General features: G+C 37.0%; 2 protein-coding genes across 2 annotated transcripts; one reads left to right on the forward strand and one right to left on the reverse strand.

Annotated features, from left to right (window-relative positions):
* Positions 1-258: 258 nt before the first annotated feature.
* On the forward strand, positions 259-52,665 carry TEX9 (testis expressed 9). The gene is made up of 12 exons (XM_058541649.1): positions 259-304; positions 397-488; positions 7,343-7,406; positions 9,003-9,082; positions 15,196-15,244; positions 16,018-16,100; positions 17,966-18,144; positions 21,024-21,106; positions 21,525-21,698; positions 36,093-36,227; positions 51,305-51,439; positions 52,387-52,665. The coding sequence occupies exons 1-12, from the start codon at positions 278-280 to the stop codon at positions 52,462-52,464; spliced, it is 1,179 nt and encodes a 392-aa protein (XP_058397632.1). The 5' UTR covers positions 259-277; the 3' UTR covers positions 52,465-52,665.
* A 489-nt stretch (positions 52,666-53,154) lies between these two features.
* MNS1 (meiosis specific nuclear structural 1) lies at positions 53,155-86,095 on the reverse strand. The gene is made up of 10 exons (XM_058541648.1): positions 86,019-86,095; positions 85,013-85,234; positions 74,954-75,081; positions 65,228-65,330; positions 62,514-62,743; positions 61,710-61,926; positions 61,490-61,597; positions 58,564-58,821; positions 55,269-55,394; positions 53,155-53,439 (listed from the first exon to the last, which is right to left on the reverse strand). The coding sequence occupies exons 1-10, from the start codon at positions 86,019-86,021 to the stop codon at positions 53,347-53,349; spliced, it is 1,488 nt and encodes a 495-aa protein (XP_058397631.1). The 5' UTR covers positions 86,022-86,095; the 3' UTR covers positions 53,155-53,346.
* Between the last annotated feature and the right edge of the window lie 44,775 nt (positions 86,096-130,870).

Genomic DNA, 130,870 nt, shown 5'->3' on the forward strand with positions numbered 1-130,870 from the left:
CCAACTGAAGAATTTATAAGTCTACGCGCTCCTTTGGCTTCTTGGGGCCCCGCAGCAGCGCAGAGCCGTATTAGCGCTTACACCTGAGGGGCGCAGCGGCGACTGCACGCACTCGCCAGCGACCAGGCCCCGCCCTAGTCTCGCCCGGCTCTCTGTTCTCTGCCCCAGAAGCGTAAGAGTGGAGGGAGCCAGCGCCCTGGAGGGAGGCTGTCGGGATGTGGTAATTCTCGCGGGAAGATGCGTCGTTGCCTCGGTAACGGCGTCGCGGTCGCGAAAGATGGCGGGGCGAGATCTTCGCCTCAGGGTTAGTTCAACTCCAGACTCACGGGTAGCCGGCGGGCTAGAGGATGCCCAACCTCATTTAAATTCGGGTCTGAAAGTCTGTCTCTTTTCTAGAGACGGAGCGTTTCAGGGACTCTGCTCCCGCCACGCGTTCAGCAGCCTGCTACACCTCGACGGGACCTCCTCGCCAAGGAGGAAGAATATAAGTAAGAAATTGGGCGGTTCAGCTTTCCTTCTGTCTTTCACTAAATGAGGCTGCTTACAAGTACTTTTCCTGGTGACTGATTGGATTTGGGGACCACTCACTGCCCAGCATTGTCTTCTCATCGTCCCATTTGCTTGCCCTTCTTCATCTTTTCTCTTTGAGTTGAGCTCGCCTGCGTCCTAGAAGGTATTTGAAGTGGGCGAAAATTTGACCCAAGAAACAAAGGTGGCAAGGTGATACTGCCAGAAGTGGTTTAGATAGCAGGAATTGCCGCGAATAGTTCAGTTTCTAGTTTAAGGAATTCCACTTAATTTCAGGTTCATAGAGTTTACGTATGTAAATTTCTTTTAGGCTTGGTTTCTAAATGGAAAGCGTGTTTCTCAGGGCGATTGGAATTACCGTTCTCATCCACGTTTGGTGAAGTTGGGGGGAGGATTTCCTTTCCTTGTCTGCTCTCAGTGTAATTACAACTATGCTGACGATACGTGCTTTCATTCTTGGATCATTCCTCTCTTCATCGCCCGGTTTTCACATAGATGCCAGAGTAATCTTTTAATTTGATCATGTCACTCCCTTGCCTAAAACTTTGCAGTGGTTTCCTGTTGCACTTCAAAAGCACTGTGAGATCCGGCTCTTGCCTCTTGTTTGATCTTGTGCTTTCTCCTTTTTGCTTACCACTCTCCAGCCTCACTGGCCTCTTAGTTCCTCAAGTTTTTTCTTTCTCTTTCCTTGAGGGCAGTCACATACCTCCTAGCTGTAATGGTCGGATTGGCCTTCCTTGACTACACTAAGTAGGCTCCCTTGTTCTTCTTTTTTAATTGTCTTGTTAATTTTTCTTTGCAATTAGCATAGCTTGTTACAATAAATTTGCTGGTTTATTTTTTGTCTGTTTCCTCCACTGGACTGTAAGTTCCACAAGGTCAGAGACCATGTCTTTTATTTGCCATCGTATATACCCTTACAAAAAATTATATTTTAACAGTTCACTTTCTTTTTAAAGTAATTAATTTAATTAAAAATTTGGGAAACATCCTGGCAATTCCTAAAATGGTTAAACATGGTATTACCATATGATCTGTACTTAAAATTAAAGCATATTTAAAATTAAAACTGAAGTATAGTGTCTTTAGATGAACTGGACACGTGCAACTTGCCATAGCGTGTAAGAACAAAATCACCCTCCTCTATTTGATGAAATGAGCCAAATGAGCCTATTATTCCAGTTCAAGAGTGTACTTAAGCAATGGATCTGTTGTCCATATACAGTTCTGAATCAGCTGTGCTCAACCCAAAACAGTTATTTTCATTATCATACACCAGATAGCACTAAATAGCTGCAGTGATTAAATTAATTTGTTTGGTTATTTAAGGGTGTATTTTGCACCTGGCTGTGGAATGTTGTTAGGGATATGGTCCTGCTAAAAGTCAGACATCTATAGGAGCTATTCTATTTTAGCAAAAGTTATTTTGTGGTAAAGGTGCCCAGTTGTCACTTGTTCTGTTATCTTTACTCTGAGGTGTGCAAATATGAGGCATTTGAACAAAGTGGCTCCCGATCTCTGCCTGAAGGTTGTAGATCACTTATGCACCATACAGAAGAGTGAAATGTCTAGCTATTCTTTCTTTCTTTTTTTTTTTTTTTGTTGAGGAAGATCAGCCGTGAGCTAACGTCCATTGCCAGTCCTCCTCTTTTTCTGAGGAAGATTGGCCCTGGGCTAACGTCCCTGCCCATCTTCCTCTACTTTATATGTGGGATGCCTGCCACAGCATGGCTTGATAAGCGGTGTGTAGGTTCTCGCCCGGCATCTGAACCTGCTAACCCTGGGCTGCTGAAGCAGAGCTCGTGAATTTAACCACTACGCCACTGGGCCGGTCCCCTGAAATGTCTGGCTATTCTTATGGGCAAGAATATGAGTTCATAACAGATTATTTTATCACATCTTGTCTTGGTGCTAAGCATATTGGGATATCTTTTCAGTCAGCAGAAGACAGCACTTCCCAGGAATCCTAATCCAGAATTGTCTGCAATCAGCTCCTGTCAAATAGTTGGAGGAAATAATCACTATCCAAGAGGATAGACTAAGGAATATGCTGATCACTCAAGCCAATAGATTTGCCAAGCTTCATGCCAACATCATAAACCAGAGAGCTAAGCAATTAGATTATATGATGTCTGTTTTAATTGGTCTGAATAACTTGTAGGGCAAGCCTTCCTCCGCCAACCCCCTGTCCATAAATGCCAATTACATTGGCTTGATAGATTAATTTGCAGAGAACTGACATCTTTATGCGATTGAATCTTCCCTTCCACAAACATGGTACATCTCTTTTTACACAGAGGTGTTTTTGGTGTACTTTATTAATATTTTATCATATTACTACATAAAAATCTTGCATATGTAATTTTTTACAAGGTACCTTATAGTTTTTGTTGCTATAATGAATAGCTTTTTTTCTACTACAATTTCTAATTGGTTAGACGTGTGGGAATATTCTTGATTTTTGTATGTTGATCCTACACCTATATTTATGTAGATATAGATCATCAGCTCTGCTGAACCCTCCTATTCATTCTGTAGAGTCCCTTAGATTTTTGATAAAGACAGTTATTTCATATGCAAATTATGATAGTTTTGTCTCTTTACAGTTTCTCATGCATGTTCTTTTTTTCTTAATCTGGATAGAATCTCCAGTGCAATACGGAATAGAAGAAGTGATGGTGAGCATCCTTATCTTATGATTTTATGGAGCCCACTTTTAATAATTTATCTCTACATTTGAGGTTTGTTGTAGAGTTTTGGTAGATTTCTTTTCTCAGGCTTAAGGACACTGTTTCCCTTAATTTCTGTTTTGAATGAATGTTAAATCTTATCAAAACTTTTTTCCCCAGATTAATTTAGGTGACGAAATGATTTTTTTCACCTCCCTGTTTAATGTTTTAACATACTGAACTACAAAGGCAGATTTCTTGTTTTCCTTTAAAAACTGCTAGATTTGATTGCTTTAATTTTATCTAAGTTTTTTTTGCATCTGTGAACAAAAGTGAAATTGGTCTTACACTTTTTTTCTAGTTCTTTTCCTTTCTGATTTTGATATCAGTATTATGCTAGCCACATGAAATAAGCTGAATAGTATTCCTTTTTTGTTTTATTCTGTTCTTGGAAGCTTTTTATAATCAGAGATCCTCTGCCCTGATTGTGAAACTGAATCTGGTGTGGGTTTTTTTTTGCCTATCAATTCAGTTTCTTTAATGATTATTGCTTCCAGAATAAATTTTAGTTATTTGATAGTTTCCTAGAAAAGTGTCCACTTCAGGTATATTTAAAAATGTTGTAGCATAAATTTATTCTAATTATGCTCTATTTTTTTTTTTTTTTTTTTGCTGAGAAAGCTTAGCCCTGAACTAACATCTGTTGCCAATCTTCCTTGTTTTTGCCTGGGGAAGATTAGCCCTAAGCTAACATCTGTGCCAGTCTTCCTCTACTTTGTTTGTGGGTCACCGCCGCAGTGTGGCTGGTGAGTGGTGTAGGTCCACCCCTGGGGATCTGAACCCGTGAACCCAGGCTGCCGAAGCGTGACATGTCAAACTTAACCACTAGGCCATGGGGCCGGCCCCTATGGTCTGTGTTTTAAAGCTTTACTGTATCTGTAACCTTATACACACCTTTGGGGACTTTCCAATACTGTTTATTTTTATCTTCTGTCTTTTTTTCTATCAGTCTTTCTGGGAGGTTTATATATTTTATTGGTCTTTTCAGAGAATTAGCTTTTGATTTTATTGCTAATCTATGTTTCTTTTAAATTTAATTAGTCTTATCTTTATTATTTCTATCTCTTCTAATTGTAGTAGATTTATTTTTTCCTTTTTTGGTTTTTCTTATTTTTTAATAAATACATTTAATTTCTATAAATATTTCTCCAACTATAGCTTATCTGTAAGGACTTGTTTTGATATGTATTTCTTTTGTGGTTATTTAGTTTTAAATATTTTATGATTTTCATAGTGATTATTTAGGAATGTGTTTTTTAGTTCCCAAGCATATGTTTGTTTGCTTGTTTGTTTTATTTTTATTTTTGAATTTATTTTTAATTGCACTATGGTCAGAGAATGTATATAATATTGATTTTCGAAAATGTATTGAAACTTAGCTGTGACCAGGTACATGTTCAATTTTTGTAAATATTCTGTGTGTTCTTTGATAGAAAGTATATTTACTATTTGTTGACTAATCTGTTAGATCCAGCTAATTAATTTTGCTGTCCATGATGTTAGCTGTATTGGTTTCTGTAGAGGTATACTAAAATCAACTATAATTATAATTTAAAAGAATTCTCCTTATAATTGTGTCCATTTTTGTTTGGGGGCTATATTGTTTGATTTATTTAAATACTCTAGATGAATTATTTCTTTCATTATTACATAGAATCTGTTACATCTTTTTTAATTCCTTTATTTTCAAACTTTTTATGTCATTTAGCTTAAGGAGTGTTCCTTTTATCAGACAGTGTGTTCCTGTCTGATAATTTCTGCCTTCTAATAAGTGAATTTATTTATATTATTTTGTTTATGAATTTGAAGTTATTTTGGCCGTCTTATTTTTTGTGTTTTCTATTTACTCTGCCTTTTCTTTGTTTGGTTCTTTTCTGTCTTCTGTTGGATTGAATGAGTTTTCATTATGTCTTTATTTTTCTTTTACTGGTTTGGAAAGACCTTAGAATACTTTAACTTGGTTTCCCCCTGTCTGTTAAGTTCCTCTTTGTTTTGAATACCCCTACTTGTTATTTTTATAGTCTGTACTAATTTAGATTTATCATGATGTTTTCTAATTTCTTTGCTCATCATGATTCTTTTTTTCCAGGTTCAATTTACTCCTTCTTGAAGTGTAGAGCCTTTGTTACTTCTCTCTGTGAAAATCTGAGTCTTAAATTCTCCAGTCTTTTCTGAAAATTTTGTTACTTTGCGCTTCTTCTTCAAAGACAGTTTAGCTGAACATAGAACTCTAGATGGCCAGTTTTTTTCCCTCCACAGTCCATTAAACATATCATTTCACTGCCCATTGGAATCTAGAGATGTTGATGAGCCATCTACTGTGAGCTTTTTAGATAATCATGCTGGTAGACTATTTCTCTGGTCTTTTTAAATGTTTGCTTTGGTAATTTAAAGAATATTCTCTTTTTCTTTGAATTTCTGCAGTTTCACTATGATGTGTACAGGTGTGGATTTGTTTTCTTAATTCTGCTTAAGATCTGTACCTTTCTTCATTTCTGGGAAATTCTCAGCATTATCTCTTCAAATATTGACATTCCCTCCTTCTTTGGGATTTCCTTCTGCAACTTCTAGTAGGTAGATATAAATCTGTCTTGGTTGTACAGTCTGTCTTCAGTGGATGTTAACCTCTCTGACTCCCACATGTACATCAGTTTCTAGCTGTTAAGCTGTTTTGGCTTCTGTTCCTGTTTACTACTCTCACTTTGAGTTGCTGCTTTATTTTTAGTGCCAGGGTATTTCCCTTGCCTGAGTTTGAGCTTAGCAGTATTTCCTTCACTACATTTTATCCATCATTTCCATGGGTTTGGAGCAGAAGAATAGCCTTCTGAGTCATCTTGGTCTATTGTATTGACCAGAAGCTTCTAATGGTTCTGGTTAGGGAAATGTGAAAAATCAGGTAATGGCATCTTAAATGCAGCTTTTAAGTCTTTATTAGATATTTTTCTTTTGATTAACTCATCCTAAGATATAAAAATATTTCTTAAAACATCAGACTGTTTTGAGAGGAAATATGGTACTGCTTTTTTTTTTCCTCTGGGAGTTGGGGTCATCAGTGGTTTGTGTTACTTCTGAATCACATATCTAAAACAAACGAGATATCCCGTTTTTAAAATTGCTCAACATATTTCCTTCATATCACTTCAAAAGAGCCTAGATGGCCTAGAAATGTGGCCTATGAATAGAATTAAAAAGTTATCTGCTTTTGAAGATGTTTATTATAGTGTTAACCTTTAAAAGTGAAAAAGGGACTTGAACCAACAATAGGAACAGTTTAGTACATTATGTTAACTTCAACTCATTAGAATATTTTTTAACACACTAATTATAAAGATTATGTAGAGATAAACACATTCCTTCTATATTGTTATGGGAAAATGTAGTACAAAATTGTGTATACACTACAGATGAAAGGTATATTAGAAGAGTGTATTAAAAATGATTGGATGATGGTGGTAGGATCATGAGCAATTTTTCCTTTGAAAACAGTTTCCTTCAATGGTATTGCCATTCTTGCAGTCTTAATGGGGCCAACAGTGTTCATATTCCTTGCTAGATTCCAAATAGTTTGAGAAATTAAAAAATAAAAGGAGTGGCATGTGGAGGTCAAAATAATTACCTTTATTTTTGATGAAGCTGGTGTTGAAATATGTAGCTGAGGTGTGAGCCACGTTAGATCTGCTCACTAAACCCCAGATTTACCTCCCTAGTCACAGCAACACCCCAGCCCAATGCAGGCCTCTCTCCCACCCTGCCCCACTGCTGTCCCCAGTTGGAGCTGGTTGCAAGAAGATGGAGAATGGAACTGAGTTGAACCTACCAGTTTATTCTTCCTAAATAAGTCATTTCACCTGAAGTGAGGGCCAGAGGGAGGCCAGGAATTCACTGTTTGAATTTCTAGCACGAAGAAGGAGGAATCATGGGGAGATGGAGATGTGTTCTAATAGTTATGTTAATTTTAGAATAAAAATGTCGTGTATGTTTTGGCGTTTGTTGGTTAGCTAAAGTGTAGTTACTAAAATTTAATTACTTTTTTTTTTTTTAGAATCTTCAGTATATCCCAATTATTAAATTATTTTTGCTTTTAGGCGTTTAAATGCAGAATTGGAGGCAAAAACAGCTGATCTGGTTCGACAAGCTGAGGAAGTAATAGTAAGTAAATGTACAATAATTAGTAATTCCATGTAAGTGCTAGTTTTTTAACTTTTTAATTTGGTGTATAACATACATACAAAAAAGTACCCAAAGCATAAATTTTCAGCTCAATGAATTATCACAAATCGAACATGAATATATGTATAGGTATGCATGTATGCATGTGTATGTTTTTGATAAGCACACATTTTCTGAAAGCCACTGAAGAAGTGTTTTCCATTTAGATGTTCCTATCATCTAATTAATAAGAACATTAATAATTAATAATCTGCCCCATTATAAGATTAATATTTGAGAGTAGCTATATAGAATTAACACCGGTAATTCAGTAAAGATAGATATAAAATAGTCTGTGGACAAAAGTTAAATAAAGGATAACAATCATCACTAATATTGAGATGGTAATTTGTCTCTTAAACTCTGCAGCTGGGTGTAACTCAAATTCTTAGGGCTACACCATAATCAGATTTATAGTCAGGAAAATTGTAGTGAGGTTATACCACTAGGCAATTTAAGTGTATATTGCCCCATTCTAGGTACCAAACTGGTTATTCCTACTTTAAACATCCCTCCTTAGTGTCAACATTCTCATCATTAATTGATACGATATAGTGGCATTCCTTAGAGGAATAAAGTGGCTGCTTTCAAAACTTTCTTCAGTTCTTATTCTAATTTAAACAAATTCTTTCTTTTAACCCCCCCACCTTTGGAGTTGATGGGGGCAGGGAAGAATAGGCAATATTTTATTTTAATGCCTTATACAGATCCATCATTATTTAGGAATAAATATATATAATATTTTAGGTAATATATTTAAATAATAATGGTTACAGTCTTGCAAAGTGCATTTGTAATTAAATAGTTTATTAAAAATAAATATTTTTATTACATCTTTTAGTTTTTGCCAGTGTCTGAAGAGCAGGAAAATACTTGAACAAAGAAACCCAATGTTATAGTGGAATGAGGGATTTATTACGTATTCTGCTCAGAGAGTCCTCTAAGAAGGAACTTTTTTTTCTTTTTCAAAAAATAATAGAGTAGGAAACTGGGAAGGGCTGGGAAAGAGGAAAGGGCATTTCTGCCCCCACAGAAGTAATAGATAGAACTTTTGTCACATTGAATTTTTGTTCACTCGCTTCCGTTTCTTGATATATCTTTGCCAAAAGGTTTTACTCTTAGTGCTTCATTTTTAGCATCTTCCAGGTCTTCTTAAGCATTGCCTGATTTGAGACAAGTCTTTCTACCTGCTAAACGGATTTATGTTTTTGTTTCTTCTGAGTTTAATTTCCTTTGCATGTTACACAAGATGGAAGACTAATGTAGTGGGGAAGCAAAAGTTGGGTAAGATCGTATAAAGGCATTGGCACTCTCACATTTTTCCCTTAGAATTGACTTTCTTAACCCAGAATGAATGAAAAGTGAAACTACATTGTTACAGACCTTATTTTTATACCATAGCATTTAGAATTCTGTGCCTTGATTTCATAGAAACTGTGGACAACTCTGAAATGATTAATGATCTGAAAGGCACTTGTGTATACCCTAGTTTTGTGGGTTTTTTCTTATATGGCTTGTCTTTACTCATTTAACTAGAGAGATCGGCAAGAAGCACGATCTAGGCCTATTTCAACACAAATTAAATCATATGAAGAGGAAGATGATTACAGTTTAAGGTAAGTGACTTAAATTCTCAAACACCTTTGTTTTTAATTGGGTAAATGCTTTAAGATATTTTTCTTTTTTTTATTGAGTTATAATTGATGTACAATAGTTTAGTTTCAGGTACACAGCATAATGATTTGATATTTGTATATATTGAGAAATGATCACTACAAAAGTCTACTTAATGTCCGTCACCATGCATAGTTAACAGAATTTTTTTTCTTGTGATGAGAACTTTTAAGATTTACTCTCTTAGCAACTTTCAAGTATGCAATACAGTATTATTAACAATAGTTGCCATGCTGTACGTTAAATCTGCCTAACTTATTTATTTTATAACTGGAAATTTGTACCTTTTGATCCCCTTCACCCATTTTGCCTACCCCCCCCAACCCCCAGCCTCTGGCAACCACCAATCTGTTCTCTGTATCTAAGAGCTTGTTTTTTTGTTTTTTTCCAGATTCCACATATAAGTGGGATCGTATTGTATTTGTCTTTCTCTGCTGACTTATTTAACTTAGCATGATGCCCTCAAGGTCCATCCATGTTGTCGCAAATGGCAAGATTTCGTTCTTTTTTAATGGCCGAATATATTCCATTGTATACACACACACACACACACACACACACACACACACACACACACACACACTACATCTTCTTTATCCATTCATCCGTCAATGGACATTTAGGTTGTTTCTGTATCTTGGCACAAGTGTAAACCCTTACCTACTTTATCTCATTTAATTCTCAAAGTATTATTTCAAAATAAATATCATCGTCCTCATTTTAAAATGAGGAAATTGCAGCTTTGAGAAGTTCAGTAGCTTGTCCAAGGATATATAGATAGTATGTGATTTCACTGAGATCCAAACCACAGTTGATAAGATTTCTAAACCTGTTCTCACATATGATTCTACCTTTCTTTTAAAATTACATATGAAGATTAGGTAAAAATAAATAAATTAGCTAAAATAAAATATATTAGATCTTTTCTTTCCTTGAATTTCATGTGAACTTCAGATATGTCAAGAAATTAGGGAACCAAAAAAATATTTAGGAATAAATTTAACAGTAAAAGTGTAGGATCTGTGTGAATAAAACTATAAAATCTTGGGGCCGGCCTGGTGGCTCAGCGGTTAAGTGCGTGAGCTCTGCTTCGGCGGCCTGGGGTTCGCAGGTTAGGATCCCGGGTGCGCACCAACGCACTGCTTGTCAAGCCATGCTGTGGCGGCGTCCCATATAAAGTAGAGGAAGATGGGCATGGACGTTAGTCCAGGGCCAATCTTCCTCAGCAGAAAAGAGGATTGGCATCGGATGTTAGCTCAGAGCTGATCTTCCTCATACACACAAAAAAAACCTATAAAATCTTATAGCAGAGGCAATGGTGATCACCGAATATTCCAAGTCTCTTGCTATGAGCAGAAGTCAAATTATTCTCTTCCAAGCCTAAACAGACAAGAGTTGGTGTTTGAACCTCCAGCTGACTCTTTCTCTGCCATGATCAGTGAAAATTCAGTTGGTGAAACCTCCCAGCCTGGTCTCTGGGTGACCATGTGGAACATAAGGAGAAAAGTCCTCCCCCTCCCCCCACCATCTACTGCTACTTTGAGTGAGTTAAGCCTCTGAGATTTTGCAGTTAATATCCTAGCCTATCCTAACTAATATAGCAATTGATATTGAGAGTAGGGTGCTATAGTACAAAAACTCTAAAAGTGTGGCTTTAGCTTAGTAGTTAGGTGGTAGCCAGCAAGGAAACTGACATTGGAGGCTGGAAAGATAGAGGAAAGCTGTTGTGTAGTGGCAGTGAATTTAGTAAAACTGTCACCTTTGGTAAATTGGAAAGCAGAACAGATGTCTAATGAACTGGTATTCTGGGGGAAGAGGTTGGAAAACAGAATATTAGTAGTAAGCACTGTTGCTGTTAGCTGTATTTGGCGTGGTGTTATAAGAAAGAGACAAGTTTGGGAAAGAATTGGCTGTTTTGCAAGCAGAAATGAAAGGGAAGATGGAGAGTCTAGGAATTGGAGGCCTTGTAATATTGGAAGAGTTACCTGCTTCTGATTTTGACGAGGTCCAATTTATCTATTTCTTTTGTACCTGTGCTTTTGAAGCTATATCTAGAAATCCATTGCTAAATCCAGGGTCATTAAGATTTACCCCTATTTTTTTTTTATAAGAGTATTATAGTTAGCTCTTACATTTAGGTCTTTGATCCATTTTAATTAATTTTTGTGTATGGTATGAGATAAGGGTCAACCTTCATTCTTTGGCATGTAGATATCCAGTCTTCGCAGCACCATTTGTTGAAAAGACTGTTCTTTCCCCATTGAATGGTATTGGCACCCTTGTCAAAAATCAGCTGACCAGAGACACATGGTTTTGTTTTTGGACTCTCAATTCTATTCCATAGATCTGTATATCTATTCTTAATGCCAGTACTACACTGTCTTGTTTACCCTTGCTTTGTAGAGTTAGCTGCTTTTAGACCTCAAAATTATGAGAGAAAATTGAGAAAAATCTTTGAGTAACAGAAGCCTATTAAAGCTCAACTTTGAGGCAGAGATCAGACTAAAGGTGTGGTTTTCACAACTGTTGATAAAACTTTCCAGTGGATTAAGGTTCTTCAGGGCAAGGATCATATTAAATGGCACCTAGTGAAACTTTCCAATTGGATAAAATGGCTCGGGGCAAAGACTAAAGGTATAGTCTCTCCATAGAAGCCTGACAACCTCAAAGTAACCCGTTTTTAAATTGGTGGAGGGAGATGGAAAGGGAGGATGGACAGAAGGATGAAGAGAGAGAGAGAGGTGTTTAGAGTAAAGAAATATAGCCTTGGAAAGAACTGTGGGTGAACTAATGGCACATGAAACTGACTGGAACCAAATAGGTAAGAAATGAGTTTTTGAGAGAGTTATACCAGCAAAGAAACTCTGAGTGATGGACTAAAACTGTTTGTGACTATTTAAATCTTAAAATAGCTGTGGGTCCTCCCTGTCTTCTAAGATGAACAAGCAGGCTGTGAGAGTTGCACAGCTGTAAGAGAGTATAATGTTTAAACACCTTAGAGGGCTTAGAAACAAAAAAGAAATGTTTTACTTAAGCGGCAGTATATTTGGCTCATATTTGAAATATTGGAACATTATTCATTGGCTCAAAAGTAATTATTGCATACAATCCAGCAATTCCTCTCTAGAAATGAAGACGTATGTCCAAGCAAAAACCTGTATGCAAATGTTTATAACAGTTTTATTCGTAATTGTCACAAACTAGGGACAACTCATATCTATCAGGTGGTGAATAGATAAACAAATTATGGTATATCCACGCAGTGGAATACTACTTGGCAATAAAAAGCAGTGAACTATTGATATGGCAACAACATGGATGCCAAGTGAAAGAAGCCAGACTAAAAAATGTATATACTGTATGATTGTACTTATTTGACATTTTGGAAAAGGTAAAAAATGTAGGGACAGAAATCAAATCAGTGGTTGTATGGGGCTCAGGGGAGAGAAGGGGATTAATCACAAAGGGGCACAAGAGAACTTTTTGGGACAATAGAAATATTCTCTATCTTGGTTGTTGTGGTGGTTTCATGACCATATAAGTTGTGTTAAAATTTATAGCACTGTACCTCTAAAAAGGGTGTATTTTACTGTATGTAAATTATGTCTCAATAAACCTAAAAAAAATAATTTTTGAATACCATTAGGGCCAGGGCCAGCTATTGGTGGTACAATGGTGAGTAAATAGACCAGGTCCTGCTCCCGAGGAGTTAATGCCTAGTGTGTTGCTTTTTAATATTTTTCTGAAATTTAAAAAAATTTTTCGTAAAAAATACTTTTTTTACATCATTTGATATATACGTATCTATGTGTACATATAATATGAAACTATCCTTATAATATGTAATGCTCTCTGATATTTTCTGGAAAATGTTTAACAGTTATCAAAATTCCAAAATTTGGATTACAAATAAGATTAGGCACAGCTTTTATCCAGTAAACTAAAAGACTGAAATGATGGTAACAGCTAATCCCTAGTTTCTGTTGAAGCAAGTGAGAGACTGATTTCACAAGCATAAAAATAAATCTGTTGATTTTCTTTTACTAAATTTTTTTAAGTGCAAAGTGGTGATGACGCCTCTAACTAGATCAGGTGGCTTTTTAAAAAAAAAAATGTTACTCTTTGAACAGATGGCTTTTACCATGTGAAACATGGCACTTGACTGTTAGTTGGGAATTGCTAAAGATGGGAGGTAACTCTGTAAAGAGACAATCCATTTCAGCTTGGAACAATGATAATTCACCTAAATGATTATAGTCAGGCAGTATATATTATAATAGGTTTTCAACATCCACAGTTACTCTGTCAAACAATATGGTAGGGAAACCAGAATTTAGTTTTCTAATAGTATAGCATACATATCCTTCAGGCTGCTGGAAGCAAGGTTCACCACACAAATCATTTCAATCATATTACACACAAACCTTTCATGGAGTAGTTTAACAAAAATAATCAGAATACAGTCATGCACCGCATAACAACGTTTCAGTCGACGACAGACCACATATACAATAGTGTCCCATAAGATTAGTACCATATAGCCTTGGTGTCTAGTAGGCTATACCATCTAGGTTTCTGTAAGTACACTCTGGGATGTTCACACAATGACAGTATCACCTAATGACACATTTCTCAGAATGTGTCCCTGTCATTAAGTGGCACATAAATGTACTATTTAGTTGATTTTTCAGGGAAATACACTAGCAAGTAATAGCACTCTGCTAAACCTGAGGGAGACAGATAACCATTAAATGTCTTTTGGCTGATACGTATGTGTATGTGGCAGGGGAAGGGGATATGAAAGATGCAAAAAATGTAAGGAAACAGCAAATATTATTTAAAATGAGGGTGATTAAAGAGGACACTTAAAATTTGGAAACATTTTCATCTCATGTGAGAATGATTCTTTAATCTCTGTAATTTTAAGATATTTTGAAAGCCTTTTTTTTCCCCTAGAGCTATTTCTAGTTCTTTAAGAGGTTGTATTTAATAATATCTATTTAAGTATATCTTTATGCTTTATATTGAAAAAACCTATATTTGACTAGTTCAACAGGTAGCATCTGATGGCAAGTAATTTTGTTTTTATGTCCTCTACTATGGGTAGGAGTTCTCAGGGGATATGATGGAATTTCTTTGTTTCTTTTTTTTTTTTTCATAGCAACAATAGATACTAACTTGGTAGCTTTCCAGAAATATTAATATATGTGTGGGCAATGATCTAGAAAATTGATCGAGGGTAGGCAAACTTTTCCCGTAAAGAGCCAGATAGTAAATATTTTTGGATTTGTGGGCTATGCAGTCTTTTTGGATTTGTGGGCTATGCAGTCTTTGTTACAACCACTCACCTTTGTGATTTTAGTCAAAAACAGCTGTAGACAATGCATAAAGGAATGAATGTGGTGGATTCAGCCTGTGGACTGTAGTTTGCAGACCCCCATAAACACTCTTCATTTTAAACTACAAACATATTTTGAAAACTTTGTCCATAAAAATGAATTGTATTTTAGATGTATTTATTAATACATTTAACAAATATTTAGTGCCAATTTAAGAGCTTATATGCCAGTTACTATGGCAAGTACTAGGCACAGAGCAGTGAACAAGGCACACATGATTCCTACCCTCATGGAGTTGGCAATGTAATGGGGAAACAGACATTGACCAAGTACTTAAATGCATTAGACAGGATAACGTTGAGTGAGCTCACAATAAAAAGCCCTGTTTGTAAAATAGATAATCCTTGTGTGTAGCCAATAATCACTCCATATGATTTCCATTTGTTAAAATTTGTGCTATACTTTCTTACAACAATATTGACGTTATAGTAATTGTTGACGTTATAGTGTATCTTCTCAAAGGTGAATTATTTAACCAAAGCACTTTTCTTGTTTGTGACACTCATTCAAAATATATTAACATGTGCATACTAGAATTATAGCAAAGTCTACTTGATATTTATTTTCCCTTTCAACTATAATTGCTGTTGAATTTTATTGTGTCTCAGCCTTAGTATCATCTATTATTAACATACAATGTTTATTTTGGTCTGTAGAGGTCTGTTGTCTTCTGAAGGGACAGTTCATCTCCATTCAGAAACTAAGGTATGAAATCAAAGTGTGTGCATATAATTACATTCTGTAGAATTTAGGTTATTTTTAGACTTTTCTTAGGCAAAACAGAGAAGGGGTGTGGCTTTATAGAAATAGAATATAAGCCTTGATACTCAGAAGAGAAGCCTTCATGAATTGTTGCTCATAAAATAAATTGAGTCCTTTTTTGTCTCATTCTTTGACTGAACAATTTGAAGAAACATTGGAAAAAATCCAAAATGAAATGAGTCTGTAACCTAAGGATTTTTAGTTTTCTCTCTGAAGCCCAAATTTACTAGATAGAAGACCTGAAAAAAAAAGTATTCGTATACAAAGAAAGTGATTTGAAAAGTTTATTCATTCATTTAAATATTTACAGTGTAGAGATCACCGTTCCAGATGCTGGGTACACTGGGATCTGCACGTTCCCTGCCCATGGGGATCTAGGCCCAGGGAACAGTATACGTGAAGGCCGGTCTCGGGAATGAGCAGTGAGGAGAACTAAATTCTGTGAGTCAGAACGTTTAGTTTAACGTTCCAATAGCTAGCTAAATATCCTTGAATCTTTGGGACTCATTTTCCTTATCTTTGAATCTCTTGGTCCTAATGAAATCTAGGTCTTTTCCAGCTATACAGTTCCAGGATTCTTTACAATACAATTTGATTAATTCCATGAAAATAATTCTTCTATGTAGTAAACTAGCAATTCTATATATTACAAAATTACTTTCCTTGGCAAATAATTAGAATCTAATTAATCAATAGTTTAAATTCTTTTCATGTAGCCAAAGACCAAAAACATTGATCCAGTAAACAAGGTTCAAAACAAACTGCACTCTGCAAATAAAGGAAGGAAAACAAATACGAGGTATAGTACAGTTTTAAAAGTATTACTTTTTTTTGGTCTTATAATTCGCAGTATCATCTAATTATTAAGCTCTTTCTGTTTCTCCAGATCTTTTTATACACAAAATATACAAAATTACACTATGTATATCTTATTCACATTCAATAATTTAAAACATTTTCTACTCAGAAATGTCTTGCACCAGTTAATGAACATTTTGTATTGTTCTCTTAAGCAAAATCACCACATTTCAAAATTTTTAAATATTATTTTTAGTGAGATATTTTCTTAGAACTGAGACTAGAACCTAGGTGTCTTTCTCTGCCTAGTTCTCTCAAATAAACTATATAGTTTTATACTTTTTGAGCATTTAATGGAGCACCATGCATTTTTGTGTATATTGAGATACAGAATGATTTGGCATGCTCTAAATAAGACTATAGTATAATTATACTTTACATTTTATTGTTTTTGGTGAGAAAGAATTCAAGACTATTCTTAGTATTTTAAACATGAGAGCTCTCCAGGATAGGAGACCTAGAAAAAGAGGGTCACACCTGCAGTGGGTTTTACCACCCAGCTTCTTATTCACAGTAAGTTATTAAGTTATATGTCTGTTACTTACCCAAACTGATAATTGCATTATAATTCTGGAAAAATCTTTGTTAATTCTTGTGCCTTTTAATTGGCTAAATAAATTTTTTGTTTATTGAATAAAAGAGAGAAAAAATAGAGTGAAGTGATAAGGAAGAGAAAATCTAAAATAGATTGATAAAAGAGAACATACACTACATGCATAAGTACATAAATACATAACTGGAAAGGATTATCTTATTTTCAGACTTCAAGTTTACTTTTTAAAGAAAAAGTTGTTTTTCCAAATAGAGTTCCAAAGCCTTTGCTTATGAGTTAAAAGTAAGTTAGGCTTTAAAGTAAGTAAAAAGTTATAAGGAAGGCTTTTGGAACCAATAACGTGATGAGTTAGGCCTGGCCCAGTCCTAAATGCCTTTAGAAGTGACTTCTATTTCATATTTCTTCCCTTACCTCATTAAAAAATCAAATCCAGGGCTGGACCTGTGGCTTAGGGGTTAAGTGCACGCGCTCCGCTGCTGGCGGCCCGGGTTTGGATCCCAGGCGTGCACCGATGCACTGCTTCTCCGGCCATGCTGAGGCCGCGTCCCACATACAGCAACTAGAAGGATGTGCAACTGTGACATGCAACTATCTACTGGGGCTTTGGGGAAAAAAAAAAAAAAAAGGAGGAGGATTGGCGATAGATGTTAACTCAGAGCTGGTCTTCCTCAGCAAAAAGAGGAGGATTAGCACGGATGTTAGCTCAGGGCTGATCTTCCTCACACAAAAAAAAAAAAAATCAAATCCAACTTTTTGGTTGACTTTGATTTTGGTTTCTTTAGGTGGAAAATGTATTTCTTTAGGTGGAAAAAAATGTTGAGTTTGAGCTAATAACTGTTCACTCTGTAATTCTTTCTCAAGAGGTATTATTCTTCAGTGTTTGCAGAATTATGGCTTGAGGGATATCAATTTCTACAGTGCTTCTCCAGCAGCATGTAAAATTAAAAGACATAGGCTGAATTTGACTAGGAGGCCAAGTTCAGTACTCTTAGTTTTGATGTTCACTTGTTTAGAGGCAATGTCTAGACTAATTGGCCTCAGAAAGCCTTCTCTAGCTCTGTGGTTGTGTGATTCAAAAAGAGTGGAAGTCTACTAAGTCTCTTGTAATCCTTGAAAGTATCAATTGTAGATTTCATCATAAATTTAAAATTATAATAATTTTTATCTGCTTTGTTATTTGGATAAAAGTCATATCTATGTGTCATTTCTCCTTTTTATATTATGTATTATATAATTACATATATTTTTTTTAGTATAAAATTGAAATACTCTGATGTACAAACTGCCAATGATGTTGCCATTCCAGAGGATTTCTCAGACTTTTCTCTTGCAAAAACAATTAGCAAAATTGAAGGGCAACTGGCGGAAGAAGGCTTACCTGATTGTATAGAGGATGATATTTTTTGTGGTGCTAGTAAAGACATTGGAACAGGTAGGTTTTCTTTTGTTTATTTTTATCCTTATATCATAATTACTTTGAAAAAGATATTTGGGAACTATTTTCCTTGCATTTAAAAGTGTATTGTGATGTCTCGCATTTGTTTCAAAATCATCTAGTAGGACATGGTGCTGGGAGAAATGAGTGGGGTTATAGATGAAATAAAATTGGTTATGAGTCAATAATCGTTGAAAATGAATGCTGGGTAAATAGGGTGTCATTGAACTAGTCTCTCTACTTGTGTATATGTTTGATATTTTCCATTATAAAAAGTAAAAATATAAGACTATATGGTATTGGTTTCATTGACCGCTGTTCAACTGAGGTTAAAATGCCCCATAGCTTGTCACTGAAACATTAAAATAATTTTAAAAGCCATGTTTCTTTGAAGTCCTTTCATTTAACGTTACTGTATTCTATTTATTGCATGTTAAATCAACACATTCAAAAGGATAAATGAATTATTGACATAACATTAGGTAAAATAATCAAATGTTTTCTAATGAATATAATTTTTTTCTTATAAACTCATTCTCTTCATACCACTAGAAAAATAATACTACTAATAGTAGTTTCAATCATGTAAAAACATTAGGTTAGTTACCAGTAATGCCTCTAAAATTGGTTAATTTTAGACATCTTATGGAGTGTTGGACTCGGGCCCCAGGTCAATATCTCGACAGTCAAAGCATCATCCTGGCCCCTTTTCCACGTGGGACACATGGGGGCCAAGGAATCAGGGGGATCCAGGCCCAAATCAAACTCTCAGTGGGGCCCCTATCCCTGTCTAGCAGGCATTCCCCACTCCCTGGACGTGTAATTGGAATAGAAATAAATGGCGGTTGGCACATCCTCATGTTGAATCAATGGCCTTCTGGGTAAGAGCCATGTAGTGGGGCCAGCCAGGTGGAGATCTCTGGAATTGCTCCCCACTACCCACCCCCAGCTGGGAGAGAAATCAAAAACAATATCCTATCCTGGGAAGAAGAGCCACCTATGCTATTGTAAGCAAAAAAGAAGACAATTGAGTGTATACGAATATAGTTAATGCTGAACTATAATTAATTGTGAGTTCAGGCAAGCCACTTAGCTACTCTGTAATGGCAATTTCTTCTTTTGAAAATTTAGCAGTTGGAATTAGGAGATCATAAAGTTTATCTTTAAAATTCTCTGATTCTGTGAAAATCATAACAATTTATATGTGTAATGATTATTGTGCTGCATGGTAGTTAGTCATAAATGAAGAGCTGTTCATTTGTGCACTTGTTACATTTAAACTTTCTGGGGCTAGTTGTCAGGAGAGAAGGTAAGTGAAGCAGGAAATTGCCTTTATGTCTCTAAGATGCCTTCAAGGACACAATGGTCAGATGTTGGCTGTTCCTCAGTACACAGTCACCCCTGGCCCCGTTACAGTGTTCCTCCTCCCAGATACAGGGAACCTACACAAACAGACTACCTTAAATTGCTGCTTTTTTCGTATTGCTGAATCACCTCTCTGCCACTTTGCCTCTCTGTCTTCTCTTTTCAGAATCTTTGGCCTAGATGTCTCCCCCTTTAGGAGATTTTCTCTTATTCCAGATGATTGCCTAGAATAGCTGGGTTACATGAGGTAGGAAAAGATCAAAAAGTAGTTTAGTAGCACAGACTGCTGTGTAAGACTAGAGTTGGAGTGGGATGGGAAAGGGAGGTTAATGCTGTGGACCTCCAGAGACCAGATCACTCAGCTCCTTGATGATACTACTGAGGTTAGAGTTAGGGAGAGAAAGAGTTGGGAAAAGTCATGCTTTCCCATTCTTTCTTCCTTCTTTCCCCCTAGATGCCAACTACTGCAGACTTAACACTTTTAAATTTATCATTTTCCTTCTATTCCCTGCTTTCCTGGAGTTACATGGGAGGCTAGGAGGAGAGTTGAGGCTAAAGAGATCTGGGTGGGGTTGGAGCCAACCATGGTTCATCAGCTCCATGGTAACCCTGGGGACATGTCATAAGAATTGCTTTAGAACAGGAAGTGTGTGTGGAGATGTTTTGTACTCTGCCAGATGTATCCTAATGACTCCTCAGAGACAATTCAGAGTGTTTACTCAAAATAACCTCCATGAGGGCAAAGCTTGTCTTATGATATCCCTACTATGCCTAGAACATTGTAGAGAATGTTTAGTTTTTGAATGAATGATTGAATGAATTATGAGTGAGTTCTAAGTTCAGTTTTCACTTTATTTACTTTTATAGGCCTGTAAACCTCAAAGATTTACTGCTGATATTATTGAATAAAAAAATGGCTAGCAATGAAATACCAAAGGTAGATCTTAATGGGGGTTTATGGGAGAAAGCTTCTGCAGTAAAGTATTAGTGTATTTCTTTGCTTCTAAGATACATACACTGTATTTTAACTTATGTGAATTGGGATGTGTATTACAGTCAATGGCATTTTATAATCACAATGGCTAGAATTGAAGTTGAGTTTTGCTACAGAGGATTTTGTCTCTGCCCAACACTTGGGGACAGTACCGACCCGAGACTACTTTAAATTCTGTTTGAGGTGTTTTGGACCACTGTGCTAAGTATGAATTCAGTCTGTAAACTTATGTGAGTACTGGCTTGTGGTTCAGATTCTCAGGGGAAGTTTTTGCGCTTTTCCCCCTTTCTTTCCTCAGTTCCAATTTGTATGTGAACAATTCCTTTCTGTTGGGTGGATTTGTTTTTCGTTTACCTCTACATTAGGAGGATTTAGTGTCTTTGTCCCAAACAGGAATTTCCTGTTCGACTCCTCATCTTGAGCATTTTTTTTCCCCCATAAAATAATGGTCTGTCTTATAATTGATGGCATCTTAGATTCAGTGAAAGATAATAAATATAATTATTTAAATCCACAGAAGCACAGATCAGATTTTTAAAGGCCAAACTCCGTGTTATGCAGGAAGAATTGGATAATGTTGTATGTGAATGCAATAAAAAGGTAAGTTTTTAAAACCTCTTAAAATAAATGCTCTAATATTCAAAGACATTTTAGGAGGAATTTCAATTATATTTTTAAAATAGCTTCATTGAGATATAATCTGGAGTATTTAAAAATTGTATTTACTGAAATTTATTCTATTCTGAGATGTTGAATTTTCACAGAGCTAAAGAATTTTAAATACTTGTTAGCAGTTAGAATTCTCTATATTAGACTTACAAGTGTAAGCTATTAAACAGAAATAAAACATCTGACTTCCATTTTGAAGATGAAAATGGAATATAATTTGTTTTTCTTCATGAAATGGGTATAAGTATCTTATCAAAGATCATATGAAGCTCCTTTTGGTTTCTGCTTTGTGTTTTGATACCAAATGATATGCATTTTTTCCACATAATCTGTAATTTCGTAACTACAGGAGGATGAAATTCAGGATTTAAAGTCTCAAGTAAAAAACCTTGAAGAAGATTGCGTGAGACAGCAGCGAACAATTAATTTGCAACAGTCTCAAACAGAAAAATATAAAACTCTTTTTGAAGAAGCAAACAAAAAATGTGTTGGATTACAGCAACAGCTGTCTTCATTAGAAAGGGTAATAATTTTGCTATTTTTCCTAACTTAATGCCAAAGATGCACTAAAACGTTAAAATTGCATGTTTGTATAGACACCACTTTTGGTTGTTCAGTTATTTTGTTAGTATTTATTAAAAACTCTTCCCCCATATATAGGAGAGTATTTTTTGACAGCTTTAATGAGATATAATTCACATACCATATATATCTCACCCTTTTGAAGTGTACAATTCATTGACTTTTCCTATATTTACAGAGTTGTACAACTGTCACCACTATCAATTTTAGAACATTTCATCACCCCAAAAAGACACCCCGTACCATTTAGCCACAATACCCTAACCCTCTTCCCCCAATCCTCTCCAGCCCTAGGCAGTTCCAATCAATTTTCTGTCTTGATATGTTTTCCTGTTCTGGGCATTTCATATACACAGAGTCATACGATATGTGGTATTTTGTGACTGATATCTTTTTCTTAACATAATGATTTCAAGGTACATCTACATTGTATAACATATCAGTACTTCATTCCTTTTTTATAGAGTATTATTCCTTTTTAAGGGGTATATGGATATAACACATTTTATTTGTTTATCAGTTGATGGACATTAGAATTGTTTCCACTTTTTGGCTATTTTGAATAATGCTGCTATGAACATTCATGTGCAAGTTTTTGTGTGGACATATGTTTTCATTTCTCTGGGGTATATACTTAGGAGTCAAATTGCTGGATCATATGGTAACCATATGTTTAACCTTTTCTGAACTGCTGACTCTTTTCCAAATCACCTGCACCATTTTCACATTTCCACCATGAGTGTATAAGAGTTCTAATTTCTCCACATCCTCACCAACTCTTGTTAAATTATCTTTTTGATTATAGCTATCCTACTGGTGTGAAGTAGTTATCTCATTGTGGTTTTGATTTGCATTTCCCTGATAACAAATAATGTCGAGGACCTTTTCATATGCTTATTGGCCATTTGTATATCTTCTTTGGAGAAATGTCTGTTCAGATCCTTTGCCCATTTTTTAAATTGGAATTTTTAAATTATTGAGTAGTAAGAGTTCCTTGTATGTTCTAGATACAAGTTCCTTATCAGATATATGATTTGCAAATATTTCTCCATTAAACCTAAAGATAACCCATTCATTGGGTTCTTTTCACTTTCTTTATGGTATCCTTTGAAGCACAAAATTTTTAAATTTTGAAGTCCAGTTTATCTAATTTTTCTTTGGTTGCTTGTGTTTTTGGTGTCATATCTAAGGGGAGAATATATTTCAAATAAGCTATCGTATTAAAAAATTTTTATATTAATGTACCATTGTGTTAATAAAAATAAAACATAATGTACAGTATTACTTTGTAAGACTTAGTGATAATAACAATTACGGGATATAGCATGTATTGAGATTTAAGTAGTAAGAAAATATGCCTTCTTCATTACTATGTCAGATTTCTGTAGTGTGTTCATATAAAACATTTGGTCTTGTATAGATAGCATTATCTTTGGTAATAAATGTTTTAACATTAGATTTATTGAGATATAATTTATGTACAGTAAATCACCCTTTTTAGTATGCACTTCTATAGCTTTTTTTTTTTTTTGCATTCAATATTTTTTTTTTTATTGATGTTTTAATGGTTTCTAACATTGTGAAATTTTGGGTTGTACATTTTTGTTTGTCCATCACCATATATATGACTCCCTTCACCTCTTGTGCCCACCCCCCTCCCCCCACCCTCACTGCCCCTGGTAACCACAGTCCAGTTTTCTCTGTCCATGTGTTGGTTTATATTCCACATATGAGTGAGATCATACAGTGTTTGTCTTTCTCTTTCTGGCTTATTTCACTTAACATAATATGCTCCAGGCCCATCCATGTTGTTGCAAATGGGACAATTTTGTCTTTTTTTATGGCTGAGTAGTATTCCATTGTATATATATACCACATTTTCTTAATCCAATCGTCAGTCGAGGGACACTTAGGTTGCTTCCACTTCTTGGCTATGGTGAATAATGCTGCAATGAACACAGGGGTGCATAAGCCTCTTTGGATTGTTGATTTCAGGTGCGTTGGATAGATTCCCAGTAGTGGGATGGCTGGATCATAGGGCATCTCTATTTTTAATTCTTTGAGGAATCTCCATACCGTTTTCCATAGAGGCTGCACCAGTTTGCATTCCCACCAGCTGTGTATGAGGGTTCCTGTTTCTCCACATCCTCTCCAACATTTGTTGTTTTTTGTCTTGGTGATTATAGCCATTCTAACGGGCGTGAGGTGGTATCTTAGTGATGTTTTGATTTGCATTTCCCTGATGATTAGTGATGTTGAGCATCTTTTCATGTGCCTATTGGCCATCTGTATATCTTCCTTGGAGAAGTGTCTGTTCATTTCCTCTGCCCATTTTTTGATCGGGTTGTTTTTTTGTTGTTCAGTTGTGTGAGTTCTTTATATATTATGGAGATCAACCCCTTGTCAGATGTATGCTTTGCAAATATTCTCTCCCAGCTGGTTGGTTGTCTGTTCATCTTGATTCTAGTTTCATTTGTCTTATAAAAGCTCTTTAATCTGATAAAGTCCCACTTGTTTATTTTTTCTTTAGTTTCCCTAGTCTGGGTAGGCATGTCATCCAAAAAGATTCCTTTAAAACCAATGTCAAATAGTGTGTTGCCTATATTTTCTTCTATGAGTTTTATAGTTTCAGGTCTCACCTTCAGGTCTTTGATCCATTTTGAGTTAATTTTTGTGAATGGCGATAGCACATGGTCCACTTTCATTCTTTTGCATGTGGCTGTCCAGTTTTCCCAACACCATTTATTGAAGAGACTTTCCTGTCTCCATTGCATGTTCTTAGCACCTTTGTCAAAAATTAGGTGTCCGTATATGTGTGGTTTTATTTCTGGGCTTTCAATTCTGTTCCATTGATCTGTGTGTCTGTTTTTGTACCAGTACCATGCGGTTTTGATTACTATGGCTTTGTAGTATGTTTTGAAGTCAGGGATTATGATGCCTCCTGCTTTGTTCTTTTTTTTTAGGATTTCTTTAGCTATTCGGGGTCTTTTGTTGCCCCATATAAATTTTAGTATTCTCTTTTCTATTTCTGTGAAGAATGTCATTGGGATTCTGATTGGGATTGCATTGAATCTGTAGATTGCTTTAGGTAATATAGACATTTTAACTATGTTTATTCTTCCAATCCACGTGCATGGGATATCTTTCCATTTCTTTATGTCCTCATGGATTTCTTTCAATAATGTCTTGTAGTTCTCATTGTAGGTCCTTCACCTCCTTGATAAGATTTATTCCTAGGTATTTTATTCTTTTTGATGCAATTGTAAATGGTATTATCTTTTTGAGCTCTCTTTCTGTTAGTTCATTATTAGCATATAGAAATGCAACTGATTTTTGTAGATTGATTTTGTACCCTGCAACTTTGCTGTAGTTGTTGATTGTTTCTAATAGTTTTCCAACAGATTCTTTGGGGTTTTCTATATATACAATCATGTCATCTGCAAATAGTGAGAGTTTCACTTCTTCCTTACCTATTTGGATTCCTTTTATTCCTTTTTCTTGCCTAATTGCTCTGGCCAAAACCTCCAGTACTATGTTGAACAGGAGTGGTGAGAGTGGTCAGCCCTGCCTCGTTCCTGTTCTCAGAGGAATGGCTTTCAGTCTTTCCCCGTTGAGTATGATGTTGGCTGTGGGTTTGTCATATATGGCCTTTATTATGTTGAGGTACTTTCCTTCTATTCCCATTTTATTGAGAGTTTTTATCATAAATGGATGTTGTATCTTGTCAGATGCCTTCTCTGCGTCTATTGAGATGATCATGTGGTTTTTATTCTTTGTTTTGTTGATGTGATGTATCACATTGATTGATTTGCGGATGTTGAACCATCCCTGCGTCCCTGGTATAAATCCCACTTGATCATGGTGTATGATCTTTTTTTTTTTTTTTTTTTAGCTTGGCTTCTTAGCCTGAAGAAACTTTATTTATTTATTTATTTTTTTAATTTATTTTTTTTTTTAATTTTTTGTTTATTGCAGTAACATTGGTTTATAACATTGTAAAAATTTCAGGTGTACATCATTGTACTTCTATTTCTGCATGGACTACATCATGTTCACCACCAAAATACTAATTACAACCCATCACCACACACATGTACCGAATTATCCCTTTCACCCTCCTCCCACCCCCTTCCCCTCTGGTAACCACCAATCCAATCTCTGTCCCTATGTGTTTGTTTATTGTTGTTATGATCTTTTTAATGTATTGTTGTATTCGGTTTGCCAATATTTTGTTGAGGATTTTTGCGTCAATGTTCATCAGCGATATTGCCCTGTAATTTTCTTTCTTTGTATTGTCTTTGTCTGGTTTTGGTATCAGGGTGATGTTGGCCTCGTAGAATGATTTAGGGAGTGTTCCATCTTCCTCTATTTTTTGGAATAGTTTGAGAAGGATGGGTATTAAATCTTCTTTGAATGTTTGGTAAAATTCACTGGAGAAGCCATCTGGTCCTGGACTTTTATTTTTTGGGAGGTTTTTGATTACTATTTCAATCTCTTTACTTGTTATTGGTCTATTCAGATTCTCCATTTCTCCTTGGTTCAATTTTGGGAGGTTGTATAAGTCTAAGAATTTATCCATTTCTTCTAGATTGTCCCATTTGTTGGCATATAATTTCTCATAGTATTCTCTTATAATCCTCTGTATTTCCATGGTATCCGTTGTAATTTCTCCTCTTTCATTTCTAATTTTATTTACTTGAGCCTTTTCTCTTTTTTTCTTAGTAAGCCTGGCTAAGGGTTTGTCGATTTTGTTTATCTTCTCGAAGAACCAACTCTTTGTTTCATTAATCCTTTCTACTGTTTTTTTGGTCTCAATTTCATTTATTTCTGCTCTGATTTTTATTATTTCTCTCCTTCTGCTGGCTTTGGGCTTTGTTTGTTCTTCTTTTTCTAGTTCTGTTAGGTGTAATTTAAGGTTGCCTATTTGGGCTTTTTCTTGTTTGTTAAGGTGGGCTTGTATCGCTCTGAGTTTCCCTCTCAGGACCGCTTTTGCTGCATCCCATATGGTTTGATATGGCATATTATCATTTTCGTTTGTTTCCAGATAGTTTTTGATTTCTCCTTTAATTTCATCAATGATCCATTGGTTGTTCAGTAGCATGTTGTTTAATCTCCACATTTTTGTCACTTTCCCGGTTTTTTTTTCCTGGTTCATTTCCAGTTTCATAGCCTTATGGTCTGAAAAGATGCTTGTTATGATTTCAATCTTCTTAAATTTATTGAGGCTTGCTTTGTTTCCCAACATATGGTCTATCCTAGAGAATGTGTTTTTGGTGTCATATCTAAGGGGAGAATATATTTCAAATAAGCTATCGTATTAAAAAATTTTTATATTAATGTACCATTGTGTTAATAAAAATAAAACATAATGTACAGTATTACTTTGTAAGACTTAGCGATAATAACAATTACAGGATATAGCATGTATTGAGATTTAAGTAGTAAGAAAATATGCCTTCTTCATTACTATGTCAAATTTCTGTAGTGTGTTCATATAAAACATTTGGTCTTGTATAGATAGCATTATCTTTGGTAATAAATGTTTTAACATTAGATTTATTGAGATATAATTTATGTACAGTAAAGCACCCTTTTTAGTATGCACTTCTATAGCTTTTGACAAATGCGTAGTCACTTAATCATCCCCATAGTTGAGAAATAGAATATAATTCCATTTATATAAAATCCAAGAAAGAAACAAAACCGAGGTCTGGCTTCTAGTAATGGTGGAGTAGTTTGTTGAACTAACACTCTCACAGATAACAATGATAAAATCTGCACAAAATATTATATATATTTATACAGACTCGTGTAGCTATATGTAAAACACATATAATAAATGTGTATTTGTGTGTATGTTTAAATCACTTCCAAAAGCAAGCTGAACTGAGAGGGAATCTTCCGTTAAATGATTATCCCAAAAAATTCCCTTGTGAATTTAGTCAAGTCCTTCCTTCCCCTGCTCCCAGCCTTAGGCAACCACTGATCTGTTTTTGGTTCTTATATTTTGACCTTTTCCAGAAAGTGATATAAATAGAATCACACAGTAAGTAGCCTTTTGAGTCTGTTTTTTTCCCTAGCATAAAGCATTTGAGATTCATCCATATTGTCTTTTGTTTCTTTTTATTGCTGTGTAGTGTAACATTGAACAGATGTCTGAATGGCAGTCACTCACTGTTTGTGGCTAGTCCAAATTGTGATATGCTGTAAGTGTAAAATAAACATCAGATGTTGAAGACTAAATACAAAAAAGAATAAAGAATGTAAAATCTCATTAATATTTTTTGTATTGGTTACATGTTGAAATGATAATATTTTGGATTTGAGATAAGTGAAATATAGTATTAAAATTAATTTTACCTGTTTCTTCTTAAAGTGACTACTAGAAAATTTAAAATTACATATGTGGTTTGTATTATATTTCCATTGGTCTAAGAAATATAGACAAGTGGTCTAAAAAAAGTGTTGTATCTGGGAAACAACTGTTTTAATTTGTCATGACACTTGACCATTTGTCATCATGCAACCAAGCTCTGGTCATATCACTGCTCTGCTCTCACATGATCTTGAAACCTTGCCTACATCTTTGATTCTTTTCTTGTTCTTGACACTCGTACCCAGTCCTGTGCATTCTTTCTTCCAAATGTTTTTCCTTCATCTCTTTTTTTCAATTCCCATTGCCACTACTTGGTTCAAGCTATTATTATCTTATTTCTGCATTATCCTCACTGGTTATTTTATTTCCTTTCTCTTTTCTTTATCCATTGTATCCTGTACTCCGTCAATAGATTAATATTCTCAAAGGACTACATTGATTATAACTCTACCTGTTGTATAGGCAGAACAGGAACTAACATTTTTTGAGTGGTATGTGCCAGGCAAAACACATTTTACAGAAAGGGAAACTGAGTCTGAGAGGTTAAGCAAATTGCCCAAGGTCATACGGGAGTGGCAGAGCAGGATTCAAACCATGTTTGTCTGACTCCAGAGTCTGTGTTCTTTCTACAAATCATGTAGACTCTTTCTCCAACCCCCCAAAATTAAATGGACTTAAACACACAGCCGTTCCAAGATCTCATGGCTGTTTAGAGTTAAATATCTGAAACTTTTGGTTCACAATGAATGAACTAAGGAATTATGATACATTGGCTATCTGAAGATTTTTATGAAAACTTTCATTGGCTCTGAACTCCCAGCTTGAATCCTTATCTACCTACCAGCCAGAGAGATGTAACAACTGTCACGGGGAGTGTGGAACTCAAGATTGAATCTTTCTTTGCTAATTCCATTCATTTTATATATCTTTAGAAACAAATCTCAATGTACAGTTCACAGAAATGCAAAACAGAGCTTCGATTTGATGAAGCTGCTTCTATAAACTTGCAAAAGCCAACTATTTAAAAAATAACTATGTATATTAACTTATTTTAGCTACTGATACTAACAGATAGAGTCATTTCTAAAATATAAAAACAGCGTTTTGTTTCGGCATTGGATTGTTTTTCTGTTAATGATCTCCGTTTAAAAATCAGCTCAATATTGAGGAATAACTTAAACACAATAAAATATACTTCCTTTAATTGTACAATTTATTGAGTTTTGACAAATTAATACATCCGTGTAATCACTATCACAATCAAGATAAAGAAAATTTCTGTCACCCCCCTAGATTTCCTTTATGTCCCTTCCCCATAAGTCTCGTCTCCAGGCATGGCCCCAGGCAATCGCTGATCTGCATTCTTTCACTACAGATTAGTTTTCCTTGTTCTAAAATTTCAGATAGATAGAATCATAAGTATGTACTTTTTTGCATCTGGCTTCTTTTGTTCAGCATAATGTTTTTGAGATTCATCAATGTTGTTGCGTGTATTGTAATTCATTCCTTTGTATTGCTGAGTAGTATTTATTTATGGATTTACCACATTTTGTTTATCTGTTCACCAGTTGATGGGCATTTGGGTTGTTTCCAGCGTTAGACTATTAGAAATAAAGCCACATGAATTTTCATGTACAAGTGTTTTGTGTAGACACATGTTCTTGTGTATACACATCCAATATCATTCATGATGTTGGATAAATACCTAGGAATAGAATTTCTTGGTTTTATGGAGAGTGTAGGTTTAACTTTTTAAGAAACTGTCAAACTGTGTTCCAAAGTGTACCATTTTTCATTCCCACTAGCAATATATGAGAGTTCCAGTTACTCTATATCCTCACCAAAACTTGGTATTGTCAGCTTTTTAATTTTAGCCATACTAGAAGGGCAGAAGGATTGATTATTCGTACATCTTCTTTTTTGGTGTGTCTGTTCAAACCTTTTGCCCATTTAAAAAATATTGAGTTGTAGTAAGAGTTCTTTATGTTTCCTTATATAATCCCTTTGCTAGAAGAATTTGTATTGTGAATAGTTTCTCCCAATCCGACTTGGCTTTTTTATTTTCTTAACAGTGTCTTTCAAAAGGCAGCAGTTTTAAATTTTGATGAATTCCAATATGTTATATTTTGTGGTTTGTGCTTTTTTTTTTTTTTGGCTGAGGAAGATTGGCCCTGGGCTAACATCCATGCCCATCTTCCTCTACTTTATATGTGGGACATCTGCCACACCGTGGCTTGATAAATGGTGCTTAGGTCCGTTAGCTTAGGAAGAGTTAGTCTCTTCCAGCTCTGATGTCTGCCTTCTCAACTCAGCGGACCTCTGGACTCTGTTTATATTTTCTCCTACCTGTACCCACAGTGTGGCTGTTGCCTCAAGGCAGAATGCTTGGGTGATTGTAGGAATACCTCATTTGTTTTCTTTCTCTCGGGGATCACAATCCTACTATTTCCCAATATCAATACAGTTATTTAACATATTTTGACCATTTTTTTCTAGTTGGTTACCCAGTGTTTTATGTTAGATCCTTATTTTTTCATCATGGCTAGAAGCCTCAGTCTCTCTTTTGTTTTGTTGTTTGGTCAAATTAAAGTTGGTAGGTGCATTCGGCAAGTTTCTCTGATCATGGATCATGTCACATGAACACTCTTATCATTAGTAACTTACCTTTTTTAAAAAAAATATCTGCTCTGTTGTTATCTTGCTCCAGCTAAAATTGACCTCTGTGTCATTTCCTAAAGATGCTTTGTTCTTTTCTGCTTTCATAGTGAAATTCCACAAAAGCCTTTTCTCAACTTCAAGTCATTTCCTTATTTTGCAAAGAAAACTTTTTTCATTTTTGCCTGTGTGTATCCTGTGAAGCTGTGATGTTAATGGTACCTTATCTTTGTTTAATATTGTATAGTTTACAAATTGCTATCATATACATATAATAGTTGTGTACTCTCATATATACTTTTATTATGTAGATCTACCCCTTCCCCCATGTTCTTTATTCCCATCTTCCCCAGTTTAGGTTCCGTGGTACATGACTTAATTATCCATTGCATATATTCTTAATTTCCCTGCCAATGTAGTGTGTGGGCAAAACCCAACCCTAGTTAAACCTAATTTATCCCCTACTGCGTGCCTATTCATGAGCAGTACATTATGGCTGGACAAAAATACACAGGCAAGTGGATTGGTCCTACTTTAAATTTATTTACAAATATCAAGTGTAATGCCATTTTCCTCTCCCATTTTCTGAGAAGTCAGTTCCCTCTTCCACTTTCAGAGGTGATTATTAAATGGGTGATCTTCTTTTTTGCTAAGGAAGATTCGCCCTGAGCTAACATCTGTCGCCAATCTTCCTCTTTTTGCTTGAGGAAAATTTGCCCTGAGCTAACATCTGTGGCTAGTCTTCCTCTATTTTGTAAGTGGGTTGCCACCACAGCATGGCTGATGAGCGGTGTAGGTCCGTACCCGGGAACTGAACCTGGGCCACCAAAGCGGAGCATGCTGAACTTAACCACTGTGCCACCTGGCTGGCCCCTTAAATGGGTGATCTTTTTTCCTCAACTTTCTAATAACTCTTCTAACCTTCTCATTCTCAGTTCATGACTTTGCCTCCTATTTTACTACGAAAACAGAATCAAAAGATAACTCTTCCTCATCCTATTACTAAATCTATCAACTTCTCTGCCTCTGTACCCATCTACTTGGCTTTCCCTTTCATTATGGAGGGATTACTACCTCTTCTGTCTAAAGCTGATCACTGTGCACTGGATTCCGTGCCCTTTCTCCTGCTCAAGGGCTTTGCTCCTACCTTTATTATCCTTTCTTTCTCTTGCAAAAATCAAATTTACTCTATCTATTGGATTATTCACATTAGCATACAAACGTGCCATAGAATCTCTAATATGTATTTTTAAAAACCTCCATAGGTCTCGCATCTACCTCCAGCCCTATATCATTGCTCCCCTTTATAGTGAAGCTTCTTGAAATAGTTGTCTGTACTCAACGTCTCTATTCCTCATTTGCCATTCTCTCCTAAAACTACTCCAGTTAGGCTTCCATCTCTACTCTGCCCCTGAAACCATTCTTAACAAGGTCACCAGTAATCCATATTGCCAGTTCTAGTCAATTATTATTCCTCATGGTAATTTATAACTTAGCAATATTTGACATAGTTGATTACTCCCTCCTTGAAACACTATCATTTGGCTTCTAGAGCACCACACTGATGATTTTATTCCTCATTTTCCTGACCTTTACATGTCCGAGTGCCCAAGGCTCAGTCCTTGGCTCTGTTCTCTTTTCTGTGTACATCCAATTCTGAGATGCTTTCATTCATTTCCATGGCTTTAAATATCATCGATATGTTGCTCACTCCCACATTTCCATTTCTTGCTCTCACATCTTTGAGCTCCAGACTCTTACATCTTGCTGCCCACTTGATATCTCTACTTGGTATGTTAAACTTCATATGTCCTAAAGGGACTCTTGCTTCCCTGCCCCCTCTGCAAACCTACTTCTCCTTTTCTCCCTCTCAGTAAAAAACATCAAGTTGTTCAGGCGAAAATCCAAAAGTCTTCTTGATCCTTCGCTTTCCCCACACCTACATCCAATCCATCAACAAGTCCTGCCAGTTCTGTCTTCAAAATATATAGAATTGACTACTTGTCAAAACCCCATTACTCTACCCAAGCCTAAGCTACTTTCACTTATATTATTCCAGTGACCTCCTAGATTGGTATTCCTACACTCAGTAGCAATGCCACAGTAGTTAGAGTAATCCTTAAAAAACTTAGGTCATGGGCCGGCCCCGTGGCGTAGCGGTTAAGTGCGCACACTCTGCTGCTGGCGGCCCAGGTTTAGATCCCGGGCGCACACCGGTGCACCGCTTGTCAGGCCATGCTGTGGCGGCGTCCCACATAAAAGTGGAAGAAGATGGGCACGGATGTTAGCCCGGGGCCAGTCTTCCTCAGCAAAAAGAGGAGGATTGGCATGGATGTTAGCTCAGAGCTGATCTTCCTCACAAAAAAAAAAAAAAAAACTTAGGTCATGACACACACCCCCCCAACTAAAAACCCTCCAAAGGCTTCCCATGTCATTCAGAATAAAATCCAAACTCCTAGGCAGAGTTTACAAGGTCCATGTAAACTCGCCTTGCCTGTTTCTCCTATCTCCAGACCTAACACTGTGCCTGTGTCACTCAACTGAAGCCTCACTGACCACCTGGGTGATCTTTGAACATACTAGGTGGATTCTTGCCTCAGAATCTTTGTCTTCATTGTTCCTCTAGTCTGTAATTCTTTCCTCCAGATCTTTACACGAATCATTCCCTCATTTGGAAGCTTTCCCCTAACCACTTTATCTTTAATAATTATGCCCCTCCCCCATTGCTCTGTCTCCTTACCCTTTATTTTTCTTCATAGCCCTTATCGCTGCCAGGTATTACATATGAGTGAGTGTGTGTGTATGTGTTTATCATCTGTCTCTTCCTCTGGAATGCAGGCTTTATGAGAGGAGGAACTTAGGTTCATTATTGTGTGCCCACAATATAGAATAGTACGTGGCATAATAGTAAGTGCTTGATAAATGTGTTGAAGAAGTAAAACATATTAGGTCTAGATATTATTACTCTCAATTTCAGATGTGGAAACTGAGTCTACCACAGCTGGCAGGTTTTCTGACTCCAAGTTTATTGCTTTTTGTATCTTAGCCACCTTATCTGATCATTTATTTGTTCTCATCTGATTCTTCCTCATCTGAATTACTCTGGCAGTTGGTGTTACTCTTAAAGCATTTACTACATTTTGTCTTGTGCTGTAGCTACTGATACATACCTCTTTCTCTTCCTGCCCTTTCCCAGGACCTTATGCATACTTTAAAAATTATGAGAGAATGGCACATTATTTCTTGTTGGATCTCATAGTGTTTGAGTTTTAAAGTTAGACTTGATTTTCTTTAAGCTATCCAGTTCTTTCTTTTAAAAACTAATGTAAAATTCAGGGCTTGAGATTTTTCATAAAATTTTTCTCTAGCAACATGTAAACTGCTTAATTTTTTTGGTAACGATGGATTTACTTTATGGAGTATTTTCAGGATGCAAGCTTTGATAATAATATTGGTATCTTCACTTTGTAAAAAGTACTTGAGTATGATTGAAAACAGAAAGGTTTTCAAGTTTTTGTTAAGGGTTTCCTTTTCTTTAGTGGATTTACTCATATAGGAAAACTTTATTTCCTGCTTTACTATTCTTCTGACTATCCTTCTTTTTTCACTTCTCCCAAGAAGCGGGGGCAGTATTGATTCAAGGGTAGGGGAACATCTTGTGGTGAAGGGTGCTTTTCATTTTTCTGTGAAATAAGTTACACAGTCACCAGTTGGAAAGAGAAGATCAGAGATTCGTTTCCACATTCTTATGAGAGGAGGCGGAAATGAGGCAGCAAGAATTGTGGGCTTGGTAGCTAATGAGAATCTCTGCTTTTTCCATGTGAACAGTGAGATAAATCAGGCTTGCTCTTAGTGTAGCTACTACCCACAAAGCTGTGAAGAAGGCTGGTGATGGCAGACGGTATCCGCGCACAGTTCGATTTGTTTAGAAACCTGCGTAAAGAGCAGCATGTGTTATGTTTTGTTTTGTTTTCCCCTTAATTACTCAGAGCTAGGGAGATCAGTTTTCAAATAAAATGTAGTGATGAAGCCAGGAGAAAAAACTATAAAAGAAGAAAACAGACAACTGTATTTTTAACTGCATCGTTTCAATTCCATGGTATCTATTGAGTATCTGCTTTGTATAAGGCTCTGTACTAGGCATTGTGTGGGGATACAAAGAAGAGTGAGTTAAGTATTACAAAATAAATTCAGTTTAATAAACATGTCATTAGTGCTGTTTATATGCTATTAAAGTAGCATATAAGAATATAGAAATTAAGACAGTTCCTGTCCTCTAGAGCTTACACTATAGTGGGGGAAATGAAGTAAATGGATAATTTCAGTTCCACACAGCAGGTGCTATGATTATATGTACACCAAGGTGATAAGAAGCTCTGAAGAAAGGATACCTAATCCAGTTTGGGAGAATAGGGAGGAGCTAGTGAGGGAAAGCTGCCGGGAGGAGGTAAAACTCTAGTGTACAGCCCGAGCTGAGTCTTAAAGGATGAGTGGGAGCTAGCCAGGTAAAAATGAGGAATAGGGAGGGATCAGAGCAGAAAGAAGAATGTGAGCAAAGGTCCAGAGGCGGGAAACATCATGACTGTTTGGGAGAGATCCAGGTACTGCTGATGTAGCTGAGGGTAACACCTGTGGCAGGAGATGAGCTTATGGTGCCAGATTATGGTAGAGTTGGAAGTTTATCCTGTATGTTCTTGTTTTTTCATGTGTGGCTTGTAGACTTGCTGCAACAGCATCTCTTAATATATTGGCAGAAATGCAGGTCTAAACCCACCCCAAGATGTGGAAGATAGTCCGTAAGATCTGTTGTTTTTGCTCAGAATTGAGATTTTCCTATAAGGCTAATATGGAATGCTCTGTATTTAACAAATATTTTTTTAAATGATATACTTTGTGTCAGGTTTACACAAACACGGTATTTACGAGAGAGTTTGTCTTACATTGGTGTTTTGGGAGGTTCCCAAAGGAAGAACTATAGTTATAAAGAGTTGCTTATAAAATAAATATAGAGGACATGTATACTGTACTTGAGGTCAATAAAAAGAGGCAGAAAATTCCAAATAAAAAGTAATTTGAAAGCCTAACTCACGACTACATCTTTAAGGATATATTTTCCTAATACCGATTTAGGGTAAGAATTCCTTGAGACTTCTATCATCAGTGCTCAGCCTCTGGCCGTGTGTGTGTGTGTGTGTATGTGTAAAATTCGGGAGAAAGCAAAGAATCTGGAAATGGAAAATTGTTGCAAAATAATAGAGGGAACTTATATTTATAAATGTTCCATATATCTCTTTTACTCTACAGGAATTAGAAAATAAAAGAAGACTACAAAAACAGGCTGCCACTAGTCAAAGTGCCACAGAAGTCCGCTTGAATAGAGCTCTAGAAGAAGCAGAAAAGTATAAATTAGAGTTAAGTAAATTAAGGCAAAATAACAAGGTATGGAAAAATTGAATAGTTTTGGTACTGATCACCCTTGGTAATTTCTTTTATGCAAGAGTCAAAAATAGTTTTTAAATTATAATTCTTGGTGTCATGGTGAACATTTCTCTTTTGAGAAGAAATACATTCATTATCAATATGTACATTTTCAGTAAGTTAGGATTATATTGCTTGGGCTATTGCCATAATTGGGTGACAGCACAAGTCTTTGGAGGATTCATTCATTTTTTTCATCCAACAAATCTTTATTGTGTGCCCATATTATATGCCAGACACTTTTCTATCTCTGGGGATAAATGGTGGAAAAAAGTCTCTTTTGTATCTCAAGTCTATGATATCCTTTTCAGAGCCTCAGTTTTCTCATATAGGGTAGGCCCCCTTATCCACAGGAGAGGTACGTTTTAAGGCCCTTAGTGGATGCCTGAAACCCCGGATAGTACCGAACCCTATATATGCTATGTTCTTTTCACTTAAAGGAAGCACTTTATGGCTTCTCTTTGGCATATCCGAATTGCCAGCATCACTACTCTTGCACTTTGAGACCATTATTAAGTAAAATAAGGGGTACTTGAACACAACACTGTGATACCGCAACAGTAGATCTGATAACTGAGATGGCTACTAAGTGACTAACAAGTGGGTAGCGTATACAGCGTGGATCCACTGGGCAAACGGATGATTCATGTCCCAGGCAGGAGGGAGCAGGACGGCATAAGATTTCATCACGCTACTCAAAACAGTGTGCAATTTAAAACTTATGAATTGTTTATTTCTGGAATTTTCCATTTAATATTTTCGGACCACAGTTGACCGGGGATAACTGAAACCGTGGAAAGTGAAACCGTGGATAATTGGGAACTACTGTATAATGTAAGGAGCTATTTTACAGGGCAGTGATTCTCAAACTTGATCATGTATCAGAATCACCTGGAGGGCTTGTTAAAGATTCCTGGATTACTCAGCCCTACCTCAGAGTTTCTGATTCATTAGGTCTGGGGTGAGGCCTGAGAATGTGCAGTTTTAACAAGTTCCCAGGTGATGAGACAACATTTTGATAACCACTATTACAGAGTTATTGTAAGGATGACCATTGTGTCCCCAGTATCTAGCCAATGATTGGCATAGAATTAGCACTCAATTCTCGAAATATCTGTTGAATAAATGAAGGCTCAAATATGTATATGTGTGAAAGCCTTTTGTACCCTCTATAAATATTGGCTATGAGTTTTTGGTTTTGTGTCAGCCTGAAAGTGATGTTCCAGTGGAATCTTTCCCTTAGGACAATATTTAATAATTTAACAATGGCCTGGATGATGAAATTAAGAGCCACTGCAATTACAGACACAGATGATACATTCTGGATTAAATTAGTAACATTTAATAGGACACAGAACTAAACTGATCTTGTTAAGTCCTCCAACATGTTTAACAGAGACAAATATGTTACAGTGACTACAGAGTTTTAAGCTGTCTTCTGTGAGATAGTTTATGCTGTGTGATCAGACTCTTCATGTTCAAGAGCCATTAATGATGGCACGATGACTGGGATTTATTAATAGAAGTTATTAAATGAACAAGTTAGTAAGTCATCTTTACAAACTTGCCAATAGTTAGCATGTTATTAGAGTATTATTTCCAATTTGGTGCATTCTAAAGGGATTTTGAAGAAAATAAAATGGGATAACCATGTATTTGTCAGGATTTGCTAACTCTGGTTGTAGATTTGATCTCTATTTTAGCACACACATTAGAGAAGTAGAAAGAAAAACTTGTTTCCATGACAACAGATGACTCTTCTAATTCTAGCCAGCCATTTTGCAAGTTCAAGTAATGAGGACTGGGTATGTGAACAACTCAGTTTAAAACCATCAGCACTATAAAAACAACGTAGATGTGTTCAAGACAAACTTCTGACCCCAGGTCTGCATTATGGGTAATCGATTTAAACACAGTGGCATAACATTTTCTGTATATATTACTTACTATTTATTATCAAGTAGGTGTTTTGAGAACAGAGTTCTTAAATGCAACTTATTTCAGATTTCTGGAAAAAAAAAGTATATGTTTTAAGTTTTTGATTTTTCAATTATTTGCCTTATTTCTAACTTTTATTTTTGAGGGATGTTTTCAGGATATGTAGTAAGTTTTTCCTTGGAGTCTAATCTGTATATGTTTTTCTTTTGTGAGAAGGTATATTTTTTTTCCATTTTAATTCTTTGTACCTTGCTTCTCATTATGATTACACATATAATTATAGTTAGGTAGGCAATTAAAATTATTCAGGTCTACATGTTTAAGAAATAGTAAAGTTTCCATAAAATAGAACAAGATTGCCTCATAGTCATCAGAAAGTTAAAGATTTATTTAGAAAATAATGATAAACATTCTCCACAGAGATTAGGAAACAAGTAATCTGGTTTTAGAATAAGAGTAACTTTTGCCATGAAAAGTCAGTCAACTTTAAGCATCCAGCTTAAACTAGATGCTGCATGAATGAGTGCAGAAACCTTGACTGTCTCATACACTTCTGTGCCTCAGTGCCTGGAACACAGTAATTGCCTCTGAAACACATTGAAGAAAGGAATGATGAAAGACAACTCTGTGATGGTTTAACTGGAATTCTACTTAAAAACAGGGCATTTGATTAGATGGTTGCTTGAAGTCCATTTAAAATATGTCACCAAGTCCATGTTCATTTAGGAACAGATAATTTCTAATTCTTCATTAATTCATTTAGAAATATTTATGAGGGCCTGCTAGGTACCTGCCAGATGTTTACTAGAGGCTGGAGATATAAAGGTAATAAAAAATAAATGTAGTCCTTATAGTCATGCACTTTATAGTGGAGAAGTTGGATGTTATTTTGACAATTCATCAAGCAAAACTAAGGTGCAACTGTGATAAATGCCATGAAGGAGGGTACACAGTGCTTTGAGCAGGTAACCAGGTCACTGAATGCTTTTTAAAAAGTGTAGTTCTAAGCTAAGATCTGAATAATATGTAGGAGTTATGTGCCAGGGGAGAGATTATGGATAGAAGGAATAGTATGTAAAAAATGGCTCTATGGCAGGAAAGAAGACAAGGTAATGAAAGCCAGGGATGGATGTGAAGGGAATGTTGCAAAGTGAGGTTTCAAACATAGGTAGAGGCCAAACCAGCGTGGTCCTTGAGGCCATGTTAAGTATTTTGGATTTTATCCAAAGAGCAGTACAAAGCTACTATATGGTTATTTTGAAAAAGGTGAAGGGAGACTATGCCATGATCAGATATGCATCTGGAAAGTATTTCTCTGTTTGTAATGTGGAGAATCGATTGGAAGGGGGCCAGAATGGATGCAGATAGACTGGTTAAGAGTAGTAGTATGAGAGATGATGATGTAGCTTGGACTAAACTGACAGTGGTAGAAATGGAGAGAAACCACGTATCAAAAAATACATCTAGGAGAGAAAATCACCAGGATGTGGTGATGGACTGGATATGGGATTGTGGGAAAGGGAAGCTTAAGGATGTTTTGACTTCTGGTTTTCAGAATTAGGTATATAGTGCCATTCACTGAAATAAGAAACACTGGAGTAGGTTTGGGGAAGCAGATTGATTTGTTGTAGAACATGATAAGTTTGAAGATATTCCAAGAACTCCAAGGCGAGATGTCAAGATTTAGGGGAGAAGTCTGCACAGAGATAGTAGCAGAAGCCATTAGTGTTCACTAGGAAGATAGGATAGAGTGAGAGGGGGAGAGAAGCAAGGGCTTAGGGCTGAGCTTTGAAGAATTTCAGTATTTCAAAAGAAGCGGTCAACAGTGTTGAATACTACTGAGAGGTCAAGTTGTATGAGAACTGAAAAAATTTGCTGGATTTAACAACATAGAAGTGATCTTAGTCGGAAATGTCTTGATAGAGTGATAGGGAAGAAGCTAAGTTCAAGGAAGATGAAAAATGAATGCAGGTGAGGAAATGGAGACAGTGGATGTGTGTAATCTTTCAAGAAGCTTAGCTAAAAGGTAGAGCTAGGGGGACATAAGCGTTGAGTGAATTTTTATATTGAATTTACATACAAAAAATGCATGGATTTTATTTATTTTTTTATTTATTTTGTGAGGAAGATCAGCCCTGAGCTAACATCCATGCTAATCCTCCTCTTTTTGTTGAGGAAGACTGGCTCTGAGCTAACATCTATTGCCAATCCTCCTCCTTTTTTTCTCCCCCAAAGCCCCAGTAGATAGTTGTATGTCGTAGCTGCACATCCTTCTAGTTGCTGTATGTGGGACGCGGCCTCAGCATGGCCGGAGAAGCGGTGCATCGGTGCGCGCCCGGGATCCGAACCCGGGCCACCAGCAGCGGAGCACGCACACTTAACCGCTAAGCCATGGGGCCGGCCCACGTGGATTTTACGTGTATAATTCAGTGAGTTTGGGCTCTTGTACATCTGTGTAACCACCACTTCAGTCAACATATAGAATATTTTCATCACCCCTAGAAAGTTCCCTTACATCTCTTTCCAGGCACTACGTCCTCCTCTCAGAGATACCACTGTTCTGATATCCTGTTCTTGAATTTCATATAAATGGAATTGCATAGAATGTATTCTTTTGTGACTGGCTTCTTTCACTAGGCATAATGTTGAGATTCATCCATGTTGTGTTTTTTTATTCCCTGATCAATCTTGTTAACGAGTTATCAATTAATCTTTTCAAAGAACCAACTGTTGGTTTTATTTTCTTTATTGTCTGTTCACTATTTTCACTGAATTCTCCTTATTGTATCCTTTTATCTACTTGCTTTAGTTTTTCATTTGCTCTTTTTCCAGCTTCTTAAATTGAAGTCTTACATCATTGATTTTCATCCCTTCTTTTCTAACACAGCATTCAAACTAAAATTTCCCTCAAAGTTATACTTTATCTGTGTCCCACAATTTTTTCATTTGTGTATCTTTAGGTATATATATTTCTATTTTTTCACATTTATTGGGGTATAATTGACATACAATAAACCTACACATATTTAAAGTGTAAAATTTGATGAGTTTTGACTGTGTATACCTGTGAAACAATCACCACAATAAAGATAAGGAATATATCCATTACCCCCAGAAGTTTCCTTGTGCCCCTTTATATTCTATGCTCTTCTCCCACCCTCCCATCTCCAAGCAACTTGTTTGCATTTTGTAGAATTTTATATTCTTTTTAAAAATGTGACTTTTTACTCAGTACAGTTATTTTGAGATTCATCCATGTTGTTGCATGTGACAATAGTTCACTTTTAATAATTTTACACACGGTATAAATACTAAACTCTACTACCTGTTGATGGGCATTAGTGTTGTTTCTAGTTTTGGGCTATTACAAATAAAACTGCTGTGAACATTCACATATAAGTCTTTGTGGACGTATGCTTTCATTTCTCTTGGGTAAATACCTAGTAGTCAAATGTCTGGGTTGTATTACAGATGTATGTTCAACTGCCAACTGTTTTCCAAAATGGTTATACCAATTTACATTCTCAGCAGCAGCATATGAAAGTTTCAGCCGTTCCATGTCCTCACCAACACTTGATATACATCAGTCTTTTATATTTTAACTGTTCTAATGGGTACCTAATGGTATCTCATTGTGCTTTTAATTTGCATTTCCCTAATGACTAATGATATTAAGCATCTTCATGCACTTATTTGCCATCTTGATATCTTTTCCCCAGTTTTATTGAGATATAATTGACATACAGCACTGTATAAGTTTAAGATGTACAGCACAATGATTTGACTTACATATATTGTGAAATGATTACCACAATAAGTGTAGTTAATATCCATCATCTCATATAAATACAAAAAAAATGTTTTCTTCTTGGTGATCAGAACTCTCTTAACAACTTTCAAATATACCATGCAGCTGTGTTAACTACAGTCATCATGTTGTACATTACATCCCTAGCATTTTTTTTATCTTACAACAGGAAGTTTGTACCTTTTGACCATTCATCCAATCCCCCTTCCCGCCAGCCCCCATTTCTGGTCACCATAAATCTGATCTGTTTTTCTATGAATTGGGGTTTTTTTTTTTTTTGGATTCCACATATAAGTGATAGGCATATTGCATATAAACATATAAGCAATCCATGTTGTTGCAAATGGCAAGATTTCCTCTCTTTTTATGGCTGAATAATCCATTGCATGTATATACCACAACTTCTTCATCCATTCATCTGTTGATGCACACTTATCAAACATCCCTATTTCATCTTTTTTTCATATTATTGTGAATTTTGTAAATCCCAATTTCCAATTATTTGTTGCTAGAATAGAGAAATACAGTTTACTTTTGTATATTGAACTTGCATCTTGAAACTTTGCTAAAGTCACTTATTCTAGAATATTTAGGATTCTACACAGACCAAGGATAGGCAACCTTTTTCTGTAAAAGGCCAACTAATAACTGTTTTAGGTTTTGTGGGCTACATATGGCCCCTGCTGCATATTCTTCACTGGTTCTCTCTTTTTTAAAATTTATTTAACCCTTTCAAGATAAAAAAAATCATTCTTAGTTCACATGGGAAGATTTTAAACTTCAAATTCAATTTCTTTGACAGATACAAAAGTATTCTATTCAGGCATACCTCATTTTATTGCTCTTTGCTTTATTGTGCTTTGCAGATATTGCATTTTTTTAACAAATTGAAGGTTTGTGGCAACCCTGTGTCGAGCAAGTCTATTGGTGCCATTTTGCTAACAGCATTTGCATTTTTTAGCAATATTCTTAAATTAAGGTATGTACATTGTTTTTTTTAGACATAATGCTATTGCACATTTAATAGACTACAGTATACTGTAAACATAACTTTTATATGCACTGGCAAACAAAAAAATTCGTGTGGCTCACTTTATTGCAATATTTGCTTTATTGTGATGGTCTGGAACCAAACCTGCAATATCTTTGAGATATGCCTGTATAGAGGCTCTATGTATTTTATTGTGTGATTTGAGTGTGTCTTTCAAGGAATCTGACCATTTTATCTATGTTGTCAAACTTATTGGCATACAGTTTTTTATATTATTCCCTTATTGTCCTTTGAATACGACATAGAATAGAATAGAATCTATAGTGATGTTCCTCCCACATTCTTGTGTCTCCCCCCGCCCCTATTCTTGATACTGGTAATTTGTGTCTTCTTTTCCTGATCAAACTTACTCTAGACTTACTAAATCTAGTTTTATTGATTTTCCTCTATTGTTTTTGTTTTCTTTTTTATTGATTTCTGCTCTTCTCTTTATTATTTCCTTCCTTCTCTACTTTGGGTTCAATTTGTTCTTTTTCTCATTTCTTAAAATGGAAGCAGAGACTATTGATTTGAAATCTTTCTTTTCTAATATAAGCATTTAACGTTGTAAATTTTCCTCTATGTATTCCTTTAGCTATATCCCACCAATTTTGATTTGTCATGTTTTCATTTTAATTCCATTCAGAATACTTTCTAATTTTCCTTTTGATTTCTTTTTTAACTCATGAGTTATTTAGAAGCTTATCATTTCATTTACAAATATTTGGGGATTTTTCCAGATACCTTTCTTATTGATTTCTAATTTAATTCCATCATGGACAGATAATGCATTTGGTCTTATTTGAATCGTTGTAAATTTATAGAGACTTGTTTTATGGCCCAGAATGTAGTTTAAATTGGTAAATATTCCATGTCCCCTTGAAAAGAACGTATAGTTTGCATTTATTGGGTGGAATAGTCTATAAATGTCAACTATGTCAAGTTGCTTGATAGTGTTGTTCAAGTCTTCTGTATCTTTACGTATTTTCTGTCTACTTGTTCTACCAATGATTAAAGGAGGGGTACTGATCTCTGAACAGAATTGTGGATTTGTCTATTTCTCCTTTTAGTTTTGTCAATTTTTGCATCATGTACTTGAGAACTCTGTTATTAGGTATATAAACATTTAAGATTGTTATATCCTCTTAAAGAATTGAACCCTTTATTATTGTGACATAACTATTTATATTCCTGATAATAGTCTTTGTTCTGATAAGTACTTTGTTATATTTTAAGTAACTTCAGCTTTCTTTTAATTAGTTAGCATTAGCTTATCTTTTTCCATCCTTTTACTTATAACTCCTTTGTATCTTCTTGTAGGCAGCATACAGTTGAGTTTTCCTTTTTCTTTTTATCCAGTCTGACAATCTGACTTTTTAATTGAGATGTTTAGGCCATTACATTCAATGTGATTATTAATATGGTTGGGTTTAATTCTATTAACTTGCTATTTGTTTTTTATTACCATATGTTCTTTTCCCTTTATTTTTTTTTTTGAATACTTTTAATGATTCCATTTTATCTCCTTTATTGGCTCATTATCTCCACTTCTTTTTGTGTGCATGTTTTAGCATTTATCATCTTCAACTTGTCACTGTCTGCCTTCAAGTAATATTATAGCATTCTATGAATGTTTAAGAACCTTTTAGCAGTATACTTCCATTTACTCTCTTCTTCCCTTTTTGCTATTGTTGTCATACATTTTACTTATACATAAACCCCACACTATATTGTGACTTTTTTGCTTTAAAGAGTTAATTAACTTTAAATTAAGAAAAATTTTACTTGTGGTATACTACACATAAAATTGACCCTCTTGTTGTTTTTCTGTGTGTGCATTTGAGGAAGATTAGCCCTGAGCTAACATCTGTTGCCAATCCTCCTCTTTTTGCTGAGGAAGATTGGCCCTGGGCTAACATCTGTGCCCATCTTCCTCTACGTTATATGTGGGACGCCTGCCACAGCATGGCTTGACAAGCGGTGCCTAGGTCCGCACCCGGGATCCGAACCTGCAAACCCCAGCCTGCTGAAGCAGAGTGCGTGAACTTAACCACTACGCCACTGGGTCAGCCCTATCCTCTTGTTTTTTAAGTGTACAGTTCAGTAGTGTTACATACATTAACATTGTTGTGCAACCAAACTCTATAACTCTTTCATCTTGCAGAAACTGAAATTCTATGTCCATTAAACAACAATTCCCCATTCCCCTTTCTCCTACCCCTGGCAACCACCATTCTACTTTCAATTTCTGTGATTTTGACTACTCTAGGTGCCTCACATAAGTGGCATCATACAGTATTTGTCTTTTTGTAAATGACTATTTCATTTAGCATAATGTCCTCAAGCTTCATCCATGTTGTAGCATGTGTCAGACTGTCATTCCTTTTCAAAGCTGAACAATATTCCATTGTATGTATATACCGCATTTTGTTTATCCATCCATTGGTTGATGGACACTGGGTTGCTTCCACCTTTTGGCTATTGTGAGTAATGCTGCTTTGAACTTGGGTGTACAAATATCTCTTGGAGATCCTGCTTTGTATCATTTTGGGTATATGCCCAGATGTGGAATTGCTGGATAATATGATCAGTCTTTTTTAATTTTTTGAGGAACCGCCATACTGTTTTTCCATTGCAGCTGCACCATTTTAGACCCTCAGTAACAATGCACAAGGGTTCCAATTTCTCCATATCCTTACCAATGCTTGTTATTTTCTGTTTTTTTGATAGTAGTTATCCTAATGTTTATTAGGTAGTATCTCATTGTGGTTTTAATTTGCCTTTCCCTAGTGATTAGTGATGTTGACCATCTTTTCATGTGTTTGTTAGCCATTTGTATATCTTCTTTAGAGAAATGTCTATTCAAGTCCTTTGCCCATTTTTTAATTGGTTGTGTTTTGGTTATTGATTTGTAGGAGTTCTTTATATATTCTGGATATTAACTCCTTATCAGATATGATTTGCAAATATTTTCTCCCATTCTGTAGGTTGCCTTTTCACTCTGTTGATCGTGTCCTTTGATGTAGTCCAATTTATCTATTTTTTCTTTTGTTGCCTGTGCTTTTGGTGTCATATCCAAGAAATCACAACCAAATCCAATGTCATGAACCATTTCCCCAATGTTTTCTTCTAATATTTTAGGGTTTACATGTAAGTCTTTGACCAAATTTGAGTTAATTTTTGTATATAGTATGAGATAGGGGTACAGCTTCATTCTTCTGCATCGAGATATCCAGTTTCCTAGCACAATTTGTTAAAGAGGCTGTCTCTTTCCAGTGAATGGTCTTGGCACCCTTGTCAAAAATCATTTGGCCTTATATGCAAGGGTTTCTTTCTTTCTAGTCCATTGTTCTGTATGCCTTTTTTTTGTGTGTGAGGAAGATCAGCCCTGAGCTATCCATGCCAATCCTCCTCTTTTTGCTGAGGAAGACTGGCCCTGAGCTAACATCCGTGCCGATCTTCCTCTACTTTATGTGGGATGCCGCCACAGCATGGCCTGACAAGCGGTGCTTCGGTGCGCGCCCAGGATCCAAACCTGGGCCACCAGCAGTGGAGCTCACGCACTTAACCGCTACGCCATGGGGCCAGCCCTTGTATGCCTTTCTTTATGCCAGTTCCACACTGTTTTGATTACTACAGCTTTGTAGTAAGTTTTGAAATCAGTAAGTGTGAGACCTCAACTTTGTTACTCATTTTCAAGATTGGCTATTTGTGGTCCCTTGAGATTTCATATGAATATTAAGATGGATCTATTTCTGTAAAAAAAATGCTATGGGGATTTTGATAGGGATTGCACAGAATCTGTAGATCTCTTTGGGCAGAATTTACATCTTAATATTAAGTCTTCCAATCCATGAACACATATCTTTCCATTTGTTTGTCGTTAAATATTTTCAGCAATGTTTTGAAGTTTTCAGTGTCAAAGTCTTTTACCACCTTGGTTACGTTTATTCCTAAGTATTTTATTCTTTTTGATGATATTATAAATGGAATTGTTTTCTTAATTTCTTTTTAGGGGTATTCTTTGTTAGTATATAGAAACAATTGATTTTTGTGTGTTGATTCTGTATCCTGCAACTTTGCCAAATTTGTTAGTTCTGACTGTTTTCTTGTGGAATCTTTAGGGTTTTCTGCACATATGATCATGACATCTGTGAACAGAGATAATCTTCTTTTTGATTTGGATGCCTTTTATTACTTTTTCTTTCCTAGCTGCTCTGACCACAACTTCCAATACTATGTTGAATAAAAGTGGCAAAAGCAGGCATCCTTGTCTTGTTCCTAATCATAGAGGGAAGGCTTTCAGTCTTTTACCATTGAGTATGATGTTAGGTGTGGGCTTTTCATAGGTGGTTTTTATTATGTTGAAGAGTATCCTTCTATTCCTTGTTTGTTGAGTGTTTTTATTGTGAAAGTGTGCTGAATCTTGTCAAATGCTTTTTCTGCATCGAGATGATCATGTGGTTTTTTTCCTTCATTCCGTTAATGTGGAGTGTTACATTGATTGATTTCTGTATGTTGAACCATCCTTGCGTTCCAGGAATAAATCCCACTTGGTCATTGTGTATAATCCTTTTCATGTGCTGTGGAATTCAGTTTGCTATTATTTTGTTGAGGATTTTTGCATCAATATTTGTCAGGGATGTTGATCTGTAGTTTTCTTGTAGTGTCTTTGTCTGGCTTTGGTATCTGGTTAATGCTGGCCTCATAGAATGAGTTTGGAAGTGTTCTATCCTCTTTAATTTTTTGGAAGAAATTGAGGATGATTTGTGTTAATTCTTCTTTAAATGTTTGGTAGAATTCACCAGTGAAGCCATCTGGTCCTGGGCTTTTCTTTGTTGGGAGGTTTTTGATTACTCCTTCAATCTCCTTACTAGTTACAGCTCTGTTCAGACTTCCTGTTTCTTCATCATTCAGTTTTGGTAGTTTGTGAGTTTCTAGGACTTTATCCATTTCATCTAGGGCATCCAATTTGTTGGTATACAATTGTTCACAGTATTCTCTTATGATCTTTTGTATTTCTGTTTTATCAGTTGTAATGTCTCCTCTTCCATTCGTAATTTTATTTCTGTAAAATCAGTTGTAATGTCCCCCCTTTCATTTCTGATATTATTTGCATCTTCTTTTTTTCTTGGTCAGTCTATGCAGAGGTTAGTCAATTTTGTTAATCTTTTCAAAGAACCAACTCTTGGTTTCATTGATTTTTCTCTACTGTTTTTCTGTTGTCTATCTTCAACCAGCTTTGGGTTTAGTTCTTTTTCTAGTTCCTTAAGTTGTAAAGTTAAGTTGTTGATTTGAGACCTTTCTTCTTTTTTAATGGAAGCATTTACAGCTATAAATTTCCCCCTTTGCAATGCTTTCACTGCATGCCATAAGTTTTGGTATGTTGTTTTCATTATCATTTGTTTGAAGATATTTTCTAATTTCTCTTGTGATTTCTTGTCTGACCCATTGGTTGTTTAAGAGTATGTTGTTTAATTCCCACATATTTGTGGATCTTCCAGTTTTCCTTCTGCTATTGATTTCTAGTTTCATTCCACTGCAAACAGGAAAGATACTTTGCATCATTTTAATCTTTTTATTTTTTTTTTAAATTTATTTATTTAGTGTGTTTGTAAGGAAGATCAGCCCTGAGCTAACATCCACACCAATCTTCCTCTTTTTGCTGAGGAAGACTGGCCCTGAGCTAACATCCGTGCCCATCTTCCTCCACTTTATGTGGGATGCCGCCACAGCATGGCCTGACAAGCGGTATGTCAGTGCACACCCAGGATCCGAACCCGGGCCACCAGCAGTGGAGTGCATGCACTTAACTGCTACGCCGTGGGGCCAGCCCCTCAATCTTTTTAAATTTACTAAGACTTGTTTTGTGGCCTAACATATGATCTGTTCTGGAGAATGTTCCATGCACTTGAGAAAAATGTATATTCTGCTATTGTTGGGTACCAGGTGGTGTATAGTTGTTCAACCAGTGTTCAAGTACTTTTCCTTTATTGATCTTCTATCAGGTTGTTCTATCCATTATGAAAAGCAGGATATTGAAGTCTCCTACTATTATTGTAGAGCTGTCTATTTCTCCCACCAATTCTATCAATGTTTGCTTCATATATTTAGGAGATCTGATGTTTGGTGCATATATAATTATCATAGCTCCTTAGTGAATTGACCCTTTTATCATTACATGAATGCCCGTCTTTGTCTCTTGTAACTGTTTTAACTTAAAGTCTATTTTGTCTGATATTATTATAGCCACCCCTTTTCTCTTTTTGGTGGAACATCTTTCCAAACTTTCACTTTCAATCTATGTATGTCCTTAGATCTCACGTGAGTCTCCTGTAGACAGCATATAGTTGGATCCTGGTTTTCTAATCCTTTCTTCCAAACTATGGGGGAGTTCAATCCTTTAACATTTCAAGTTATTACTAATAAGGAAGAAGTTCCTGTTCCATTTTGTTAATTGTTTTCTGTATGTCTTAAAGCTTTTTTTGTCTCTCATTTAAATGTCTTAATTTCCTAAACGTTTCAGCCCTGCTTCTTCTCAGGGCCTTATTGTATTTTATTCCTCTGCCCATAATCTCTCGTCCCTAGGCACTTGTGGTTCTGCAGACCTTCTGCAATTCTCATGTGCATTGGTGCCCACTAATGCTTTCAGCAGCCTCCAGTCTGACATCCAAACTATGCCACCATTCCATCAGTACTCTGAGTCAGGCAAGACAGAAACCAGTCCCTCAGGCAGCCCCCAGACAAGTCAGAATGTCACAAGCAAGTTTCACTTTCTTTCCATCCTGAGGGAGGAGCTGGGAATTGAGAGGCTTCCTTCCACTATGCCTGGAAGGGTGAGCAGAAAGGTTGAGCATAAATGCCATGAAATTTCTTACCATTTTGAATGTTTTTTCCTTATTTGGTGTTTACTTGGTTGCTGCTGCTGCTTAATTGGCTTCCAGAATTCTCACAATGCTACACTGGTCTATATATTGTGTATTCAGTGCTTCCATGGGTGTTCCTTGGTGGAATAAGGGCCTGGAGCTTTCTAATCTGCCATCTTAATGATATCACTCTCAATTCTCTTTTAGAGAGTTGTTTTTTTTGTTTTTTGCTGAGGAAGATTAGCCCTGAGCTAACGTCTGTGCCAGTCTTCCTCCACTTTATATGTGGGTTGGCGCCACAGCATGGCTGACGAGTGCTGTAGGTCTGTGCCTGGGATCCAAACCCATGAACCCCATAAGTTCAGCGGAGCATGCTGAACTTAACCGCTACACCATGGGGCTGGCCCCTAGAGAGAGAGATTTTTTTTTAAAAGAAAAAGGGTACTAATATTTACCATGTTACTATTTCTGGTACTTTTTTTTCTTTCCTTTTTATGTGTGTGTATGTAGATTCAGATTTCCTTCTAGTATCATTTTCCTTTTGCATGAAAGACTTCCTTTAACACTTTTTCAAGTATACGATCTTCCTATACTTAATAAATAACTTCTAGTGATCTGTCTTAAAGTTCACTGATTCCTTTTATGCATTGTCCACATTGCTGCAGAGCTCATCCAGTTAATTTTTACCAAGATTACAAACTTGTTCTCCCTTGTCATGGGCAGTGGCTGAATTCTCTGCTCAGCTCTTGGGGCCATAGCTGTTGCCTATCATGCATTCCTAGGAATCTCACCTTGCACATGGTATTTAGGTGTCTGCCAAGGATTTGAGGGAAATATGTATGCAGATTTTGAGGACTCCTTTCTAGGATTTCCCACCTGGAAATTTCTACCACTCTGGCAGCCCTGCTGTCTCATTCCTTAGCCCAATAAGACTGGTACTTTTTTCTTGAGGTCTATCCCCTGTGAACCCATGAACTGGAAAGTGCTCTCAGAAGCCAGTTGAATGTGGAGCTCAACCAGTAAGCTTCCGTTTTTTCAAGGATCATATCAAATCCAGCTTCTGCTTACTACTGGTTACTCACCTATGCCTTCAACTAGGTTTTTAAAATTGTATCCAGAGTTTATATTTGTTAGTTAGGAGAGTTGGTCCAATACAAGCTACTTTGCCATTACTGGAATTAGAACTGAGTTGTTATTTATTTTAAAGATTTTCTTTTAAATGGGAGCTATGTGAGCATCACTAAAAGTTATCAAAGTTACAGTAATTTAGTAATGCAAAGAAAACTACAAAGAATTTTATATTTCAGTTAAAAAATAGGTTTTATTACTGATGTGATTTTTTTTTTTCCATTAAAAGACTGCAAACAATATATGGGAATTTTTTTTCCTTTTGCAGGATATAGTGAATGAAGAACAAAAAAAAATTGAAGCATTAAAATCAGAAAACAAGAAGCTAGAAAAACAAAAAGGGGAATTAATGATAGGGTTCAAGAAACAATTAAAATTAATTGATGTTTTAAAAAGGCAGAAGGTGAGTCTATCCTAAAATAACAAAGTTAAAATAAATCATAGATATTATTTAGACCTCTCTACTAAAATATTTAGTATTTCTACTTTAGGTATGTTATTTTTTGTGAGGAAGATGAGCCCTGAGCTAACATCTCTTGCCAATCCTCCTTTTTTTTTTTTTTTTTTTTTTGCTGAGGAAGATTGGCTGTGGGCTAACATCTGTGCCCATCTTCCTCTACTGTATATGTGGGATGCCTGCCACAGCATGGCTTGATAAGCGGTGCATAGGTCTGCGCCCAGGATCTGAACCTGCAAACCCCGGGCTGCCAAAGCAGAGCACAGGAACTTAACCACTACACCACCAGGCTGGCCCCAGTATGTTTTTTATTTTTGACATGCTTAAGCAGAAAATTTTATCTATATAAAATGCATTAAACATGTGAAATATATATAATGTGTTATCTAAGCAAATGGATAGTTTCATGCAAGTAAATGAGTAATGTGAAAAACAGGACTAGTAAATACAATATGGGTACTCCCTAATTAAATAAAGTACCATATACAAGAATAACTATTATCTTAAGGGATTGCTTTGCTTCTTGAAATGTTAAGGGTGAAAACTGATTCCAAACCAATATTGTTCCATTGTCCACACATGAATTACCCGGTGGTGAGGAGCTATGAATTCATGGTTCTGCCAATTTCTTTCTTGCAGAAGTTAGCTATTACAGTATTATTCTCTCAACAGTAGGTTGGTACAGTACCACTGTTGGACAAGTAGGCTTTTATATGAATGTAACTACATTTCAAATATGTTTATTGGAATCTGAGCACACATTCCTACAATAGAGCTTATAATTTGATTGACAGCATATTATACCTGTACTTTTACAAATTTCCTGTTGTTCTGTGCTCTAGTCTTAATACTAAATTAGACAGTATTGATTCTTTTTTTTTTTAAAAACACAGATGCATATTGAAGCTGCCAAGATGCTGTCTTTCACTGAAGAGGAATTTATGAAGGCACTTGAATGGGGAAGTTCATAAGTGATCTACTCTAATTAGTCTGTATAACTGACAGTGTGTGATGGATATACATTTTATTTAAGTTGTAATAGTTTGAATTATTTGAAAATGAAATCAAAATACCTCCAAAGAATTCCCTGTTTAGATTTGGGGGATACAAAATAGATATGTTATTAATTAGGAAAAGGAAATATTTTGTAAAATAAAGCAATAGGAATTTAACTTTTGATTCTGCTATCTTTATGACCTACTAATCCTTTTTCAACTGTACTTGAATAGAAAATATGTTCTGGAGATTTAACTCTAGTTCATAAATGATAGTTGTATATTTGAAAGAAATTCTGTTTTTAAGTTCTAATTGGTAATTAAGCACATTAGGTAATAAAACACTTTAAAATTCCTCACTCCTCACCTTTCTCCTCTCTTATAATAGACAGAAAAAGATGCTTCAAATCCAAATTAATTCTAAATACTTATTTCTCTAGCCAAATCAGGCAAGTAAATTTCCTAAACATAAAGAGAGAGACTATAGCATGAATGGGGGATACAGAAGAATCTCTGAACAGTAGGAGTGGTATGGAGAAGTTAGTCTTCTGGGTTTGGCCTATAATATATTTTTATATATGGAGTGTTGTGGTAGAGAACTCAGATCTTCAAATCATCAGTATGAAAACAACAGTTTGACTAAAAGCAATTAATTTTGCAGTTGAAAACTGTTTCCTAATTTAATTTTTATCAAATGTTTTCTTATAGATAATTGTTTACAAATGATGAAATACAGAGATGTTTTAGAAAATCCAAATAGACAATGGAGTCCTACGATCACTAGCTGTAAACAAAAGTCACACTGACATCTAGTGGTAACATGCAAAAGAATCCAGGTTTTACCAAATCTTGGGGATATCACTTCTCTTCACAAATTGCACTCCTTTCCTGATACGCTTTCCTAAACTCTTCACCAAGCATATCAATATCATCCTCTTTTTTAAATACTCCCTACAAGAAAAAAATTTTGTGAGTTACTTTGAATGCCAGAATATTTCACTAAATGCTTGTAAGGCTCACAGATACACATACATGAAATTTGTAAAGTTATCTCCAAGACAATAAATTCTATTTAATAGATTTATGAAGAAAATCATTATTTTCTGAAAATTATGACTTGATATATATACTAAATATTCTTAGACTGACCCGATTTCCTGATTTATCAGCTCCAGTGTTGGAACTTGTCCTAGGAATCTGGGCTCTTTTACTTTACTAGTACAAGTACTACTGCTTGGATTCGCTGAATGGAAAGGACTTGAATCTGTACCATACCCTACCCTTGTCTTGAAACAGCCCTAAAAGGCAATAGGAGGGACCAGGGTGAAGAGACTGAGCTTTGCCGGACTCGTGCATGGGACTGGCTCTTCCCTCAGTTCTGTGGTTAATCAGCAGACATTCAGTCTTGCAGAGGAAAGAATCCAGGTTTGGAGTTAAGCCATTTAAGCAAGCCCTTTGAAATTCTTCACTTTTATTTACTTTTCTTTCATAGTATACAGCAAAAGTCTCTTTAAAACAAAATTAAACTTAAATATTTACTTATTTTATAATTTAAAGGATCTAAAGAATAATTTAGGTCATTTGGGGCCATTAGGACCTAAAGGATAAAAGTCATTTTAGGATATGAGGTTTATTAGGTTCTCCCCGTCTCCACAATTATTTCCCTACAAAAATATCTAAATCCCAAGACTCTCCCAGAATTTATAGTCTATTTTATGAAATTTATCAATTCCATATGGTTTTTGTCATTAATACATAATTTTGTATTCATTAATCCTGTCTAACCAATTAGACGATAGGGTGCTGTGGTCAGGCAATAATTACTCATGTATTTCTCCTTCCTTACTTAGCACTGGACTAAACACAAAATATGCACTCAATTCTTCCAATTGAATAAAATATCAAATGGCATAATTTCTATATTTGCAGGATGGAAATTTTATTTACATGAGTCCAGATGTTTATGTGGCCTGTGAAACTCAGTTGTTATTTTATTTATTGTCACAATGTATCTGAGATACACATGAAAATTTGCTATCTTCTGGAAGTACTTTTAAACTGAGGTTACCTAGTACCTAGTTATAACATAACCTCCTTTATAGAGCAGATCTGTGTCAGACTCAGTTCAAGCAAGCGTCTGTTATTGGTGTTACCAATTACAAGATTTTCCTGTATATCATCACCTGGTTGTACAAAGTATCACAATTCCTTTAGAGTAGTTTAGTTTTAGACCTCCTACACTGAAAGCAGAGAAAAGAACCTCTAAAATTTTTTTTTTGTGAGGAAGATCAGCCCTGAGCTAACATCCATGCTAATCCTCCTCTTTTTGCTGAGGAAGACCGGCCCTGAGCTAACATCTATTACCAATCCTCCTTTTTTTTTTCCCCCAAAGCCCCAGTAGATAGTTGTATGTCATAGTTGCATATCCTTCTAGTTGCTGTGTGGGACATGGCCTCAGCATGGCTGGAGAAGCAGTGCGTTGGTGCACACCGGGGATCCGAACCTGGGCCACCAGTAGCCGAGTGCACGCACTTAACCGCTAAGCCATGGGGCCGGCCCCAGAACCTCTAAAATTTGAATTCAATAAATTTAGCTCATACTCCTAAGAATGTGCCAATACCAACGCTCTCATTTTGGAGATGTTAATGACTGGCAAAAATCACACTGCTGCTTCCTAACAGCAAGAAGTGAGTGAAATCCAGGCCCTCTGAAATCCTAATACCATGTTTTTTCCCACTACTAGAGGCCATGAGGATTACACTTAGTTAAATCTCACTTACTTTAGGGAGATATCCTAGTAATTTTGTAGCATGTTCTTTGAGAAGTTTTAGTCTTTCTTCTTCAATAATTGCATTAATACCTCCTTGTCGTCTTTGCTGCAACTGCCATTCTTCCAGTTCCTGTTGCTGGAAATGTAAATAAAATTTCATTCATTGTCACGAAATACATTAATCTTATAAGAAGCTGTCAAATAAAACTACTCTTGCAGTGAATCAGATAAAGTTGATGAACTGTTTATTGACACTAACATCAAAAGATACAAGATAGTGTATATCTTTTATGTATATGATATATATTTATATATCTTTTACAGTCACTATTCCTTTTAAGTTACAATAGTTATGACTGGGATTTTAGGGAGGCAAGTACATATTTTCAGGACAATATCTTCATTACCCAGGAAAAAATGTTCAAAGAAGCGATTTCCTAATTAATTCAACAAATATTTATTGAATGCTTACCATACCCATATTCCAGGTGCTGAAGGCAGCTTATAGTGTAAGACAAAAAAAAAAGGTAGATAAACCAAAATAGGGATATCTAAGAGAGAGAGATGCCCACATATATTAAATTTTAAAAGCCTGTATTAAGCACAAGAGTAGCAGCAAGAGTTCCAACAGGACTAGACTCTCTCAGGAAAGAGTTCTGAATACTCTTAGATAATCACACCAGAATCTGTGCCATATAATATGGAAAAGAGGACTAGCTTTAAAAAGTTTTAGGGCTTAAAAGAACTCTTATGGAATTGTATCCAAATAATCCTGCTGGATAGGGAAGGATGCTAAAGGAAGTAGTGATGAATGAAATGAAATAGTGATGAATTCCTGCCAAGAATTACTTTAGGTAAAGGAGTATTAATGCTAACCTTCTCTTTGAAATAACTGGTTTAGTAGGGTCATTCGTTCTTCAGACCACTCTTTGTCAGAGTCATGTAAACCAGAAAGCAGGATGTCTCTTTTTTGCTACAATGAGAGGCAAGCTTCCATATAACCTAATAACTCTTCAAAGTTATTGAATAAAGATAAGAGGGATGCTAGGACACAGCCATATCCAATGCCATTTAAACCTGGAATTTCTTCGCATGAGAATATTTGTCTACTATCTTATTAGATGTATTTGTGTTACAGAATCAGAAGCAGCGATGAAAGCTAATTGAGAAAAGACTTATACTCTCACCCGTCTTGCTACTGAAGCAAAGGGTTGAGTTGCCCTTAATTATTTTCTCTAAGATGAAATAGGGTAATAGAATCTGCCATGGAATTATTATACTTGAATTTTTTTTGAGACTACATTTCTAAGACTCCCATATAGTCAGGTGTGGGCACAACAGGACTACATTTTTGCCAGTGGAATATAAGCAAAAATGTCATATGGCAGCTTCTGGGAATCAATCTGATATACACCCTTTGTCCCTCCTTCACTTCTTCCATCTGCTGCTTGAAACATGGATATGAAGGCTGAAGATCCAGTTTAGACCATGAAGATGAAGGCTATACCCGACAGAAGCCATAGTGAAAAGCCAGAAGGAGCCTGGGTTCCTGAAGACTATGAATAAAGCCTCCATTTGAGCCCAAAATTGCCCATCTCTAGACTTTTATCTGAGAGAATAATAGTAAACTACTAAGTCATTGTTAATTTGAAACTCTGTACTTGTAGTCAAACCTAATCCTAATTGATCTATTCCTTATAAAAGGGAGATGCAAGAAATTTCTGCAATGTTGTAGGGAAAGCTCACTTGTTAGATCTTTGTCCAATGATATATGGTCTCCAATTCGGGTATAATAACAGGATTTCCCTTCTTACGATGTGGTAGACCACATTAAATGTTTATCCTAAAAAACATTTTTATAGTAAAATAGGGTAAATAGTTTAGAAAGGTATGAAACCAATTTGTCCATTTAGGACAAATTCTGAATTCTGGTGGTAGGACATACCTTCTGGGGAGTTTCAGATTTTGTCTAACTATATGATTTTTTAAAGGTAAACAGAATTATAGATACCTATTTAGGAATATCTCTGAAATCTAAAAAAACAGAGCCTTATGGGATTGTGTAATGGAATGGATTAATGAGTTCCATGATCATGAAAACCCATCCTTGCCCTGGGGCCAGAAAAAAAATGTGACCCAGTTCACTAACACTTCAAGCTAAGCCCACAGCTTCGTATTGGGAACTTTTACAATTAAAAAAAAAAAAAATTAAGACATAAATTGTTTGTAAAATATCTATGCATTAGGTAGTTTTATCTGATTTCCATTTGTAGTTGTCTTGCTAACTTTTCCAGGAACTTTCTGATTAGCTCTGTAATCCATGAGATAGGACAGTTAGTCCCTGGTTCTCCCTCTTTCTAAGCAAGGAGTATTCAAAGCCTTGCAGTCAATTTCAAAAGCCTTTTTATTTTCAGCCTCCTTGATTACTCTCCTGACACTGTTGATCACCTTCGTTGATTCAGCAAACATTTAAGTATTTACCACTTGCCAGGCAAAATGCTAGGTGCTTTTATAGATCATTATCTGAGATCTAAGAGTAGATCACGACTGGTTTATATCAAATTGGGATTTTATCCTGTAGGAATCCACTTAGGTTTAAGCAGGAGGAGGACATAATGAGATTTTTTTAAACCATGGTAACTGGTGGCAGATGGACTGGAGTCACACGGAGACCAGTCAGAAACTAATTTCAGTAGTCCACAGGAACAGTATTGAACGTCTGAACTAAGTTATGAAGAAGAGAAACTGGATTTAAGAGTTATTGCTGAGGTGGCATCAATATGATTTGGTGGCTGACTAAAACTTATTAGGTAAGAAAGGGGAAAAATCCAGAAATTATTCCAAAGTCATATGGTTGGTGACTGAGTGAATATGCTGTCTTTAACCAAGATTCAGGCTACAGAAAATAGCATCCAAGGCATTCATGATCTGTCTCCTCTCTGCCATACCAAGATGTCCATAATACCTGTATAATTATCACACGCACTTGACAAATATTATTATATAATCATTGTTTTTATATATTTTTCTTAATCAAGACCATAAACTCATAGATAACATGGACTTAGTCATATTTATCTTTATGTGCTTAACACCAACCAGCACATAGAAAGCATCAATAAATATTTTCTAGATATGGTAATTAATGATTGGTCAGAAAATTTATATATCATATGATTAGTAAACAGACATCTAACGTTATCTGGCACATAAAAGGTTCTGTTAAATGTTTAGTGGATGTACAGATGAGCTGATTGCTGTTCAATGATAATGACCAAAAAAAACCCAAAAACACTTTTTCTTACTTTGTCTGCAAGGAACTGGTTGCGACGCTCCTCAATAAGTTTTTCCACAGCCCTCCTGTGTTCTAGTTGCTTCATTCTCTGTTTCTGAGCGTTCATTAATTCTATTCGATCATCCTCAGCAAGTTTAGCCAGCATAGCTTTTCTAAAGATCTCCTCTTCCTCTTTTGCAGCCTGTAGTACCAGTTCTTTCAAGGCCATTTGTTCTATAAAATTTTGTTTCAACTCGTTTTGCTTTCTCAATTTCTCTTCTGCTTCTTCCTAAACAACAATACAAATGAAAGTTAATTCAGTAACTGTTTCTTTACAGCAGATTTATAAAGGGTAGGAGAGAGTTTGGATAAGCTTAGTGTTACAAGATGCAATAAAACCAAAAAATTAAGCCTTTTCAAGGTAACACTTTGCCCCATCCTTTTAAAACTCGTTGGATAAAGGACATGTTACCTGTGGATTGCTTTCTTTTACTTATTTTAAATTTTAATCTGTATATATCATCTTGTTTCTGTACTCAGAATTAACACATAACTACTTTGAAAAGAGCTGATATAAAAATTTTTTTCCACCCCTGAGTTTGTTAAGTCTGTGGTCTGTGTGATTTGTATCAATTATGAATCATTCTAGAAATCTTGCCTGAAACTTGTTCACGTCATTGACAAGTATTTTTCAGAACAATAATCTAGGAATGAGAATCAGAAGTTTGTCAGGGAAATTCAAATTTACTAGGAGCAGTTAAAGTCCTTTCCTACAAGCTTTAATTTTCCCAACATTATGAAAAATTTCAAACATAACCAAAAAATAGAAAGAATTTTACAGTGATGACCCATATACCTAACACCTAGATTCTACAAATAACATTTTACTATGTTTGTTTTATCATCTAGTCTATTCAATTAGGACTGATGTAAATTTTAAATCCTTCTCTTATCTAACTGACCTTGCCCAATTCTAACACAACCTCCAGGCAGGTCAGTATCTTTAAGGCATTCAAAATATCACCTTAACAACAGCTCTGGGGTCAGGTTTCTTACTTATAGATAACACACTATAACACACAGGTCATTGAGGGGCACACAGAACTTCCAGGAAGGCCAGGGAACCATCCAACTGCTCAAATCCCATGATGGTGACTCTACCAAAGCTACCCGCAATGACCTGATCTTCTGGTGTGGCTGCTACCTCATTTGCTCACTTCTATCTTCGCACCTTGAACGGGGGAAGATAACTGCTGGAGATAACCTAGGTCATATGAAGAATTCTAGCTAAAAGAAGAGAAATGTAGTTTTAACTATAGTTTTTATAATAAAGTAAGACAAATGCTTCTAAAAGGGGGTAGGGGTGAGTTTTAAGTGAGCCAATCTGCAGTATCAGCCATAGCAACTTTGTGCATTACACCCTTAGCCAACCTCTTTTTCTTCTCTTATCCCTATCTAATCCCTTTTCAAATCCTACCTCATCCAGTCTTCTCTAATCACTCTAACCAATACTTACCTCTCTTTTTGGCCTCTTATGCCATTTAATTTTTCCATCATTTAATTTTATTTCATACGTACATGCCTTATCTCCTATAAATAAATTCCTAGAGTGCATATCTTATTTTTCTTTGGGATGCTGGGCATATGGTGTTTTTATATGTAGTTTGTGTTCATTTGCCATGTATTATATAGAAGTAAAAGGCTCACTGAAGGCAGAGATACTGTCTCAGCTTTGAATTCCTCCAGAGCTTATAATACTTTGCACACAGAAATTTAGTACATATTGAATGAACCAAATGAACTGCTGACATTTGCTGGCATCCATCTCCCATGCAAATTTTAGTTATTCCAATGGTGAAGATATCTGGCTAAAAAACAGGGAAGAGTTTGGCAAAATAAAATGTATATTAAACAAAACATCTTTTTTCAACTAGAAAAGTGTTCATGTATTCTTTGATACGTCTGGATCAGGATTATATAGTTATATAATATGAACTGCATAGTTTTCTATCCTTTTCTATGTTCTAAAACCCATTATGTGGTGTGAGAAATAGCTGTTCACTGAAGGTTTGAAATAATTTGCTGTACACTACTCTGAGTCTGGAAACTTTTAGAGGTATCTTAGTCTGGGTTCTCCTCTGAAAGCAGAGCCTTAAACAAGGACTTGAATATAGATACTTTATCAGGGAGGTAATCTCAGGAAGCAGCAGTGAGGGACAAGCAGTGTGAAACAGGAAAGGAAGAAAAGCCAACACAAGGGTGCATCTCTGAGCTGGTTACCGCCGTGGGCAACTGAGGCTTAATCCTGCCAGGACCTTGTGACGAACGCATGGAGCGCCTTTCAGGACTTTCCTGAAGGCTGACAGGAAGAAGCATTTATCCCTTAATTTCTGTCCACTGTTGGCTGAGGGATGCCCCAGAGGATGTTAACTTCCTGCCCCCACCCCCAGCCCCACACTTGACTGAAGTGTCAGTACAGTCAGTCTGAGCCCTCATTAACTGTTCTCCACAGCTGTCACTGAATCAGAGGTGAGGCTGAGAGGATGTGAGGCAGGGCACAAAAGTCTTTTGATATAGGAAATATTCTTAATAATCTTATTTTGTCTGATCTTTCTACATTTTTTGAAATCACTATATTTTTAACTCAGGCAATTATGCCATCGAGATTTTTACATTTTATTAGTATAAAATTGAATAATCTTTCACTATTTTTCTAATCTCTCTTTACAGACCCTTTATTCCATCAATTTTGTTTTTACTTGTTTCTTTTTCAATACATTTTTCCAGAGTAAAAGCTTTCTCTCATCCATATTGGATGTTTATCAATATTAGTATTTACACCATTTACATATAATGTAATTATCAATATGGTTGGGTTTAAATCTATCTTTCTACTGCTTCATCTTAAAATGATATTCTTCTTTATGTTAATCATTTTGTCAATTTTCAAAACTTACTTTTAGCTTCCTCTTATGTATTTCAGCTTGTTCTTCCTGGTATAATTCTTGTCGCACTTGTTCCAAATCTTCACGTTGCCTCAGCATTTCTTCCAGTTTCTGAGTCAGCTGTTCAAGTTTTTAAAAAACACACAAACATTTTTAGGAACCAAATTCTATAGCAAATATTTCATAAAAATATTTCAGAATTTCTCCAATGTTAAAGTGGTTATTTTAATACCATATTCTGAAGTTGTTGCCTTTTTCCTTCATTTTCTTGAACTTTTGCCATCCGATCTTCTTCTCTTTGTTGCTGCATGTTGGCAAACTCAATGATTTTTCTGTTTTCTTCTTCCATCTCCTCACGTTTCTTTTTTCTCCAGAGAGCCTGCTCTTTCTGAAACTCTTCTATATACCTTCGAGTTGCATTCATTTTTTCTAACTTTTGTTGTCTTTCTCTAAAAAGCAATAGTGAGTGCAATTTTATAGTAACAGAAATAATATCGAAAAATGTCAGTTCCTTCAACTGATAGTAATGTGGAGAAAAATGGCTTTCCTATTTACAGTTTGTTCATTCATTCATGCAACAAACATTTGAGTGTCTACTATGTGCCACTACATATGACAGGTATGAATTTTCTCTGAGTAAAATATTACTATGCCTCTTCTCTAACCTATTAATGAAGTTGTGTGCATCTTATTTCAGAAAGGCTACACCCTGTTTACATAAGCCTCACAGCACTCTACTTCAGCTGTCTACCAAAGAAATTCATCAGAAAACAAGTCCTCTGACATATGATATGGGCATATTTAAGAAAAACAAAGGTTTAGTCCTTGTCACTTAATAAGCATTTATTAATTATCAGATAATTAATTATCATGCTGACAAAGATAATAAGAGTTGGTCTCAGTGTATGTGACCACAACATTTACTGACGACTTACTGTGTGTTGATGCTGGTTAGGTACTTTACCTCTTCACAACAAGCCTGGGATCAATCTAACCGTAAATGTTTAGGCATGTAAGAAAGTTGAGATCAACTTACAACTGATCTTCTTCATAGATTTTCCTAACAATTTCATCAATCATGAGTTTCTCTTTTAGCAACTGCTCATAAGCTTCCTGCTTCTTTTTTTCTTGTTCTTCAAGTTGTTTCTCTAAGTCATGATAGTACTGTGCTTTTACTTGATTTCGTCTGTCCTCTGCAGCATTCTCTTCCTTCATCAGTCTCTCGTGTTCTTCCATCATGGATTTGGCTATTTCAGCATCACGTTTCTGTTATTGAAAGAAAATTCATCTTTCCATTTTCAAATTTGAGCATAGTATGATAGAATATTTTAAACAGATGTAATTGAATATTATAAAGCCTGTTACATAAAATATTTTCATCTGTCTAGGTAACAAGCAAAGGTAAGTCACTGTCACCTGAAGTGTGTGGATGATGAGTCAGACCCTAAAGAGGCCTTCCCATTCGTTCAAGTAGCTCTCTCAGGGCAATACATGAAAGGGTAATTAATAACTCCACATTTGAAAAACAGAAAGTAAAATTAGAAGTACTTTATTAATAACCTAACTATGTTAACTGCCAAAGCAGTAATCATCTTTTTCTTATATTTAAAAGTTGACATAGGCAATTTTCACAATTTTTAGCTCCATTGTGTATCTGCTATTTAGAGTAAGGATGGTGTATCTTGCTCGCACAGGTCTGCTGTTAAATAGCTCTGAGAAACTCTTAAGTTTCTCCCAGCCTAAACTTTCTTTCTTGCCACTGGCCTTTGAAATCTCCCCTTTCTCATGTATTAAAGGCCCTTTGTAATTACTTTAACTTAAAAGGGTCACGTATGTCACTGTGCCAAAGTCTTCTGCAGCTTTTAATGCACTCATTCCAGACCATTCCTTCTGAGTTAGAGACAGTCTTGCTTCTTGAATGGGTTAAACCTCTTATTTGTTTTGAGCATTTTGAAATCATTTAACAAAATAAGTTTTAAAATAAATATATTGGGGCAATTTAAAAAATTGCCCTTTACCATTATAATCACATCCCAAATGCTAAAATAGTCAGCAGCATCACACATAAAAGCAGCAGCAGATTAAATGAGTGCTAAATGCCATTCCTGGTCTAAGTGATGCCTGTGACATATACACTGTTAATATGACTTAACCAAAATCCTTTCTTTGTTTCTGTTTTCTTAGCACATGTTATGCTAGGTTCTTTAGAAAAAATATGAAATGACAAAACCAAGTATGTACAGATTATCACACAGGAATACAATGTTCTCATCTCACAGAAAACTAAGGCTTGGAGAGACAGAGGCAAAACTAGCACCTAGATATCCTGACAGCTAGGCAAGTCCTAGGAGTATTTGACTTTAATTTTTGTGGATCAGTTTTATTTAGAAAACAATTCTTTCAGGAGTCAGATTAAAATGTCTTCAATTGCCTTGAATAACCACAATTATTAGGATAATTAAAACTGCAAACTACTAGTCAAATAGTACATTGTTTATGTTCTACTTCATTTTTGGAAGGGTAGACTAGACCTACATGGCTTAGGAAATGAAGTCTCCTCATCCTCTCCTACCACCTGCCACACCTAAGGCTGTCACAGTTAATAGCAGGCGGTATAGCCCACTAGCCTGTCTCTGTACTCACACATGCACACACACACGTGTTGCTGTGGCCAGCATCTATTCTTACTTGATGCCTACATTGCACTGCACTCGTTAAGTATTTTGATATCACCCCTCTAATTGTATGTGTGTGCATTGCCATATATAACACGTGTATATATACACACACATGTTGATATACAGATACATATATGTACAGGTTTTTAAAAATAAAAATGGCCTGTGATATGTGTTATTCTCCAACTTGCTTTTTCTGCAACCTGCTTTTTTTCTTTTTAAAGTATAATATATTCTGGCCAACTTTAAAAGCCAGGATATTTACCTCTACCTCTTTCTCTTTAACAGCCGTATAACATCTTTGAAACAGATCTAGGAGAAAGGGACTCTACCACCAAAATGCTCTACGTAATAACAGAGACATGGGAGAAGGAATTTAAAAGACTGTGTAATACTGCACGCAGATCTTTTCATCTATGTCTAGCCTTTCTGCGTGACAATGAGAGCTCAAGTGATGAAGCGCACCCTGCTTTTAAGTGTTAACTCAATAAACTCTCTTTTATATTACACTAACACTACTGGTGAGTGTGTCTGCAACTCCTTTGCCAGAGAGTAACTCTCGCCCTAAACTTGGCAGTAAGTCAGGAGTTAGCAAAAGGGATAAAAAGAGAGGGAAACATTATGAGAAGAGATTGCTGTTTATAAAACAGGAAAGTTTCCTACCTAAAATTATAAAATTGTTTCTTTTTTAAAATATTTAAAAAATAAAACATTAATAACATTCAAAAATATACTGATCATGCTAACAACTTGTACTGTATTGGTTTGTCAAAGAATAATCAGTTAGAGACCATAAAGAATGCTGGGAGTTACTGAATATAGCTGCTCATTCTAAGCAGCAACCTAATTCTTTGGGCCTCTGAAAGGCTCTAATAGTAAATCAAACAGGACTCAATATTAAATAATCCATGATTTCTTATACCTGAAGGACCTGAAAAGCATAAAAGTATTTGAGAAATCTAGCAGTGTAAACTCTTTATAATACGTAACAATTTTCAAAAGAATGGTCTATTTTTGGTTTTCTAAATGAAACTAAAAATAGAAAAAACATAATGACCAGAAACATGATTACCATTTGCTCATATTTAATGGCATCCTTTTCAGCAATCTGAGCTGCCCTTTCTTTATTCATGTAAGCTGCTTTTAATTTCTTCTCCAATTCTCTGAGCTCAATACTGTTTAAAAAAAAGACAGAAATTTAAATTTGAAGATCATATTTCTCTATTTTAAAAATAATCTACATCTGAAATTTAAAAGAATTTTTTTCTAAATGTGTAAAAGATATTTGTTATTATTTAAATATTTTGAAAAAAATACCCCTTTCTCCCTTCATCCAAAGAAAAATCAGAATGCATGTGAAATGGGACATTGTAATTCATTTTTTAGACAAAATAACACTTTTATTTTCAATAATCATCACTAAAAATCTTTTTGCCAGTGCCTGGCTCAGAAAAGGTGCTTTATCAATGTTGGTTAAAATTTCTGTCCAGCCACTAATACTATCAAGTGAAAAGAACTGTAGTGGAGGGGTTTAAACCTAAGCAAATTACTCAAATTTTATACCTCGGTTTTGCTATCTGTGAAAGGGGTAGTTGTGGGAATCAAATGAATGTGTATAAAGAGCTTAGAAAAGTACCTGTTACACTCTATAAACAGTAACTATTTCTTGATGGTGATGAAGAAAGTGACCGTGGGCAAGTTTGCTTCACTTCTCGGGCTTGTTTACTTATCTGTTAAAAAATGGGGATCGGCCTCAGATAATCTCTGAATTACTTTTGAATCTATCACTTCCCTAACCTTAGTGAAAACAATATGCCACACAAAACTTTTCATGTTGATGTGCCAATCCTGATCCTGAATGTGATAGAACATGAGAATTCTGAGTTGGAAGGGTTGTTAGATGTCACTGAGATGTACATCTTAATTCTTACTGGAACAAAGAGGCACTCACCTAATTATAACTTACAAGTACCCCACACCTACAAAGAGACAGTCATAGGGGTAAGGGAAGAGAGATATTGCCGGTGTAACGTGTCCTCCCTGCCCGACTGTTATAGGTGCAAATGTATATGTGACACATGATTGCCTTCTTTCATAAAAATAATGTTATAAATGAGGATTAAGTTTCTAGGTTAGTCTACACTACTCAGCTAAGAGGTTGAGATACATTTACAAAGGTTTTTGTTGGAGCTGGCTATTAATGGTTGTGAACCAATGTACAGACCCAATCACAAGTATAATGCTGCCTCTACAAAAAAATGTGCATCAAATTCCAAACAACCAAGGTGCAAATAAATGACCTTCATTTGAAGGACAAGTGCACACATTTCTATTGAATATATACTAGGAGTGAAATTTCTGAGTCATAGGGTAGACAGTGTTCAAATTTAATAGGTAATGTCAGTTTTCCAATGCTTTGTACAGCTTTATACTCTCAGGAATACCGCTCCCACTGTGACACATCCTCAGTAACACTTTTTTGTCTTGTCATTCTTTTAAATTTTAACTACTCCTGTGGGTGTGTGATATATCATTGAGGTTTTAATTTACATTTCCCTATTACTAATGGAATTGAAAGCTTTTCATGTTTGAGTCATTATATATCTTCTGTGAAGTTCTTGTTCAATATTTTTTTTGCCCATTTTTACACTGGATTGTCTACTTCTTATTGTTGCATAAACATTCTTCAGATATTCTGGGTACAACTCTTTTGTGGGTTACATGCATTGCAAATATCTCCTTCCAGTCTGTGGTTACTCTCACAGTGGTTTCTTTAGATGAAGAGAAGTATTCTAATTCACTGATCTTCACTGTCAATGACTTTTGTGTCATGTTTTAAGAAATGTTGCCCACCCTACAGACATAAAGACTTTTTCTTATATTAGTCTCTCAAAGTTTTGTTGTTTCACTGTTCACTTTTAGGCTACAATCCTTCAGGAACTGATTTTTGTGTGTGGTGTGAGGTAGAAATCACATTCATTTTCGTGCATATATTGGTATCTAATTGATCCAGTATAATTTTATAAAAATGTCTATTTCATTTCGATGCTCAGCATTGACAGTTTTCTCATAAAGTATGCATATATGTGTGAATCTATTTTTAGATTTTCTATCCTATCCTTCCTCAACTAGAGTTCCAAAAGAGAATTAAGGCTTATAGAAAATTAAGTGATTATATTTTTAGTTTTCTCAAAGACAGTATACAGCTGGTATTATTTTAGATCCATATAAGATAAATTAATTCATTACATATAACGAATGCCTTAGCGCATTATGGCTTAAATTTTCTGGTTGAGAAGAACTGCTCTATTCTATTCCATTGATCCATTTGTTTATCTTGTGCTAAAACCACACTACCTTAATTATTGTAGCTTTATAATAAATATTCATATCCTGGAGAAGAAGTCTCCAATTTTGGTCTTCTTAAAGACTGTCTTAGCCATTGTTGGTACTTTGCGTTTCCATACACATTTTTGAGTGAGCTTGTCAAACTTCACAAGAAACAAAATTGGCTGGGATTCTGATTAGGATTGTACTGAATTTGTAAATCAATTTGGAGAGTACTGACATGTTTACAATACTGAGTCTTCAATAAACATGGTATATCTTTCCAATTATTTAGGTTTCTAAAAAGTCCGTCAGTAATGGTTTATATTTGTTTCTGTTTTGTTATTGAAGTTTTATACCTCTTTCATTAGGTATTTATTTTTCATGCTCTTATACAAATCATTTAAGAAATTTCATTTGCGAATTGTTGCAGATTTACAGAAATATAATTAATGTTTGTATATTGACTTCATATCCAACACCACTGCTAAACTTATTTTTATAATTTATATGTAGATTCTTTGGATTTTATACATACACAATCATATTATCTGTGAATAATGAAAGTTTTATTTCTTTACTGCCAATCCTAACATCTTTCATTTACTTTTCTTGCCTCATTGCACTGGTTAGTGTGTCCAATACAATGATTAATAGAAGCTGTTATAGCAGGCATCCTTATCTTCTTAATGTCAGAGGGAAAGTGTTTAACATTTGCCATTAAGTATGACGTTACTGTAAATTATCTTTTATTCCTAGTTTGATAATCTTTTTTTAAATCATAAAGTGATGTTGATTTATATCAACTGGCTTTTTCTGCTCATATGGTTTTTCTATTATATTCTGTTAATGGGATGAATTACATTTATTGATTTTCTAATGTTAAACCAACTTTGCATTCCTGGAATAAATTAAATTTGGTCAGATGTATTATCTTTCCCACATACCACTGGATTTGATACTAATATATTTCAGATTACAATAGCTAAATCCATGAGAAAGATTAGTCTATAATTTTCTTGTCCTGTTCAGTTACTGATCTGATTAAAATAATTTGGGAAGTATTCCCTCATTTCCCACTCTGCAAAACTATGTAAAATTGGTGTTTCTTCTTTTTTGACTGTTTGGTAAAATTTACCAATCAACCACCTAGCCACCTAGTCCACCTAGGCTTCTTTGTGGACAAGGTTAATTATAGATGCAACATCTTTACAAGTTATAGGAAGATTCAGTTTTCTATTTCTACTAGTACCAGTCCCTTTGGTAAAATGTGCTATTTAGTAATTTATTTTATCTAAATTTTCAAATTTATTTATATAAAATTGTTCACAACATCCTATGATCTAGTAAACAGTTGTACAATCTACAGTGATATCCCATTATCCATTCCTAAAATTGGTTATTTGTGCATTTTATCATTCTTGCCAGGGGTTATAAATTTTATTAGCCTTTTTAGAGGCACGATTCTTGGCTTTGTTGAATCTACTTTATATTTATATTCTAATTCGCTCATTTCTACTCATCTTTATTATTGTCCTCCTCCTACATTTTTTTAAATCATTCCAGATGGGAATTTTTTCTTTGTTTTCTAATAATTCCACATGGAGTCTTCTTTTCTCATAGTCATTTCAGATTATAAATTACCCTCAAAGGACAGCTTTAGCTACACCCCATAAGTTTTGGGTTTTTAAAAATCTTATAACTGTTTTATTGTTATTGTTTTGGTGAGGAAGATTGTCCCTGAGCTAACATCCATGCCCATCTTCCTCCATTTTGTATGTGGGACGCCTCCACAGCATGGCTTGATGAGTGGTGTGTAGGTCCACGCCCAGGATCCAAACCTGCGAACCCCAGGTTGCCAAAGGAGAGTGCACAAATTTAACCACTATGCCACCAGGCCAGTTCCCCCATAACTGTTTTTATTGTGGTAAAGTATATATAACAAAAATTTGCCATTTTAACCATTTTTAAGTGTATAATTCAGTGGTGTTAATTATATTCACAATGTTCTGCAACAATCAAGACCATTTCCAAAATTTTCTCATACCCCAAACAGAAATGTTGTACCCATTTAAGCAGTAACTCACTATTCCTCCCTTCCCCTAGCCCCTGTTGACCTCTGATTTACTTTTTGTCTCATAAATTTGCCTGTTCTAGATATTTCATATAAGCGCAAGTATTTGTCCTTTTGTTTCTGGCTTACTTCACCTAGAATAATGCTTTCAAGGTTCAGCCATATTGTAGCATGTATCAGAACTTCATTTCCTTTTAGAACCAAATGATATTCCATTGTATGTATATACCACAGTTTGTTTATCTACTCATCTGTTGATGGACACTTGGGTAGTTTCTACCTTTTGGCTACTATGAATAATGCTGCATTGAACATTAGCATACAAGTATCTGATTTAGTCCCAGTTTTCAATTCTTTTGTGTATATACCTAGAGGTGGAATTGCTGGATCATGGTAATTCTATGTTTAACTTTTTGAGGAATAACCAAACTGTTTTCCACAGTGCTTGCACCATTTTACATTCCGACCAACAATGTCTGAGGGTTCCAATTTGTCCACATCTTCACCAACACTTTTTTCCCATTGTTTTTATTACAGCTATCCGAGCAGATATGAAATGGTATCTTGCTGTGGTTTTGATTTACATTTCCCTAATGACTAATGATGTTGACTATTTTTTCATGTGCTTATTGCCCATTATCTACCTTCTTTGGAGAAATCTCTAAGTACTCTGCCCATTTTTTAATTGAGTTGTTTATCTTTTGTTGTTGAATTGTAGGAATCCTTTATGTATTCTGGGTATTAAATCCTTATCAGAGATACAATTTGCTTTTCTGGACTGAGGGAGTTCTGAATTAGGCGAAACAGAGATGAGCACCTTGCGTCAGTCTTTCAGGTAGCTCCCAGGTAGGTCAGAATATACATACACAATAATTTGTGAATAAGATCTGCTCCCTCCAGAACCAGGGACTAATACTCACAACATGGGCTGCTGCCTTCAAGACTGCCTCAGAGCTGGGAGGGATGGGCAAGGACAAGTAAAAACATCACAGATGTTTGCTACCATTTCTAAGTTGTCTTTTTCTTGTTTCAGCATTCACTTGGTTGCTATAAACCTTTGACTGTTGTTCAGAGGTCTTACACAGTGGGTTCAACAGTTTCTACTTGAGTTTTGATTGATGCGAGCAGGAGTTTGGGGCTGCCTACCCCACCATTTTGCTGATGTCGCTCCAATCTTACAGCTTTTACTATGTGATGTTTTCATTATCACTCAGTTAAAAATATTTTCTAATTTCAATTTTGATTACTTCTTTGGCCTAAGGGTTATTTACAAGTACATTTTAAAATATCTAAACATACAAAGATTGTCTAGTTATCTTGTTACTATATCTAGTTTAATTCCACTGTGGTCAGAGAATATACTATGTATGAATTAAATGCTTTGGAAATCTGTTGATTTGTTCTGGCATAACATATGGTCTATTTTGGTAAATGGTTCAAATATGTTTACTTATATAACTATTAATATAGTTGGGTTTAAATTTGTAATCTTAGTATTTTCTTCCTATTGGTCATACCTGTTCTATGTTCTCTTTTCTTTTGCCTCTATGTTGGGAGTCTCCAAAACCACCTCCTCAGGTTCAATCATTCACTAGGAGGACTCACGGGACTTGGTGTATAGTCATACTCATGGCTATGATTTACCACAGTGAAATACAGAGCAAAACGGGCAAGAGAAAAAGGCACATGGGGCGAAGTCCAGAGGAAACCAGCTGCAAGTTTCCAAAAGTCCTCTCCTAGAGGAGTCACGCAGGACACACTTAATTCCCCAGCAATGAGTTGTGACTACATGTGTGAAATGTCTACCAGGAAAGCTCACCAGAGACTTAGGGCCCAGAGTTTTTATTAGGGGCTGGTCATGTAGGCACCCTCTTCCTAGCACATACCAAAATTCTAGACTCCCAGAAGGAAAACAGGAGTTCAGCATAAACTATACTGTTTTTCCTAACAGTATAGGCACTCTTATCATAGAGGGGTGGGAACCTTCTGAATCCAAGTTTCCAGAGGCCAGCCAAGGACCAAATTTGCCAGCAGGACTTTCTAAGGATATCAGTCTCAGGCCTGCTATGTTAATGCTTTTCTGCACCGTCCCTTTTTAGATTCATCATTTCTTATTATCACATTTTATCCTCTACTAATTTGTTAATTATATATTCTTTTCCAAATTTTCATTATAGAGATTACAACGTTTGTTTCAAGTCTAATAAAATTTGTCGATCTTTTTATTAGACAATAAGATTCTTGACCACTTTACTATAATTAATTCCTATCTCACTTTTGTTGTAGTTTGTCATATTTTTAACTCTTTATATATTTTAAATCCCAAAAGACATTACAATAAATGATTCACACATTCAAATTTCACCTACATTTACTACACATTTACCTTCCTCAAGTTCTGAAATTAATGTTGGGATCATTTTTATTCTTCTACCTGAAGAACAACTGCTAGTATTTCCTTTAATTCAGGGTTATTGGTGATCAGTTCTCTGTTTTTGTTTGTCTGAAAATGTTATTCTTTAATCCATCTCATGTACTTTATTTTAATAATTAACATCCTGATTATCAGTCCTGGAATATAATTTTACTGGCATCAGCAAGGAACTGGCTATACATTTAACAAGGGAAGACTGTCTCTTCTTTGAGCTAGTTTTTGCTGAACTTAAATACAAATTATATAACAGGTACTTGTTTTTGCTTTCATAAAGCTATGTACTAACTATGTGATAAATATATAGTTGCTAATTATGTAATAACTATTAATTATATAATTATAAAATTGATTATAATAATTGTAAATAATTTTACAATTAATTATAATTATTGATTAGTGCTATAATTAAGATAGAATTTCTGAAAATAGGCAGTGAGTTTCCAAACTCTAGTTAAAAGCAGTGATAAAATTAAATTGTCTTTTAAGTATTTTCTTGGATTAAAAAATGTGTTTAAAATCAAATAAAAGTGTCTCAGACTTCTGAACTCAAACAATTATCTTCAAAATAAATTTCAGTGATTTTTAAAAATTTACCCTGGGTTTTAAAAATTAATTTCTTTTACATTTAAAGAGCCTAATTTTATCATAGGTGATTTTGAATTACTGATGTTATATTTTAAGCACCACAGCAAACATTTCCCTGAATTTAGACCTGCTAATTTGCAGATGAATACACTGATCAGAAAAATGGTCTGTTTCTGCATGTCAGTCAAAATTTTACCATGGCTTATGCACAAAATAGAAAACTCTTAGCAGTTTTGACACTGCTGAGAGACAGCATACTCCATTTGGAAAAGTACTCAACTGAATGACTTTTGCCTTAAGTTTTAAGAAAATTTTCACAAGCTATAGAATTCTAGATGGGTTCTTATTTTCTTTTAGCCCTTTAAATCCACTGTCTTCTATTCCACTGTTACTGCCCAAAATTCAGTCATACTTCTTATTGTTGCTCCTTTGAAGGTAACAGTCTTTTGTGTGTGGCTACTTTTGTGATTTTTATGATTTTCTCTATTATTGGATTTCAAAAGTTTGACAAAGATGAGTATAGGTGTAGTTTTCATTATCTATTGTGTTTTGACCTGTGGCTTGATGTCTTTTATCATTTTTGGAAATTCTTGGTCAGTATCTCTTCAAATACTTCTTTTGCATCATCCTCTTTCATTTCCTCTACCAGGACGAAAATTATACATCTGTTAGAACTTGCCACCATAGCCCATATCTCTTTAAGTTCTCGTCTGTATTTTTTTATCCTTGTGTCTCTCCGTGCTTTATTCTGGATATTTTCCACTAACCTGTTCACATATTATCTCTTCATCTGTCTCTAGCTAATAAAATCTAATTAAATTCTGTATTCTTGAAGTAAAACATATACTGACGTGCACAAATCTTAAGTGCACAGCTTGTAGAATGATGTTGAACACCCTGCATATGCTTATAGGCCAAACTGCTTCACTTCTTAACTCTCAACCATACTTCTGGAATCAGCAGAAACCTCCAGGACAAACGCAGCTACAAAAGCCAGGCTCGTCATTGTGGCTTCCTTCCTCTCCCAGATCTTATTTTTATTTTCTCCAGATATTCTGTTCTCAGAGGGAGCATTTATCTTAATCACCTAGTCTGCAATTGCTAGAAGTGGCAAGTTCCTCTATCTAATTCTTATATCAGTGAATTAGACAAAGACACGATGATAATACAAAACTATGAGTGACAGCTAACAATGATTGGAGAATTAAGGTCCAAAAACAGTTTGAGACTAGAAAAATATGAACACATGAGCAGTAATTCTAAATCTTTTTTAAAAATTAGTAATCCCTTAGAGAATTTGATAAAAGTTCTAGACCCAGAAAAATACACGTGGGTACATTTGCCAAACATATAATTTAATGAGGCTCAAAACTCCTAAGGCTCATCCATGGGTCATATAATATTCTATAGAAGTCTTGCTCAGTTAAGATAAAATGTAACAACTATCAAAGTAAATTTACAATATATTTAAGTACATAAGTACAGGGTGGACATTTAGTTAGCCCTGAGTTTTAATCAACAGTGCGACATGGCTGCCCCTAAAAGTAATTCGATCTTAGGCAACATAAGAAACATATTCTAGAACAATTTGGTTAATAGTTCCACTATCAGGGGTACCAAGCAGTACCCAAAAGTATTATACATACTTGTGGGGGCAATATTTTGTTAAGGAACACCAATAATCTAAATTACATCTACAGAAGACAGCCAGGATGGTGAAGAAGCTTGAAACTATGTTATAGGAGGAACAAATGAAGGAATGAGGGATATTTAACTTACAGAAAAAAACAGTTAGTGGATTCATAAATATGAAAGGATGTCCTAAAGAGGAACTAAATTTATTCAGTTTTTGGTTTTTTTTCATCAGATAGCAGAACTGAGATAAATGCATGGAAGTTACAAGGAAATTAATTTTGAAACAATAGGGGGAAAAAAGATTATTCAGAGTTAGGGCTGAATGAAAAGAAAGTTCCTATTGCATTCACTAGAGGTGTTGAACCACAGCTTGACTGTGGTTACAGAAATACTGTAGGAAATTTACATCGGGGTATAAAATTAAATTAGGTATTACCTAAGTTTCCTCTTAGGAGTAGGATTCATGAGTCTATTTCTTATAAGAGGTCATTTAAAAATTATGTTTAGAGGAAAGAGCAGAGGGAATTGATATTTATTTTCACCCTAAATATTAACACTTTACTTCTATGAATACAACTTCTTTTCTCAAATGAATATATATAGGATTTAAAGCAATAAGTATTTCCAGGCAAAATATTAACCAAGTGCAATGATATAAAGAAATTTCACTCTTAGGTGCTAAGCATTACAGAAAAGTTTAAAGATAAAGACTAAATAAATGAAATTTATAGAAACCAAGATACCTGTTTTCTCTTACTTGTTGCCTCATCTTTTCATCCTTTAGACTTTCATGTTTTATTTTTGCCAATTCCATAGCCAATTTTTCTTCTTGTTCAAGCTGGAGTTCCCTCAATCTTCTGTTTTCTTCTGCCTGAATTAAAAAAAAATTTTTAGTTATTTGTCCACCAGAATCAGATTTTTTTTTTTCCATCAAGCTTGAATTTTTTTTTTAACAGAAAACTGCAAGTGCCTTCAGAGCAACAATCAACTACCTGTTTTATTTTAAAATACAAAATGTTATTTAAATAAACACTTTTCTGAACATTTTATCATGGAAAATTTTAAACATTATCAAGAGTAAGAAGTATAATATTAAAATACACACTCAGGTGGCCATCACTCATCTCTAACAGTTATCAGTATTTTGCCCATCTTTGTTCTCTACTCCTCCACTCTACTCTCACCTTCTTCTTTTTTTTTTGGCTAGAGTATTTTAAAAACAAATCATGGATATGTCATTACCATGCAAATAATTCAGTATTGATCTCCACCTGATGAGAATTTCTTCTTATATAACAACTATGCTATTAACATGTCTAAATAAATTAACAATAATTCCTTAATAAGGTCTAATACCTACTCCATATTCAGCTTTCTCCAATTGTCTCAAAGATGCTTTTTTTTGCCTGGCGGGGAGGGGGGTGTTGTTCAAATCAAAACCCAAGCAAGGTCCACAAATTGCATCTAGTCATTATTTCTCTTAAGTCTCTTTTATTCTGTATCAGTCACCCCTCCACACACTTTTTTTTCCAAGCCATTGATTTGTTGTAGAAATTAGGACATATGTCCTATAGAATGTCCCACATTCCAAATTTAATGATTGCTTCCCCATGATATCATTTAATTTGTTTTTATTTTATATTTCCTGTAAAATGGTAGAAAGATCTAGAAGCTTGATTAAATTCTGTATTTAGAAAAGAATATGCACGCGAAAAGATGTTCTACATCATCAGCCATCAGGTAATGGAAGTTAAACTACAATAATATATCACTACATACTTATTAGAATGGCTAAAATAAAAAACGGTAGCAAAACCAAATTCTAGTGAGAAACTGCATTACTCACACATTGCTAGGTGGGAATGCAAAATGACCCTGCCACTCTGGAAAACAGTTGGTAGTTTGTTATAAAGCTAACATGCAATTACCATACAACTCAACAATTGTACTCTTAAGCATTTATCCCAGAGAAATGTAAACTTATGTTTATTTAAAAATCTGTACCCAAATGTTTACAGCACATTTATTCAAACTACCAATACTGGAAATACCCAGATACCCTTCAGCAGGTGAATGGTCAAATGAACTGTGGTACACCCATACCATGGAATACTACTCAGCAACAAAAGAATGAAGTATTGATATGAGCAGCAACCTGGATGAATCTCTAGGAATCATGCTGAGTGAAAAAATCCAATCTCAAACTCAGTGGTTTTTCATACAGTATTCACAATGCTGTGTAACCGTCACCACTATCTAGTTCCAGAACTTTTTTTAAAAAATAAGACTATTTTTTGAAGCAGTTTTGGGTTCACAGCAAAATTTAGCAGAAAGTACAGAGTTCCCATATACCCTCTGCCCACACACATACATAGCCTCTCTCACTATCAACATGCTGCATCAGAGTGGTACATTTTTAACAATCAATAAACCTACACTGACATGTCATTATCACCCAAAGTCCAATGTTTATATTAGAATTCACTTTTGGTGTTGTACATTCTACGGGTTTTGAAAAATGCATAATGACATATTTCCACGATTATAGTACCACACAGAATAGTTTCACTGCCCTAAAAATCCTCTATGCTCCACCAATTCATCCCTCCCTCCCCCAAATCCCTGTCAACCACTGATCTTTTTACTATCTCTATAGTCTTCCCTTTTCCAGAATGTCATATAGTTGGAATCATCCAGTATGTAGCCTTTTCAGATTGGCTTCTTTCACTTAGTAATATGCATTTAAGATTCCTCCATGTCATTTCATGGCTTGATAGCTCCCTTCTTTTAGTGATGAATAATATTCTATTGTCTTGATTATTTATCCATTCACCTACTGAAGGATATCTTGGTTGCTTACAAGTTTTGGCAATTATGAATAAGGCTGCTATAAACATCCATGTGCACACTTTGTGTGCACTTAAGTTTTCAACATTACAGAACATTTTTATCACCCCCCAAAAGAAACCCCATACCTGTTAGTAGTCACTCACTATTCCCCTCACCCCCCCAGCCCCAGGCAACCACTAATCTACTTTGTATCTCTATGGATTTGCCTATTCTAGATATTTCATTTAAATGAAATCATACAATATGTGGTCTTTTTGTGCTTGGCTTCTTTCATTTAGCACAATGTTTTCAAGGTTCATCCATGCTGCAGCATGTATTAGTAATTCATTCCTTTGTATAACTGTATAATATTCCATTGTATACCCATTCATCAGCTGATGGGCACTTGGGTTGTTTCCGCTTTTTGGCTACCATGAATAATGCTGCTATGAACATTCACGTACAAGTTTTTGGGTGGACATATGTTTTTAATTACCTTGGATATATGCTTAGGAGTGGAATCGCTGAGTAATCAGTAACTATGTTTAACTTTTTTAGGAACTACCAAACTGTTTTCCACAACCACTATACCATTGTACATTTCCACCAGCAACGTACGAGGTTTCCAAGTTCTCTACATCTTTGTCAACACTTGTTTTGTTTTGTTTTTTTAAATTAAAGCAATCCTCATGGGTCTGAAGTGGTAGCTCATTGTGATTTTGATTTGCATCTCCCTAATGGCCAATGATGTTGAGCATCTGTTTTGTGCTTATGGACCATATGCATATCTTTTCTGGAGAAATGGCTATTGAAATCCTTTGCCCATTAAAAATTTTTTTTGTCTTTTTATCATGGAGTTGTATATATAATATTCTTGAAATGACAAAATTATAGAAATGGAGAACATATTAGAGGTTGCCAGAGTTAGGGATGAGGTAGGGGCAGACAAGAAAGACATGGGTATGCTTATAAAAGGACAAACTGAGGGATCCTTGTGATCATGGACCACTTCTGGATCTTGACGGTGGTGTTGGATATACAAACCTACACATGACTAAACTATATATACAGAACTAAATATACAGACACACACACACACAGAAGCACAAGTAAAACTGAGGAAATCTGAACAAGATTGGTGGATTGTATCATTGTGGATATCTTGTCTGTGATACTGTACTACAATTTTGCCACATGTACCTTTGGGACAAACTGGGTACAGCGTATATAGGATCTGTCTGTATTATTTCTTACAACTGCATATGAATCTACAATTATCTCAATAAAAATTTCAATTAACAAAAAGCAACAGCAAGTACTGGTGAGGACACAAAGCAACTAGAATTCTTATATATTACTAGAGGAAATGCAAAATAGTACAGCAACTTTGGAAAAAGGTTTGGCAGTTTCTTATAAAATGAAACATACACCTACCAAATGAGTCAACCATCCTACTCCTAGATATCTACCAAGAGAAATGAAAATTTATGTTCATACAAAAGTTTGTAATCAAATGTTTATAGCAGCTTTATTCACAATTGCCAAAAACTGGAAACAACTCAGTTTCCCTTCAACTTGTGAACGAATAAACAAACTGGTACATCTATATAATGAAATACTACTATACCATTTGGCAATTAAAAGGAATGATTCACGCAACAACATGGAATCTTAAACTTGTTTTGCTAAGTGAAAGAAGTCAGGCCCCAAAGATGACACATCGTATAATTACATTTTTATGATACCATAGAAGAGCTGAACCTATTGGGACAAAAAAGAAATCAATGGTTTTCAGGGATTGGTGGGGGTAAGCGATTGAGGACAAAGGGACAGCATGAGGGGACTTTTGGCATGATTGGGAAAACTGGGAATTGGCATGATTGGGAAAATTGGCAGAATGGAATTGTTTTGCATGACATCGTGATGGTGGAAACAGAAATCTATATATTTAGTAACATCCATAGAACTGTACATCACAAAGAATGAATTTTATAATATGCAAATTTAAAAAGAAATCAACTAGTACATCCATACCAATGTACTACTACTCAATAATAAAAAGGAATTAACTATTAATACATCCAACAATTAGATGAATTGCAAGAGCATTATGCTAAGTTAAAATGCCTACTCAAAAGGTCACAGACATATGATTCCACATATGTATGGAATCATACACATGATTACATTTATATGCCATTCTTGAAATGATAAAATTATAGAGACGGAGAATAAGTTAGTGGTTGCCAGGCATAGTGGAGGTTGAAGGGAATGTGTGACTATAATTGGGTGTCATGAATGAGGTCTTGGTGGTGATGGACTAGTTCTGTATCTTGCATAAGGTGGTGGTGGTTGCACAAATCTACGCATGTGATAAAATGACAAAGTATATATGCATATTGTACGAATGTCATTTTCCAGGGTTTGCTATTGTACTACACTTATGTAAGATGTGACAATTGGGGGAAACTGGCCAAGGGCACAGTGGACCTCTCTGTACTAAGTTTGCAGCTTCCCAAGTATCTGTAATTATTTCAACATAAAAAATTAAAAAAAAAAAACAAGATGTGGGGCCGGCCCCATGGCCTAGTGGTTAAGTTCAGCACACTCCACTTCGGCGGCCCGGGTTTGGTTCCCGGGCACGGACTTACGTCACTTGTCTGTGGCTATGCTGTGGGGGCAACCCACGTAAAAATAAAGCAAGACTGGCTCAGATGTTACCTCAGGGCAAATCTTCCTCAAGCAAAAAAAAAAAAAAGATGTGGGAGAACAATGGAATGCAGACAATGACAAATTAACTGTATTAAAAATCAATTGCATAATCACAATGAAGGAGATGAGTAGAGTGGACATAAGCAACTTTGAAAAACAGTGTTTGATTAGATACTGTAAGGCTAAAGACAAAAAGAACTGAACCCAAATCTGTGTTGTAGTAAGTAAATTTGTTGTTCAAAGGGGTGCAGGTTAGCAATTCTGAAACTACTTTATTTGTATACTAGAGTTGAAAGAATAAGTAAATATACTATAGGGGCCGGCCCAGTGGCGTAGCGGTTAAGTGCGCATGCTCCACTGCGGTGGCCCAGGGTTGGGATCCCAGGCACGCACTGACACACCGCTTGTCACGCCATGCTGTGGCGGCGTCCCAGAAAAAGTGGAGGAAGATGGGCACAGATGTTAGCCAAGGGCCAGTCTTCCTCAGCAAAAAAGAGGAGGATTGGTGACAGATGTTAGCTCAAGGCTAATCTCAGAAAAAAAAATATATATATATACTATAGATAATGAGAGCCAGGTATCTGTTGGAGAAAGCAGTTACAAATAAGGAAGGGGGAAAGGCTAAAATGACCCCTGTGGTGCCAGACTGGAATCAGCAGCACCAATGTAGACTTATGGTTTTTTCTTAATAAATATATGCAGATGGACAGACACAGAAGGAAACATAGATATGTGTATATGTATTGGTTAGTGTATATTTATTTTCTAGTTCTTTCCACCTAGAGGCAGTAGAGCAATAAGACCCCAGTAATAATGAATGCATCTATCATTCATATCTTAGTTTCTAAATACCATTCTCCAATAAAAGAAACCAAGCTTCCTTAGAGAAGTGGTTGATTCCAAGGCAAGAAAAGAATAACCTAGCTAAGCCTGGAACATCTTGCAGTGCCAGAAAGCAAGTAAATTCCAAAAAAAAAAAAAAAAAAAAAGGTGGTGCATGATGTTAGAAGGGCACAGTAGACAACTTAAAAAGAGCTCCCAAGGGCCAAAATTGGAACTGGAACAACAAAATAAATAACGATAGTACTGGATTATAACCAAAAGAATAAAATATATGTCAATGAATCCACACTGATATAAATAAATAGTAACTGAATAAATATACGGGGGAAAAGGGCCAGCTCTTTCTCATAGAAAAAAATCCAATTAATAATTGAAGAAGGAATAAGGCAAATAGAAAATTACCATTAGAACCCAAAAGTAATAATTGCTGAAGGCAAGATTCACCAATGAATGCTAACATTAGTGGGCAAACATTTAAACAGAAACAGGATATTTGCATAGTCTCAAAGTATCTCCTTCAAAATATTTAATATTTACAAAGTGTAAAATAATTCTAACATATAAAACTTCAGAGAAGAGAATCCTGGTAGATACCATCTTAACCAAGTGATCAAGGTTAATATCAAGAATAATACATACCAACATCATGTACCCCCAATATAATGCATGAAAATGGCATTAAGGTCCCCAATCAGTTGACTTTGAGTTAATCAGAAGGGAGATGCTCCTGAGTGAGCCTGACCTAATCAGATGGGACCTAAAAATGACAAGGGGTGGTTGAAGTCACTGCCCTGTGGAACTTAGGGAAGCAAACGGCCATGTTGTGGAGAGGGTGATGTGGCAGGGAATGTCAGCAACCTCTGGGAGATGGCGGCCTCAGTCTTACAATTATAAGAACATAAATTCTGCCAACAACTTAAATGAGCTTAGAAGAGGACCCCAAGATTCAGATGAGAATGCATTTCAGACAACACCTTGATTTCAGCCTTGTGAGCCCAAGCAGAAAATCCAGCTACACCACACCTGGAATTCTGACCTGCAGAAACGGTGAGGTAATAAATGAGTGTTGTTTCAAGTCACTATTTTTGGGGCAATTTGTTACACAGCAACAGAAAACTAATATAACAAATCAACTGTAGTCTTTAAAATTGTCTAGGTCATGAAAGACAGAAAAAGTGAGGAACTCTCACTGACTGGAGGAGACTAAGGATACATGACAACTAAATGCAATTTGTGATCCTAGAACAGAAAAAAGATGTTAGGGGAAAAACTGATGAAATCTGAATAAATCCTGTAGTTTAATTAATAGTATTGTACCAAGCTAATTTCTTCACTTTGATCATTGTTCTGTGATTATGTAAGATGTTAACATAAAGAGAAGTCAGGCGAAGGGTAAACAGGAATTCTCTATACTATTTTTGCAACTCTTTTATAAATCTAAGTTTATCTCAAAATAAAAAGTTAAAAATATGCATATTTCCAAGTTCTGTACACCAAAAAGACCTGGAATCAATGGTAACCCAAGAATAAAAAGCACATCCAGCATCCAAATTATGTCAAATATTATTTCCACTAAATGATAATAGAGCTCCTTGGTACAACGGCTGATTCCAGGTGTGAAGCAAGAAATTTACAAGATAAGCCTTGTATTAGCGTTTTCCAGAGAAATAGAACAAATAAGGAATTGCCTTAAGCAATTAAGAAGACAGGTAAGTCCCAGGATCTGAAGGAGACCCAGGAGAGCCAATGGTTTAGTTCCAGTCTAAGTCTGAAGGCCTGAGAACCAAGAGAACTGATGGTGTAGTCCCGTCTGAAGGCTGGCAGGCTTGAGACTCGGGAAGAGCTGATGTTTCAGTTGAAGTGCAACAGCAGGAAAAAAGCTGATGTCCCAGTTGGAAGGCAGTCAGGATGCAGCAGTTTCCTTTTACTCAGCCTTTTCCTTCTACTTAGGCCTTCAACTAATTGGATGAGGGCCACGCACATTAGGGAAGGCAATCCGACTTACTCAGTCTACCAATTTAAATGTTAATCTCATCCCAAAACACCCAGGATAATGTTTGACCAAATATCCAGGCACCTCACAGCCCAGTCAAGTTGACACATAAAATTAACCATCACTCGCCTGGAACATTTTGTTCTGACAGAAAGCAAGGAAGCTATCACAGATTAGGAGAGACGTCAAAAGGTCATAGACGCAATAAAAGGGCATCCAATGGCCAAAGACGGGACAATCTGAGCATCAAAAAGAATAATAAATGCAATTAATTCAAGTATATAAAAACCCATGAGTCCATAAAGATATTTTTAAAAAGAGAAAAAAGTCAAAAACTAAAGAAAACAAAATTTAAAAAAAACAACATAGGCAAACACCAATGGAAGTGACTAGGGCAGCAATTCTTTACTGTGAAAATTAACTATTTATCTCCCTTTCCAGTAAGAACTATATTTCAGGGTACCAGATAACCCTAGTTGATGAAGGAAAGTTGTTTACAGAGGAATTTCAGCTAATTAAATGTGAAAGGAATAACAAAATTAGAAAATCAGCGTTTTGCAATCCCTAATGAAAGAAATGATTCATTGGTGAAACTAGAGATGAAAGTTTGATGGGGATCTTTGTAACGGAGGAACCAGGCTGTCTCACTAAACCCACTGATCAAAATTAGCATCACTAAAAGTGGAACAACCCGACACCAGTGCCTGCTGATGTGACACAATATGAAGAATAGCATCACCTATGGAGTGATTGCCAAAAAAATTGTATCTAAACCTAATCATGCCTTCAGGGCTAACTTCCATTTAGAGGAACTATAAGAGGGGAACAAATTAAAGGAACCAATGAGAGAGTAAACAGATAAACTCAGAATGTCGGATACTCTATAAAACAACTGGCCTAATTTCTTTAACAAGTTAAAGAAATAAAGAATGAGAGAGGAGCTGTTTTAGATTAGGAGGGACCTAACAGACAACAACTAAATACACCGGATGAACCTTGTTTGGATCCTGATCAAAAGAAATCAACTGTAAAAGATTTTTGACACAATCACAGAAATTTAATTATGGAATGATATTAAGTGATACCTAGAATTTATTGATAAATCTATTAGGCTAGATAGTGGCATTATGCTAGTACTATGTAAGAAAATATCCATATTTTGTAAGATGCGTACTGAAGTATGCAGGAGAGAGTTGATATGATATCTGGGATTTTCCTTAAAATTAAAGAAAATATAAGAATAGAAAGCATAGGAAAAAAAAATCTAATTCCTAGGATCTTCTTGCTCAGGATTAAAAAATCATGTCTAAGCTTCTGGAATTTGGAACTCAGGGATGGAAACCAGTTTTAAAACTTGCTTTGCCATTCCCTACAACATCCTACAAAATGTTGAACATAGAGCAGGCACCGAAAAAATACTGAAATATCAGCACCTTTTTCACATTTATGAGAACTTATTTCTTATCGGTTTCCCTTTTTCTACCACCATCATGCCTTAAAATACTTAGAAATTTCCATTCAAAAATTATTTCCCGGGGCTGGCCCGGTGGCGCAAGCAGTTAAGTGCGCGCGCTCCGCTGCGGCGGCCCGGGGTTCGCTGGTTCGGATCCCGGGCGCGCACTGACGCACTGCTTGGTAAGCCATGCTGTGGCGGCGTCCCATATAAAGTGGAGGAAGATGGGCACCGATGTTAGCCCAGGGCCGTCTTCCTCAGCAAAAAAAAGAGGAGGATTGGCGGATGTTAGCTCAGGGCTGATCTCCTCACAAAAAAAAAAAAAAAAAAAAAATTATTTCCCTATTTTAGTAGTTATATACATATACAGTGTACCCAAATTCTTCAAGGCAGTATTTCAAAAATCAAAAACATGAGTAAATTCATACCTAATAACGTGTTCATTTTCTACTACTTAATAATATACATGTTTAATCTCACTAAATTCAAAAAAGGTATACTTAAATTTTTGTCTTTAGAATTTTATGGACAGCAACAAAATTGTACCTACATGAACAAAATGTGGAAGTTAGTAATTATGGATTTCATATTTGTAAAAAAAAAAAAAACCTGAGTGCTTACTCTGTTCCAGACACTATTCCAAGGGCTTTGCATGTATGAACTCATTAATTATTAAAACAATCCTATGAAGTGGGTACTATTATTATTCCCATTTTATAGATGAGGCATAAAAAATAAAAGCAACTTACCCAAGGTTCCACAGCTAACATATAGCAATACTAGGATTCAAAGACATACAGTCTAGCTCCAAAAACCCAGCTCTTTCCCACTACGCTGCACTGACTTACACTGAGGAATCCTTTGCCTGATGCTGGTCCTATCTACTCAATTCCAGTATTAGCAGTTGGTCTTCATCATCTCCAAGGAGAAAAAGAAGAAAGAAATGATGAAAGAATGAATAGTAAAACTTACCTTTTGAACGGCTTCTTCCATATCCAACTCAAATTGCTCATTCTGTAATAATCGGAGGAATCTCTTGCGCTCAACACGGTCATCATTTTCATTCTGCACCATTTGATCCCTGATTTGATTCTCTATCTTTCTTAGTGCCTCAACATGCAATGTTTTGCAGTAGTTTGCATCTACTAATTTCTGATGTCTTTCAGTGAAGCTCCAAGTTCTCCTTTTGGAAGCCTATAATGCAAAGAAAAAAAAAAAGCAGACTTTGGTATTCCAAAATCTAATTTTTAAAAATATATTGATGTAAGCGCCAGTTAACAAATGATACAAAAATAGGTAACAGTGATAAACGTAGGGCCTTGGGCTTCTTTCGTAAATTCAGAGAAATATACCATAATAAAAGAATAAACGTGGTAGATAAATATATTGCTATATCAATGAAGTGGCTACTATTACTATTCCCCATCTTACAGACGAGGTATGAAAAGTAAAAGCAACTTTACCCAAGGTTCCAGAGCTAATAAACAGTAGTACTAGGATTCAAAGACAGGCAGTCGAGCTCTATAGACCTAGCTCTTTACCACCACGCAGGGAATTCCTCCTCTCCTCATTCTACCCCCAACCCCGCCTTAGCCATAAAGCGCTGTTCAGAGCTGGTCAGGTTTTCCTAACATAGATGTAACCCGCTGCTACTTTTTCATAAATTCGCTCTCTCCGGGACTTTTATTTCCACTAATTTGTTCAGCGGTTCTTAATCTTTTCCCAAATTTCCAGAAATATGGGAAGCAAGATTTTTACCGGGCAGATCTAAAACAGTGTAGGGAAAATGCAAAAAAGGCTGGAAGCCACGGCGAGCGTTGCTTCAACAACAGCACCTGAAGCCTCCGAAAGCAAACACAAGCTTCCCACTTAATTCTCAGATGAGGCACTTCAAATCCTTTTTCAGAAGGAGGCTGGCTCTAAACTACAATTAAACCAATAGATAAACTCGTAGTTTCGAGACCCCCGACCGGCTCACCATCTTGGCAGACAAAAAGTCCCCTCTCCGGCTCCCGCGGCCACCACCTCCCCGCTGCAAATGCAGCGGCGGGCTGAGCTCTCCGGTGTTTACTCGGTTTCCGGGCAACGGCCGCCGCGGCTCCCCGCCGCCAGTCCAAGGCCGACGGGCGCAGGGCGCGGCCGCCCATTGGACGCAGAAGACCCAATCGGCATCGAGCTTCTTGGGAAGCTGGCAGGGCGGCTACTTCCATAGGTCTAAAGGGGACTGGCGGGAAGTTCAGATTTTGTGTCCCGACGCAAGCTCTGCAGTCTGTTAGGGAACTCAAGATTTCTCTTAAGCAGCCAGCTCTGCGGTTTGATGGCGTTGGGAGCCAAGCTGAGGTCTGTAGAGACTGTTTACAGAGAAATACGCAAACTCCTGTCTAGTACGTGGGGAAAAGCACTTTCCACGCACAGAACATCCTGCGCCCTCAGTGCCTGTTCTGCCAGGGTTGATGACTGCCTTCATCCTCAGCAGTGGGAGGCACGGTCACCGTCCCCATCGCGGGGTAACTGTGAGGCGCTGTGGGTAGCTCGGGCTTCCAGGAACCTTCGCCTCACCCCCACACAGAAGCTGTTGGTAAACTTTGGGAATAAAATGCGTGGGCCACACGGATCTTATTCTGCTATGTAATACATGGTCCAGGTACAAATAAGAGAGCAGAGAGATGATGGCAGGATGTGGTCTGGTTTATTTTATCCTCAGGTTAGACATTAAAGTCCATTTTTTTTTTTTCTGTGAGGAAGATTAGCCCTGAGCCAATCCTCCTCTTTTTGCTGAGGAAGACTGGCCCTGGGCCAACATCTGTGCCCATCTTCCTCCACTCTACAAGGGATGTGGCCACAGCATGGCTTGACAAGCAGTGCGTTGGTGGGCACCAGGGATCCGAACCTGCGAACCCTAGGCCGCCAAAGCGGAGCGTGCGCACTTAACTGCTGCGCCACCCGCCCAGCCCCTAAAGTCCATTTGAAGTGGAAGAATTTAAGAACAGGCATGGATCAGAGAAATTGATTTTAAAGATGACATATTTGGAAAAAATCTCATCAAAACCAAAAGTTAGCGTGAGAACTTACCTTAGTTGGTGTTATCTAATTTAAAGTCTATCTTGTGTAGCAGTATGTCTGCTTAAAGATTAAGAACAAATAGGACTTCCAGTTTCAGCTCCAAAATATAAAAAGCTTGGAAGTTATCATTTTCATCCTTACTACCAGAAAAAGCTGAACAAACAAAAATTAATGACTTTTCTTGAACTCATCATGGAACAGAGGTCACAGGGCAACCCACCAAACTGGAATCTGGAGAGAGAGGTAAATCCAGGGAGTCATAGCCAAGATCTACTTACCCAGAGCAGAAGTCACTGAAGCCATAAACTAGGAACACTAAATGGTAATTTTGATGAATTGCTGGAGACTGAGTGTGGGGTAGCATGAGTGAAACTACTGAGGGCTGCAGATTTAGAGCATCCCCCACACTTCTGTGGGGTTTTCCTCCAGGAACCCCAGCAGGTTCTCACAGTGAAGAACCAAGGAAGATCTCCTGTGGCTCTGGCAGGGGGATGAGAAGAATAATCATTGTGAAATATGCCCAGAGACTTCTCAATAATAAAGACCTACCTTCCAAAGGAAAAGATTTTACCGGAGCCTTATCCCACCTAGGGCAAGGACATTTCTCTGACTAAAGCCTCCTCCAGCCTTCCTGTCTCACCTAAGTGGGGAGAGGGGAGCTAAGAAACACTTGTGAAGGTCACAGCTCAGGGACACAGCCCTACTAAAGGAGATTTAATCATAAAATTATAGAACACTTCCCCTTTCCCACACTTTACCACTACCTCAACAGCACTCCAGTACAATAACAGATGATTACAGCTGGAAGTGCTGCAAAACACACTCTATCTAACAAGGAACTTTTACAGAAATCCAAAGACAACAGGAGACAAAAACAAAAACGCTAGAGGAATTTGAAGTCTCTGGACCTACAGCTACAGCAAACATTAAACACAGCCCAACTCTAGCCACACAATAAAAAACCTCACACTAAAGCTCTATTTACCTCAGATCCTGTTACCCAGTATATCACATCCAGTTTTCAACAAAAACCTACAAGGCTAAAGGCAAGTTGTTAAAAGGCAAGTGAAAACAGTCTGAAAGGAAAAGTAAGCATCAGAACTAGACTCAGCTATGACACAGATTTGGGGATTATTAAGCAGGAATTGAAAATAACTATGATTAATATGCTAAGGGATCTGATGGAAAATGTGGACAACATACAAGAACAGATGGGTAATGTAAGCAGAAAAATGGAAACACTGAGAAAGAATCCAAAGGAAACTCTAGAAATCAAAAACACAAACAAATGAAGAATGTCTTTGATAGGCTTATCAGTAGACTGGACACCACTGAGGAGAGAACCAGTGAGCCTGAAGACATGTCAATAGAAACTTCCCAAACTGAAATGCAAAGAGATTAACAGCAAATAGATAACCCTACCGGGCCTTTTAGACATCACCTTACACTCAAATTGTTTTCCTACATTAGAAGAGGCCTTGTGTCTGTGTGTGTGGCGGAGGCGGTATTGTCAATGTTTTCAGTCCTTTGGGAGTCTTATTATAAACCCAGTCACCACAAAAGTAAAATTGACTACAGGGTGTGTACACTGCAAAAACATTTTGAAACCAGGATGCAACTGTTATGTGCTTTTAATCCCCTGTTAGTCTAGCAACTTCCACAAGAACTTTTTACAAAAAACATGGCTTATGTATAGCTTCTCATAAAGTAGCCTCTAATTAAACCTTGTTGGCTGAGCTGTCACCAGAAATTTTTGTTTTGAACACTGATGTATCCCAAGAACTTAAAATAGTGTCTGGCAAATAATAGGTGATAAATATTTGTTAAACAAACAAATGATTGAAATTATATTACTATTATGAACATAGGAGAAAGCTCTACTCAGAAATAGCTTTGAAGAAATATTGTTCTTCATCAGAATTTTATCTACATTTTCAAAGGGGGAACTTTGGCTTTATTAATTTTTTTCTTTTGTTTCTCTATTTCCAAGTCCATTCTTTTCTTTTCTTACCGTCATTATTTCCTTCTCTGCTTGCTTTGGGTTTAATTTGCTCTTCTTTTTATAGTTTCATAAGGTGGAAGCTTAAATCTTTATTTAGGACCATTCTTCTTTTAAAATATAAATGTATGATATAAATTTTCCTCTAAGCCCTGCTTTAGCTGCCTCTCCCAGATTTTAATATGTTGTGCTTTTTCATTCATTCAATTAAAAATATTTAAAGACTCCTTCTTTGACCCATGAATTATTTAGAAATGTTTTGTGAACTTTCCACATATTTCAGATTGTCCAGGTGTTTTTTTGTTATTGATTTCTAGTTTAATTCCATTATGGTCAGAGGACATGCTCTGTATGACTTCAAATCTTTTAAATTTGTTGAGGTTTGTTTTATTGTACAGAATATGGTCTGTTCTGGTAAAGGTTTCATGTATACTGGAAAAGAATGTGTTTTCTGGTGTTTGGGGTGAGGTGTTCCGTAAACATCAATAAGGTCAAGTTGGTTCAGAACACTGTTCGGGTATTCTATATCCTTACAGTATTTCTATCTATTTGCTGTATCAGTTAGTGAAAGGAGTGTTGAGGTCATCAAGTCTAACTGTGGATTTGCTTATTTCTCTTTTCAGTTCTTTTTTTTGCTGCATCTGTTTTAAAGTTCTATTGTTATGTATATATACCTTCAGGATTATTATGTCCTGATAATATTTGGACATTAACATTTTGAAATGACCTTTTCTTTCCCTGGTAAATTCTTTGTTCTGAAGCCTATTTGATATTAACGTAGCCACTCCAGCTTTCTTTTAACTAAGGTTTACCTGCTATATCTTCCTCCAGCCTTTTAATCTATCTATGTCTTTGCATTTAAAATGGCTTTCCTGTAGATAGCATATAGTTGGGAGTTGCTTTTTCATTCAATCTGACAATCTCCATCTTTTAATTGGTGTGTTTATGCCATTTATATTTACATATCATTATTGATATGTGTGGATTAAAATCTACAATTTTGTTAATTTTTAAATATTTGTTGCATCTGTTCTTTATTCATTTTCTTTTTCTTCTTTTTGATTATTTTTTGTGATTCTATTTTATTTTCACTATCAGCTTATAATTTATATCTCTTTAATACAATATATATACTTAAATATTCAAATACTGTAATTCTGCCTCATTTGTTGTGTGTAAACCTTACAACAGTATAATTCTAATCCTCCATCCCATCTTTTGTGCTATTGTTATCATACATTTTACTTTTACATATATAAATCCACAACACATAGGATTCCACATATGTTAGATTGTTTGATATTGTCTCAAAGCTCTCAAATACTCTGGTTTTTCTCTTCTCCAATCTTTTTCTCTTTGTGTTTCAGTTTGGGTAGTTTTTATTGATAGATCTTCAAATTCACCGACTCTTTCCCTCAGCTGTGTCAAGTCTTCTGACGAGCCTGTCAAAGGCATTCCTCATGTTCATTACTGTTTTGTTTTTTACCTAACATTTCCATTTAACTCTTTATAGTTTCCATCTTCTCAGCTAAAATTACCCATCTTCTCACATATCTTGTCTACCTCTTCCATTAGAGTCTTTAATATATTAATCACAGTATTTAAAATCTTCTGTCTGATAGTTTCACCATCTGGGTCATATATGAGTTTTGTTCTGTTGATTGCTTCATCTTTATACATCTTATACAATGTTTTTTCTTGCTTTTTTGTGGGTCTCATAATTTCTGATTGAATGGCAGGCATCATGTGTAAGACAGTAGAGACTGAGGTAAACCATGTTTATGCCTGGAAATAAGCACACCTATTCCTCTGCTACAACATTAGTGTAAGAGGTTGAGTCTATATAGTCAGGAGTTGAGCTGGATTTGAACCACTGTTGCTGTGGTTATCTTCAGTGCACCACTATCTTCAAATTTCTCTAGTGTTATCTTGTGATTACGTTGGGAGCTGGGTTTCCAGAAGGCTTCCCTCAATATTCCTGACGCACCCCTAGCTTTAGGCCTTCCCTGTGTTCCTGCATGTCAGAGAATGTCTCTCTCCACACTCTGGCTCCTCCGCCTTGCAGATCATTGTTCTTTTGTTGCTCATGCTTGCTAGCCAGGTGGTGGGAGGAGGGGGTTCCCTGTTATCCTGGTCCAGTCTCAGCAATTTAGGCAGGTCTTGGCACACTAGGTCTCTGTTACAGGGGTCTCATAAACTGGAAAAACTTTCCTTAATGGTAAGTATTCACTGTTTTCTTACTGCCTTTAAAGAAAGTCCAAAACCCTTAACCTGGCCTGTAAAGGCTTGTATGTCTACCCCTTCAGGTTTCTTCTCAAACTTGAGCCAAAATGGACTTCTTTGAGCTCCTTCCTGTCAGATGGCCTTTGTATGTGTGAGTCTCTGCCCTTAGTAAGAGTATGTGATGGCTGAAACTCCACCAGCCATCTTGGTGGTGAAATAATACATGCTCTGGATGGCAGAGCAGAAAAATAGAGGAGCCTTGGTTCTTTATGACCACAGAGCTACCACACCAGCTGCCTAACCCGTGACCTCATGCTATACGAAAGACAAACAAACAGATTTATCTAAGCCTCCGTGTCCTCTTCTTCACCCAGGATTCTATTACTGTCAGCCAAATGCAATCCTAACTGACAAAACCACTATCTCTTTTTAATCTCAGGGGTGAAAATGAATAAGTAAAACAAAAATTTTTGCAGAATTGCCTTTTTAAATCAACGTTTGATATTAAAGATTATTAGTAAGTAGAGTGGAAAACCTCTGATTTCCTTTCTCATATTTTCCTCTCTCTTCTGTATCTTCTAGAAGCTACTAGCCAGTTCCCTTCCCTTAATCTCTGTGCTCTCGGAGTCTTGATCACAACTTTTGTTTCCTGGTTTTATTTTCCAAAATATCCATGTGAAATGTTTGTCTAGTAATTTGATAACTCTCAGAGTCATGTAATTTACCCATTGGATAAGCATGCCTTTTATATTTTCAAATATTTCATAGAAAAAAATGTAGAATAAGATGACTAAGAGAGCACAGAGCCCTGAAATACATCACTAGAATGTCTCCCAAAGTGGAGCCAGATCAGCAACCTCTGAATATGATCATTCAACTAGTTACCAATGCACCAATTTTACTTACATATCACCAATATTTCTATATCTTTCTATAAGAATTTACTGGGAGAATTCTCCAAAAAGTCTTCACTAAACTCTAGATACATTATGGTTTCTTCATTTCTTTATCAGCTTAACACAATTCAATTGATTGCTTGGCAACCAAATGACAAATTTTTTTGGTTGCATAGATAGATTCAGGTCAACATTGTTTATCTGAAATGCTCACAGATCAATAAATATAAATGTCTTTAAAACATTAACAGGGTACAAATCTGATCATTGAATGTTACCTGATAAAAGTAAGCTCTATCATGTACAATGGACTTCTAAATCAGACTAATATATTAGTTTTTGCAAGGAAATATTTGTAATCTAGAGACTACTTCATTAATCAAATATACAAAGTATTTCATTCATCAATACATAGATTATCTATTTAGGCAGTTAAATATATCAATAGCATTTGCTTCTTAAAGCATGCAATTAATATTTCAGAACAACACACACAGTAAGCAATAGTTTAAATGTATTACTAATTGTCTAAATTTACCAAAATGTGTCTAGCACAGAGCCCTGAATATAGTATAGCTTAATAAATACACACTGAAGGACTGACAATATATTTAGAATGCAGTAATTCTAGCATTAGAATGATCAGAAGGATAATTCAGATGGGGAATCTATTGTGTAGGAGAGAAAAGTATTGCATTTAGTCAGTAGAAATAGACTAAGGGGAAACCATGTAGGTCATCAGAAATTATAAGACGAGACAAGAGAAGAATTTTGTGAAATGGTTGGCATGCTTTCAACCACAAGAGAGAGTGGAGCAGAAATATCAAAAGAACTCTGAGCAAGTAGAATGCAAGTTGTTGGTCAAAAACTATTCGCACTGCACTCCTGTTATCCCTGGCAAAGGGACCCCACCTTAAAGTAATGGCATTATAATAAGAACAATGTGTACTAATGAAGAAAACAGTGATTAAAGGTAGGGCCATATGTAATCAAGTTAGAATATGCAACATTCATGTTGACGGAAATTCTGGTGAGGAGTGTGAGAAGGTAGATACGCGGCAAAGACTGAGACCATGAGGAAAAGAATACAAAGCATGAATAAAAAGCTTAACTTGTGCCTTGAAAGAGTTTCTAGGAGCTGCAAACCTTTCGCTTTTCTCTCTGTCCTTGGGTCACTGACCACATGGTTGCATATCAACATCACCTCTACTGCTTTACACATTGGCAATACTGTCTGAAAGGCACAGAGAGAAGGCACAAGCTTGCCCTCTTGATGTTGAGTGTAAACTGACCTAGGATGAAGCCGAGCAGGCAGCATGCTGCAGATCTCTGGATATAACCACCTCCCCAAAGGGTTAGGCTCCCTGCAGTGAGGATAGGAGATGGGGACAGGGTCAGAGTAAAGTACGGTATAACAGGTTCAACAGAGTAGAATTTGTTAATTCCTAATAGCAAAATGTGATGCAACATTGCAAAGTATTTTAGCAAACATGTATGCTTTTCATCATTTTTTGCTTCTCTGAGGACTTTTGGTCCTAAAAGGAATTTTACTTATAGCTCCTTGTTTCCATTGTACCCGTGGGTATTGCAGATTCTACAATAATTTATGTAATTTAATAGGTGGTCTGCCAGAGAAGAGGATTTTTGGCCTGAATGTTCATCTAAATCAAAGACAGATTAATCATTTGCAACAATTAGCTGATTTTACCTGAAAAAAAGTAGCCTAAATTTATTTTAATAGACTTTGCTTTTTAGTGCAGTTTTAGGTTTACAGAAAAATTGATAGACTACAGAGAGTTCCAATATGTCCCCTTTCCCCTGCACACCTACATAGTTTCCACTATCATTAGCATCATATGTTACTGTGGTACGTTTGTTACAAGTGATGAATCAATATTGATACATTATTAACTAAAGTCCATAGTTTACATTAGGGTTCATTCTGTTTTGTATAAGTCTATAGATTTTGACAAATGCATAATGTCATGTATCCACCATTACAGTAGCATACAGAATAGTTTCGCTGCTCTAAAAATCCCCTGTGGTCCACCTATTCATCCCTCCCTCCTTCCCCCCAAATCCCTGGAAACCACTAATCTTTCTACTGTCTCTTTATTTATTTTTTTTCTAGGATGTCATATAGTTGGAATCATACAGTATGTAGCCTTTTCAGACTGACTGCTTTCACTTAGCAACATGCATTTAAGGATCCTCCATGTTTTTTCACGGCTTGAGAGCTCATTTATTTTTATCACTGAATAATATCCTATTGTATAACTTAAAAAAAAAACAATTATTACATTTAAAGATTATTTCTCATGATATATTATTACTATCATAAATGATATTCATTGTTAAGGAAGGATTTATGCCCTCCCAGCATTAAGGAGAAACCTCCTAGTTCATTTCCCTTTGGAATACAGATTTTCACCTACAGGTCTAGACTAAAGGTCTAGAACACTAAAGGGAAAGAGCTTTCCCTAATAATAAATGATAGATTATACTGATTAATGCTTCCCAATAGTTACAACATAGCAGGGTTGGACATAGAGTATCAGAGTTGCTGATCTGAAATAAGGCATATTAATAGGTACGTACTGTAAGTCCTAACTATACAGTAGAAATTATTTACAAAATTGTATTGCTTTATAAAATGAAGCAATTAGAACAAAACAATTTTTCTTTCGTTCAGAAAAATGCCCAAATCTAATCTAATTTGCTGCAGCTGGACACCACCTGCAGATGACTGTTTAAGTACTCTGAACATTACATACTTATCTTTTAAATATTGATAATGCCATTTTTCATTTCCTCGACATGAAATCCCACAGGGAATAATTATGCTAATAAACCTTAATGATTCTCGCAAATAAATGATCAAACCAAATTGCTACTGTTGATTTATATTAATGGATGCCTTTAGGACGAGATTTGCCAGTACAGTGCTGCCTCTTGAATCTCAATTCATCTTATTTAGCTGAAGAGTGTACATAGTTTGTTAAATAGATGAAGTGTTTAAAATATAATGTGTTTGTGCAGTTTTTGCACTTCATAATGTTCAAGCATTACCATCTTGCCTTGTGGCAAATCTGCATTTAATGGTTTCATTGTATATAACTTCCTTTCCTACTCTTTCTCTCTGTTATATGCAGTTAGGAAGTGACTACTTGCTGGTGGATTCAGAATAGGCCAGCTTCCATGTGTTGAATCTGATTGTTTCAATAAGACAATAAAATCTGATATTTTGGCCGCCATAACCTGGGAATCACATTGACTATGTGTTGATGTGATCAAGTGCTAAATAATTGTCTGGGGGGAGAAAGGACACTATTAAATGGCTTATTTGTCACCTCATGTAAACCTAGAGTAGTGGGGCTCTTCCTTTCCTCCTCTCTCACATTCACTCTTGCTCTCACATCCTCACCAAGTCTACAGGAAATAGGAAATTGCTGACTCAGAGAATTCTAAAATAAAATCGGAAAATAACTACAGAATTATTACACACTCATTTCCAGGGTTGGGGAACACTACATAGAAAGAATTCACTGTGGATATAAATAAAATTTCATCTGGATAATTTTGTAAAAAGCCACTTTTGTTTAAAATACCATACAATTGAAAAAAAAATTACCTTCATCTAGATAATTGCCTCAATTGACCATTTTTGTGCTTTGAGTCACAATCTAAGCATAGGAGAAAAACAGAGTGGAGACACAACACGTATAGGCATAGAACTGAATGAAAAGCGATGTAAATTAGTAGTAAAATAGGGGGTTGTCATGTATGTGTCATGTACACATAGACAGCATATGGAACTTGGGATGTCAAATAACAGTTGCTTAGGGATTTGTTGTACGGTGCACAGAGGCGTAATTCGGTTAGCGGTGAAGCAAAGATGACCACACAATTCATTGTGAAGAGCAGAGGAGTCCCTTCTGAATTATAAAGCTCTTATTGATGTAAAAAAATATGTGTATACATATTAATATATATGTACATTTATGGAAACTGCCTTCAGGGTGTTATTTTTTTCATTTCTGATCTTTAGAAAAAGTGTCTAATGTGATCAAATTTGGTACATTTAAGGCAATCTTTTCCAATGAAAAATTCACCAGACCAAAAATTGTAAATCACCAAGTGCGTTATTTTATTCATTGTAGAATCTTCTAATTTAGCAAAAAATGAGGGGCAATCCAAAGATGCAATGATAAGGGAATGGTTAAATGATAGCACATCAGTTATGTACCTCAAATAACGTGGGTGTGTCTGGAGGGCCAGAGGGGCAGGCCAGGGAGAGGTGATTTGTGGGGAGCCTAAGGAACCTCATAGGAAAGGAGAATGACTGCGCACTCAGAACCGGAGCACCAGCTCTAAGGTCATGGGAAGAAAGAGGGACACACTAACCCTCCAGGAGGAATGGCAGATGAAGGAGGCAGCCACTGAGCAGGGGGAGTCAAAGAGCCCAAGCTGGCTGTGAGCACTTGGAGCAAGGCAGAGGAGCACTGCTGCAAGGCTGTTTATGGGCAGAGGGTGGGGGGGATCATGGATGAAGAGGGGGAAGAAAGAGAGAGAGAGAGTCTGAATCAATTAACTAATAGAGCTAATAGAAAAGAATGGCCCAGAAATTCTGTAACAACCTTACCTTGAGGTAATAGATTATAATGCGTATAATGCAGTGGGAAACATTTGGTTAATATTGGAAAGTGTTATCCTGCTACTTTGTCATTTATTGAGCACCTACTACATGCCACTCACTCCATATATAATTGTCTATAATCATCAGAACAACCCAGTTCATTTTATGTATGAAGTAAATAAGATTCAAAAGAAGTAATTCGCCAAATTCATGGAAAGGGCCAGTAGTGGGACAGAGTTTTGTACCAAGTCTGTCTCCTCAGCTCATGCTTTTTTCCTGAGTCCAGTATTTTTGAAACTGTGGATCACAAACAGTATTTAAATAAAAATAGAATATCCCAGAAAACATTAGAGTACATTGAATCTAGTAAGCTAGGTATGTTTTGTGAAACTTTTTAGTGATAGGTAGGTAGGTAGGAAGGTAGGTTGCAAGGCAGGCAGGAAGGCAGAAAGGCAGGAAAGAAGGAAGAACAATTGTGTTTCTTACTATGAGTCAAAGACAAAAAAGTTTGAAAACTACTGAACTAGATCACATTGTCTCTCTTTCCCAATCTTAGGGAGATGCTCTTAAATTCTGAATTATAGCAAATTTCTCACTTTATGGAATATTTTCTACAATATCTAGGGCATCACTCCACACAAAATAATTTTTTTCAGATAATCACTGCATCAGACATGTTTGAAGTATTTTCCACAAACTATCCCAATCCTTACAATGATTATGGAGTAATATATCAAAGTGATCCCCATTTATTCTTTCCTAGGCAAACACAACTTTAAGTTTTACTAAAATATTATAATTAATGACTATAATAAAATTTATCATATGTTAACTATATATAGATTAACACACCTTTAATTTATTTATACACAATATAATATGTAATATACTAATCGTATATACATTATACAATGTATGTTCTACAAAGTATTTATAGTATAATAGTAACTATTTATTGAGTATCCAGTACTGGTTGATTTGTGTCCAGATAAGGAATAACAATCATGTTTTTTCAGAGGCAGAGACTTCCCCATTTTGGAAATATGATGCAGGCATAAAGGCTGTGTCTGGAGAGAAAGGAAACAATGGTTTCAATCCTAATTTTAGAAGCAGTCAGTGTCAAGCAATCCAATTTTAGATCAGCAGATACATTTATGGGGAAACCAGGCAACAGATCCTTCCTCTAATCCATCTCCCTGGAGACTGTTGGTAAGCCTTCTGAATTTGTTTGGTTCTCCACTCCATAATTCTGGCCGTATATCAACATGGGGCTCAACACTTAGAGGGAAAACCTTTATTATCATAGGTCTCAATATACAAGATACTGCTGGAAGAATGACAGAATAACCAGAAGAACAAAGTGACTATAGCCTATAAGGAAACATCAATAATAAAAGGAGCAAAAAAAGGAAGAGTAAAAGAGTGAATAGAGCCAGAAGGGAAAGAGCATATTTTCTTGCTTCCTATAATTTTTTAATGTTTCATTGGATCTCTAGTTATTTCTATATTAATATATCCATAGCAATAGTTATCCACTGTACACCTCTCCATCATATAATTCTGCTCCTTAGGGTTTTCCTTTCCTTTCCTAGTAGATAACACCTAAGAAATAGCCAAATAACAACCCACAAAGGCTAATCTAGCCCCTTAGTTCTTTAGAAGCTATTATAGTACCTGACATCTGGTGACCTGAATTGAGCTAATGTATTTTATGGCATCTATGACACCATCAATGGTAGGATGCACCATTATTTTTATTCATCAATAAAGAAGAAAAACCTCTGCCAATTAAATTGGCACATCATCTATTTTAAGATGCATCCCAATTTCAGAAAGGTTAAAATGCAAAAAAAAAAAAAAAAAAAAAAAAAAGAGTATAACTTAGAATCCATGAAACATGGATATTTTTCACTGGAAGTAAATTTTACTACAAGACATACATCCTAAGGCCATGCCATCATGAAGGAGCACGGTTAAGGAATTGTAGCAGTGGCAACTACAACAACCAAACAGAAACCATTACTATTAATCTTCCATCAGCAGAGTAGGATCCTAATTCTTTCTCAAGTTATTTTTTTATTCCTCCTTGGCATAAACCAGGGCAACTGTTATGCTCTGCATCAGCTATGGTCTTCTGAGATGCAGAAGCCAAGACAGAATTGACTGGTCAAGAGGTATATTTCAGGGAAAGTCCTATAAAGAATAATGGGAGAGGGGGAAGTAGAGGTAGGGAGAGCCTTCAGAACTGATACAGGTCTGACACCTGAAAAAAGGAGAGAGGAAAAGAGAAAGGAGGAGCCTCGAACTGCAGCACAACTGAGAAAGCCTCTGCCAGGCCAATGGGGAGTCCTCAAGCAAAGAGTTCCCATTAAAGATGGCCCATGTTGGGCCAAAAAGTCCCGGCTCTAATACCTCGGGTGGGATCAGGCATCGGCTGGGAGCAGCTTCGGGAGGGTGTGGCCTCAGCACGAACGCTGCAGCAGATCCAAGTGTGCAGCAACCAGAGGTTCAAGGACAACCGCTTTCCTTGCAGCAGGTTCCCTTAGAGGGAGAGTTGAGCAGAGCACCTCCATGGCTGCCACATCGACACGTGGCATGCCACCATGCTTCCCACATTTATAGTGGCTGACTCATTTCCTCTGATCTTCTCATATCTCATCTTTGTTATCATTGTCGCCTTACGATATCTTCTCTAAAAATACTCTACATGCCGGCTTTTTCTACTTACGTCTTGGAATCAGGCAGATAGAATCCTTAAGGGATGACTTGGCCAGCAAGATACCACCAGGATTAGGTGTCACTCACACTGTCACACTGGGACCCCTGTTTTTCCCCAAGTTCACACAGGGCTGCTCCTGTCTTCAAAGTTTCCCTGCTGAGTGTTTAGACTAGGACTCTGCGCCCCCTCAATCCGCCTTTGCTGCATAAACATTATGCAATAGGCTTCAAATTTTAAAAACTGAGGCTTGGAAACCCTTGCAAGGAGACATTCATGAGATGAATTCCCAGGCATTTTACGAAAGGCTATAAAATAAGAAAAACCTGTGTTCAAATAATATTTCATGATTAGATATAAAGAAACTCCTAAATGCTTTAAGGATGCAATACTGAACCTATTAACAGGATGCAGTGGCAAGGACAGACAGTATCTTTGACCTTGAACAAGTCATTTAACCTCCCTGGCATCTGTTTCCTCCTCTATAAAACGAGGAGGGTGGACTCAATAATCCTTGAGGCCTCTTCCAGCACTAACATTCTATGAAATAAAAGTCAGCTTGGAGATTAATTGGGTTTCTGAGCCTGGAGCAATTAATTACACTCTCGCTGCCCTTTAACGGACCCATCACAGAAGAAAATTAGATTCAACTGACAGATTTTAATCTTCACCAACGCATGTTGATTTTAAGTCTAACATTTTTTAAGATTTGCAAATTAATGCTCTCACAAAAGGTTCAATAGCTTTCTGGGCAAAGAATTTGACCTGACAGACATTATAAGACTAAGGCTATTCGTTTCCATTTAAAAAATAGTCATTGTGCTCACTTTTTTTCTGAATTCAGAACCTCAGCAGGCACTCTGCCACAGTTTTATAAAAACGGTGGTTTTGTGAAATTCTTCACCAGTTTCTGAAGTGCTCAAGGATATCTGTGATCAGGGACTTTAGTTCGTCCCACACCTACTCCATCTGACTCCATTATGTTTTTCTTATTCTTCTTGGCTTCTGCATTTCCTTACCTTGGGTCAGCATTGAATTAGTAGTAGAAAAACATGTTGGTTAATTTTCTAGCAAAAAAGAAATCAGTTTTGATTCTAGTTAATAAGGAAGTAGCTTATTTTCCTTTTAATGCCTATTCATTTAAACAATGCTGATATTTTTCTATTTTTCCCTTAAACATTATAATTCATATTTAGTTTAGATTTTAAAAAATAAATGCCACAACTTTTAGTTTATGGAACTTTGATTTCTGATATCTAGTTTCTCCTTTTGTGTCGTGTCCACTTGCACTGGTAATATTTCTGACATACAGAAAGGTATGGAGAATAATATGAAGATCCATGTCTCCATTACCCGACATAAGAAAAACTGTGGAAGCCGTTTTTGTGCGCTGGTATACATCTTCCTGTCTCATTTCTTCCCCCTAGAGATAAGACTATTCTGTATTTAACAGCATTATCATTCCCATGCACACATTTATACTTTTAATACCGTGAATCAATCTCTAAAAAATGTGATATTATTTTACATGCTTTAGTGATAAGACTGAACCATACTTCTGCAAATTGTTTTTAATTCCACATTATGACCGTGAGATTACTCCATGGTATTACAGGTACATCTACTTTGTTTTCTCCAAGCTAAGGCCTATATTTTTACTTTCTCTAAAATGCCTTTTAACGCACAGAAATTTAAAATCCAGTGTAGTCAAATGTATCAATTACTTCCTTTATGTCTTCCGTGGGTGTTTTGCCTTAAACAATCCTTTAATAATGTGAGCTCATAAAGCTTTTCATGATCTATAATTCACCTGGGATTTACCTATTTTTTGAATAATGTGAGGTAGGTGTACCATTTCATTATTCTGCTGTCCATGTGGATAACCATTGTCCCACCAACATTATCTTTCCCTATTGATCTGCAACGCACCAATTTCACAGTTTTAATTACTATACACTTATAACAATACTTGCTACCTGGTAGAGGAAGGCTTTATCTGACTTATTATTTTTCAAATTTTTCTTGGCTATTCTTTATCGTCTGTTCTTCTATATAAATTTAGATTTCCCTTGCCAAGTTCCATGAGAAAAAAACTGGAATTTGATTGGCATTTGATTGAATCTATGGATCAATCTGGAGAAAAACCAATGTCTTTATGATAGTATGTGCTCCCATCCATGTACATGGTACATCTCTATAATATCTTTTTAAAAATGTCTTTTAATTAAGTTTCATAGTTTTCTCTATAAAGATCTCTTGCCTCTTTTTGTTAGGTTTATTCCTAGTTACTTTAAATTCTTTTCTGGTGTTATAAATAATGTCTATCTCGTTAAAGATCCAAGTAGGAAACAGCACCCTCATATAGAGTCATTTACAAAGATGCAGGCAGGGTTTAAGGAAATCACCAGGGATTGCACAGTACCCAGAGGCCAGTAACTTTGGGGAATGATTACAACTCCTAAAGCTAAGGGCAAGGGGAGGAGGCAACTTTCCAGAACCCACAGACAGAGAGCCCTTCAATGGGAGCTATGACCTTTGGTCAAGGGAGACAGCCAGCCAGGAACAACCCCGCAGGGAGAGAAGTGAGGTAATATAATCCCCACCCTCTTTTCTTCCTCCCTTGGCTCTCCTGCTGGTGCTACCACTGACTGAACCTAACGAGAAGCCAGAGAACAAGAGAGCCTGTTATCCCAGGTCAGCGGCCCAAGGCACTACCAGCGGAGAGAAGGGTCAATCTGGGGGGGCAAATGGATGGCCAGCACTGTATCTTTCTGAAAATTAATTTTCTGTTTATTGCTGTTATATAGGATTTCTGTATATTGACTTCATGTCCACTAGTCTTGCTGAATTCCATTTTAAGTTCTAATCACTTATCTGTAGATTCTCTTGAGTTTTCTAGGTCCATAAACATTTTTTTCTTTTCTTTCTTCTCCTTATACCTTTTTAAAATTTTTATTCCCTTATCGAACTGGTTAGAACCTACAATAAAATGACAAGTAGAAGAACTAATAGGGGCATCCTCGACTTACATGTGTGACATCTCACCTCTAAGTATGATGTTTGCTGTGGATTTTTTTATTTTTGCTTTTATTATTGCACAAGAAGTATATGTACCATGTGGAAAGTAAAAATATATAGATAGGACCGGCCCCGTGGCTTAGCGGTTGGGTGCGTGTGCTCCGTTACTGGCGGCCCAGGTTCAGATCCCAGGCACGCACCGACACACCGCTTCTCCGGCCATGCTGAGGCTGCGTCCCACATACAGCAACTAGAAGGATGTGCAACTATGACATACAACTATCTACTGGGGCTTTGGGGTAAAAAAAAAAAGAGGAGGATTGGCAATAGATGTTAGCTCAGAGCCGGTCTTCCTCAGCAAAAAGAGGAGGATTAGCACGGATGTTAGCTCAAGGCTGATCTTCCTCACAAAAAAAAAGAAAAAAATATATATATAGATAAATAAATATAAGAAAAGAGCACTATATTTCTATCACCCAGGGATTATGATTATTAACATCTTAGTGAACTATGCACGTAGATATTTATAGAATTTTAACAAAGGAGATTATAGTGTATATGCTGTCATATAAATGTTACACACTGTAAACTGCTTTTCACACTGTAGGTGTTTTATTCTCTTGTTTGTGAACAGTTTTCATCCTGAATGGGAATTCAATTTGATCAATTTATTTCTACATTCAGAGAATCATAGTTTTTCCTCATTAATCAGTTAAGGTCCACCAGAAGAATTCTAATAATATTCTTACTTGGTTGTTTCGCGGAAGTAGGTGTGTGATGGGCTTGTATTCTGGACAGAAAGATTTCTAGTTGAACCTTGGGTACGCCGATTCTAAAACATACTGTGTTAAAGTAGAAAATATCTTTATCTTATTTTTCTTATGATTTTTATTCCATCTTTTGTCTCTTTAATAAGTTTAAACAAAGTTTATTGTATTTGATAATTTCATTATATAAAGTTCTTGGGGGTCTAATTTTGCTATTACGTTTTTCCAGTGACCCTCGCACTTGCTGATTATTTCATTGGATATTTATAATTTTGGATCATGAGCTCATCTTTAGAGAAGCTTTATTTGTGGGAACACTGTGAGGCCTATGTTGCAGATATGTTCACCAACAGGAGGATTGATTTTTGTCCCAGGAATGCAGCTATGTAACTAACCCAGAACTACTTTTTAAGTGCTTATTTCTAGGCTTGATATTTTTTTTAGGTTTGAGGTATCTGGAACAATCAGTAGATGTGAAAAAACATAGAAAATATGGAAATATCATGACTGCGGGTAGCAGTTATTTCACATTTTTAATTACCCTCAAATAGTAAGCATAATCCAATTAGTGTATGTATGTTTTGTACAAGTATTTGTCTCTGTGCTTGGTTCCTTTACCATTTTTGCCACAAATAGATCATCTGTTATTTAGAGGACAGGAGAATTGACTGGATATCACTGGCGTAATATAGTGGTTCACACACAACAGAAACATCTGTGGAATTTTAGGTAAAAATTCAGCTGCTGCACGCAAAAGAATAAAGTTGGACGCTTACCTTGCACCATATACAAAAATTAATCCAAAATAAGTCAAAGACCTAAACCTAAGAGCAAACACTGTAAAGCTCTTGAAAGAAAACATAGGGGAAAATTTCATGACATTGGATTGACAATGGTTTTTTTGGATATGACACCAAAAGCCCAGGCAACATAAGAAAAAGATAGATAAATTGGATTATATCAAAATAAAAAAGTGCATTAAAGGACACACCAACAGAGTGAAAAGGCAATTTATGAAATGGGAGAAAATATTTGCAAATCATATGTCTTGTAAGGGGTTAACATCCAGAATATAAAGAAAATTCCAACAATTAATCAACAAAAAAAAACCCCCAACCAATTTAAAAAACGGGCAAAGGATTTGAATAGATATTTCTTCAAAGAAGAGATAAAATGGCCAACAAGCACATGACAAGACACTCAACATCACTAATCATTAGGGAAATGCAAATCAAAACCACAATGAGATACCACCTCACACCCACTAGGATAGATACTATTTTAAAAACAAAACAAAACAGAAAACAACAATTGTTGGCAAGGATGTGCAGAAATCAAAACCCTTGTGCACTGTTGGTAGGAATGTAAAATGGTGCAGTTGCTATGGAAAACAGTTTAGTGCTTCCTTAAAAATTAAAAATAGAATTACCATAGGATCCAGCAATCCCACTTCTGGTCATATACCCAAAATAATTGAAAGCAGGGTCTTGAAGAGGTATTTGTACACCCAAGTTGGTAGCAGCATTATTCACAACAGCCAAAAGGTGGAAGCAACCTATGTATCCACTGATGGATGAATGGATAAACAAAATGTAGTATATACATACAATGGAATATTATTCAGACTTAAAAAGGAAGGACATTCTGACACATGCTACAACATGGATGAACCTTGAGGACATTATGCTGAGTGAAATAAGCAAGTCATAAAAAGACACACACTGTATGATTCCACTTATATAAGGTACCTAAAGTAGTCAAATTCATGTAGACAGAAAGTAGAATGGTGGCTGCCAGGGGCAAGGGGGAGGAGAGTGAGTGGGGGGTTATTGTTTATGGGCACAGACTTTCAGTTTTACAAGATGAAAAGAGTTCTGGAGATGAATGGTGGTGATGGTTGTACAATAATGTTAATATATTTACTGTCACTGAACTGTACACTTAAAAATGGTTAAGATGGTAATTTCATGTTATGTTATTTTACCACATTTAAAAAAATATGCAGGTGAATGAACCCCACTCACCAGATAGTCTGATTCAGGAGGTCAGGGTTGGAGCCCTGACATTTCTCACAGCTTCACAATAAAAGCCAAAATAAATTATTTGAGATTCCCTTTAGAAAAAGGAAGTAGGCTGGAAGAAGCAATAGAGAAATGAAATATAAATAAATAATATACCTAAGTAAACCTCTATTATTTTTGATTTCTACTGGATCCTAATCTTTCCTGATGCCTTCAGTAAAACCCTTACTCTATATTTTAGAAATTATTCCCATCTGTAGTAGGCAAGATATCAAAGCCTTTACCAACACAGTTATAATTTCAGAGAGACGCAATAATTTTCATTTTAACTTCCCTTTCTGAATATTCCATCTTTCCTTTTTCTCTCTGGTTTTTTTCCTTTTTTTTTTCCCCCTTTTTCATTGACTTTCCTGTGTTTCACTTTAAAGAAATGAAGCTTAACACCTCAAACTTTCTTAAAGCTTGATGTCTAGTAAAAGATTCACAAATTGTATCATTTATTCAGGCTGAGTTTGTAGCTGTAACTAACTTTTTCAAGTAAGAGAAACTATATTGCTGGTAATCACATTGCCCTTAGAGTCGTTGTCTCCACTACTGACTACAATAATCTGTCAGCATCGGTTAACAATTGTGTCAAGTAGGTGCATGATACCATGCCAGAGACAATGGAAATTTTACCAAAACACCATAGAGATGTGGTCCCAACTCTAAGGAAGCATAGAGTTGCGTTCATTCAGATTCGTGAATGCAAAGAGGAAAAAAATACATATATTTGATAGATTTTTCAAAAATATTTGCCTACTAACCTTTTTTTTTTTATCATCCTTCTTTTACCTCCAGTCAGAACACCACCTACTAAATGATTGGTTCATAGTGGGCACTCAATAAATATTTGTTGAGTGAATAAATATGGAGCCTATTCAAGTAGAAAAATCAATATGATATGGGTAAGAATAACTTTTCTAAAACAAAAATTAACAAGTCTTCTAACACAGAAGTTTAAAATTTGCAAATAAAATACCTAGACTATGGAAGAAGAGTGCTAGAAATGTCTTAGATTACACAGAGACCCATTCCTCCTGCCCAGTTAGTAATACCTCAGTGGACAGACCCTAAGGTGGCTATCAGATCGGAATTTGAAATTCTGTTCTTGAGTTTTTTGACAAATAAGTGAACTAATTACTTGTATCATTAATACTTTCTTGTAAGAAAAGCAAGTTGTTTAGCGAGTCTGCATCTTGTTCTGATCAGCTAGGGAAGGCTTTTTGGTGTGGGAAAGTCCAATTCCTTGACTGACATGTCTTTTGTGATTGACAGAAATAGCTATTCCTGGACTTTCATTGATAGCAATAGCCACTCCTAACTTAACATTTAATACTACCTTTGCTACCAATAAGTTGTCTAATCCAGCTCCCACAGTTACATCTAATTTTAAAGAGGGACTCTATCTCATTGATTTCAACTCTGCATGAAAACTATTCTTCTTTATTGTTATTTACTTAATTGTATATATTCAAAGAATTACCAGCTCAACCAAGGCTAGCTGCCCCTCTCTCTGTCCCAGAAATTATCCAAGTGATTCTTAACCTAATCGTATACTGTGAACTCATTCCTAGCAAATAATAATACTTAATATTTACTGGTTTAACTATGTGTCATTAGCACTTCACATGTATTATCTAACTTAATCATTTTAACAACTCTAGGAGTAGGCACTAGGGTCATTTTTAATTTAGAGAGGAAGAAACTAAGGACCAGAGCAGAGAATTTAGGATGCCTAAGATAATACAAGTACTAAGTGATGATACCAGGATTTGAGAGTCATATGCCAAGCCTCTGGACCATATTGCCATCCAAACAAAACATTGAGTAGAGTCTCCTCAGCAATAAACTGAAGCTGCAAGAAAGCAGTGAACTTCTCACATCATCACTGATGCTGGGAGTAGTGCAGGGAGAGGGGGTTGGGCCCAAGATGCACCTGGTACCAACTCCTAGTCCCAACCACGATATTGGAATTCCAGACAAGCAGACATCTCTAAGAAGAATCTATTATTTGCATAATGCTTGCTCAGACATATGTAGAATTTACTAAGTATAACTTCCTTGTTCTTTCATGTCCACGTTTTTGCAGAGATGAACAAGTTAAGATGTATTTTAGTCTTATTTCAGAGACCAAATTTGCCAGGGTGAAAAACCATAATAGAAAGAGGGTCGTTTTGTTTTTGTCCACTGGCCAGGCCTGAGCAATAAAGCCCACAGTCATGGTCCTTGTTGCCCCACCTACATGATAAGAATCATTTTTTTCCCCTCATGTGGGCTGTCGGTTATTTCCCACCTCTGAGCCAGAGAACACATTAATTTTCAATTATGCCCACTCAGGGCCCCAATTTGCCATCCTTATGTAGATAAAACTATAATGGGAAGCCTGAATAATTAGTTCTTCCGACATCATCAAGGCTAAGGGATTTATTTATTTTATTTGTTTGTTTATTTATTTTAAGGAACACTCTTGGGACTTGGATTCAAATGAGTCTGTAAGACTGAGAGTCAAATCTTACCTTTCTCATCAGCCGGGCTGGCCACCGCAGATGGCTGAGAAATGATCCCAGGACCCTGGCACATCCTGTGAATGCTTCACAAAATGTTAAAGAATGACGATAACAAAAAAAATCTCTTATCTACATATGATGATAGCACATATTATGGATAGAAAAGTGAAAGTATTTCAGAAGCACAGCATTAATAAGAAAAGTTTCCTCAGTAGTAAAGCCAACTCAGCGGAGACTCTTGGTATGCAATTTATCCAACTGCCTTACAATAGACACCCAGAATAGTGTTAGCAACCAAAAAGCGACATCAACAAGAAAACACAAGGTGTAATGGATGCTGTTCCGTGTTGTCCAGATCTGTCTGCAGGTCTAAGAGCTTATTTTCCTCATGCTGTCAGTGCTGTCAGTGGACAGCCCTCAGCCATCAGCCCTCTCCAGAAATTGCCCTCGATACAGAGCGCCCTCTCTCACCAGGATCAGCTTGCATTCAACGTCTGGTTGATGTGGGAGTATGAAAGCCTGGCCTCCTCACCGCAAGGCAAGTCAACTCTAAGGGGCCAACCCAGCCTCTGAAGAGCTCCCCAGGTGCTGAGCCGAGGCCTTTGTTGAGACAGCATGGTGCTCAGCTGTTCCCTCTGCCCAGTCCTGCCTACTTCCCTTCCACGAATGTTGACCCCAAGGGTACTCCCTAATACATGCTCTGCATGCTAATCTCTATCTTACAGTCTGCTTCTCAGGGAACCCAAGTTGGAATACTAGGGAAATCATACTGTTTGTTTTTAAAATGTTGTTAAAATATAAGTATTATCTTTTAATAAGAAAATATGTTTTTAACTAGCATTTAATAATATAACATATTGTTTAGGTATTTTAAAATCACCTGCTACAGAACTACTTTCCTCTGGATATAGGTAGGGCTGATTGATTTACTGTGATAGAAATACAATCAGGAGGGAGAGGAGCATTGGAGGTAGACTACCAAACTGTCAAGTCCCCATACTCAGGAAATTATGCTGGGGACTGGGCACTGGAATTGGAAGTACATAGGAGAGAGAGAAATTAGGAGGTTGCTAGTCCCAGTGGAATCCATACAAAGTTTTGTGTTAAGGCCTGTAGCCATCCAGCTTTCTATAGTCCTGATTTCCTCGAAGGGCTCCGTCAAAGGCATTATGGCACGGTGAAGAAAATTTAGTATGACAATCATCTGCCTCCCCTCTGTTTTTAGTCCCCTTTGCTCTTGGTCTGATCTCTCAGAAAATCTTTCCTCCCTAATCTTTTATTAGCCAATAGACACATGCTAGGGTATTTGAATTTTAGTAGAGAATTCAAGAGAAGGTGAAAACCTTTCAACATAGAGGCATGAACCTGAATTACCAATGGGAGAGTTTCAGACACCACGACTGGAGGAAGAAAGGAAGTTTAGGGCAGACAGCCTGCCCAGAGGCTAAGCCGGATACTCTCCTAAAACACCTTTAACAGAGTCTTTAATTAATCATGCCTTGTGCTGAAATTATTCATCCACCTCTCAGTGACACCTTGGTAGTAAAGTCTGCATCAATATCAGTTTGAATTTCAACTCTGGTTTTAACAATTCATTCAACAGATAATTTGAGAACCTACCAGGTGCCAGGGATCCAGCAGTAAACAAAACAGACAAGGTCTCTGCCTTCTACTGGGGGGAGACAGAGAAACACATAAACAAATATTATAATTTCAGATAATAGTAAGAGCTGAGAGGAGAATAAAGCAAGGTTAGGATAGAGGACCACTAGGGGGAGGGTGGTGGCTGTTTTAGCTGTGAGAGGCCAGCTTCAGTGAAGAATTTTCTGAAGAGGTAACGTGAGCAGAGACCTGAATGGTAAGCATCAAGCCTGTGAAGATTTAGGTGAAGAGCAACCTAGGCAAAGCTGTATTCCACAAGCAGCAAAAGGATGTGTAGTAGGAGCAGAGCAAATGAAGGGGAGATTGAGAGAGCCGTTGGAGTAGAAGGAAGGGGCCAGACCGTGAAGAATCCTGAAGGCCAGATTAAAGAGTTTAAACTTTGCCCTAAATATAATAGGAAGCCACTGGACAGATTTTTAAAGAGGGAGAAATATGATATAATGTATGTTTTTAAGATTCTTCTAAGAGCTAAGTGAAGAAATGTCTGTAAGCAGCAAGAATGAAGTCAAGGAGAACAGTCGGGAAGCTGTGGCTCCAGAGCAGATGAGGGTTGAGAATGGTGGGGGCAGAGGTAACGGGAAGTGGTTGGGTCTAGAATATGTTTTAGAAATAAAACTAACAGGACGTGATGGTGGATTACATGTGGGAAATGACAAAAAGAGGTGACTCAACGATAACTTCCAAGTTGTCTCTGCCAGCAAAACTGGACGAACAATGATACCATCAACTGAGATGGGGAGATACTGGCAAGGGATAGAGTTAGAGGCCAGGAAAAATCAAGAGTTCTATTTGGACCTGTTAAATTTGAGATGTCTCTATTCCAGTGGGGATCTTAAACGGCAGTTATATGTACCAGTCTATAGTTCAGAGAAGTTGGGGCTAGAAGTATAGATCTACATGTCAACATGATAAGGATGCTCTTGAGACCCACAGGGCTAGGGGTACAGCTGGAGATGGGAAGAGATTTAGGACTAAGCTCTGAGGAATGCTAATATTTGGAACAGTGGTTTACAACAGTGGAATCATCAGGGAGGCTTTAAATAAATATTGAACCTGGACCCACTCCACAAAGATTCTGATTTAATTGGCTTGGGGTGCAGCTTGAATATCAGGAGATTCTAATGTGCAGCTAAGTTTGAGAACCATTGATTTAAAGATTGGGAACAGGAGGTTAAACCAGAATGACTAGAACAAAAGAGGCCATCAGTGAGGTAGGAAGAAAACCAGGAGAATAATGTCTTGGAAGTTAAATGACGTGAGTGTTCCAAGAAGGTAATGGCCAACTGTGTCAAATGTTAATGAGAAGTTAAGTAAAATGAGAGAGGGAAGACAAGGACAAGAAGGGTGGGGGTGACCTAAATGTGAAAAGTTCTATGAGGTTATGGGGATGAAGGCCTTCCTGGCATGAGTTAGAGATTCTAGATAGTGAGGAAGTAGAGGTAGCTGCTGTCTCCTGTGTCCCCTCTGCCCCAGGACCAGAACCACCCAAGTCCTGGTCTCAGATCCAGAGACTCTGGCTGCCCCTTGTCCAGCAGCTTGGATATCCAGTGCCTCTTAGATAACATCTCAACTACTTACTCACAAAGCCAGTCAACATTTTCTCCACAAACTCACTTCCTGCATGTTGAGCACTTGTATGTGCTAGTCATTGTTAGGCGGTGGGGATTTAAAGTCAATAAGATACACTTCTTGCTTTCATGGAATTTTCAATCTATTGAGGAAGAGGGTCAAAAATAATTACAACAAAATAGTAATCTTGATTCTACATCTGCAGTGTCAATCCTCTCCATTTCCATTTCTGCTAACCTCGTTTAGGCATTAGAAATGAATAATAGTGTGCTAACCAGTCTCCCTGTATCCAGTCTCTCCTTTCTTGCTAATCTGGTTTAAACCTTGCTGCCAAATTCCTCTTCCTAAAGTACAACTCTGTTCATGTCATTCGTTAATTGAGGAAGCATTAATTTAGCACCTAATAAGTACCAAAAGAAATATCATTTTCCTTCCTATGATGTAGGGTCAATTTCTTGTTCAAAAATCCTGACTGAGCAATCTCGATCAGAAGTAACCTTAGCAGTTATCCAGTCCATGCATCTCTTTATGAATCTCTAAAATCATAAGTGGATAGCTGGACAGCTATATCCAATCGGTACTTAAACCTCCAAGGATAGAGAATTCGCTTTTTTAAAAGGAGTTCAACGCATATTCAGGAAGCTGGACGTTTTTATGACTCCTTCCTTCCTAGTGCTTCCTGCTAACCAGTTTGAGTGCAGGCTTCTTGGCTGGCATTCAAGGTCTGCTACAATTTGACTCTAAGGCCTTCCAGTCTTAGCTTCTAATATTCTCCTTCACATTTCCTTCCCTGAATGCACACCACTACACTTTCCCTCTATTCCCCCATATCAAATCCTTCAAGAACAGGTTCAAGTATCACCGTCTCTATAAAACCACCCTGAGTCCCTCAGGTGACCCATTCTCTCCCTCACCTGAGATCCCTCAGACTTATTTTTACCTTCCTTGTGGGTTTCCATCTTTGGTGATTGGGGCACAGGTCCTGTTTTTCACGTCTCACTGAAAGGTCCTTGAGAGCTGGGCCTATCTCTTAGACATCTCTGTCTCCCTCACAGCACCCAGCACAGAGACTTGGAAGTCTCATTAGACACCTGTGGAATGAATAAAGCCACAGTTCTCTGGGTCTGTTTCCCATTTTGTGAAACGAGGAAGCTTTATTAGCTTTTCCACTGACTCTAATATTCTGATTCCCAAATTTAAAGTATTTGACACTTATTGCATGCCTGATATTGTGTTTTTCCCATTTCAAAGTACAAGACACAATTGCGATTTGGGGGGAAAGACAGTACACATGAAACAATTATCTTATAAACTGAATATAATAAAACGTTAGTTGTAAGCAACAGAAAATATCAAAGGCGCTCATAGCCGGAGGAGCTACATGTGGTCAAGAGTCACCAGGGAGGGTTAAGAGGAAGAGAAGTTAGTTGAACTGGACTTTGAATCCCCATTTAACAGAATTCTTAAGTCCTGGGCATTTGAAGCCTGAAACAAAGGCTGAGCCAGGACACTAGAGGGAGCCAAGGCCTGTGAGCTGGAGAGAAAGCTTTCCTGCTTCACGAGACTTGGGTTCACGGACTCTAAAATATTTGCTAGTAGATTGAGAACAATACTTGTTATCACACATTCAAATGCATCCACAGAACAATTTCTAAAATGAAAACTCTTTTTGAGTCTATTTTCAGTTTTTACTGGTAATGAATCTCTTTTGAGGAGATAAATATTAAGTACTTAATGTCTGGGCATTTCAAGTTATTTTGCCAGTGAATATCTCCTGAATCTGAACTGTGAGCTAATCTAAGACACTTAACAACCCCTAATGAGAGTGTTGGGGGTGAAAGTAAAGAAGGATCAGGTGGGACCCTGTTCCAGTGACCTCCTGCCTACTCAGACTGGCCGGAGCTGGGCTGTTCTATGACCACGGGTTCTATCACATTGTCAGGCTGGGAGTCTGGAGGTTGCTGCCTACAGTTTCAAATACCAGGCCTCTGGGACTGATTACCATACCGAGGTCACCCCTCTCACCTTTTCACATGGTCCAAATCCACAGAAAGTCCTAAGCAAGGAGTGTTTAAAAGTAGCTGGAAGTTCTAGGGCAGCAGCGTGAGCTCCGTCTGGCCAACATCAGCACTGCCAGTGCCTGACTGATGGACGACGGCTGAGGCCGAGGCGCCCACCCGCGGGCACGTGATGAGAGTGAGGAGTAGGGGAAGGAGGAAGAAAGTAAACTGGGTATAGCCCTGAGCTATTGCCCCACTTCAAATAGGCTGACACTAAACAATGTGAAATTGCACATCTACTAAGGGATTAGAACTGGATCACATATTTTCTAAAATTGGGGAAACAGGAACTTACAAAATAAAAGGTAAACAGGATAACAATTCTAAAGCAATAGTTAGAGCTTGCTTAGGCCTACGGGAGAAGCAGCCTCAGGGCCAAGAGGGAGGATGCTCCAGGAACCCTGGCTTTGAGGGTCTTCTTGCAGGACCTACCCCACCCCCCCATGCCACAGACAGAGCCTAAGGAATCCAAAGGCAGGATGGTCTCACCAGCTGCTGGAGGTAGCAATAGGCTCCCTTTTCATCCAGATGCCCCTTTCAGAACTCCTCTTGATGTGGCTGTCACCAGCTTCCAGTTAAATTGAGGCCAGGAGGCTGAAGACCCAGGCCTAGAAGGAAGAATGGAGAGGAAATTGTGGGGGTAGGCTTTTAAGAAGAGAGACATGCTATCTAGCATTTCTCTGTGACCCCTGCCCCCATGCTGCTCTCCTGGCATTCTGGTGCTTTCCCTCTCCCCCGACACCCACAGGGAATAAGGAAAGGGAGATCAAGGAAAGCAGCAGACGTGGAGAGTGGAGAATTGCTTTGGCCGCTGGAGATGCCCAGCGAGTGTGAGCCGGGTGAGCAGAAGTCAGACCAAGGCCGAAGCTACTACTGCTGTGGGTGGGGAAGGACAGAACTGAGTTCCAGGCAGGGTCAGGGAAAGTGACCAAGAACATCCTGGCTTGGGCGAAGGACCCTCTGTGCAGGCAGGAGGGCTGTGGAGAGCCAACCTAAAGGAAGAGTGAGGGGGCAGGAGGGGGCCCGGGGGGAGAGGGCCCAGAGTTTGCTCAGCCACTCCTGGCCTTCCCTCCATGGGTAGCGCAAACCGCTGGGGCAGAGTGCAGGCAGAACTGAGAGAGAAGTGGGCAGCTCTCCGTTCTGTCTCCAGGGGCACAGTCTGAACCCTGTGATAATCAGGGCCAGGCCAGAGGCAGGGAGCATAAACGTATACCACGTGCGGGCAGCGAGGACCTGGGCCCACAGGTATCCCTTGGTCTAGCATGCAGGGGCTGGGGCCCACCGGACAGGGTCAGAACCACGTCTCAGCCCCGCACACTGCCAAAGGCAAGTGGGACTGCAAGCTTCCCTGCACTTGAGGGAGGGGCTGGAAAGAGGGGCAAGTAAAACTAAGAACAAGAAGAGACAGACAGCCCTCTGTGTGTGTGGGGTGCTGGAGACAGTCACATCAAGAGGAGCTCGATTCTGGTGGATGGAAGTGTCACCTTCAGCAGACCCTCGGGAAGCTCGATGTGGGTGGCAGCCACAATCACAGTCATCCCAGCTGACTCCTGTGGTCTGGTTTTGAGTTGGATGTAGAGCTTGGTGAAGGCAAAAATGCACTCACACCTGAATACTCTTCCCCCACTGCCACAGAGCAAACCCTTCAAGACCAGGTTCAGGTGCCACCCTCTCCATAAAACCACCCTGAGTCCTTCAGCTGACCCATTATCTTCGTCCCCTGAGATTCCTCAGACTCTGTTTTTATCTTCCCTGTGGGTTTCCGCCTTCAGTAATTGGGGCCCACGTCCTGTTTTTCATGCCTTGCTGAGAGGTCCGTGAGAGCTGGGTCCATCTCTTAAACATCTCTGTCTCCCCATCAGCACCCAGCACAGGGACCTGAAAGTTTCATTAGACACTCGTGGAATGAACAAAGCGGCAGTTCTCTGGATCTGTTTCCTATTCTGTGAAAGGAGGAAGCCATATTAATGTTTCTACAAGCTCTTATTTTCTGATTCCCAATTAAGTGAAGTATTGGGCACGCTGCCTGTCTGATACTGTATGTCTCTCATTTCAAAGAAATGAAAGACCCATGTTATCTTGTTGTGGTAACACAACATACAAGGAACAATTAGAGTATGAGACTGAATATAATAAAATGCTAAATTGTATGTTGTAAGAGGAGCTCAGAGGAGGGAGAGACACATGTGGTCCAACGAGGACCTGGAGGGCTAAAAGGGAGAGTCATTGGTTGAACTAAGCTGTGAGGCTGGGTGGATTTGCACAGATCAGCAGCCCCACAGACACTGCAGCCTTTGCTCTTGATGTCCTGCCAGTGCAGGCTCTTCCCTGCTGCTGTTATCCCTGAGTAAACCTGAGGCAAGTCAGGAGCCCAAAGGAACAGGACACCATCTCCTCGGCTGTCCTGTTATCTTGTTGATCTTCAAGGCTCCCAGGCAGAAGTTGCAATCGTTGTTGAGAAGGGCCAGCCATCAGGACCCTTCTTGGATTTCTGCTACTCTAACCTTGGGAAAACTGGGGAGATGTGGCTGAAAGTCTTCCTTGCCCTCATCCTGCTCCTCAGCTAAGTAGGAGTGAGCTTTGCTATAACACTTTCCCACGTAGAACTTGCCCTGATCATCCAGGATGGAAGCCTCTAACTTCTCATGGGCTGTGCACACCCTTACCCTTGCCACAACACAGGGGGCATCTTTTTCCCAGTCCCTTCACCCAGGTATTGGGGAGTGACTCTGATGCTCAGCTGGTCTCACAGGAACACAGTTGTCCTCAGCTCAGGCATCCAAGATGCCTCTAACCCCCCTTCCTGAGAGATAAGCCTCTCCTTCTCCGGCGTCTGGTCCATGTCTGGTTTACTAGGTAGGAAGAAAAGTTGTGCACCCTCAGGGTTCTTGCTGCTTTACCTGTCAACGTGAGACAGGGTAGGACAGAATAGCCTAGAAACCAGCCTCAGGCCCCAGTGTTGCTTTTTCATCCAGATATAACAATTGCTCTGGGGTGACATGGTCTGCAAGTCCAACAAACAGGCACGCGCTAAACTCAGCACAAGAGCTGGGGTTGCAATGGTGACGTGCTTTATGGCTTCCCCAGAGCTTCACTACGTTTCCTACCATAGAGGCCATTTTCCCTCCCTGTGTGTATCTTTATGTCTCCAGTGCCTAGCACAGAGCCTTGCACGCCGAAGACTTCCCATAAATGATGCTGAATCCTGAGGGAGACATTTGGCAGATGAACGACACTAGCTAATGCAGCCTTAAAGTTATGGTACGACATGATGATAAAAATAAATATTCTCTATCTCATTTTACAACAGAAAATCTGAAACCCCATCTTTCGGAAAAGCATTGTCTCCACTGTGATGTCCACGTCAATGATCCTGCTTATCAAATTCTGCTGAGCGGATGAGGAAGGAGCAGGTCTCTGTAATCTATTTACCTTAAGGAGCTCAGTCACGTGCTCAGCTCACAGCCCGTTTATCAGGATGAAGGATGCTCTCTGGAGAGAGCAGACAGCAGGACAGGCTGAGCTCTGATGACAGTCTGCCCCGTGGAGATTGACTTTAATGAAGCACAGAATAAACAGGAAGATTAAGAGGGTGCAAAAATCAGTGACAAGCTTTGAGCTCACCTCTTGGTAGGAAATGAAAGGTTCTGTGTACAGCTGAGAACTGTCTCTGGGTTATAGATGGGGGCATCTGTCTGGTCACTAATGACCCCATGCTATCTAAATCAGCCTCTGTGCAATGAAGAAAAGTTTTCTCTTAATTTACAGACCTACTTCTGTGCAATTTAAATTTGCTTTATAGTGAGTAGAAAGATTGGACTTATTAAAGGATTTGAGAAATTACTTAATAGGCTAAAATGTTGGCCTGATAAACAAGGACTAAATATTTTTAATATTGCATTTTTATACAGTCCCTCCACTTTGTGCTGAGAAATCATGCTCACTCAGAGGTTCATGACTCAAAGATACAGTCAGTCCTGTAGGGGTGGCTCACCTTACGGAAGAGTTAAGTTCTTGGAAAAAGACAAAGACAAAAACTAGTCTTCCTCATAAAACAGTGCCATTTCCATAGGAACTTAATGGTGTTCAGACATTTTATTGTGTCTTGTTTCAGTTCCGTGTTTCATATATGATTTTTTTCAACAAACAGAAAGAAGAGGTTACAAAACAGCTAGAGGACATAGTCTAGAATTCATACTCATCTTTTGGAGATGACAGTTTTATTTAGAGGATCCAAATGTGAATCTTTATATTTCATTGTCATTTATTTTTTGAAAAAATAGATCTTACTAAAAGTGGGAGAAAAGTATTGATTTGATATAGCATATTTCTTATTCTTTAATCAAATTGTGAGAACTGGTGTGTGTGTGTGTGTGTGTGTGTGTGTGTACATGTATTGAATGTGTTCGCCGCGCAGAATGTAATCATGTTGATAGTATTGTAGCATTTATACCAGTAGATGGCACTCTGGTTCAGATTGATACTCTAAGCTGCCAGTTGTCCAGCAGTAACATATATTGAATGGTAACTGTGAGGAAGACAATGTACTAATCAGCTGGGATGTACCCAGGTGAAAATGTGTGGCAACACAAAAGTAACTCAAAACCATATTTGCAAACTATTTTAGGAAAGTTGATGTGTACAAAGATATACAGCACAGTCATAACAGAGTGATCAGAATGCCTGGAACCAGATGGGATTAGTTGAAAACTCCTTCATGAAAGAGCTTCCTTAAGTAGAGTGCTCTGGATGGATTGGAAGGACATGAGGCAACAAAGCAGACATTCAAGGTAGGAGAAGTGGCCTCTAGAAAGGTTTCTTGGGAGCCAGAGAAGTGTGTATGAGGAATATGAAACAGTTTGGGTCTGCTTTGAGAAAGTTATCTGATGCAGGCTTAGTCAACAGCTGAGCTTCATGTACTGAGAAGAAAGTGGCAGGGGCGGGGTGGCGCAAGGGAAACATTCAGCTTTGCAAAAATAAACAAACAAACAAAACATGGTCAGCCACCACAGTTGTGCCTTGCATCTGATTTTCACTTTTGATTATTTATCACAATAAATAAAATTCAAGTCAGCCAACTCAGCCAATATCTTTCATTTCTGATTTTATGTAAGTGTAAGTACTTACATTTATATTTGTATTATGTAATTCTGGAGGGTGTAGAACTTGTATGGGTCAAATGTAAATGTTGAGTTTTCTACCTCAATCTAGAACTCTGAACTGTGTGTCTCCAGCACTTCCAAAAAGCCATCCTTTAGACTTTAATTTTTTGTTATTTTAATAATTTCCTAACCTTCTGGCTGTCGCCTGCAAGTTTTTGTGTATTGTTTGTTTGTTTGTTTGTTTATTTATTTATTTATTTATTTTTGCCTAAGCTTAAGATAACAGAAAGGTCATGTAAAGAGAGAGATATATTTGGTGGTCGGGATTTAGCTTGTATTTATTTTTAGATCATTTGAGGCAATGGAGGAATCTTAATTGGCATTGTACTTCCTAATGCAAATTCAAAGTTAAAGCAGTAAGGAGGTGTTTTAAATAATTCAGCAGAAACTGCACCAAATGAACAGTTAGTTAAATCTCTTTAAGGTCTCAAGTATAGTAAACCATTAATGGGAACTATGTTGCTTAATCTACAGAAAGTGTTTTCCATTCGCCACATGTTACCAGGACTATCGTTAAAATAGTAATTTATTACGAGGATGAGTCTTTAAAATGCTGTGCTGAGGCCCCGAGTTCTGGAACCACTGGCTAGGTCAGCACTTTGTGGTTTTAAGCAGTGATGTGCCTTGGGTAAGAAAAAAAGAATGAGGTTCATTAATTCTTGATGTACTTCTTGAAATACTATGCTTTTTTTTTTTTCCCCCCCCCTGGAAGGGGGAAAACCACCCTTAAACAAATAGGTTAAATACTCTGGTTGGTTAGTTCTCCTCAAGATTAATAATGTCTCCCTTTCACTGTGAACGAGTGTCCCCACAAGCTGTCATGGGGACAAGGCTTTGCGGTTTGCTGAAGGAAGATAGGTTTTATGTGGTCCCTGCTGTGGTCACCATTCTGACCACAGAACCAGTCTGCAGGAGGAGTAGGTGAAGTTAAGAGTGCAGTCTGGTAGGAAAGAGGAGAGGAAATGTAGCTGTCCTGCTGGGGGTCAGGACCTAAGCCTGGTTAGCCCACTACTCCCTTTAGCTCAGCTAGTCAGTCCTAGTCAGTCTGAGCGTCTCAGTGCTGCCGCCCTTGTACTGCAGGTTTGCTGGCCTTGGTATTTGAAGATACTCCCTGGGCTGTATTCCTTGAACGTGAAAATGCGTGTCCTGTGCAAGTAAGTCTGTGTGACTGGAGGGAGGTGTGGAGCTGAATTAAGTAGAGAGAGTGGTAAAAGATGAATTTAAAGGGGCTGGCCCAGTGGCGTAGTGGTTAAGTTCCGGTGCTCCACATCCGCTGCCCGGGGTTTGCAGGTTCTAATCCCGGGCGCAGACCTGGCACCGCTTGTCAAGACATGTTGAGGCAGGCATCCCACATAAAATAGAGGAAGATGGGCATGGATGTTAGCCCAGGGCTAATCTTCCTCAGCAAAAAGAAGAAGATTGACAACAGATGTTAGCTCAGGGCTAATCTTCCTCACAAGGAAAAAAAAAAGATGAATCTAGAAAGATAGGAAGAAAAGAGGGCCGCGCTGTGAAGGGCCTTGGACAACTAGGACTTGGGTCTTTTAGAAGTAATTCTGGGATTGAGGCCACACACACTCTCTTACATTTAGTCCCAGTCGTTTATGACATATTTGCCAAAGCAGTTGCAACTTAAATTTTTTATTTCCACCCATAACCCATGAAAAGAATCTTGTAGCCCCTAAAATATTCATGTGATTGCTGCTGCATGTTCATGCTAGAATTTGAGGGCTTGCCTTCAGCTACACCTTAGCATAAAAGAAATTGTAGTAAAAACAATTGGCATAAAGCCATCAACTTGCTCATTTGCTCTCTTTCACTGTAAGACAATAAAGGAATTAAATGATGTCTCATTTGGCTTTATACATTTGCATACTTAAATGTTTGGATACTTCCTTGCCAAGTAAACTGGGCCTGATCAGACAAGCTAGTAGTGGGTGAATACATAAAATTTTCAAACGTATTAATTCTTTCTTTGTGTGGATTACTAGTAATATTGTTATTGACTATTATACTATGTTGATGACATATTGTTGAATGAATGAAGCAGGTTAACAGAGCTGTATGCCACTTGTGAAAAAAGTTATATACACGCTATATATATTTTTCTAAATACATATAATACACACAGAGACGTACACACATATAAAAACCAGTATGTCACCATACTGTGAATACAAATCAAGTCATATTAACACTTAATGGCCAAAATACAATGGCCTAAGCCCTTCTCCTACTTGATTATCCAGTCTTTTACAAAGTCCACTTCTCAAAATATTTCTGAGAATCCCAGGGGAACTCATGTGCATATGAAAATATTAGTCTCAGGCTTGATGACCCATCTACATTTCTCGTAAATTTGAGGTTTGTTCATGCAAAGCAAGAACTATTAAAAAGAAGTGGTTCTAAAGTAATCACCTCTTCCTGCCAACCACAGCACAGAGCTTTCTCGTTTCATCCAGGAAGCAGCCATTTAGAGGTGATGGTGAAGTGTTCTCTCTTTTTATGTTTCCCCACCATCCAAGATGTCCCAAAGCAAAGCAGTTTGGTGCCCAAGTGTTCCAGTTCGTGAAAGGTACACACACTCGCATAGACATGCACACATACACACATTACCTTTCTCCATGCTATAAGCCATCCACCGGGCCTAAATTGGAGCAAATTCCTTTAATTCTCCTTCCACTTTGAGAAGACAATCAGCCAAACTTCATTTATTCCCTTCCTTTGTTCCTCATTTCCGCTCTTTTTACAACTGCTGTAAATAAAATACAGGTCTCTATAAGGATAAGTTATCAGCACAGAACACTCAAATTGGATACATAGAGTACAAAAAAAAAACAAAACTCCCTTCCCCATCACTCAGATCATCTCAATCTTGTTTCACTGACACTCACTCAACCCTGGATTAGGAGATTTTAAATCCATATGGCCAACTTTTGTTCAGATTTCTTAAATTCTAAATATAAAGAAGATTTAAATAAACTTAAGAACTTGAGTCTATCTACCTATCTATCATGTATCTATCTATCATCTTGAAGAGAGAATACATTTCTTTTACAAGCACCTGTGAAACATTTACACAAATCAACTATGTAACAGGACACAGAGGAAGCCACAATAAATTCCAAAGGATCAAGTGATACAGTTATTACCTGACCATAGGCAATAAAATAAGAAATCTGTAATCCATTAAAATGTACATGTCTGGAAAGTAAAAAATGTACCAAAACCATTTGGTTAAAGCGGAAACTTAAAATTACATGGTATTAAAAATATACCAGTCAAAATTTGTAGGACACACTAAATCATTACTTAGAAGGAATTTTATAGATTTAATAAACTTATTTTTATCAGAAAACAAGAAAGAACTAAAACTACTGAGCTAAGTGTTTACCTCAGGAAGGTGGAAAATGAAGACAGAAAGCCCGAAGAAATATGTAGGAAGAAAATAATAAATATCAGATGAGAAATCCATAAAATACTGAACAACAGCAACACCAAAAAACAGAGAATTTAGTTAAAGCAAGACCTGAATTTTTTTTAATAGATCAATAAAATAGACAAGCTTCTGGCAAGAAGGATAAAGAGGAAAAAAAATGAGAGAGAGAAATTGCAAATAAACAAAATACAGAAAGAAATTAGAAATTTAAAATTATACACACAGATGTATACACACACCAATATATTTGAAAACTTAGACAAAATGAATAAATGTCTATAAAAATATACAAATGCCAAAACTTATGCATGCTGAAATCTAAAATGTAAATAGACTAAAACCACTAATGAAATTGGAAAAATAATGAAAGACTTCAGCTTTCCATAAAAAAGAATAAAAATTATCCAGCCCCAGCCTGTTATACAAATAAATTCTACTAAATTTCCTAGAAATATACAATTCCTACTATATACAAGTTGTTCAAGAAAGTAGAAAAAAAGAGAAATTTACTCAACTCACTTTATGACATCAGTGTAACCTGGATTCCAATACAAAAAAATGGTAGTAAAAGAAAATTATGCCCATTTCATGTATGGAAATGGAAGTAAAATCCTACAAATAACAATAGCTATCTGAATCTAGCAGTGTTTTTATAAATAATATATCATAATAAAATAGGATTTATCCTAGGAATGAAAGATGGTTTTATAACACAAAATCTGTCCATGTAAATCACTGTATTAATGAACTAAAAGGAAAAAAAATTACATCGTTATCTCATAGAAGCCTAAAAAGCATTTGAAAAAATTTGACAACTATTTGTAATGTGAAAATATAAACTCTCAGATAACTAGGACTAGAAGAGAACTTGTGGAACGTGTTAAGGGCTCTATATTGCCATCTGCAGCAAAGATCATACTTACTAGAGAAACTTTAAATGCAGCCATTTTAAGATCAGGAACAAAGCAAGAAAACAGCTATCTTCACTACTGTTTAGCATAGTTTTGGAAGTCCTGGCCAGGGCAATAATACAGAAAGAGAAATAAAAAGTATAAGTATTGAATGGGAGGCAACTTTATTGTATCATTATTTGCTAATAACATGATTACCTACAAGGAAAACCCTCAGAATCAACAATCTGTCAGAATAAGAGAGGTAGTGTTTTCATTACATTAACAGTAATTAAAGAGAAAACATAATTTAAGAAATGACACCATTCACAATAACAATGGCTGTATAATTTCTAGGAGTGAAATAATAAAGCATGCATAAGCTCTCTATGCAGAAAAATCTAAAACTTTTAAAGGTTGTATAAAAAAGAATATGAATAAACGTAAAGATTTTTCATGTTAATGGATGAAGTGATTTACTTGTTTTAAAATATCAGTTCTGCTCAAATAATTTATAAATGCAAAGGAATCCCAATTTAAACTTCAGTAGCAATTTTTGAGGAGCTTGACAAACATTCCAAAATTTATATGGAAGAATACAAGTCCATAAATAACGTCATCAATTTTAAAAAAGAAGGATGGGGTTGGGGGACATTTACCCTATCAGAAACAAGAGATATCATAAAGCATCATGGGAATGCTATAGAAATAGACAAATAGAACAATGGAACAAAAGAGAGTCCTCAGAAATAGACCCACAGATGTATGAGTATTTGATAAATGAAAAAGGTGATACTTCATATCAGTGGGAAGAGATGGATTCTTTAGTAGATGGAGTTGGGGTAACTTTCTCACTATTTGGAGAAAAGCAAATCTAGATCCCTACCTTACACCATACACAAAAGTGAACTTCAGATCAATGAGTCCTAAATACAAACGATTAAAACTATACAGCCAAAAGAAGAAAATGTAAAAGAGTGTCTTTGTCCATTTGGGACTCGGAGAGAACTTCTTAAACAAGACCTAAAAAGTATATGTTACAAGGTAAAGAAAAAAAAAGAACCGATGGTTTTGACTTTATCAAAATTGAGTGTTTCTGTTCAACGAACACTACGAATAAAATTAACAGATGACACCCTGGGAAAAGATGTTGGCAATGATTAAAGAAGCCAAAGGATTAATATCTAAATACACAAGGAATACCTGCAAATAAATAAGAAAAAGAAAGGAAACTCAGCACAGAAATAGGAAAAGAATATAAATGAGAAATTCACATAAAGGGAAATCTGAACAGTAACAAAATCATTGAAGAGATGTTCAACCACATTAGCAGTCAGAGAAATATATATTAAAATGAGATGCCACTTGACATACATAAGTTTGGTAAAAATTACCAAGTCAGAAAATACCATATGTTAGTGAGAATGAAGGGACATTGTGCTTTCCTGTATTATTAGTGGGAGTGTAAACTGGTATAGCTGTTCTGGAGAGCAATCTGCCAGTAATTAGTAAACCAAGGATTCATATAGCTCATACCTGCAGCCCTAGTCTTGATTCCATATCCTAAAGAAATTCCTACGCAGATCCATAAGGAGACATATATGAGGATGTTGATTGCTGCATTGTTTGTTCTAGAGGACAGTGAACCTCTTGTTCAATTTTAGGGGAAAGGATCAGAAAATCTGAACAGATTCTGTGGGATATTATGAAGGAGTAGGAAGCAATAAATTAAATATACATAGAGCCACAATATAGATCATAAAACATACAGTTGAATGAAAAAAAGTTATGTTACAATACTATTTGTGTGAATTAAAAACACATACACATACATAAGAGCACAGTGTAAGTTACAAGGACACATAAATATCTGAGGACATCTGCTGAATTCATCAGAGTGGATGCCTCTGTGGGGAGAAAGGAATGGGTGTAGGGATCATGGTTGAAGGGGGAAAATGAAATAATATTAAAATATAATATAATGAAATAAATGGGGGCTGTGCATAGACCCACATCAATAGCGTGCATGAACCAGAAGTGTGATTAACTCAGCTCTTGGCACCTGAGAAGTGGGCCCATAGAAAGGAAGAAAGGGAGAATGCAGAGCACTAACTTGGCCTGAGACGAATCTCTATTGTTGCACAGTCTAAAAGTGTCTGGAATTCCTCAACCTCCCCATCACTTACAAAATAATACCCAAGCTCTGTAACAATATATTCAAACTTTTCATCATCTGTCCCCTGCTCCCTTCAACCTCATTGAACTTTTATCCATCTGCCCCCTAAGGAGGCACTAGTCTGTTTCATTCTTCTGCTTGGGATGCTTTTCCCCGAGTTGTCCAGCTGGCAAACTCCTACTCATTCAACATGGCCCCCTCTGTGAACACATTCCTTGATCTTTCTCCTCCTTCACCTGCTGTTCCCCCCATACATATGTCTATCAGGGCATTCAACACATGGCATTGCCATTACTTGTTCACATATCTCTCTCTTGAATTAGATCACGAACTCCTTGAGGACATGATTCTGTCTTTTTTTGGCACCCTTAGAACATGCCTAGAATATACAAGCTTCCTATATCTGTTAATTGAATGAATGAATGCATGCTTAGCGATGGGAATTTGTAGAGATTTTTAATGAGTATCTATCTTTACGCCCAGAGAACCTCTTAAAGGAGTGTTGGGAAAACACCAGTGTGTAGTATTATGGAGACTGGAGTAGTGAGAGAGGGAGGATTGTGAAGTTAAAGATGTAGGGAAGTTCCAGCTTGTCAACGATCCTGCTGCCTCCCCCTCCTTTTTGTGGAATTCCATCTCTGTCACTCTGTAAATCGGAGCAGGCATTGACTTAAGAGCTATACTTTTTTAGCATCTCTGTCCTCTCTATTTTCCCTCAGTGGGCCGCTGCTGTGATGGCTACCACTTTTGTGCCCTCCCACCCTGCCATCTTCCCTCAGTCGTGCAAATTTATCCTCATCAAACTTAAACTTGATGTGCTGATATGCATGTCCTGGACTGTCTCATCCCTTAGTCAGAGCAGGTGTGACCTGAGGGGCTCTGATCTTTCAGTGCAGCTTTCTGCCCGCCACGATCTCCCCAACTGTCCTGCTTCCGTGATTGAATTTCTCTCCATTAGAGTCAGACAAGTCCCAGGCTACCCAAACCTTCGTTCTAGACTTTAAAGACAGTGCCTTACAGATGCCGACATCTTTACATCCATCATCAGATCATCACATTAGCAATCCCATTACCTGGGCCAGGGATCCAGAAGAAGTACATCCTAATGAGGATTAAGGAAATGGCAGACAGGAACGGGAGGTTAGGGAAAGTGTCTTTGGGCCAGACATAGGCCATCAGGAGAGAAGTAGAGGAAATGTCAAATGGGCAAAGGAAAGAGAGAGTGGGCATAGGATGAACCAAGGATGTATTCTCCACTTCTCAAATATATTTCCTGTTTTCCACAGTTCTTCCATTCTTATTATGGAGTTCTTACCTGGGCAGCCTTTGTGGGTATAATTTTTTCTTCTCTTTGGCCCATTTCCTTATTTTCATAGCCAAAGGTTCTCCCCAAAGACATCTTTTTACCTCTATGCATGAGTTTTCCTTATGAAACTCACTCTTCTCCCCATGTCCACTATCTCCGGTAAACTCTCCATGTAAAGTTAAACTGATTAGGCTAAAGGTCAGTCACATTATATTTAAATAAGCGTAGAGAATGTCAAAAACACCAGGAAACACAGTGCAGATGTCTACAGCTACACTTTGATAAGCCCAGCAGCTGTGGCCATTTGAACTCTCTCATGGGAATTAAGAAACTAAAATCCATAAAACAATCTTTAGGCAATAACACTGGGTCTGCCTCTCCATACAGAATAGAAACCAGTGGAGTAAGATTCAGCATCAGTGAGCTTGGTCCCGAATTTAATTATTTTCTGGTGCGAATTTGTTGTGGGAAATGTAACAATTGGTACTGACTTTTAAGGAGTTCTGAAACTATATATTGTTTGACCTCATTTAAGAATGCATTTCCCAGTAAGTATTATTGAGAATGAAGCCAAAAATGGGGTGGGGGGCAAGTTTTTCTTGTCTGTCTGCTGCAAAAGGGACAAATGGAGCTAACTTAAAACTATTGAATTGCCTAGACGTATCTGAAACCCACTTCTTTCTTGACATGAACTATAGGGTCTACATGTCAGTTTGGTCAATTACTGTGGTGTGTTCTGCTGGTGTGTTTATTCTTCGCCAACCAAGAATTATGATTTAAAAAACGAAAAGGCAAACAAAAAAGACAAGTATATGTAATTCTTATCACAAATTGTCCTTGAAATCCAGTACCAACCAAACTATCACTGCTTTCCTCTGCTGGAGGTCACCTGTAGGGAGTAAAGGAACACAGACTAAGGTAGTGGAGACTTATGCAGGTGCTGTCCAATTCAATCCAAGTTCAATTAAACTCACTAAAACCCTTTAAGAGAACACAGAGTTTATAAAACAGAGTTGTGACTATCCACTAATCTGACCAAGTTAAAGACATTTTAGACTTCTGATAATCGCCATAGCCATCAAAGTCCATTTATTGAGCATCTACTATATATCAGGCTCCATTCTAGGCAGTTGGATTTACATTACATATTATAAAGCTAATTTTAGAGATAACGAACATGAGACTCAGAAACAAGAACTAGTCCATGATTTCATAGCAATTGAGGGGCAAAGCAGAGATGGGACTGTGGTTCTGTAAGACCCTAAAGCATAAATTCTTTCCTCCACTCCACACACTCTCTTTCAGAAGTGCCTCAGAGCCACTAGCACATGTTTCTGACATCCTTGGGTAGGAAACTTTGTCTTTCAAAAGTATATTGGATAGTAATGGCCCAGAGTCCATTTGGAGCCCCATCTGTTGAGTAAGGTGAGTCATCAATTCTGATTTGAATAAAAGATAAAAATAACTATTTAGGGATGAGGCTGTGTTTCTGCTGTATCTTATACAGCTGCCTCATTTTGCTTCTCCTTTCACTTGTAACAGGGGTAGTATTTAGAAGAAACATTAATGTGCTTCTCTTGTTTGCTTCCCTGAATACAAGGCTTTCTCCCTAGTCTTGTACTTCCACTAGAGGCGTTTGTGTGTGTTAGGAGGTGATGGAGGCTCAGGAGGCATGTAAGAAGAGTGAGAGAGTTACTACTCAGCTTTTGATATTCTAAATAGAATTTTGCAGAAAGATGTTTGTCCCAAAACCACATTATTTTCTGGAGACAAGATTTTCAAAATGCCTTTATTTCCCTTTGAACATGTTAAGAACTAAGTCTAGAAGTACCAACTCAATGAGTTCTCTGATGTTACAGAGAAGATACTCCTTCCACTATTGCAGCTGGGTCATGAAGCTTACTGTTCCACGGTAGGAATAAGAATATGGTAGAAAAGAATAAAGGTCAGGAGAAAAAAACTGACCCTTCCGACCCTTCCTACCCTAAAGGATAGTAAGAAGAAGGACCAGACACAGTGAGCTCCAGATTTCTTATTTTCTCTCTCTCTTCTTGGGGCAAAGCTTTAAGAAAACAGGGTGGTTATGAAAACAACTAAACTGAGGGGCATACACAATGCAGGGAGGAGTACAATAGAAAGAGACTAGAGCCTTTGTTCCCATGTGCCTTGGTTCTGAGTCAGGGACCTTCAGGGCTTACCCTGGAATCATGAAGATGCTTGGAGTGGACCCCTCAGACAGGGCTCCAGATGGACCCAGGTGGACTCCTGCAAGGTAAGGATGCAGGAGGCAGGGTCTACATGAGTGAGAGTGAGGGGAAGCCGAGTCAGCCAAGGAGCCTCTAGACCAGGGGTCAGCAAACTATGATCCATGGGTCAAATCCAGCCCAATGGCCTATTTTGTAAATAAAGCAATACCTATTTGTTTACATGTTGTCTATGGCTGCTTTTGAGCTGCAGAGTTGGGTGGTTGCAACAGAGACTGTAGGGTCCTCAAAGTCTAAAATATTTACTGTCTGGCCCTTTATGGAAAAAGTTTGCCAACCTCTACCTTGAGCAAGCTGCAATGAAACAAACGAGACAGTATCTTAGAGAACAGAGGAGCCAGAGGATACCAAGAAAATCCAAGGATCTGGACTCCTTTACTTAGTCATGAGGTCCCATAACATAAGCCAGTCTCCTCCCTCCGTACACCCAGAAGTTATCCTAGAGAGAAGCTGGAAAATGGACTAAAGACCGAACTAAGAAATTCAAGAGATTGGGCATTTTTACCTAGAGAGACTGAGTATGATCTAAAGGGATAGTTCTATTATTTCATTAGATTGGTCTGAATATAGTTTCTCTAACACCAAAGGGTTGAGATTCATGAGGAAGTCCAGATCAGTCATAGATAAAGAAATTACATTCCTCTGAACTCACATAATGTGAGTGAGTTTTACATCCCACCTACCGATTTATAAATTACGAGACCTGATAGAAACCTGAGAGATACTTTAAACCTCTTCTCTCATTGTACAAATAAGGAAACAGTGTCCCCAAATGACCATACTCCTGTATGTAGGTAGAGGATGAACTGAGATCGGAACCCAAGTCCCCTGAATCAGTGGTTCCAAATACCAGGTTTTCTGGGGAATTATTAGTTGTGTATCCTCAAGGTCTTGGTTGGAAAGAGCACAGTCAAACATCAAAGAAATGAAGAGAGTTTGATAAAGAAATTGCTTACAAAAGTGTGGCCAGGGTTTAGGTATACCAACAGGCAGAGTGCAGTATGCCAGGACTAGCAATAGTGGGGATCTCTTACCATCCAGGGGCGGGGGCCAGGGGAAGGGGCTACTCCGAGAGACAGTAGCTTAGGACAGGAACGTCAACAAGAGTGGAAGGATGCCGCTAACTCAAGGAAACCCATTAGGGAAAAATCCAGGGAAATGTCTCCAGACGGCACTGTTTCTGCACTTTCATCTTCCTGCTAGTTTATTCCATTCACTGAATCCAGAGCTCACAGAAGCCCTATAGAGAATTTGGTAAAACTCAGCCTCCTAAAATACAAACAAGGGTGAAGATAGCATCTAAAGGAGAAAATAGAAAAAAAAAATGAGCACCAGCATATAAAACAGTGCCTGGAAGCATGCCTGGCATATGGTAGGTGCTCAAATATTTTTTGAATGGATGAATTGATGAGTTAATTAATTTTACTGTTGATCAAGCCATCCCCATGAACTTTTGTGTGATTCTTGCCAAGCACAATATCCAGCCAACAAACCATCCATCCCAGCAGGAAAGTTCTAAAGAGAGACATCTCTTCCCACAACAGAACATGGAGCTCCCTTAGCCGTGAGGGTTGTTAGAGGTAGGCTGTGGCTTTGTGGTTGTATTTGTTTTATATTGCTGCACAACAAATTACCACAAACTTAGTAGTTTAAAACAACACAAATTTATTATCTCACATCTTCTACGTGTTAGAACTCCAGGCATGAGTAAACTGAATTCTTTGCTCAGGATTTCACTGGGCTGAAATCAAAGTGTTGGCTGGGGCTGGGGTCTCATCTGGAGGTTGGGGGCCTCTTCCAAGCTCATTCAGGTTGTTGCCAGGATTCATTTCCTTGCAGCTGTAGGATGGAGGTTTCTGTTTCTTGCTGGCTGTCAGCCAGGGTTTGCTCTCAGCTCCTGGAGGCTGCCCTCAGGTTTAGCTGTGGGGATCCCTCCATAAGCCCACTCACACTTCCAATCTCTCAGGTCCACTCACCTAATCTCCCTTTTGGTGAACTAAAAGTGAGTTTATTAGTAACCTGATATGTGATATCCCATATTCACAAGTTCTGTCTGCTCTCAAAGGGAGGATATATAGGGTGTGCGCTCTGGCGGGGGATCTTGAGGCCCACTATAGAATTCCGCCTTCCTTGGTGATGCAAGTTCTAGTGCTCTTCCAAGTTCCTACGTTTTTTTTTTTTCAAGTAAACAGTCTGTTTATGTTTGCCATCCTGACCCAGAATCTTTAAATTCTAGAGTGTTTTGTTTTGTTTTAACTTGGGAATTGCCAGGCCCTTTGTATTTTCAGAGATGCATGTTGAGGAGGCCGAAGTATCAGTGGCTATGCTTGCATTTGAGAGCCATTTCTGATGAGGGAGTGTGGTGGATCTGATGTCATTCACAAAGGAACAAAGAAGAGAGAATGGTGGCTTTA

Source organism: Diceros bicornis, chromosome 5 (genome assembly GCF_020826845.1).
Source record: "Diceros bicornis minor isolate mBicDic1 chromosome 5, mDicBic1.mat.cur, whole genome shotgun sequence".
Classification (NCBI taxonomy): domain Eukaryota; kingdom Metazoa; phylum Chordata; class Mammalia; order Perissodactyla; family Rhinocerotidae; genus Diceros; species Diceros bicornis.

Excerpts from the sequence above, each read along its gene's own strand:
- TEX9 (XM_058541649.1), top strand. The coding sequence starts at position 278 with ATGGCGGGGCGAGATCTTCGCCTCAGG. Across the intron at positions 16,101-17,965 it reads GGAAGGAAAACAAATACGAG|TATAAAATTGAAATACTCTG; the intron begins GTATAGTACAGT and ends TATTTTTTTTAG. Across the intron at positions 21,107-21,524 it reads TATGTGAATGCAATAAAAAG|GAGGATGAAATTCAGGATTT; the intron begins GTAAGTTTTTAA and ends TCGTAACTACAG.
- MNS1 (XM_058541648.1), bottom strand. Across the intron at positions 62,744-65,227 it reads CCATTAAATATGAGCAAATG|AAACGTGATGCTGAAATAGC; the intron begins GTAATCATGTTT and ends TTTCAATAACAG. Across the intron at positions 55,395-58,563 it reads ACCAGTTCCTTGCAGACAAA|CAACAGGAACTGGAAGAATG; the intron begins GTAAGAAAAAGT and ends TTACATTTCCAG.